Here is a 115940-nt window from a genome sequence, read left to right as displayed (position 1 = left end):
AAATGGTCGAATTAATAAACTAAACTAAAAAAGTGGATCTTGCAGGCGCTGAACATAATAAGTAAATGCATGAAATGAAATGTATGCATTCACTACTGTTAGTCGCTCTGGATAAGAGCGTCTGCTAAATGACTAAAATGTACATGTAAGTATCAGTTTGATGAGTCTGACACTGGCTGTTTTGACTTCTGAACTCTATATTTTCTGTAACACACCAGATAGTCATGTTTTTTGTTCATCTAAAGGACTGCATGGTCAACCTGACGTCTGCATAGGCCATGCAGTATTTACGTTGATACGGAGTCTGCAGAAGTCAGGGCATTCATAGTTGTTATGCTTCGTGGAGCAGCGCAGAGCTGTTGTCAAGGAAGTGAGTAAGTTTGTACAGGACCTCCCACCCCCACCTATAGTCAACCAATCATGTCAGTGCAGAGCTATAAGGAGCCCTCCGTATTGTTACATTTGGGAGGCGCACAGCGATGCAGTCCAGAGCAAAATTCTGCCTTTGCATGCTTCTGGAGGATCTGCAATTGCGTCACACCCTCCATACAAGGCCTTCCACCACATTTTAGAATCAAGCATAAATTGGCTTTAAGCATCATAGGTCGAACTGCCAGCACACAGCTGACAAGAAGTAATGTCATCCGCAAAAGGAGTTGCGGTGTGTATTGTATTTGTAATTTACCCCTGACAATCATATTCTGCCATTGTGTGGGTTGTTGTCTTATAGTTGATGTAGCTTGTGTCCTTGGGGCTAATCATGATGATTCATTTTGTCTTTCCACTATCATCAAGCTGTAATGATGGACAATTTAGAAAATGTAACATCTACTCTGTCTGCACAGCTTCCCAGGCAACCACCGGCAGCAGAAATGCTGTGATACAAAATCAGCTTTCCCTGGGGGATATGCTGTGAAGCCTGTGAAGACAGACCAAAGGGGGATATGCTGTGAAGACAGACACAACATACTGTAAGTCGTAGTTGTTCATTTCAAATCAATTAAGCATTTCAGGCACACAACTTCTAAATACAAACAATGACAATTTTCACAAAAAAGTGCACAACCAAATATTGCATATTTCAAATTGAGTACTTCAAAAACACCAGAGAACTTTGCGTAGAAGGAGTAGATCACTACATCAACAAATTGATAACATCATAACTCAGAACAGTAAATAAAAGGAAATTATATTGACTACCCATTTAACAAACATTACCATTTTCAAAAATATTACAGGCAATGGGGATGACTGAAGCAAAAGTGGGTGACTGAAGCCTGCTTGATTGAAGCGGGGTACATGGGTCCCCCTCCTCTCCCACTCCCCTCCCCATCAATCTCTGTAGTTGGTTGCATTTCCTAAAGCTTAAGTAATTCACGTGATATATCACATTTTGTTACTTTGTATATATATTTTTTCATTTGGCTGGGAAATTAGTTTGACAAATTGTATGAATCAATGGAGTCCTGCACACTGTAGGCCGGGCCAGGTGCCTATATTAGGCTTACTGCTCTAATATATATTTTTTATGTCAAATGTTTCACTGTTATTTCTCAATATTTTGGCTAAGCTGGCCTATTTTTAAATGATCAAATACATGTCTGACCAGGTCGCAATTGTAAATGAGAACTTGTTCTCAACTTGCCTACCTGGTTAAATAAAGGTGAAATAAAAAATAAATAAATAAATACAATTCTGAACATAGTCATAATGCCAATGCAGAGTCACCAATCATGGGCCATGATGATATGTCCTCATCAGAGCTGTCCAAGCACACGAGAAGACAGTATAACAGACAGAGGGGGGGGGGAACTAAGTAGCTGTAAAGAGCCAAGTTTATTCATCAATCACTCTTTTATTTGTCACGTGTTATAAATGAGAACTTCACTCTTCAACTCTCATCTTATCCCATATCTATATTAAGACTCGATTTGTGGATAAATCCCAAACTTGTCCATGCTTAAAGGCAAATCGATTAATCCAATGTAATATAAGGCAAGTTAAGAAACACCTGTATGAAACATCTGTAGTCCATTTTCATAAAACAAGAGAGTAATGTAAACAGTGATTAAAATGGGTGATCTGAACTTAAAATTGGAAAATGCTCTAGCGTTATGATTAGAAAACATTTTGTAGGAAAACTTCATACTTTTCCATCATGATATAAAACAAGACAATATTTTGTCATTTTGAACATTGTGATAATCTCTGTTTAAACAGTGCATTGCATTTTGTCCTAAAATATGTTCTGGGTCAAATAAGATTATTTATTTTCTGAGGAATGTTAGGTGTGTGGTGGGAAGCTTCACAATAGTTATGTTTTAGAAGATGAAGAGTTTTGACGGCTTGGATGTTTTTTTTGTCTATGGTCCTCTCTGAGCGCTGTAAGCAAGCTGGAATCACAAATAACCATCTTGATCCCAAACATATAAAACAGTTAGCAGATAAAAGTTCACAGCATGCCATGGCCACTCATTATTTGGTGAGGAAGTGGTGGTGTAGTCTATAAAGACTATAGACTCTGTTCTGCAGCAGGGTCTTCTTGGTGGAGTCAGTGTTGTTTGGGCCTGTGGTCAGGTTTGTATTTGAGAAGCAGGCCGAGAGGCAAAGCCAAACAGCACTGTCTGAACAAAATAGAGGCAAACTAGTCCTTGTGCCGTCCACCCCCTTTGTCACTGTGAAGACACACACACACACACACACACACAAGGCAGTTCAGTCTTCAGTGTCAATGACTACAGCATAATGGCCTTTAAGGTATTGGGTAGAGTCCAAATTGGCAAATATAAAGAGAGGTGACGGAAGCCTGTAAGATCTTAAATGTAACTAGACTTGCAGTTATACAGTGCCCCCTTCTGGACAAAACAAAACATGATGAGGGATGGTGCACTAGAAGAATCACAACACTATTGCATTCGGTAAAGTCAACAGTACCTCTATTACTGCATTCCTTTTCATAGGATTTACGGTATTTAGCCTGTACATTTTTTGGGGCAATGTTTATATTACCCCCTTACAAACAGACCCATTTTTACCACATTCGAACCATCGAAATGAAATCAAGACACACCTACCCGATCACAGTCAAGACACCAATGGTGGAAAAGTACCCAATTGCCATACTTGTGTAAAATAAATGATACCTTAATAGAAAATGACTCAAAGTGAAAGTCACCCAGTAAAATACTATTTGAGTAAGTCTAAAAGCTTGATATTAAATATACTTAAGCATCATAAGTAAATGTAATTGCTAAATTAAACAATGCATTCAGAAATTATTCCAGAACCCTTCTCTTTTTCCACATTTTGTTAGGTTACAGCCTTATACTAAAATTGATTAAATAAAACTTTTCCTCATCAATCTAACCACAATACCCCATAATGACAAAGCAAAAACAGCTTTTTAGAAAATGTTAGCAAATTTATTCATTCAAAGTATAAAACATAAGTATTCAGACCATTCAGACTCAACATTGAGCTCAGGTGCAGTCTGTTTCCATTAATCATCCTTGAGATGTTTCTACAACTTGATTTGAGTCCACCTGAGGTAAATTCAATTGATTTGACATGATTTGGAAAGGCACACGCCTGTATTGTGTCGAGGCACAGATCTGGGGAAGGGTACCAAAACATTTCTCTAGCATTGAAGGTCCCCAATAACACAGTGACCTCCATCATTCTTTTCATTATATATATTTTTCCCCCCTTTTCTCCCCATTTTCATGACATCCAATTGCGATCCAATTACAATCTTGTTTCATTGCTGCAACTCCCCAACGGGCTCGGGAGAGGCGAAGGTCGAGTCATGCGTCCTCCGAAACATGACCAGCCAAACCGCTCTTCTTAACACCGCCTGCTTAACCGGGAAGCCAGCCGCACCAATGTGCCGGAGGAAACACTGTTAAACTGATGGCGAAGTCAGCCTGCAGGGACCCAGACTGCCACAAGGAGTCGCTAGAGCGCCACCCCAGCCAAATCCTCCTCTAACCCGGACGACGCTGGGCCAATTTTGCGCCGCCCTATATGACTCCTGGTCACTGCTGGTTGTGACACAGCCTGGGATCGAACCATGGTCTGTGGTGATGCCTCAAGCACTGCGATGCACTGCCTTAGACCTCTGCGCCACTCTGGAGGCCGGCCTCCATCATTCTTAAATGGAAGAAGTTTGGAACCACCAAGAATCGGGGGAGAAAGGCCTTGGTCAGGGAGGTGACCAAGAACCCGATGGTCACTCTGACAGAGCTCAATAGTTCCTCTGTGGAAATGGGAGAACCTTCCAAAGGACAACCATCTCTGCAGCACTCCACCAATAAGGAATTTATGGTAGAGTAGCCAGACAGAAGCCACTCCTAAGTAAGGCACATCACAGCCCGCTTGGAGTTTGCAAAAAGACACCTAAAGGACTCTTAGACCATGAGAAATAAAATTCTCTGGTCTGATGAAACCAAGATTGAACTCTTTCGCCTGAATGCCAAGCATCACGTCTGGAGGAAACCTGGCACCATTCCTACGGTGAAGCATGGTGGTGGCAGCATCATACAGGATTCAAGGGAAAGATGAACAGGGCAAGTACAGAGCGCTCCTTGATGAAAACCTGCTCCAGAGCTCTCCGGACCTCAGATTGGGGAGAAGGTTCACCTTCCAACAGGACAACGACCCAAAGCACACAGCCAAGACAACGCAGGAGTGGCTTCGAGACAAGTCTGAATGTCCTTGAGTGGCCCAACGGTGAAGCATGGTGGTGGCAGCATCATGCTGTGGGGATGTTTTTCAGAGGCAGGGACTGGAAGACTAGTCAGAATTGAGGGAAAGATGAAAGGTGCAAAGTACAGAGATCCTTGATGAAAACCTGCTCCAGAGAGCTCAGGACCTCAGACTGGGGTGAAGGTTCACCTTCCAACAGGACAATGACCCTAAACACACACTGTCAAGACAATGCAGGAGTGGCTTCGGGGCAAGTCTCTGTTTCCATTGATCATTTTTGGAGTGACCTGAAAATAGCTGTTCAGTGACGCTCCCCATCCAAGCTGACAGAGCTTGAGAGGATCTGCAGAAAAGAATGGGAGAAACTCCCCAAATACAGTTGTGCAAAGCTTGTAGTGTCATACCCAAGAAGACTTGAAGCTGTAATCGCTGCCAAAAGTGCTTCAACGAAGTACTGAGTAAAGGGTCTGAATATTTATGTAAATGTAAGTTTTTAAAATTTTGTATACATTTGCAAACATTTCTAAAAACCTGTTTTTGCTTTGTCATTATGGGGTATTGTGTGTAGATTGATGAGGATTCTTTTTTTTTAATCCATTTTTAGAATAAGGCTAATGTTACAAAATGTGAAGTCAATGGGTCTGAATACTTTTCAAAGGCACTGTAGGCCTATATATCAATCTTGAACAGGATGATCTATTTTGGATGCAATTTGAATGGAATTGATGGAGAGAAAAACAGAGTGGTCACTTGTGCACTGATTTAAAGCAACGATATAGTGTTTTGAAACTGCAGCTGTAATAAAATAAAAAAAATCTTTACAATTAAAAAATAAGGTGATCCCCAAAAGCCTGATGTAGATGTGTATATTAGACATGCATTCAATCTCTATAATACTGTAGCATAGGCTATGTTGCAGCAAATGTAGGTCTACCTGTCACAATAAAAAATAAAAAAAAGTTACCATGATGAGATGATAGGTCTACATACTGAGATGGGCTGTCGGTCCCCACCCTGGGCGTTGATGCTTCATCATGCAGTGACCAGAAAGATGGCCGTAAGAGAATCCAGATTTAGACATTGCATATAATTTAACAGTTCAATTTCACATCATGCTGTTCATATAAATAATTTGTTATAATGTACCAGTTTTTCGCAGTTATTTATCCTGGGAAAAGGGAGTGGTTTTGGGTGGTAAATCTTGGTAACCGGGTTCCTGCCATTCAACCCTCTACATTAAAAAAAAGCTATCTGTGACCAACAGATGCAGATCTGTATTCCCAGTCATGTGAAATCCATAATTAGGGCCTAATGATTTTTTTTTTATTGACTGATTTCCGTATGAACTTTAACTCAGTAAAATCTTTGAAATTGTTACATGTTGCATTTATATTTTTGTTCAGTATAGATGTGGAAATTAAAAGATAAAACCTACACTAGATAACCAGGCTACCAACAGCCATATTGCACCCTTATCACCCCACCCGTTCCACAGATTTTTTTTAATGGACTTTGAACAAGATACTGCATTATCTATAGGGCTATCTTTGGCTGATAAATAGGCATAGTAAGAAATGTCAATGGCTACAAGAATATCATTACCTTTCCACTATGCAGCAGAACTTGAGTTACACACTCAACCTGGACTCAGAGCATTTTGTATTATTCTGTACGTAAATCCGAGACCCTCCATTTAGTATGTTACATTTGGTATGGTTACATAAGACAGATGGTTACTTAAGGCAAAAACGAAAGTAGGATGGTTGGTCGGGGTGGATGGGTAAGCATATAATGCAACCCAAAGGTTGCGAGTTCAAATCTCATCACAGACAATTTTAGCTAATTAGCAACTTTAACTACTTACTACTTTTTAGCTACTTTGCATGTTAGCTAAACCTTCCCCTAACCTTTTTAGTTAACCATTCCCCTAACCCTTTTAAACCTAACTCCTAACCTTAACCCCTAGCCTAGCTAACGTTAGCGAGCTAGCTAACATTAGCCATCTAGCTAAAATTCATAACATATAATACATTTTGATAACTTGTAAGGTATTATACATTTTGCAAATTCATAACATATTGTACGTTTGGAAATTCGTACCATATTATACGAATTGTAATATATCATATGAAATGTTAATTTTATGAATTTATTTTACCCTTATTTTACCAGATATGTTGACTGAGAACACACTCATTTACAGCAACAACCTGGGTAATAGTTACAGGGGAGAGGGGGGATGAATGAGCCAATTGGAAGCTGGGGATGATTAGGTGGCCATAATGGTATGAGGACCAGATTATGAATTTAGCCAGGACACCGAGGTTGACACCCCTACTCTTACGATAAGTGCCATAGGATCTTTAGTGACCACAGAGAGTCAGGACACGCGTTTAATGTCCCATCCAAAAGACGGCACCCTACACTGGGCAATGTCCCCAATGACTCCCCTGGGGCATTGGATATACAGTGAATTCAGAAAGTATTCAGACCCCTTGACTTTTTCCACGTTTTGTTAAGTTACAGCCTTATTCTAAAATGTATTAAATTGTTTTTTTCCCTCATCAATCTACGCACAATACCCAATCATGACAAAGCAAATATCACCTTTACATAAGTATTCAGACCCTTTACTCAGTACTTTGTTGGCAGCGATTACAGCCTCCAATCTTCTTGGGTATGACGCTACAAGCTTGGAACACCTGTATTTGGGGAGTTTCTCCCATTCTTCTCTGCAGATCCTCTCAATCTCTGTCAGATTGGATGGGGAGCGTCGCTGCACAGCTATTTTCAGGTCTCTCCAGAGATGTTCGATCGGGTTCAAGACCTGGCTCTGACTGAGCCACTCAAGGACATTCAGAGACTTGTCCTGAAGCCACTCATACATTGTCTTGTCTGTGTGCTTAGGGTCGTTGTCCTGTTGGAAGGTGAACCTTAGGCCCAGTCAGGCCCTGAGCTCTCTGGAGCAGGTTTTCACCAAGGATCTCTCTGTACTCTGCTCCGTTCATCTTTCCCTCAATCCTGACTAATCTCTCATTCCCTGCCGCAGAAAGACATCCCCGCAGCATGATGCTGCCACCACCATGCTTCACCGTAGGAATGGTGCCAGGTTTCCTCCAGACGTGATGCTTGGCATTCAGGCGAAAGAGTTCAATCTTGGTTTCATCAGACCAGAGAATTTTATTTCTCATGGTCTGAGAGTCCTTTAGGTGTCTTTTTGCAAACTCCAAGCGGGCTGTGATGTGCCTTACTTAGGAGTGGCTTCTGTCTGGCTACTCTACCATAAATTCCTTGGAGTGCTGCAGAGATGGTTGTCCTTTGGAAGGTTCTCCCATTTCCACAGAGGAACTATTGAGCTCTGTCAGAGTGACCATCGGGTTCTTAGTCACCTCCCTGACCAAGGCCCTTCTACCCCAATTGCTCCGTTTGGCTGGGCGGCCAGCTCTAGGAAGAGTCTTGATGGTTCCAAATTCTTCCATTTAAGAATGATGGAGACCACTGGCCCTTTCCCAGATCTGTGCCTCGACACAATCCTGTCTCGGAGCTCTATGGACAATTCCATCGACATCATGGCTTGGTTTTTGCTCTAACGTGCAGTGTCAACTATGGGACTTTATATAGACAGGTGTGTGCCTTTCCAAATCATGTCCAATCAATTGAATTTACCACAGGTGGACTCCAATCAAGTTGTAAAAACATCAAGGATGATCAATGGAAACAGGATGCACCGGAGCTCAATTTCGAGTCTCATAGCAAAGGGTCTGAATACTTATGTAAATAAGGTTTATTTTTTTACATTTGCAAACATTTCTAAAAACCAGTTTCTTTGTCATTATGGGGTATTGTGTGTAGATTGATGAGGAATACAATTAATTTAATCCATTTTAGAATAAGGCTGTAACATAACAAAATGTGGAAAAAGTCAAGGGATCTGAATACTTTTCAAATGCACTGTATCTATATTTTTAGACCAGAGTAAAGAGTACATACTGCTGACCCTCCAACACCACTTCCCGCAGCATCTGGTCTCCCATCCAGGGACCAACTCTGCTTAGCTGCAGAGGCAAGCCAGCAGTGGGATACAGGGTGGTAAGCTGCTGCCTAAAATAGAAAATGGGAGATCCACAAATTAATACATCCCATATGAAACGTAACATACCATACTAAATGGAGTGTATCGGATTTAAGTATAGAATAATACGAAATGCTCTGAGACCAGCTCGATACACTCCACACTCGGTAGGCCTAACCAGTTTTCCAGTTGTCCAACCATTTTATGCAAGTAAAGTACATGTCGGTTAAAAAAAATGTCACGCCCGGCATGATGGAAACGGCACATTTGTCGGTAAACTTTCCAAATGTCGACAAAACCAAATACTCTAATCAAGGTGGGATATTTTTGTGTCGGTAAAATCAATTACGCGAGAAATGCCGGTGGTAATGTTATTAGGCCCAAATATTTCTATAATAAACATCATATCGAAGTAAACTTGGAGTCACGCGATGATGTGTTGTGTGGTCCTACGAGTCGGGAAAATATTCAGTTTATTAGGATACATATTAATTTACGATTTTACAATATTCGCATTCCAATTGGATGGAAACCTAGCTAGTGATTGCAATAATAGATACATGATTAGTCGGTAATTACAATGGCATTTATACAATATGAAATGTTTAACTTTTAAAAAAATATTCAAATTAAGGTACATTTGCAGATAATTAATATTTAACTCGCAAGGTTGACCTGGCTAAAAGTTAATTGAAAGCGCAACATCTAGGCTAACTTCAAAAGTTAAATAGCGTGCTACTACACCATGGACTTCACAGGAATTGAATAATAAAAAACAAAAACAAATGTCTGAATAAATAACAGGAAATTGTCTGAGTAAAATAGAGATCCATCCGGAGTCCATTCGTGGTGACACCTTGGCTATGTTTACGATACGGTGGCAGTGGCACAGAGTGAACTTAACAGTTTGCTTTATAAATGCTGTGGTATTTCTTTAAAACCATTCACGTTTTGTGGCACTCACTTACTGTGAAGAGTCCCATCGAAAGCAAAAAAGACTGCTTCTTCTGAAATAATCACGGCCATGGTGGCTTTCAACTGGTCCCTCTGTCAAATCAGTACGTGCGACAATAACAGTGGAAATGCTTGTGTAACGTAGTAGACTGGCCACACACATACCTACTTATTAAGGAAGTTTCATATAAAATTATTCATAAATATTATCCTGCCAACCACTATATGAATACGTTTTTAAAAACCAAATTCAAATTGTACCTTTTGTAATGACCACAGTGTTGCATCTTTTTTGGCATTGTTTTCATGTAAGGAATCTGTGGCAAGATATCAGTAGATTTATAATTGAACACATTTATGAAGATTTTACACTATTATGGAGAGATGTACTGCTTGGATTCTTTACTTATAATAAAATGGTTTCAACTTATTTCTATGTAATTCATTTCATTATTCTTTTGGCCAAAAGTCATATTCACAAATGTACATTTACAAACAAAACACATTTTATTACCTTGCAAAAATAAATTATACTATATTTTAAGACAAATACTCTGCCAACAAAAAAGCTGTTCAAATTATAACTGTGTGTATGCCTCTTTAGGTCCTTGTGTAATGTGATGTACCCCCTAACCCAAATGTCATTTGTATATTCTTTATATATACTTGTGTTCCCCATGTACTTTTTTGTATTGATTTGTCATTCATAAAAAAATAAAAATAATAACAAAAACTTTGTAGACTGCTGTCTGTTTGATGTGCAGTGCTATTTGGGATTCTAAACCCTAACCATAACCCTTTACCTAACCTTAACTTAACCATTTAAAATGTTAGCTTCAATGGGGTATAGCACGGACCCTGTCTGAATAGGGTTAGGCTATTGTGGGGTAAATCATTCTTTCAGTCATATGATATCATCCAAGGAATGATAGGAATTGCTTTGAATGTGTGCATGCATAAAAATAAAAACTTTAACATTTATAATACATAGGCAATATATTTATCTATTTTGCTGATGCTTTGTGTTTTTTTTCTATTCTATTCAAAGTTATAAGATTAAAGTTAAGTCAAAGTGGGAGATTATCCAACGTGTTCATTGACGTAGCCAAGATCTAAACTAATGGTTCTACAGTAAGCCAGTCATGGGACCATTGGCTGTTTACAATCTTGTTAATGTCTCACCATCTGAATGAAAATAATGAAACAATGAGGCCATTTCACCATTAGTCAAATGGCCCATTGGTCAAACTGTTTATCATTACTCATTTACTCTCTGATCATTGCATGGTATGTGTCAGAAGTATTTAAATCCTGACAACAACAAAAACTGTTAATGGACTCAAAGAATAGCCTACCTGAGGCCGTTATGCAACAGAAACTATGTATATGTATGTGCTATGCGTTTAACATCATATGATATATTCTGTTATGTGCAAATGTTATATATAGACTATGTATGTATTGAGGTGGACAATGCTGATTTTGCAAGGGGCTTGAAAGACAAAAAGACATGCATAATGTGTGATAGGATTAGGATAACCCCCAGAATGAATTGCTGTCAGGTACTGTTCATTGGCCTAAAGAATGGAACTCTTGTGAGCCGTCCCAAAACATGGAGACGCTGATCCTCATTGTCCAGATAAGGAATGAAAAGACACTGAATCTCACCGGCCAATATGAAAAGTGAGATAATTGTTGTTTATTGCATCTGATTATTTATTATTATTAATATATAATAGTATTACCGGTAAGAGATAAAATGCCAAAATATATTACAGTATATTGTAATACTATTTACTGAATATTATTGTTTTTTTTAACTACCTGTGTGGGGTGTCCCTACATTTCTTTCAGGGGCAATGAGTGCCATTGAGGTGAAACTGTCCTCTGGCTCAGTCTTTCCCATAGGCTATGAAGAAACCAGCAAGTCTGGACAAGTCAAACTCAGTGATGAGCTTGTTACCTACTATTAGTGGGTACAGCCCCTGACCTTTCACTGTAATGGGCCTATACATCAATGATGGATGAGGCAGCATGTTGATAATGGTCCTATTAATTACCAAACAATTAAACATCCATGTTTTTCTTATTTTGATAGCTTATATCTGTGTTGTATTTGAAAAGAAAACAGCAGTTGCGAGAAGGGTGCCATTCATGAATGGCATTGTGCATTTCACAAAGAAGTCATGTGAGTAAATATTTCTTCGTGCTAATTTTGTAAATGTTTGGTTAATTAAAATGCTCCATTGTGGTTGTTGACATAACCATTAGCAACGGACTTTCAGCGACTCGTAATCATTTTCAAAATGTGCTGTTGAAATCATGTAAATTATTGAAATAATCCAAATTGTTGTCTTGTTTTTATAAGCCCTTCTGTAATTTATGAAGCTTAATAATGGATATACTTGCACATCTATCTATTCCTGTTCACATATTGATTGGTGGTAGTGCAAAAAAAAAAAATGCACTAAACTCATACAAATTCCCTTCTCACTGCACACAAACCACTGGTTGATAAACACATACCAAAACACAAGTTATTGAATTGCTGGAAAAAAACAAATGTTAATGAATGCAAACAAACCATGAATTTGCACTGCAAAAAAACAAAGCATTTATAATAGTTTGTTTACACAATGCCAAACACTAATGTTCATAAGGCACCTTGAAAATGCAGTAAATCAACTACACGTTTGCTACACACAGGTAAGCATTTGTTAGTTATACGGCACCTTGAAACAAAATGTTCAACTCGTCATAAATGTCCGATTTCATTCAGTAATGTATTTTATGTCTGATTCTTGTGTGCCAATGACCTTGCATAAGATGCGGATGATGTCGCTGGAGGTGAATGGGAGAGGACTGTTAGTCCAAAGACCATTCAGATTATCTTAATCAAAGACGACCCCGCCCCAACACAAATTTACACCACCTCAAACTGTCACCAAAAAAAATCACACTACATTGTCAGCACTTTATTTGAGGCGGAGGGTACTACTTGAGTCCAGAGTCTTGTGATCTATATAAAAGGGGGAGTCAATACATTTGGGAGACGGAGCTCTTACAGACACCTACAGATTCTTACAGGTCTTAGTGTCAGCCAAACACCACTATGTGGAAAAGCATCAGCACTGGTAAGGAGAGGTCACTGGGTGGTACAGAATATAGGTTGGATATCAAATCTGTGTTTTTTTTAGCAAGCCAGGTGAATCATAGATGATAATTATTGTCATTTTGGGGGGGGAAATGGAACCAAGTTGCTTAATTTTTATTCTTTAAAGCTGAGCATTTGCTTTTGTGAAACATTTGATTTTTGTGGGTGAAAAATCAAAGGAACTTTACAGATTTTTGTCTTAACACCTTTTTTTCTAAGTGTATCTAGAACCTAAAAGGGTTCTGCGGCTGTCCCGTAGGAAAACCCTTTGAAGAACCCTCCAGGTAGAATGGTTTTGGTTCCACATAGAACCCTTTCTACAGAGGGTTCTACATGGAACCAAAAAGGGTTCTCCTATGGAGACAGCCGAAGAACCCTTTTAGAACTTTTTTTTCTAAGAGTGTATGGGGTTTGTTTGCCACTTGTAATGCTGCAAAGTGATAGAGAGCCACATACTGTACACATTATTGCCTATGCTGGAGACAGCCTCACTACATGATAAGACCCCCGACACACATCTCTGTCCTGCCATGGCTCCTGTCTCCCTACTATACTATCTGACCTGTTTTCTCCTCAGATGACCCTAGACAGGTGGCAGTCACCGGAGCCTTGTCCCGGAGTACCAACCGCAGAAAGAGGACCAGCTTCACCAAAGAGCACGTGGCACTTCTCCGTGTCACATTTGAGACAGACCCTTACCCTGGCATCAGCCTGAGAGAGAGCCTGTCTCAGAAGACAGGCCTACCTGAATCTCGCATCCAGGTAAGCAGCTAAACACACACACACACACACACACACACACACACACACACACACACACAAGGCTGTAGAATAAGGCTGTAACGTAACAAAATGTGGAGCTTCCTGAATGCAAACTTCTTGAATGCAAGCATGTACACACACACACACACAAGTGTAATGGAGGTCGTTTACATTACAGGGGCTCTGTTCAAATGGTAGGTGCATTGGTGCTGCTGATACTAGTATCAGGGTTTCTGTTTATCTTTTAAATCACTAAGATGTTGTAAGCGGTTTTTATCTGTGGTATTGTTTGGTCTGACTGATAGACTGTACTACACTTATAATAAACAGAGCTGTAAACAGCCAGATAAGCCGCAACACTCTCACAATATTCTACAGGTGTATTTGTGGATGGGCTTGGGAAATTATTAACATGGGCACAAAGCAGATAATAATAATAATAATAATAGTCATTGGAGTCAACTAACTGCAACACAGTATCTGTTTGCATCGGATGTACATTCTAACTGCTATGTAATAACACAATTGTCTTGTCATCTCTCTCCAGGTGTGGTTCCAGAACAGGAGGGCTCGGACTATGAAGTATAAGGGAGCTAAGGCCGTGTGGCAGTCCGACTCTGGCTTCCACTCCCCTGGTGGGTTCACCCCTGTCCAGGACACAGTTTCCCAGCACCACACCATGGGGACAGGGGCTACCCAGCCTGGCCTGGCCCCTCTGTCCAGCTCCCCCTGCCTGCCCCCTGCCTACCCCATCCAGTTGAAGGAGGAGTTAGAGGACTTTTTCTATGGACACTGCCCTCCACCCTACACTGGAGTGGAGGAGACTGACCACTACAACTCCCTGTTCGAACTGAAGGAAGCCAGGGTGCTGGGATACAGCGCCAGCCCACCACTGAATAGCCCCAGGCACCAGATGATTCCAGGAGCCTGGCCCCAGTCGGGTGATCAGATGTCCCCAGTGCAGTCCATGTGGAGCCCCTCTCCTCAGGAGGTAAGGAAATGCAGCGCAGGCTCCAGCCAGGCCTTCCTTTACCATAGCTTAGCTGAGCAGCAGCCCTTCTACAGCAACCCCCAGGAAGCCTATGGAGGCTCCATTACCCAGACCCAGGCCCCAGTCACCCCGGATTCCGGATGCTGGGAGGTTGGACAAGGTTCCCAGTTGTATGGCTCCTGGAGCACGGATATGTCTACCCCAGAATACCCAGAGCTCCCTGTCCTGTCCCTGCAGGATATCCTGAGGGAGCTGGATGAAGAGTGCTGGGAGGGAGATGGCCTGAACAGCTACCCCAATGAGGATAATCTGGTTAACTGTTGAAAACTTTTTTTGTGGAAAAACAAGAGGGTTTTACTGTATAGCCTGTGTTGCTGGAATGTGAACTATGGACTACATGTTGACAGAAATGTTCCCAGTTCTCTTTAGGAATTCTACAACAATCATATTCATTCTCCCATGAACTTCATCCCACTTCATTTTATGTTATCTATGCAAATGTGCCGGCAGGGTAGCCTAGTGGTTTGAGCGTTGGGCTAGTAACCGAAAGGTTGCAAGTTCCAATCCCCGAGCTGACAAGGTAAAAATCTGTCTTTCTGCCCCTGAACAAGGCAGTTTAACCCACTGTTCCTAGGCCGTCATTGAAAATAAGAATTTGTTCTTAACTGACTTGCCTAGTTAAATAAAGGTAAAAAAATAAATATATCTATTTATTAATCTTTTGTTCTCTGTACTGAAATTCTAAATACATTTTATTAAAACAGAGTTTACATTTGTTTGTTTTATTCTGAAGAACGTTTTCTGAAGAACTCATTGCGTTACAACAGCTTTGATCAGTGGAGAACTGAGCTGACACCTTTGATTTCAGAGGAAGTAATATAATATATTGTTCATTTATAAAGTATTATGCCATAATGAAGGGTATTTCAAACAGATCAAGATGTTTGTGAGTAAGCCTTGAATTTACATTCCTTTACACTCATTTGCATTCGTCACGCATGTGATCAGTTGTCACTCATGCACAGCGTAAAGAAACACATCCACTAAGATGGTGGTTGTGAGTCACAGATTCATAGCTGGTCATTGTAGGCCTACTGTATCAGTTATAATGTTGTTTCTGACCATAACTCTTAAGTTGTCCATACAAGCTGATTTGTGAAGTGCCACATTGTTCTTATGTCAAGAGTCCCGAGTGGCACAGTGGTCTAAGTCACTGCATCTCAGTGCAAGAGGTGTCACTGCAGTACCTCGTTCGAATCCAGGCTGCATCACATCCTGCCATGATTGGGAGTCCCATACGGCAACGCACAATTGGCCCAGCGTCGTCCGGGTTTGGCCGTCGTTGTAAATAAGAAGTTGTTCTTCACTGACTTGCCTAGTTACATTTTTAAAAAGAGTCACTGGTGGTCAGTGATACTGATCGTACTGTATTTTTACAGCAGTTATGCAATTATGCCACTTGAGGTCATTAGAGAACTGTTCATTTTGAATTTCATGGTTACCTCAACTCATCCAGATGTATTCAGAGATCTACTTTATCTACAGGTCTACTACATTAAGGTCTTGGTACATTTTACAACTAGCAACTTGAGACACAGGGAAAGTATCACTGTATGAGCTCAAGGACATGCTAGATGACCATAAATGACCAAATTGAAATGATATATCATAGGGTACATTTTATAGATTTTAGAAACTTGATTCTGATTAAATATTATGTATTTTCTCTATTTTGTTTTGTATTTATTTTATTTCTTGGAGCATGTATACTTGAAATGCTTTCCTGTCCTGAAATTTTCTCAGGTCGCTTGCTCTCAAAAATTCAACCCTCAAGAGACTTTCTTCCTACTAAAATAAAATATAAATACTTTGGAAAGAATGTATATTAGAAATGATTTTGCTAAAATCACAAACATTTTAGAATATAAATAGGACCGTCTATGCCATCCATGTTTCTGTCGCTCCTGGATATGTCTTAAGATACTGTAAGATTTGTATAGTCACCATTGAAGATCCCTCCGTTCAACCCATGACCTCCCTACACCTCTCGTAACACAGTGGCATCTGCCAGATCAGCTGAGTAGGGACGTGCAAATTTCTGTTGCTAGGACCCAACATTTTCCTGTGGCTGCTAACTCTGTAGTCACACCTAAACCCCACAAGGGAAAATGAGCTGTGAGACACAATCGAAAGAGAGACGCTCTCTCACACAGCAACACCATTCATTCACAGTAACGTCCCTCATTACACAGGTCATGGAGGAACATGAAGGAAAATGTTTGAATGCAAAGGTGAACATAACAAAAGGATTACTCACGTATAGTGATCTTTTGTAGTAGTGTAGGTAATGAGCCTTGATACCTCAGAGACCTAAAGAGGAGACAGAAATGCATGTACGTATGGACACATGCACGCACACATGCACACACACACTGTTTTCCTATCCCCTTACGATCTGCATCAATCAATGGAAGTGAAGATGTGCAAAAAGACAGGAGAGAAATACCAAAACCGTGAGATGAGATCTTATGTAAATAATAACATGTAGTACAGGACCACACTGAGGGTTTGGTGAAATTACAAGCCATATTCTTTAGTGAAGCCTGGGCTCATACTCTGGAACTAATATGCCTGTCTCCCCAAAGCTTGTTACACATTGTAAAACAGACTCTGCGCGTGTGTGTGTGTGTGTGTGTGTGTGTGTGTGTGTGTACATGCTTGCATACAGTGCATTCAGGAAGTATTCAAACCCCTTGACTTTTTCCACATTTTGTTACTTTACAGCCTTATTCTAAAATGTATTCAATTGTTTTATTCCCTCATCAATCTACAAACAATACCCCATAATGACAAAGCGAAAACAAGTTCTCTGAAATGTTTGTAAACTGAAAAATCACATTTACATAAGTATTCAGACCCTTTGCTATGAGACTCGAAATTGAGCTCAGATGCATCCTGTTTCCATTGATCCTCCTTGAGATGTTTCTACAAAAACCAAGCCATGAGATTGAAGGAATTGTCCGTAGAGTTCCGAGACAGGATTATGTCGAGGCACAGATGTCTGCAGCATTGTCTGCAGCAAATGTCTGCAGCATTGAAGGTCCCCAAGAACACAGTGGCCTCCATCATTCTTAAATGGAAGACGTTTGGAACCAACAAAACTGATCAATCGGGGGAGCAATTGGGGTAGAAGGGCCTTGGTCAGGGAGGTGACCAAGAACCCGATGGTCACTCTGACAGAGCTCTAGAGTTCCTCTGTGGAGATGGGAGAACCTTCTAGAAGGCCAACCATCTCTGCAGAACTCCATCAACCAGGCCTTTATGGTAGAGTGGCCCGACGGAAGCCACTCCTCAGTAGAAGGCACATTAGAAGTAGAAGGCCCGCTTGGAGTTTGCCAAAAGTCACCTAAAAACTCTCAGACCATGAGAAACAAGATTCTCTGGTAGGATGAAACCAAGATTAAACTCTTTGGCCGGAATGCCAAGCGTCACGTCTGGAGGAAATCTGGCACCAGCCCTACGGTGAAGCATGGTGAGACAACAACCCTAAGCACACAGCCAAGACAATGCAGGAGTGGCTTCGGGACAAGTCTCTGAATGTCTTTGAGTGGCCCAGCCAGAGCCCGGACTTGAACCCGTTCGAACATCTCTGGAGAGATCTGAAAATTGCTCTGCAGCAACACTCTCCATCAAACCTGACAGAGCTTGAGAGGATCTGCAGAGAAGAATACAGGTGTTCCAAGCTTGTAGCGTCATACACAAGAAGACTCAAGGCTGTAATCGCAGCTTCAACAAAGTACTGAGTAAAGGGTCTGAATACTTCCGTAATATTTGATATTTCAGTTACATTTTTTAAATAAATGTCTGAAACCTGTATTTGCTTTGTCATTATGGGGTATTGTTTGTAGATCGATGAGTGGAAAAAAAACTATTTAATACATTTTAGAATAAGGCTGTAATGTAGCAAAATGCTGAAAAAGTCAAAGGGTCTGAATATTTTTCCAAATGCACTGTATGTTTGTGTGTGTGCAAGTGTGTGTACCTACGTATGCCACCTTCTCCTCCCTCCTGAATCCTCCTCCCCCCCCCCTCCTCCCTCTCTGCGGATGACTTCATCAACCATTTTGAAAAGAAGGTCGACGACATCCGATCCTCGTTTGTTAAGTCAAACGAAACCGCTGGTCCTGCTCAGATTGCCCTACCCTATGCTTTGACCTCTTTCTCCCCTCTCTCTCCAGATGAAATCTTGCGTCTTGTGACGGCCGGCCGCCAAACAACCTGCCCGCTTGACCCTATCCCCTCCTCTCTTCTCCAGACCATTTCCGGAGACCTTCTCCCTTACCTCACCTCGCTCATCAACTCATCCTTGACCGCTGGCTACGTCCCTTCCGTCTTCAAGAGAGCGAGAGTTGCACCCCTTCTCAAAAAACCTACACTCGATCCCTCCGATGTCAACAACTACAGACCAGTATCCCTTCTTTCTTTTCTCTCCAAAACTCTTGAACGTGCAGTCCTTGGCCAGCTCTCCTGCTATCTCTCTCAGAATGACCTTCTCGATCCAAATCAGTCAGGTTTCAAGGCTGGTCATTCAACTGAGACTGCTCTTCTCTGTGTCACGGAGGCTCTCCGCACTGCTAAAGCTAACTCTCTCTCCTCTGCTCTCATCCTTCTAGACCTATCTGCTGCCTTTGATACTGTGAACCATCAGATCCTCCTCTCCACCCTCTCCGAGTTGGGTATCTCCGGCACGGCTCACTCTTGGATTGCGTCCTACATGACAGGTCGCTCCTACCAGGTGGCGTGGCGAGAATCCGTCTCCGCACCACGTGCTCTCACCACTGGTGTCCCCCAGGGCTCAGTTCTAGGCCCTCTCCTATTCTCGCAATACACCAAGTCACTTGGCTCTGTCATATCCTCACATGGTCTCTCCTATCATTGCTACGCCGACGACACACAATTAATCTTCTCCTCTCCCCCTTCTGATAACCAGGTGGCGAATCGCATCTCTGCATGTCTGGCAGACATATCAGTGTGGATGACGGATCACCACCTCAAGCTGAACCTCGGCAAGACGGAGCTGCTCTTCCTCCCGGGGAAGGACTGCCCTTTCCATGATCTCACCATCACGGTGGACAACTCCATTGTGTCCTCCTCCCAGAGTGCTAAGAGCCTCGCCGTGACCCTGGACAACACCCTGTCGTTCTCCGCTAACATTAAGGCGGTGACCCGATCCTGTAGGTTCATGCTATACAACATTCGCAGAGTACGACCCTGCCTTACACAGGAAGCGGCGCAGGTCCTAATCCAGGCACTTGTCATCTCCCGTCTGGATTACTGCAACTCCCTGTTGGCTGGGCTCCCTGCCTGTGCCATTAAACCCCTACAACTCATCCAGAACGCCGCAGTCCGTCTGGTGTTCAAGTTCTCTCACGTCACCCTGCTCCTCCGCACACTCCACTGACTTCCAGTTGAAGCTCGCATCTGCTACAAGACCATGGTGCTTGCCTACGAAGCTGTGAGGGGAAAGGCACCTCCGTACCTTCAGGCTCTGATCAGGCCCTAGACCCAAACAAGGGCACTGTGTTCATCCACCTCTGGTCTGCTGGCCCCCCTACCTCTGCGGAAGCACAGTTCCCGCTCAGCCCAGTCAAAACTGTTCGCTGCTCTGGCACCCCAATGGTGGAACAAGCTCCCTCACGACGCCAGGACAGCGGAGTCAATCACCACCTTCCGTAGACACCTGAAACCCCACCTCTTTAAGGAATACCTGGGATAGGATATAGTAATCCTTCTACCCCCCCCCCCCCCCAAAAAAAAGATATAGATGTACTATTGTAAAGTGGTTGTTCCACTGGATATCATAAGGTGAATGCACCAATTTGTAAGTCGCTCTGGATATGTACGTGTAAATGTACGTGCGTGCTAGCATGTGTGTGTCTGTGGATGCATTTGTGTGCACATGTCACATGAAAAAGGTCTTATCTAGAAATATGAAGAGCAAACCAATCCAATGATAAATCCGCAAAGAAAGTGCCGCAGACTTATCTGTTACCGAAGATACTGAGACACTGGGTTTAGATTTATTATCATGGACTTTACATTTCATTTCAGTTTTCTCAACAAGAGTGGTCAATCGAAACAGTCAAACTTTTGACTGTCAAAGAGGAGCTACTGGGACAGCAGCCCTGTCTTTTATAGATACCTTGACCTTTAAACCTAGTCCGGTTACAAATAGACAGTTGATATTAAAGTCATCCACTGGGAAATAAGGTCAGCAGCTCACTAATGAACTCATGTAGCTTACCAACATCACACTTACACCAGTAGCCTAGTTTAGGCCTACTAGTCATGCTCTGTAAAATGATGCAAGGTTTTATATACAGTACATATACAGCAAGTTAATATATTGTAACGACCCTGGGTCGTTACTATATGCATTATATGTGTATTCATTAGATTACATAAAAACAACGCAGATAGTCTCATTTGGAATTTGACTAAATGCTGTTACTTATCTTCTCTGATTGGTTCATAACACTTACTATGCTACATGTTTTGAACAGCAAGTATGAGGTAATTGTTTGTCACGTGAAAGCTGCGCAACTGGGTGGATTCATTTTGCATGGGCTGGTGCCCCGGGTGGACGGAGTTTACACATTTTAGACCATTCCATTGGTTTAAACAGAATTCTCCACTCACCCGGGGCACCGGGCCATCCAAAACGAAACAGGCCCCTTGTCGACCGTTATGATAGCGCTACACCGGAGGTTGAAAGCTACAGCTTCGCAGCTCAGGGTAGCCACGCCCCTTGATGCTGATTTTGTACAATCTGGCTAGGGACTATCAACAAAGTGGATATGAAGTATAGGGATGTTGTGTGGGAGAATGCATGCATTCGTGCACATGTGGCATATGATATCAAATGGAAATAGGGTAGGAGAGAGAAGTCCAGGACATCATATGTTTTCTGGGACAAACATGTGTAACAATACAGCTGTTCCCACCACTATCAGACAGATGTCTGCGTGTGCGCGCTTGCGTGCAGGTGTGTTTGTTTGCTTGTTCTTCCTCCTTCTTGAAGATCATGGGTCTGGGTGCGCTAATTCAAGGAGACAGCCCACACCTGTCCAAGTGCAACACAAGAGGCAAGTCTTCTCTTCCTGTATACTGTATTTGCACAGCATCCACTCCCTGTGGCGTTTCCATCTGCAAGATCCTCACACTACTCTCTCCACTTCCTCTTCGGGTCATCATGACATTGTCATACTTTTGCTTAGGCTAATGATTTTGGGCAATTATGCCATCATTTGGGATTAATTAGGACTAAAACCTTAGAGACAGTCTCTGGATTTAACACCATTATGCGTAGGGTATAGGCTATGACTAAAATGTTGTGTCTGAAGATGCAAATCAAGTGTAATAACGATGAAACAAAGGCTATTTGGAGACACTTCAACAATATAGCAAAGTAGTTGCCTAAAGCTTAATATCAATAAACTATCCACAATCTATGGATTTTTACCAAAATCCATCGGTATCAGATATATAGCCCCGCCTCTACAACAAGCGAACTCACCTTTTCCATAGTGCCAATGCAAACTAGGCGAGGGACCGAGAGTCAAGGGGCGAACTGGGGAACAGGCTAAACAGCGGGCTTCCAAGCGCGTGTCTCGCAAACACATCAACGATAGGGCGGGGGACTGGGGACTAGGGCGAACCCGTTTCGACTGCTGGGACTTTCTAGACTTTGCTGAACCGGTAAATAGCCACTCTGCACAGTGCCTGTGCTTTTTGTGTATGCAGTGTGGAAATAAAACCCCTTTAAGGCCACATTTGCAAACTGGACGGCAGCAAGGAGGAAGGAGAAATGGAGTTTCCATTGGTCTCGGTGAGTCGCGCATTTGGTCTCCGTCTCTGGTAATGCCAGTGGTGTGGGGATCTCCGTGCAGCTCAGGAAAACAGGGCGTCGGAGGATGGTGGTAATGATAGGATCATCATGGCAAACGGAACTGGTACTCTTATGTTGAAATGCGTTGTGGTTGGAGACGGTGCTGTGGGCAAAACGTGTCTGTTGATGAGCTATGCCAACGACGCCTTTCCAGAGGAGTATGTGCCCACTGTGTTTGACCATTATGCAGGTAAGATGATTTTGGAACATGTCATGATCTTACATGAACATTTAGGCTGTGTGTGTGTGTGTGTGTGTGTGTGTGTGTGTGTGTGAGTGAGTGAGTGAGATCTCGAATTTAATCATTTCCAGTTACCTGATCCTTCCTAATAAAATCTGACACTGGTAATCTAGTTACTGTTGCATGAGTTTAATCTCTATGTCAATTTGTTTGAATAGACCCTACATTCCAATATTCAGGGGAAGGTGAAGTGTGTGTGATTGAATGTAGTGCAACGCTTACCTTTTCTACTCTCTTTGTCTCAGATTGCATGGGAATACATCTGTTTCTATAATCAAAACCACTTGGGATAAGAGCTCTCGCTGTCTCTCTCTCTCTAACCGAGCCCTTTTCATTGCTTTGCAGTGAGTGTCAACGTTGGCGGAAAGCAGTACTTATTGGGACTGTATGACACAGCTGGTCAGGTACAGTGAGTTTATTTTTTTTTTACTCTGGCTGGTTGCCAAGCATGCCACGTCCAAGGACACAACCTCTCCCGATGTGCTCCCCCCCTCTCTCCCGATGTGCTCCCCCCCTCTCCCAATGTGCTCCCCCCCACTGTTAACCAATGGTGCTCTAGACACACCCACAAGCCTGAAAGTCTGATCACTCTAAACTGCAACAGGTAACAGTTTTCTCCACATTGCTCTAGTTTCCAGTCAGTCTGGCGTGTGATAGACCGTGGTTGTAGGCCTAGTTAAGCATTTCAATAGGTCTATTGTGTAGAGAACAGGGGTCCTATGTCCAGTAGGGAGGTCACTGTCTTGTTTATGGGTTGGTTCTTTACAATGTAGCATTCACATCTGCAAGAGTATCACTCAACTCCCACTGTACACAGCAGCACACAGTCAAATGTGCACAGCCATAACATTTTCACTCACCGTCAGCGAGCTCTCACGTAAACACACACTCACTTTCTCCTCTGAGACCTTTTGCTCTGTTTTTCCAAGCTGGGTCTGAAGTTAAGGCATGTCACATGCAGCGACGAGTTGCTAACACTCTTCCCCCCCCCGAACCCGGGGGGGGAAGAGTGTATAAAGTCCAAGTGTATAAAGTCCAAATAGGTCCTGAACTGAAACATTATTCACCTGGTGAAAAGGTGAATAGGTTTTGAGGTTGAGAAATAATACTATAAGGCCCATTTGTTTGTTCATTAATAAAGTATAAGTACATGAATAGTTTAGCTATTGTCTCCACCAAATCCAAATAATTATTCCCACTCGAATCTGTGGCTACCATAACTAATTCTTTGGAGAAACAATATGATCTTAAAACTACATTTCAGTAGTTTTTGTTACTCTTTGGGGTTTGATTGCAATTCCATGTCTGGAGCCTTTTTTTTGTTTTCTGATTCAGACCGTCTGGGAAATTGAGAAGTTTCCCAGATGTCGACTGTGGGCTCAGAGGCCACCGAGAGTAGTTACTTCTCTTCAAACGCAGCCCCTCCACTCCTCCACCTCGGCTGATCTCTTTATGCTTGAGCAAAAGGCCAGCTGGTAATGTTTATAGCTTCAGCATCTGATCAAAGAAGGGAGTGCTAGAGGGAGGGGAAACCGGAAGAGGAATAGAGAGAGACCGAGGGGCTGGCTGAGACAGAGGGGGGAAAAAACAGAGTGAGGGAGGGAGCGAAAAATTGCAAATCTGATCTGGAATCCTGTAATACAGCCCTATAGGAGGCTCGGGCCAGGGGTGTGGAAGAATGCAATGCTAAATACTACACCCCTCTCTGTTGAGGAACCTCATCCAACCCAGCCACCCACCCGCTAATTCACACTCCTGCTACAGTCCCCACCTTCTGCTCTGCATCAGACATGTTTTATTGGCTCCAAAGACCTTTTTAATACTTATGTCCCTGGCAGAGCTGAAGCTCCCAGAATCGTCAGCTGTTTCATAGGGGAAGACGATTAACCATTTGCTCAAAGAGAAGAGAAATGAGCCTCTCATTTTGTGCTGTGTATCACTTATTCCACCACCCGTGTTTTTCATACATCTATACGTAACACGTTCAGTCACATCTCTTAGCTCTTGAACATGTGGGCCAAGAACAGAATGGAATATACTTTATTGATTTGTTCATTCATCCCCTCCCTGGCTGATGCACTAATCATAGAAAGCTAGCATTGCTGCTGTGGATAGGAGGAGGAAGCAGGAAGTGGATGTTAAGTGCTGTTGTACCCATGGCAACACTGGGCTCTCTCTACTCACTCTTCACTCTTTCCCTTTTTTTTGCTGCTCAGTTTCTCATTTGCTCACTCCCTCCTGCACTCGCACTCCTCACACTCAGTTGCACATGCCTCCGTCACTGTTCTGTGATGCCCCCCCACCCACCCCACCCCCCCCTTTTGTTTTGTATAGTGCCTCATTAGGTTTTGTGCCCTCCCTGAGATGTGACCCCTAGACATCCCAGCAGGGGGTAGAATAAAGTGGGCTCTGCTTTGCTGCTGCCACAGGGCCTTGTTCCTCTCCACTCAGCTGAACACCAATGGGAGCACTAGACATGTCATTCACATTTGAACACTACAGCTAGATAGAGGTTGCTGATGGATGTTTTAAACTGTTACACCATTGACCACCATAGGTCTAAAGCTCCATTATTTGGCATGTGATGTAATCACCTTGAATGGGATACCTCCGTCTGAACTATCACTTTAGTCGCCGTGTTGGGAAATGCTCAGACAGTTTTGGGGATGAACCGTGAAGTACTGTAATATGAAATGCAATTACTAGCTGGCAACTAACTATCAGTAAGTTACTGTACAATTCACAGTAACCCTTTTACAGACAGTTTTGAGGATGGGCCATGAAGCGTAGTGCCTGCGCTTGTTATTCTCCTTGTGGCTATGTTGGACAGGCGTCCCTGACACAGCCGCCAGGCACGAGGAGGAGGGACTCGCTGATAACATAGACTGTCATGTCAGTGACACGACACACTCACAGCTGAGATCACATACCCAGCCAAGTAGAAATGTCATAGAAAGCCTCGCCCTGATCGAAATGTAAGAACACGTATGGGGAGAGGGGTTGGAATATGCCCTGCCGTGAGTACCTTTTTATTAGCTTCTTAACCCTTAGCCTACAATTTCTGAACTCCCCTGTGGAAATCTAATTAACATAATAAAAAAATCCCCAGCAAAATCTGTCGGTTTAAACTAGAGATCTGTTTTTTTTTTGCATGGACTGCGTCTAGGGTTGCACATTTTGGGGAATATTCAGAGGTGGGTTATTATGCTAATTAATATTAATACCATTTAAATGTAATATTTTTTGCATTGGATATTTACCATATCATATGGAGACAAACAAACCTTTTACCTTATTTTAAGTAGACATAATTGCAAATGATAACATCCTTCCAATAGAAAAAAAACAACATTTGTTACGAATTGAACTTTAATTAAATGTGTTGACTCTTCACATGGGATGATATCACTGAACAAATGGGAATATTGAATGATCCCCAATGATCCATCGCGTCTCCCAAAAACGTTTTCAACATACATCTGTAAAATGATAATCTAGAAACTAAAGCTTGGGTTGTCTTCCTCTCAGGCTTCCATGTCTTCTCCCTGGACCTCCTCAATGTCCACCTCTTGAACATCAGATTCTGAGGCCTCATCTTCACTGTCACTTTCCAACCTTGTTGAGGATGGCTCGTTGTCAGGCTCAAAAAAACTCAAATTTCCCAGATGGCCACCAATTTTTCAACCCTTATATTGGTCAGCCTGTTGCACGCTTTGGTGTGTGTGTGTTCCCAAACAAGGACCAGTTGCGCTCTGAGGTGGGATTTGGAGGATGATGGAGGGAACAGGGGAAAGAGCCTCAGATCCACAAAGTCCCTTCCACCAGGTGGCTGATGAGATATGTTGGCACGACTGCTATATTGCATCTCCATCCCAAAGCCCTTGCTTGGAAGTGTACTTCGCCAGACTGCCAAGAACCTTGCCCTCATCCAGGCCAAGGTCATGAGACACGGTAGTGATGACACCATAGGCCTTGTTGATCTCTGCACCAGACAGGATGCTCTTGCCAGCATACTTTGGGTCCAACATGTACGCGGGGGCGTGTATGGGCTTCAGACAGAAGTCTTCACGCTTTTTGATGTATTTCAGAACTGCAGTTTCATCTGCTTGGAGCAACAATGAACTGGGCAGGGCAGTACGGATTTCTTCTCTTACATCTGCAAGCAGAGTCTGAACATCAGACAGGATGGCATTGTCTCACTCAATCCGTGCAATGGCTACTGCTATAGGTTTCAGGCTCCTTACCACTCTCTCCCAAAATACGTCATCCAGGTGGATCCTCTTGATAGGGCTGTCCATATCGGCAGACTGTGATAAGGCCATTTCTTGGAGAAACATGATAACACCACCACAATGGGGGTTGCTGGGCAGCTTGAATGTGGTGCTCTTATTCTTCTCACTGTGTTTGGAGAGGTAGATTGCTGCTATGACTTGATGACCCTTCACATACCTAACCATTTCCTTGGCTCTCTTGTAGAGTGTATCCATTGTTGTTAGTGCCATGATGTCCTTGAGGAGCAGATTCAATGCATGAGCAGCACAGCCAATGGGTGTGATGTGAGGGTTGGACTCTTCCACTTTAGACCAAGCAGCCTTCATGTTCGCAGCATTGTCTGTCACCAGTGCAAATACCTTCTGTGGTCTAAGGTCATTGATGACTGCCTTCAGCTCATCTGCAATGTAGAGACCGGTGTGTCTGTTGTCCCTTGTGTCTGTGCTCTTGTAGAATACTGGTTGAGGGGTGGAGATGATGTAGTTAATTATTCCATGCCCACGAACAATCGACCACCCATCAGAGATGATTGCAATACAGTCTGCTTTCTCTATGATTTTCTTGACCTTCACTTGAACTCTGTTGAACTCTGCACCCAGCAAATGACTAGATAAAGCATGTCTGGTTGGAGGGGTGTATGCTGGGCGAAGAACATTCAGAAATCTCTTCCAATACACATTGCCTGTGATCATCAGAGGTGAACCAGTTGCATACACAGCTCGAGCAAGACATTCATCAGCATTTCTCTGACTACGTTCCTCCAGAGTAAAAAAAACCTTGTAATTCCAGGAGGACTGTGAGCTGTTGCTATCAATAAGGTGTCTGATTCACATTTGTCAGAGGTTGCTTGTTGTGAGCACTGAGGGAACTTTATGCACTTGGCCAGATGATTCTGCATCTTTGTTGCATTCTTCACATATGATTTGGCACAGTATTTGCAATTTTACACAGCTTTTCCTTCTACATTAGCTGCAGTGAAATGTCTCCACATATCAGATAGTGCCCTTGGCATTTCCTGTAAAGATTAGAATAAAAATGAGTTAAAAACAAATACAATTCCATGTACAGATAAATAGTTAAGCAGTTAGATTAAACAACTCCTTTGTAAGATAAATGCTTTAAAATGAAACATGTATGGAAACAGGTGAATTGACACTCCTCGGTTAGCAGGCTCAAGCATATCTAAAACCCACATGGTAGCAAAAACTAACTAGCAGAAATTGTTAACAAGTTAGACATTATTTAAACACACTTTGCTCTAGGCTACTATTTACTAGTTAACAAAAATCATGAACAGTATGTCGTATAAAATATATTCACCCCACCCAGTATTGTAATCAAAACTTACCAGAAAGCTCAGACAATGTAGTAGTGTGGGCTCAATAGCATCTCATTAGTGTGCAAGATCTTGAGACTCAACTGTACATGTGATGGAAGAGTGCACTGCACATGTGATGAAAGAATGCACTGTGCATGCAGAGGGTTGCATTTCCATTGAATTGGGGATAGTTTAACCAAAATATGCCACAAGACCTAGAATTACTTCATGTGTATCCCACAAAAAAGGTTCACTGTTATAAGCTAACTTTTTGTGATGAATTTAAGCAAAATTCCCCAATTTCTGGAAAAATTCCATAAATTTACCGGAAAGTGTCCGACCCATTGCAACCCTGACTGCGTCTCAATCCACCGCATCCTTCCGCATATGCGGTGAAAGGTGGCAGAGCTAGAGCTGTGTTTGTCAGATCATGAGACATCCCGAAGAATCAGTCTTCTCAAGAAAATGTCTGTAGCATCCAAACATTTTGGCCTACAAAGTATTATGACCACTCAATTGAAAGACGAGACCCTCACGAACATGATGCTCTCCATTTTTCTCTAGGACACTCACAAGACTCATCTGAAGGTCCCTGGTACCAGTTTAAAAAATCAAATGGAAGTATAAATGGAGATAGTTTAGTACATGATCTTTCTTATGTCTCTCAGATATAGGACAGACTCTTCAAACAAACTTCATTATGATTTCTCTGTTGTTCCATGTAGTGGATCTGTTGTTCAATGCGTTTATATTGGCTAATAGCAATGCCAAATTCAGTGTTTCATCCAACAATTTGTTTACACTTTTTATACCTCATTTTATACCTTTACTCTAAACTGCTGAGTGTATTACTGTGTATTACTGTGTTCTAGTACTGGGATGGGGTTCACCTGCTCCATAAGGGGAACCAAGGAAACACACAAGGTGTTTCTCAATATGCATACTACAGTACTCCACACGGTCATGCTCCAAGTGCATTCTCCGAGGACGTTCTCCTGAGTACGTTCTTGTGAGGACGAGAGTGTGGAGAACGCATAAAACATTACATTTGAGAAGCACTCCTACTACTGTATTACCTCACGCTGCACCTCATTCACTGAACCTTCTTCCAGCCAGGACAATGGCTAGCTAGCGATTTAAACAGCCACATGACCTTAAACTAATGTTATGCAAGGTAGATGTAAATTCTTCGTGGGTAGCTAGCTACCAATTCTTAGTGGTTAGCCAATTAGCCCGTTAGCCCTATTGACTTAATATGGACTGAACCTTCTTCTAGCCAGGACACTGGCAATAGAGACAAAACAGGATTTACACAAAGCAAACGCTTCACTTCATAGCTATCAGCTAGCTATATGTGAATCATAATAATCTAGCTAACCAGACCGTTTAACAGGCAAAAATGACCTAAAACTACCATACTATGTATGGTCAATTCTTCATGGGTACCTAGCTACCACTTCTTCGTTGCTGGCTGGCTAGCTAGCTAACCAACAGTAGCAGTTAGCCAGTTCACTCTATTGCCTTACTAAGGGCTTGCAATCTACACACAGTGGATATTGAGGCAGGTAAACATACCAAAATGTACACCGAATGTAATTAACATTTTCAAGATACAATATTGTAGCCAGGCAACATATGAGATGTGAATGGGCAGCATTTCATTCTGAAGTCGGAGTAATATTTTCTCTTGCTTCAGCTCAAATAATGGAGGGTCTATCATGGTCCACACAGACCAACACAGTTGTGAAGAGGGCACAACAAAGCTTTTCCCCCTCAGGAGTCTGAAACGATTTGGCACTGGCCCTCGGATCCTCAAAGTTCTACAGCTCCACCATTACGAGCAACTTGACTGGCTGCATCATGTCTTGGTATGGCAACTGCTTAGCATCCGACCGCAAGCTGATCCATAGGGTACTGCGTATGACCCAGTACATCACTGGGGCCGAGCTCCCTGCCATCCAGGACCTCTATATCAGGCGTTGTCAGAAAGTCCTTAAATATGGTCAGATTCCAGCTACTCAAGTCATAGACTCTCTGCTACCAAGTCTGGAACCAACAGGACTCTGGACACCTTCTACCCCCCCAAGCCATAAGACTGCTAAACTGTTAGTTAAATACAGTAGTTTACCAAATAGTCTGGGTAGCTATATGCATTGAACCTTTTTTGCACAAACCTTTTTTTGATTCACACACACCGCTGCTACTGTTTTATCTATCCAGTTGCCTAGTCACTTTATTCCTAGTTATATGTACATGTCTACCTCAATTACACCTGCACATTGACTGAATGCACATACAGTGCATTCAGAAAGTATTCAGACCCCTTCCCTTTTTCCACATTTTGCTACGTTACAGCCTTATTCTAAAAATGATTAAATACACGCTTCCTCAATCTACACACAATACCCTGTTATGACAAAGCAAAAACAGGTTGGTAAACACTTCTGCAAATGTATATATAAAAAAAAAAGTATTCACACCCTTTACTATGAGACTCGAAATTGAGCTCAGGTGCATCCTGTATCCATTGATCATCCTTGATGTTTCTACAACTTGATTGTAGTCCACCTGTGGTAAATACAATTGATTGGACATGATTTGGAAAGGCACACACCTGTCTATATAAGGTCCCACAGTTGACAGTGCATGTCAGAGCCATGAGGTAGAAGGAATTGTCCATAGAGATCAGACAGGATTGTGTGAAGGCACAGATCTGGGGAAGGGTACCAAAAACGTTCTGCAGCATTGAAGGTCCCCAAGAACACAGTGGCCTCCATCATTCTGAAATGGAAGAAGTTTAGAACCACCAAGACCCTTCCTAGAGCAGGCTGCCCAGCCAAACTGAGCAATCGGGGGAGAAGGGCCTTGGTCAGGGAGGTGACCAAGAACCCTATGGTCACTCTGACTGAGCTCCAGAGTTCCTCTGTGGAGATGGGAGAACCTTCCAGAAGGACAACCATCTCTGCAGCACTCCAGTAATCCGGCCTTTATGGTAGAGTGGACAGAGGGAAGCCACTCCTCAGTAAGGCACATGACAGCCTGCTTGGTGTTTGCCAAAATGCACTCAGACCATGAGAAGCAAACAAGATTCTCTGGTCTGATGAAACCAAGATTGAACACTTTGGCCTGAATGCCAAGCGTCACGTCTGGAGGAAACCTGGCACCATCCCTACGGTGAAGCACGGTGGTGGCAGCATCATACAGGATTTGAGGGAAAGATGAACGGGGCAAGTACAGAGAGCTCCTTGATGAAAACCTGCTCCAGAGCTCTCCGGACCTCTGATTGGGGCGAAGGTTCACCTTCCAACAGGGCAACAACCCTAAGCACACAGCCAAGACAACGCAGGAGTGGCTTTGGGACAAGTCTCTGAATGTCCTTGAGTGGCCCAACCAGAACCCGGACTTGAACCAGATCGAACATCTCTGGAGAAACCTGAAAATAGCTGTGCAGCGACGCTCCCCATCCAACCTGACAGAGCTTGAAAGGATCTGCAGAGAAGAATGGGAGAAACTCCCTAAATACAGGTGTTCCAAGCTTGTAGCGTCATACCCAAGAAGACTCGAGGCTGTAATCGCTGCCAAAGGTGCTTCAACAAAATACTGAGTAAAGGGTTTGAATACTTCTGTAAATATCAGTTAGTTTTTTTTCAAAATGTGTAAAAAATTCTAAACCTGTTTTTGCTTTGTCATTATGGGGCATTGTGTGTAGATTGGGGGGGGGGTGTAACGTAACAAAATGTGGAAAAAGTCAAGGCGTCTGAATACTTTGAGTTCTCGTTTCTCATTGTGTATTTATTATTACATGTTAATACTTTTCTATTTCTCTTTTTTCTCTCGGGCATTGTTGCGAGGGGCCTCTAAGTAAGCATTTCACTGTTAGTCTACACCTGTTGTTTACGAAGCATGTGACTAATGCAATTTTATTTTGACATGCATTCTCAAACAGTTTGAAATGGACTAGAAAGCAGAATCAGCATATTTTCTGTAAGACATCAGTTACGCTTCATGAAGGCTTTCTATTTCCATCAGTTCTTGAAACCACTGCGCTCACAATAACCTTTTATTTATTTAACTAGGCAAGTCAGTTAAGAACAAATTCTTATTTATAATGATGGCCTACCGGGGAACAGTGTGTTAACTGCCTTGTTCAGGGGCAGAACGACAGATTTTTACCTTGTCAGCTCGGGGATTCGATCCAGCAAACTTTCGGTTACTGGCCCAACGCTCTAACCACTAAGTTACCTGCCGCCCCCAAGTGGTAATAACAGATACTATAGTGGAATCGCAACAAGGTCGTCCAAGACTTCTTAATTATCCAGTGCACAGAATTTAATTCACTTAGATTTTTCTGTTTTTTACCTGAGCAATGTTAAGTTAGTTTGTTGAGCTAATCAGACAGTCATATTAATGATTTTAAGACCTATTGATTTACTTCCTTCAAGCTCGCCACCTTGTCCATCACCATAACTAGTCTTAATGTGTGCACTCTGCATGTATAAACTCGGGTCATTCAGAGTGTGCCGGTGATGTAGAAAGACATCCTCTCAGAATTGGGTATCAGGGAGCAATGGGGGAAATGCTTGATCTCATTTACACAGACCGGACAATGTTGGATTTGTGAATTAGCTATTGGCGCCACACAATAAACTGAGGCCTATCGGAGATGGCAGTTTGTCTGATGCCTTCCGCACTGCTTCCTGTAAAGTACTGCTAATGTGAAATAATGCCCAATAGCCACAGTCAGAGACAGAGAGAAAATATGCTGTCTGATGAAGGTCATCTGTAGAAATCGGCACATCCCTCCATTTCAAAACTAAATTCTAACGGCTGAATGTTTATCACTCCCTTCATATAAAAGTGTTCATTGTTCTCATAAAACAGCCTGGTAGCTTGGCAGTGTGTTGTGTTGTGCATGGTGAAGTCCAGTAGATAAGCACAGAATAAGTTTGCTCTCCTCTCTGCCTCAGTGAGGAGGAGTAAAAAGATCGCTGCATTTGGAGCTCATTTTTCATACGGTTGAATAATTAATGAATATTAATTCTGCGGATGTGGTAGTCTTTTGGTGGATATTATGTAAGGAAGGCTGTTGCTCTCTTTCTCCCCAGTGTCTTTGTTCCCCTCCCCTAACTTCTCTCTCTCTCTCTCTCTCTCTCTCTCTCTCTCTCTCTCTCCTGCGTCTCCTATTACCCACCCTTACATTTTTCCAGGAGGACTATGACCGCTTGAGGCCTTTGTCGTACCCCATGACCGACGTCTTCCTCATCTGCTTTTCCGTGGTCAACCCGGCTAGTTTCCAGAATGTGAGGGAGGAGTGGGTCACTGAGCTGCAGGAGTATGCCCCAAGTGTCCCCTACCTCCTCATAGGCACTCAGGTGAGCCACAGCCACCCATAGCCTGTCTCTATACTTTGTCCCGGCCATTTCACATGCTGAGTTTCCACAGAGTGTACTGTGTTCACCTGGAATGTGCTATCCTCATCCGCTCTACTCATTCTCACGACCTAGTTCACATTGACATGGGAGGAAGATTATAAAACTGAGCTTCCACTTAAATGTACTGTACTCTCTGGTTTATTTAATTCTTAAGACCATTCACGAACATGCATAAAGAAATATAGGTGTATTGTTCTGAATCATTAAAAAGTAGATGGAACTTAATAGTAAGACTGAATTGAACTTCATTTAGTAACTCTCAAATACCTTCCCGAAAGATCAAACCACACTTATGAGTGTTCCTCCGCCAGCAGTTCCCTGGCCACCAGAAATAGAAAATGTCCATATTGGTGGTGGTAGTGAGTTTAGTGGAGTGGGCCTGTGATTTATCGTTCTGTCAGCTGATATTTACTTCTCTTATCAGTCCCACCGTAACTCACATTCTCACACTGCATACTGATGTGGACCCAATCAATTCACAGATGACCAGAGCCACAAATCAAACACTACCACAGATGTGTTAATGAATGTTTGTCTCAATAAAGAGTTTGTTACAGGTATCAGTTGGGCATGTGTGGGGTAAAGTAGGGTCATTTTTCTTCTCCCTTAATCGTATAACAATTCACTTTTACCAGTTGAATGTAGACAAAAATAATACTTTTGTATTACCGTTTTTACGAAATAATTGATTAAAATGTGCAAATGAGGCAATATCTCATTAAAGGTGTTTAAATCACCATTTTATTTCAGCGGGCTCTCTCTTTGAAAGCACTTCTAAGACTATTCACAATGATATTGGGCTGGGTGCTGATAGGGGACACTTTGAGTTGAAGCTTTCATTTTAGGCTAATTACAGAAAAAGAAGTCCTGGATGCTTTGCTAGCAATAGATAAGAAATCCAATTGGATCCTGGTCTGCTTAAGTGTGCAGCGCCCATTGTTGTTGGCTCAATAACCAATATATGTTTTATTTTTATTTAACATTGTTATCAGGAAATATTCCAAAAGTATGGAAATCCGCTCTTGTGCTGCCACTCCATAAGGAAGGAGAAAGTAGAGATCTTAACAATTAAGGCCCCATTTTGAAGGCTTTCGTGTCGAGCTAAGCTTCTTGAATCCTTGGTAAATGTGCAACTTTGCTCTTTTTATTTGAGAAATGTGTTTTGAATGTAAATCAATCAGGGTTTAGGCCTGGGCATAGTGCTATTACAGCAACCACTTTAGTTGTTGATGATCTTGTCAATGTTTTAGACACTGACAAACAAAGCAGCACATTTTCATATTAAAGGCTTTCGATACTGTTGATCATGCTATTTTCTTGAATAAGTTGTCCACGATAGGCCTGAGCTATGACGCCTGTTCTTGGTTTCACGATTATCTTAGTGACAGAACTCTGATTTTTTTTTACACTTGTGCTTAATATGAGCAAAACAAAATACATGTTTTTAAACTCTCGTAAGAATGTTTCAGATGAACTACATGTTCACTCATTAGATGGTTCTCCAATCGAACGTGTCCCGCATATAACTACCTAGGCATTTGGATTGATGTGGATTTGCCGATTTTAAAAAATAAATAAAAAAAAACATTAAAAAAAAAATTAAAAAAAAACATATACCGTAAATTCCGGACTATAAGCCAACTTTTTTCCCACGCTTTGAACCCGGCGGCTTAAACAATGATGCGGCTAATATATGAATTTTTCCCGCTTTCAATTTTTTTTTCTCCAAAAAAACACATTCTGTGATGTGCTCAGTTTTTTTTGCGGCATGAAGCTTTCATTAGACCAATGAAATTGCCGAATGGGTTAAGGTCAAACAACTCTTTGGTTTACTGTTTAGATTAAATCGAGCGCTCTCAAACTTCCCATCATTCTGATTACGGTAGTCATTTTGTCACCCTCATCATGGCAAAGACACAGAGAAATGCATATGATGCAGCTTTCAAGTTGAAGGCGATTGATCTGGCTGTTGGAAAAGGAAATAGAGCTGCTGCACGGGAGCTTGGCCTTAATGAGTCGATGATAAGACGTTGGAAACAGCAGCGTGAGGAATTGACTCAGTGCAAAAAGACAACTAAAGCTTACTGCTAATTTTTACTTTTTTGTTACAAGCCGTGTTTCGTTAAAGCCTGTGTAAAGTTAATTTGTTTCAATGTACTGGTAGGCACTTGCGGCTTAGACATGTGCGGCTTATTTATGTTCAAAATTATTTACAAAAATTAAATTCAGTGGGTGCGGCTTATATTCAGGTGCACTTAATAGTCCAGAAATTACGGTTGATGAGCTGGTTAAGAAGCTAAGATTTAAAGTTGGCTTTTTCTACAGAAACAGATCGTGCCTTTCTCTAAGCAGTAGGAAGCAGATTATTCAGTCAACCTTTTAATATATTCTTGATTGTTTATCAAAGTGCAGCTGCTGCTACTCTTAAAAGTTTGGATGCCATCTACCATAGTGCCCTTTGTTTTGTTACAGGCGACAGTTTTGATACACATCACTGAATCCTGTATCAAAAGGTTGGCTGGACTAAAGGTTGGCTGGATCTAACTCGGCTAACCAAGTATAGACGCCTGAGCTGCCTAACCTGTTCACAGGATTGGTTAACCCTTAAGGTTCGTAGGGTCTCCACTGAGCTAGGTAAATCAGATTTTTAGTTTAAATGTTTTTCAAATTGATAAAATAAGAAACAGATGCCTTATTTACATAAAAATTCAGACCCTTTGCTATGAGACTCGTAATTGAGCTCAGGTGCATCCTGTTTCTATTGATCATCCTTGATGTTTCTACAACTTGATTGGAGTCCACCTGTGGTAAATTCAGATTGGACTTGATTTGGAAAGGCACACACCTGTCTATATAAGGTCCCACAGTTGACAGTGCATGTCCAAAAATAAAGCCATGAAGTCGAAGGAATTGTCCGTAGAGCTCCGAGACAGGATTGTGTCAAGGCACGGATCTGGGGAAGGGTGCCAAAAACTTCCTGCAGCATTGAAGGTCCCCAAGAACACAGTGGCCTCCATTATTCTTAAATGGAAGAAGTTTGGAACCCCAAGACTCTTCCTAGAACTGGCCGCCCGGCCAAACTGAGCAATCGGGGGAGAAGGGCCTTGGTCAGGGAGATGACCAAACACTCGATGGTCACTCTGACAGAGCTCCAGAGTTCCTCTGTGGAGATTGGAGAAGCTTTCAGAAGTACAACCATCTCTGCAGCACTCCACCAATAAGGAATTTATGGTAGAGTGGCCAGACGGAAGCCACTCCTCAGTAAAAGGCACATGACAGCCCACTTGGAGATTGCCAAAAAGCACTCTTTCTACAGTGAAGAGGCAACTCCGGGATGCTGGCTTTCTAGGCAGAGTTGCAAAGAGAGCCATATCTCAGACTGGCCAATAAAAAGATTAAGATGGGCAAAAGAACACTGGACAGAGGGAACTCTGCCTTGAAGGCCAGCATCCTGGAGTCGCCACTACACTGTTGACGTTGAGACTGGTGTTTTGCGGTTACTATTTAATGAAGCTGCCAGTTGAGGACTTGTGAGGTGTCTGTTTCTCAAACGAGTCACTAATGTACTTGTCCTCTTGCTCAGTTGTGCACCGGGGCCTCCCACTCTTTCTATTCTGGTTAGAGCCAGTTTGCGATGTTCTGTGAAGGGAGTAGTACACAACGTTGTATGAGATCTTAAGTTTCTTGGCAATTTCTCGCATGGAAATAGCCTTCATTTCTCAGAACAAGAATAGACTGACGGGTTTCAGAAGAAAGTTCTTTGTTTCTGGCCATTTTGAGCCTGTAATCAAACCCACAAATGCTGATGCTCCAGATACTCAACTAGTCTAAAGAAGGCCAGTTGTATTGCTTCTTTAAATCAGGACAACAGTTTTCAGCTGTGTTAACATAATTGCAAAAGGGTTTTCTAATGATCAATTAGCCTTTTAAAATAATACTTGGATTAGCTAACAATGTGCCTTTGGGACACCGGAGTGATGGTTGCTGATAATGGGTCTCTGTACGCCTATGTAGATATACCATTAAAAATCAGCTGTTTCCAGCTACGATAGTCATTTACAACATTAACAATGTCTACATTGTATTTCTGACCAATTTTGATATTTTAAAATGGGCAAAAAAATTGTTTTTCTTTCCCAAGCAAGGAAATTTCTAAGTGACCAAAAACTTTTGAACGGTAGTATATTATTTTCAACATATAAAAAAAATTCTCTCTTGGCAAGTCTGGAGAATATATCTAAAGATAACCACACAAGTTGCTGAATGCAGATGCTTCTGAGGCTGAGAAATTAGTTGGCGTGTCGGAAAAGTTAGACTTTCGGTAAATGGGAGTTCAGGACAAGTACACTGAATTCAGACTACCAAACACCATCTCTTGAAAGTAAATTACCAAATATAGTCCAGTTTGTAACATTCTCTATGAAATGGGCTTTTAAAATTCTGTAATTTAATATAGTGAGCTTTGAAATTGTTGATGTATGTCCATTTTAAAGTGGTTAAAATGTAGTGGGCAGTGGTATGACAAACTAAAGAAATACACATTTAAAAACTTGATAAATGTATATGTTTACTTTTTAAAATACTTATATTAATGGACCAAAATGCCAACAAATCAAAAAAATGTAAAAGACCACAGGCCTGTGGTGCCTGGCCTCATATTGGGTGTTGGTAAGAGAGGAACAGCGTGACTGAGCGTGCATTTTGTGTGTGTTCTGCACTCAATAGAAAATAAAGGGGCGAATGCCTCATGGTTGAATTCAATCACAAAAACAAATGAAGGAATAATATAATAGAGGAGCAGCAGGTAGCCTAGTGGTTAGAGCGTTGGACTAGTAACCGAAAGGTTGCAAGATCGAATCCCCGAGTTGACAAGGTAAAAATCTGTCATTCTGCCCCTGAACAAGGCAGTTAAACCACTGTTCCTAGGCTGTCATTGAAAATAAGAATTTGTTCTTAACTGACTTGCCTAGTTAAATAAAGATAAAATGAAAACAAGGTTTGGATTGTGTTTGGAAATAGTGCAAAGGACTAATATGGCACATTTCTCAAGATGAACATTGTCTGTTTGAATACTACAGTGAAACTCCATAGAAGAATCGTGAAACAGAGGGAGAGCACCTCTGGTAATTGAAGTCAAATGTGGGGTGCTCTTTGAAAATGGGGAAGAAGATTCATTTGGTCTCCCATCAAGTCCAGCTCTGCTTAGGTTTGATATTTGCCACTGACTGTTACCAATCATGAGAGGGATTTGAGAAATCTCCACTTACTAGATTCATTGTTGCTATCAAATTCATTCCAATGGGTAGGTTTAAATTCAACTGAAAATAGACAAGCTTTGGTTAATTTCAAATGGAATATAAAAGTTAATAAAAATCCAATCAAACAGCATTTTAAGTTTGTTCTGATTTATTTATTAAATTTTGTACATGCATTTTTGGTTGAAATATAGATGTGAATTCAGCACATCAATTATTCATTTGTAGACAAACTGGAATTAAAGCCAGACTCAGTGGCACAAATGGAACTATCTAAGCAGTAAATGCATCTCCATTAAATGTTTGCTTGTGTTGTTATCCAAACAAAATGTAACATTTTTGTAATCCAGTAAATAGCCTTCAATTTAAGGCTATTTAACAAACTAATGTAACAGTATTTTTTTTTTTTTTACTTTTTAAATGAGTAAAACACTATGGACACATTGAGGTTACTGCAACAAAGATATTCTTATGTAATCATAGAAATCGTGCATGTTCAAGATAGCAGGCAAAAGTAGCAGGTCTGTGGAGATGTTCACAATTGCGATCTAATAATCTGTGCAGAGTCTCGAATGGCATTGATCAGTTGCTTGACGTACTTGAATGAACTCAATTGCAGTCGAGGTCATTTGTTGTGCTAGATGGAGCACAGTGATAACGTTGTATAAATACACTAAATATCTGACATTGTATTCCCTTTTGAACTTTTGGTTTTTAAATGGTTGAAAGGGCAGCAATAACAATTTATGTGAGAATTTAACCAAAAATCTGACATTGAGAATTTGGTTGTGGTTTTTTGATGGTTGAAAGGATGGTCATAACACATTTGTTAAATTCCCAAACTTTTGGCTGTCTTTTTGAGTGGGTGAAAATAGTTTGTAAGCTCATTGATCAACGTATTAACTAAATATTACCGAATTATTCGCGTTGAAATGATGTGGTGTGCCCAGTGGGTAGTTGAATGAACAAGTTGTTCACTCAAGTGAAGAAGTTGCTTAAGAAGCAACCTATCTGCTGCCTTTCTGATTGGCTGTGCTGATTTGGAAACCTTGTCTCTCCCTGTTTCAGATTGACCTGCGTGATGACCCCAAGACCATTGCCAAGCTGAACGACATGAAGGAAAAACCCATCACCACAGAGCAGGGCCAGAAGCTAGCCAAGGAGGTATGTACCACTGTGGGGCCAGGAGGGAGGTTACAGAATTAATTTTTATTGTGTAGGAGAGACAAGTGGTCTACCTTACTTTCCACAGATGGTCTGTCCCTCGTCAAACCAATTCTGTATTAAAATTATGATAAAGCTTGTATATATACAGTTTTGGGCATTTGTTGATTGAGTCTCTCACACACAAGACTTCCTCCCCAAGCTAGCTTGGTGATGAGGTTAACCCTATGTTGATAGTTTTGAGTGACAGCCTGTTCCTCTCCAGATTGGTGCGTGTGTCTACGTGGAATGCTCGGCTCTCACCCAGAAAGGACTGAAAACTGTGTTTGATGAGGCCATTATCGCTATCCTGAACCCCAAGAGGAAAAAGGGAGTCTTGAAGAGAAGACTGGGGCCACGCTATATCAACTGCTGCCTCATCACGTGAGAGAGATGCAAGCATCCAAAAACACCTGGGTCATATTTATTAGGGCATGCAATGAAAAACATGTGAAAACGGAAAACAAAAACAAGCATTTCTTATTGGACAAGATCAGGAAGCCCCACCCTGTTTCAGACTGTTTTCTTCCATTTGGTGCCTAATGAATACAAACCAGAATGAATGACAGAGACGGTGGAGAGGACATAAAAGGGGGGAGAGAAACTGAAGGACCGAAATGGACAAGGACCCTATTTTTAGTTCGGGGCTCTTGAGAGGTTTTGTCTGTCCTGCTGTCGACCAATGGCGTTAAGGGGCAGCTTTACTACCAAAGGAGCACAATACCCAAGTCAACAACGCCCTTCAGTAAGACTTTATTTGCCTTTATAAGTACTTTTTTTCTTAACTTTAAAACAAAACATATTTTCCCTGTACAAAAACATGCTGTAAGCTGTCAGAAAACACATAGGTATCACGTGTCCATTTAACTCCCGATATGACATGTATTTTTAGTAATATATGCTGTAGCAATTAATGAATGGGTTGATTGCATTTATTGAAGGCGCTTCCCATCAAGCCTCCAAGCGCTTTACATTGTGTGTTTGAGTAACTCACCTCAGCCACAACCAATGAAATACTTTGTTTAAAAGAACAGGCTATTCCCCTCAACTATGGGGAGTGTTCTTTTTTTTTTCTTCTAATCCCCATATTTTATAACATTATCTGCTCTTCTTGCTCAGTTTGCGGTGCTTGCAGTATTATTACTAAACTTGGACTTGAATTAGTCAGTAACCCAATGGAGGCCAAATAATTGAATGCACACAGCTGCATGGGATACAGGGATGTTGGGAGAGAGGCACACAACATGAAGCACAGTCCACATTCCTATCCTTCCAATAAAGCACAGTTAAAAGTCGACCCGCAAACCCCTACCCTTAGCATTGTCGTGCTGACCTGAACATACTGTGCACTAATGGCGGATGCAGAACCAGTCCATCCCAATTCAGCTCAGTTAGGCTTGGCTCAGTAGTGTGAAAAGGGTACCTCTCAATTCTGTCATTGAAGCGCAGAACATACCATGGTTACAACATCCACCCCCAATGGCCAAGGGGGTGCACGCATGAGCACGATAAGCCTCCTCCAACCATATTCCAACCCCCGCCATATTCCAACCCCCCGATTTCTCCATATTCCAACCCCCTCTTCAGACACACATGCCTTCCCCAGCAGGAAGATCTCTTCTTTTTTTGTTGCATTTTTCTATCCATTTGGGAAGGTGCTTGCTGACTGCCTGATCTTAGTTGGGTTTTTTTTAGGTCAGAGTTGGACTTGTTGATTTTTAAAAGCTTTAATGTATATGGTGCTCCTCTCTTTCTCGTTCTCTGTCCCAGCCTGCTGTGCTGTGTACTGTTTTTCCTAGAAGGGCAGAATGGATTATTGAGTGTTAACATTCTCTATTTACCAGGAAGTTGTTGCACATGCTGCTACTAAGGTAAATTGAATGGATCTATAGCGGTGCAGAAACAAGTGCAGCTTCCGGTTAATCCTTTTCTCTACTCAATAAATGTGTTTTACTATCTAAAGCCTTTCTTTGGGGTCTTCCTTGAGGATGAACTACTAAGAGGATGTGTTACAGGACATATTATGATGTTTGGTTATGTATAGATGTTGTTTTTATTAGTGCAGTATTGGGCACAATTGATTTGGATCAGTTGCTAGCTAGGCCGTGGTGACTTCATACAGGAAGGAGTGTCTTCGAAGTGTGTCACACATGTGCTTCCTCCCGAAACCCAGAACAACAAAGACCATGATTCACACAATGTAATCCATAGAACAGTAATTTGAGGAAGGATTGTTGAAATTACATTTGTATCTAAAAGCATAATTGAGAAATAATTGATCAAAGTTTAAGACTCCATAGTGTTTAATATGTAGGCGCTACAAAGCAATTATTGGAGTCATGTGAATCTTTACAGCTTGCTCTATAATATGAGTAGTATTTTGTAAAAATGTTTTATTTGGCTAATCGTTTAATATTTTCTAACAGCATCTCTGCTACTTTTAAAGTTAAGATCCACTTGTAAACATTACCAAGAGTGAATGTGAAAATGGTTACCCTCTGCTGGTAATTTGCAGGATGTGCAATGATACAGGTATTGTAAAAGGAGGGCTGTTATTGGTTACATTGCCTACTATGCCAATTTCTCTGGAAAAAAATGGGCCATAACTTTTAAACTAGCAGAGATCCAACCTGGAACTTTGATATGCACGTAAAGTATATTATGTTCAACAATATTTATAAAAGTGTGCCTAATCAAAAATATTCTATATTCATGTTTATTTTTCAATATTCATAAATTAATGTAATTTTTTTTTAAACCATTTTATATAAAAATACTCATTACAGAGCAAGCGGTGAAGCTTCAAATGACCCAAACGTTTGCTCTGTAGCATCTACATTTTCCAAGGTAATGTAATCGAACGACTGGATGGCATCTCTAGCAACTAAAAGATGAAAGTATGAATTTTATTATATAACTGAAAATAACGGGGGGGGAAACTATTTCCACCGATAAATGTGTGCTTTCATGTTTTTCTTTGGCAACTGTGGTGTAAGTGGGACAAACGCACATTACCTTGGAAAAATGAACTCCGCAAAGGGACTGGGCTCCGCCTCATCCCGCTGTGCCATCCATTACTTCCAAGGTAATGTACAGAACGTCGGCGTTTATCCCTTACTTATGCTTTTAGATGAAAATTGTGAACAATCCTTCCATAGGACTATTCTATGGATTAGTAAATGGTTTCGAAATGACCATCTTTGATGCTTGAGGAAAAAAATTATTCCGGACACAGATCTCGATGACCAGAATCATACACTATATGGTTTAGGTCAGGTCACATGCTCAGGGAAAAACTCCTGGCCCTATATGTGTCATTAACTGCTTCAAAGTATGAATATACAGAATGACCAGAAAAGATCACAGAAAGCTGAACCAGATCCATTCTTTCTTTGATTTAGCTTTGAAGCTGCCCTTAATCATAGAACCTTGTCTCAAGCTCTCAATCTGCAAAAAGATTATTCTGAGATAATTGGCTTTATAATTCTGAACCCTCATTGGTTTGTTTTATCTTGTATTCCTTTGAACTTAACAACATTCATTGGGGGTATTTAGAGTATTATATAGGTAGAGAACATTGAACAAAACAAGGCTATGTCAATAATAAAATATTGACAAAAACGCAGATAGAACCTTACAGTACCAAGCTCTCGTCGTGTTGATTTGCAGAAATGTTCATCTCGGGAACCCAGGACTAGATTTACGCACACACGCTGGCCAGCTGCTCGATCATGAGAGACTACAGAAAAATCCACATTTTTAAGCTGAGGGAATAGATTCAAGAACAGTCCACAAAATCCAGATAAAGACATTAGGTTAGGCCGTAAGACCCAACCTCAAATGGGTATTTGTGTGGTCTCGAGACCCAAGACCGCAAGATCAATTCAAGACTCCATCTCAGGCAGAGGAACTACTGTGCGACGGTTCAAAGATACATTTAACCTTCCATCAAAAAGTTACTCTTCTCTTGCGCAACATCAGTTATATCAGTAGAGTAAAAATATCTTAAACACTATTGTATAAATAGACCAGACAAATTCCTGGGGGGTATATCACAAAGCAGTTAAACATCACAGAGCAGTTAAACATCACAGCACAGTTGAAAAAAATATGGCAAATAGAAATCCAGTATGGATGGTGTTAAGAGCGGGATGGGAGCGGTTGAGTGGAGCTGAAGGGTGGGACTGATAAGATAACTCATGTAAAATATACTGGGTCTGTGAAATGTATATAGGCTCAGAACGTTTTGTGAGACAGCACAGTTAAGAATGTATGGAAAATAGAAATCAAACTGGATGGTCTTCAGAAATAGATGGGAGGGGTTGAGGGTAGCTGAAGGATAGAAGTAAAAACAAAGGAAAGATAACTATTGTAAAATAGATTGTGTACATTTATATAGTATGTATCATCTGGAAGTAGAAGCCTAAGTGTTGTTCATTAGTTTACTCCAATTAGGGGAGGGGTATATATTTTAAAGATGTGTGTGGTGTACAGTGCATTCGGAAAGTATTCAGACCACTTGACTTTTTCCACATTTTGTTACGTTTCAATCTTATTCTAAAATGGATTAAATAAAAAATTTTCCTCAATCTACACACAATACACCATAATGACAAAGTGAAAACAGGTTTTTAGAAATGTTTGCGAATGTATTCCAAATAAAAAACAGTTCAGTCTTTGGTTTCATCAGACCAGAATATCTTGTTTCTCATGATCAGAGTCCTTTAGGTGCCTTTTGGCAAACTCCAAGCGGGCTGTCAGGTGCCTTTTACTGAGGAGTGGCTTCCGTCTGGCCACTCTACCATAAAGGCCTGATTGGTGAAGTGCTGCAGAGCAGTGGCGGTTCTAGACCATTTCAACTGGGGGGTGGCCAAGCTGGGGCCAGTTGTACTGTTAGAGGGGCCAGTTACATTAGATGTTATTGTTGTCATATCGTTTTCTTCACTGCATTGCAGGCATTAGCAGGCAAAATACCATGTTCATAATCATTCAACTATTTATTTGCATTTTCTGTCTAACGGATGTAAAAAAAGAACGATAGCAAAAATTTGTTATGTAAAAATTATTTCATACTCCACATTTAGGGGGGCCACAAGTGGGTCCAAAATTGTTGTCACAGGGGCACTGCCCCCCCCCCCCCCCCCCCCCCAGAACCACTAGTGCTGCAGAGATGGTTGTCCTTCTGGAAGGTTCTCCCATTTCCACAAAGGAACTATTGAGCTCTGTCAGAGTGACCATCGGGTTCTTGGTCTAGGAAGAGTCTTGGTGGTTCCAAACTTCTTCCATTTAAGAATGACGGAGGCCACTTGGGTATTTAATGCTGCAGAAATGTTTTGGTACCCTTCCCCAGATCTGTGCCTCGACACAATCCTGTCTCAGAGATCTACGGACAATTCCTTTGACCGCATGGCTTGGTTTTTGCTCTGACATGCACTGTCAACTGTGGGACCTTATATAGACAGGTGAGTGCCTTTCTAAATCATGTCCAATCAATTGAATTTACCACAGGTGGACTCCAGTCAAGTTGTAGAAACATCTCAAGGATGATCAATGGAAACAGGATGCACCTGAGCTCAATTTCGAGTCTCATAGCAAAGGGTCTGAATACTTATGTAAATAAGGTATGTTTTTTATATTTTTGATAGATTTGCTGAAAATTCTGAACCTGTTTTTCGCTCTGTCATTATGGGGTAGTGTGTGTACATTTCTGACCATTTTTTTATTTATTTAATCCATTTTAAAATAAGGCTGTAACAAAATGTGGAAAAGTCAAGGGGTCTAAATACTTGCCGAAGGCCCTTTGACTTATTCCACATTTTGTTGAGTTAGAGACTGAATACAAAGTGGATTAAATCTTTTTTTTTTCTCACCCATCTACACACAATACCCATAACCACAACACCCATGACAAAGTGAAAACATGTTTTTAGACATTTTTGCAAATGTATTGAAAATTAAATACCGAAATATCTCATTTGCGTAAGTATTCACACCCCTGAATTAATACTTTGTAGAAGAACATTTGGCAGCAATTACAGCTGAGTCTTTCTGGGTAAGTCTCTAAGAGCTTTCCACACCTGGATTGTGCAACATTTACCCATTATTCTTTTCAGAATTCTTCAAGCTCTGTCAAATTGGTTGTTCATGATTGCTAGACAACCATTTTCAGGTCTTGCCATAGATTTTCAAGTAGATTTAAGTCAAAACCGTAACTCGGCCACTCAGGAACATTCACTATTTTCTTGTTAAGCAACTCCAGTGTAGATTTGGCCTTGTGTTTTAGGTTATTGTCCTGCTGAAAGGTGAATTCATATCCCAATGTCTGGTGGAAAGCAGACTGAACCAGGTTTTCCTCTAGGATTTTGCCTGTGCTTAGCTCCATTCTTTTCATGTTTTTTTCCTGAAACTCCCCAGTCATTAACGATTACAATACCACCCATAACATGATGCAGTCAACATTATGCTTGAAAAAAATGGAGAGTTGTACTCAGTAACGTGTTGTATTGGATTCGACTTAAATCTACTTGAAAATCTATGGCAAGACCTGAAAATGGTTTCCTAGCAATGATCAACAACCAATTTGACACAGCTTGAAGAATTTTGAAAAGAATCATGGAAAAATGTTGCACAATCCAGGTGTGAAAGACACAGCTCTGCACAGTATTGACTCAGGGGTGTGAATACTTAAACAATTCAGCGACTGAAACAAATACATCAGATTACAAATATTTAAGGAGAGCAGATCAATATACAATCCTGAAATCAGCTGTAGCTGTCATTAGTAAAACATGTTTGAGTGAACCTGAATCTGGAAAATTGATGAAGTATCTTACGGACATGGTAGACTCCTCCTCCTCCTCACCCTACTCATGTTGTTCAATTTTTATGTCCTGGTACTGGGTTACCTTCCAGCGACTCCTCAGAAGCTTGTGTGCATCGTAGAGCAAAACAAGAATGCTAAATGTTCGTGAGAGTCTCATCTGTCGATGTTGGTGACTGACTTATTAGTATGTAGCTCAAACGGTTCAGTCTGGACAGACGGTTTTGTGTGAAGACATCTTCGAAATTAGGACGTGGGCGTCAAACTTCAGATGACTGTCGTAAAGCTTGTGGATGTCGTAGAGCAAAACAAACGACACTGGTGGGGTCATATGAGTTGCTAGCTCAAACGTTTTGGGTTTTGCATACGATTTTGTGACAATTTCTTGCCTGGATTCTCATGTGTAGAAAAACGAGCCCCATGTTACGGAATAGACGCAAGCTTTATATCGGGCAGAAAGAGGGGATGGAGCTAAAGCCACTGCAAGAAACGGTAAGTCTCTAGCATAAACACACAGGGAGATGTTCGAAATGACGTCACGTATGACGTGTGGGTACGTCAATCAATTCCTCTTTGACGAAGAGTCTCCTCTCTGCTTGTTGGGGCGAAGGGTGGAGGTGGGGGGCGGCAAGTGAAAATCTTTATCTATGCAAGGTGAGTCTCGCATGTCTCACCAGTGTCCAATACAGAGGAACATGCACACTGTGCCAGCCAGGCCAAATTGCACGCTATGCTTCTGCATCTTTCCCAGTATGCAAAATATGATTTTTTACTAAAGATGAAGTCTTTGAAGTCTTCATCAAAGTCATACAGTTACAGGGACACTTTTACATGTCATGATCACTTACTTTCTTGATTTACTTCTTAATGTTTTTGCCCATTTGTAACAGTTAGAAAACACATTCTTAGTTTGACTAATTTCTAAGATATCATCATCATCATCAAATGTATTTATATAGCCCTTCTTACATCAGCTGATATCACAAAGTGCTGTACAGAAACCCAGCCTAAAACCCCAAACAGCAAGCAATGCAGGTGTAGAAGCACGGTGGCTAGGAAAAACTCCCTAGAAAGGCCAAAACCTAGGAAGAAACCTAGAGAGGAACCAGGCTATGAGGGGTGGCCAGTCCTCTTCTGGCTGTGCCGGGTGGAGATTATAACAGCACATGGCCTAGATGTTCAAATGTTCATAAATGACCAGCATTGTCAAATAATAATAATCATAGTAATTGTCGAGGGTGCAACAAGTCAGTAACACAAGAGTAAGTGTCAGTTGGCTTTTCATAGCCGATCTTTGAGAGTATCTCTACCGCTCCTGCTGTCTCTAGAGAGTTGAAAACAGCAGGTCTGGGACAGGTAGCACGTCCGGTGAATAGGTCAGGGTTCCAGCAGGTCTGGGACAACAGGTCTGGGACAGGTAGCACGTCCGGTGAACAGGTCAGGGTTCCATAGCTGCAGGCAGAACAGTTGGAACTGGAGCAGCAGCACGGCCAGGTGAACTGGGGACAGCAAAGAGTCATCAAGCCAGGTAGTCCTGAGGCATGGTCCTAGGGCTCAGGTCCTCCGAGAGAGAGAAAGAAAGAGAGAATTAGAGAGAGCATATTTAAATTCACACAGGACACCGGAAAAGACAAGAGAAATACTCCAGATGTGACAGACTGACCCTAGCCCCCCGACACATAAACTACTGCAGCATAAATACTGGAGGCTGAGACAGGAGGGGTCAGGAGACACTGTGGCCCCATCCGATGAAACCCCCGGACAGGGCCAAACAGGTAGGATATAACCTGGATATAAGAAGGTTCTTAAAGCTCTTTTTTTCACTGCTTCATTGTGATAGCCGATGTGTGGTGAATTTTGTGGCACAAATGATGGCTGTGCTTTGTCGAGGTTACAATGTGAAGGGATTTGAGGGGAAATGTCATTTTGTCTATTTGTATTATTTTTATACCAAAAATCACTGTCATTATTATGGTTATCGTTAATTGTATTAGTACTGCCTTCGTTGTAATGGCTGTTGCAAGGAGTAGACCAAGGCGCAGCGTGGTAAGTGCTCATCATGTATTTATTTTATCTGAGCACTCAATCAAAAACAAAGTGGAACAAAACGACAGCCAAACAGTTCTGTCAGGTAAGCAACACTAAACAGAAATTAACCACCCACAAAACCCAAAGGAAAATAGGCTGCCTAAGTATGGCTCCCAATCAGAGAATGATAGACAGCTGTCCCTGATTGAGAGCCATAACCGGCCAAAACAAAGAAATACACAAAACATAGAAAACGGAACATAGAATGCCCACCCTAGTCACACTCTGGCCTAACCAAAATAGAGAACAAAAACCTCTCTATGGCCAGCGCGTGACATTCGTAGCAGTTGGAGGAGGGGAAGTAAAAACAAATAGTTATTGTCAATTGTGACCAGTTTGAGATTATGTAGCTACAGTAAATGGAGAAACTCCAAATATGATGACTTTCCATGGTCATCTACTACCAGTGCTTGACTTGGGCAGGAGCTCATCGGAGCTGAGTACCAGCACCTCAAATTCTCTACTGCTTGAGCTCCTGTTCTTCTTATAAAATATTATTTCAGTCCAAGTCAAGTCTATTACTGTTAATCAGATCAGATACCACTGTCTGCTGCCTGTCTCCCCTCCTACGGGAGTAAATAGTTCCATCCCCAGCTTAAACTCAAAGTGTTACTGAAGATCCAGCCATATGTTTGGTACAGTATATGCATGGAATGGTCAAATCAGAATTCAGCTCCTGCTCCTAGGAATCTCGGACATGTACAGTTACTTGAAACATGAAGTGTGACGTACTTCATGTAAAGCCTAGGTTAAGTCAGATCAAAGTCGGTGAGCATTCTGCAAAGTTGTGTCCTCTGGATGCAATGTAAGACCAGGCCCACACAAAAAGAGAGAATAATGTGAAGTGAACAATAGCTCATAGTGATGTGACGTAGTAGACAAATACATAAAACTTAGAGTTAACTTAACAGCCTTAGTGAGCATAACATGTTACTTTAAGATAGATCATTTAAAAAATCTATCTATGATTCGCAACTCATGATCCGTGCAGAACAACTGTGGTATGCCATTTGATGAACATCCCATACATTAACTATTCAAGGATGGTCAGTACATATTTGCTATATTGACATTGGTTCTCAGACCTACGACCAGTTTAAAATCAGGTTGCTATAGTCTATTTGACTGGCAAGCAGTCACATTATCTGTAAAACCCAAGTGGATATCACAGAGTGAAATAAGTAATATTAGAGATGAAATCCACAGAACAGTCTTGTCAACCTTTAACTTTCTTCATAATGTGTGACTATGTGAATGACTTGCCGGAGGATCGTTAATGTCACATGCCTGGCCCGATTGCCAGCGTGTTGCACATGCACAACTAATCTCCACATGCACGACTAATCTCCACATGCACGACTAATCTCCACATGCACGACTAATCTCCACATGCACAACTAATGTTCATATGCACGACTAATCTCCACATGCACAACTAATGTTCACATGCACGACTAATCTCCACATGCACGACTAATCTCCACATGCACGACTAATCTCCACATGCACAACTAATGTTCATATGCACGACTAATCTCCACATGCACGACTAATCTCCACATGCACGACTAATTTTGCATCAGTTCCAAAACTGACTCTGCATGATCACATGTACTTGGTGTGCCTGCCATCCAGTGGCAAAAGGAAATAATTTGGTTCCACTTTAAAATGAATTACAACTTATAAAGGCTTTATATAGCATACTTTGTCTTAATAAGCACAACATAAATTCTTCACAAATCATCTATAAGCTTAAGTCATACTGTATTATTGGTGGTTAAACATTTACATTTAAAAGATAGAGGAAGACAAGTGTTTCTGATGAGGTCATCTGATGTGTATCGTGATTTTAACCAACTATAATCAGGCATGCCTACTCATAATTGGTTAAAATCACATGATACATACCAGATGATGTCATTGTAAATGCTTATCTTCCGCTATCTTTTTGACTACAAAACATACAAACTCGCCATTTTCACATACACTCTCTTACACTATAAGTGAATTGGTCCGAATACTTATGACACCTTCAAAAATGGGGGGATTAGATACGTAAAGTGATGACATTTCTAAACGGTAAAACAGATATGTATGAAAATAACCTCAAATAGAAAGGTGACATGCTTTTCTGTCGCCTCATATAAAACATTTGATCTGAAATCCAAAATGCTGGAGTATAGAGACAAATTTAAACATTTTAGCTTCACTGTCCTAACAAATATGTATTACATTTAGTCAATAGTCTAGTATTTGGTCCCATATCCCTACAGGCAATGACTACAGAAAGCTTGTGACTCTACACATTTGTTGAATGTATTTGCACTTTGTTTTGGTTGTGTTTCGGATTATGTTGTGCCCAATAGAAATGAATGAAAAATAATGCATTGTGTCATTTTGGAGTCATTTTTATTGTAAATGTTTTGGGGGTATGATATTTATGCTTCTGTAACTTTCTCACTCATCACTATTCGTGACTCATTCATGGTTAGCTGTGATCATGGTAGCATCCACATGAATGTAGAAGTGTTGAGAATCATTATTTTCTTATTTTGAAAAAATTATACCAAATTACACAATACATTCTTTACCATTAAATTCTATTGGGCACAACATAATCCGAAACACAAACAAAACAAACTGCAAATGCATCCAGTCACAAGCTTGATGTCACAAGTTTGATTCCTAGCATGTAGATTGCATGCTAGGAATATGGGACCAAATAAACTTTTGACAAAATGTAATACACTATTCATTCAAAAAAGTATTCAGACCCCTTCCCTTTTTTCCACATTTTGTTACATTACAGCCTCATTCTAAAATTGATTAAATAAAACATTTTCCTCATCAATCTAACCACAATACCCCATAAAGACAAAGCAAAAACAGGTTTTCAGACCCTTTGTTATGAGACTAAATTGAGCTCCGGTACATCCAGTTTCCATTGATCGTCCTTGATGTTTCTACAACTTGATTTGAGTCCACCTGTGGTAAATTCAATTGATTGGACATGATTTGGAAAGACACACACCTGTCTATATAAGGTCCAACAGTTGACAGTGCATGTCAGAGCAAAAGCCAAGCTATGAGGTTGAAGGAAATGTCCATAGAGCACCAAGACAGGATCATGTTGAGGCACAGATCTGGGAAAGGGTACCAAAACATTTCTCCAGCATTGAAGGTCCCCAATAACACAGTGGCCTCCATCATTCCTAAATGGAAGAAGTTTGGAACCACCAAGACTATTCTTAGAGCAGGCCGCCCGGCCAAACTGATCAATCGGGGGAGAAGGGCCATGGTCAGGGAGGAATTGACATAGGGGTTTATTTTACATTTGGCAAGCCTTTATACATTTGTTATAATTGGGACCAATAAGGTAATCTACAGTATTAAGGTTGGTGGTGGGGGATGAACTATCGTTGATGGGATGAACAGAAAACTCTCTGACAATACACAGGAAGGAGAAAGGAGACAGACGGCTAACCCGGTGAGCTCTAACAAAACAAGGTTAATTGCTTGAATTCACATCATATTATGATGCAGGTCTTGCATTGTACCTCACTGTTGCTGCTTCATTGGTTCAGTAAACATGCCCCCATATTTTATCAGTAATGGATGTGCATTTACATCTACACAAATGACTCATTGCTGGTGATTGTTGCCTAAGTGACCCTTCTCGCTATCTCTGTGATACTGTAGCAATATCGCTAATACACTTTGTCTTAACCCCTCTAGATGGCAACATTTCCCTTTTTTCATTATGACTAAAAGAGCCCATAAAGCAAACCAATCTCACATATTCATGGCCAAACACAAACCCAGACCAAAACACAAGTATATAAAACCACGGTTATCTATGCAAGTACTTAAAGAATATACCATGATTGTGTAGAGACTAGTTTTGTGGTTGAAAGTCTTCCAACTCCCTTCCAATCAGAGTTGGAGAGTTATGACTCTTGATTGAATTCCCATCTAACTAAATCTGCTGAGCCAGAACTTTACAGAACTTTATCGTAGCCAAACAATGCTTTACGCCATTCAAGATACTCGTCCCTACATGTACAGTGGCATGACACTGATAGTCAGAGGAGTTGGCTATAACACATGCAGAGCTGGGACCAGGCTAACATACTTGTCTGGTTACCCAGACTCCTTACGGCCAAAAGCTATGCCACACCCATGAACGTTAGTTTCTTCTCCGCAATGAGTCTGGATCTGTGAACACATTCGGGGTCATCTGATTGGTCCAGAAACCGATGGGTTGGGCCAGAACCAGAACACACATTGCTAAAGCAGTGGTTTGAAAATGAGTAACTGGCATTGATACTCTGATTGGTTAGACTTTGTTTTGTACAATGCCCCTGTCACCAAAAAATGACTTCAATGATGGCGGTCTTAGACTAAAGTATGTAGCGAACGACAGAGCAGCAGAATAACTTAATGTGAGTTGTCAGGCTACTAACATACCCCATCTAAAAAGGAATGATCACTAACGTGGCAGCCCTTGACTTCCAAACCAGTCTTAACTATTCTGGTTTACTGGAGGGGACTTTCAGAATCGGCGTGCCCATTTAAATTCAATTAGGAGTGCCGGTCCTTGATTGTAAGCACTTGATGCACATCTAAATTCAAATGTAATAAGGTCTGACATCTATATTAGCCAACAAACTTTAAAGCAAATCTGGCAATTACACAAAATGAATCATAAATAAATGGTGTAAAACAGATCTAAGAACCTTCTTGTTTGTGAAAAAAAGGTAACTAGGACCTCAAAGTTGAACTGCAATTTCTGTCAAACATGCCATGAAAACCTTTGAAAGATATGTTCTGCATCGGCCTGCTTTGGAGAGGTTCAAATAATGTAATGTATGGTCTTCTAAATAGAGTATCTCATTCGCACACCTATTACACCATCACATTGTCTTCTGTACCTTATTGCACAATACGTCAATCTAGTGCAGTTATCTGATTGTTTACATTAGGCCTACTAAGAATGCATAAGGCCTCAGAATGCTTGCAAATCACTGACTGTTCTTCCTCTGACAGTACCAGTCAATAGTTTGGACACGCCTACTCATTCAAGGGTTTTTATTTTTACTATTTTCTACATTGTAGAATAATAGTGAAGACATCAAGACTACAAAATAACACATATGAAATCATGTAGTAACCAAAAAAGTGGTTGGCAAGAGTGTGCAAAGCTTTACCCAAATTATATACTGCTCAAAAAAATAAAGGGAACACTTAAACAACACATCCTAGATCTGAATTAAAGAAAGAATCTTATTAAATACTTTTTTCTTTACATAGTTGAATGTGCTGACAACAAAATCACACAAAAATAATCAATGGAAATCCAATATTATCAACCCATGGAGGTCTGGATTTGGAGTCACACTCAAAATTAAAGTGGAACACCACACTACAGGCTGATCCAACTTTGATGTAATGTCCTTAAAACAAGTCAAAATGAGGCTTAGTAGTGTGTGTGGCCTCCACGTGCCCGTATGACCTCCCTACAACGCCTGGGCATGCTCCTGATGAGGTGGCGGATGGTCTCCTGAGGGATCTCCTCCCAGATCTGGACTAAAGCATCCGCCAACTCCTGGACAGTCTGTGGTGCAACGTGGCGTTGGTGGATGGAGCGAGACATGATGTCCCAGATGTGCTCAATTGGATTCAGGTCTGGGGAACGGGCGGGCCAGTCCATAGCATCAATGCCTTCCTCTTGCAGGAACTGCTGACACACTCCAGCCACATGAGGTCTAGCATTGTCTTGCATTAGGAGGAACCCAGGGCCAACCGCACCAGCATATGGTCTCACAAGGGGTCTGAGGATCTCATCTCGGTACCTAATGGCAGTCAGGCTACCTCTGGCGAGCACATGGAGGGCTGTGCGGCCCCCCAAAGAAATGCCACCCCACACCATGACTGACCCACCGCCAAACCGGTCATGCTGGAGGATGTTGCAGGCAGCAGAACGTTCTCTACGGCGTCTCCAGACTCTGTCACGTCTGTCACGTGCTCAGTGTGAACCTGCTTTCATCTGTGAAGAGCACAGGGCGCCAGTGGTGAATTTGCTAATCTTGGTGTTCTCTGACAAATGCCAAACGTCCTGCTCGATGTTGGGCTGTAAGCACAACCCCCACCTGTGGACGTCGGGCCCTCATACCACCCTCATTGAGTCTGTTTCTGACCGTTTGAGCAGACACATGCACATTTGTGGCCTGCTGGAGGTCATTTTGCAGGGCTCTGGCAGTGCTTCTCCTGCTCCTCCTTGCACAAAGGCAGAGGTAGCGGTCCTGCTGCTGGGTTGTTGCCCTCCTACGGCCTCCTCCACGTCTCCTGATGTACTGGCCTGTCTCCTGGTACCGCCTCCATGCTCTGGACACTACGCTGACAGACACAGCAAACCTTCTTGCCACAGCTCACAATGATGTGCCATCCTGGATGAGCTGCACTACCTGAGCCACTTGTGTGGGTTGTAGACTCCGTCTCATGCTACCACTAGAGTGAAAGCACCGCCAGCATTCAAAAGTGACCAAAACATCAGCCAGGAAGCATAGGAACTGAGAACTGGTCTGTGGTCCCCACCTGCAGAACCACTCCTTTATTGGGGATGTCTTGCTAATTGCCTATAATTTCCACCTGTTGTCTATTCCATTTGCACAACAGCATGTGAAATTTATTGTCAATCAGTGTTGCTTCCTAAGTGGACAGTTTGATTTCACAGAAGTGTGATTGACTTGGAGTTACATTGTGTTGTTTAAGTGTTCCCTTTATTTTTTTGAGCAGTGTACAATTACATATTGGTTTCCTTACCCTGTAAGCAGTCTACGGACAAGGTATGACCGCAATTCCTACCACATTGCTCACAGCACTTCCTGTTGCTCACAGTGACCGTGTTCAAGAGCATCAAAACCCTGATGCATCATGAGTAAATTGTGACTGACTTACAAGTAATATTGACTAGTTATTTATGATGCAAGGGGATTTGCAGATCAGTCAGTCTTGGCTCGCCTTTAAAGTCGGATGCAATGTCGAACATGCCAATTGTGTCCCATCACGTGGTCATTAATACTCTGACTTTAACAGATGACATCCCCTGTAGGTGGCTGGGTATGAACGCTCATCTGAGACCATTGTGATAAGATTTATTAGTGTGTACTGTGTAGGCTAGATTTAATGATACTATATGCCCATATGGGGATAGCTGGGGCTGTTCACTCTTACTTCATGTTTTCATCCCACCCTACATTTCTCCCCTTTCTCACAGGATGTCATTTTAAGTGGTTGTCAACATTGCACACAGAGAGAAAAAAATAGTCTATGGTTTCGAAATTAATATATTATTGAAGGTTCCACAAGTAGCGGTTCTCCAGTTGAGCTGGTTTGGGATTCACTTACACCTGTGACCCGCTTGTCTGTAGTCTCTCTGGCACCTTCGGGGGATGGGTGGAGTGAGATGGTAATGAGAGACTAGCGGGCCATAAACTTGCTCCTCAAACTAGCATGACCTCTCCAGGCCACTGGTTGGTTGCTATAGGTCAGGTTGGCAGTCCTTTTGCCTGCTCAGGTCAGTGCCTTCTTAGTCTCTCTCCAAGTGGACATGTGTGATGGAGTGCGAGGGCCCACCAGGACACACAGTGGGAATTCTCAACATAGGTCTTATTACGTCTCATTACAGCTTTACTACATCTCAATGCCAACAGTTAAACTGAAGAAAAAAAACTAATTGATTGAGTGGACAATGTGATTTCATATTAGTAGTCTATTCAAATCAGCAGGCCCCCAGACTAACCAGTTCCCCTGTTGGCACTGAGCCCACGATTTGGTCACACCCCAAAATATTATACATATAAAGTAATTCCCAATGCTTAATAAGAAGTGTAATTTAGAATATTGAGATGGTATTCAATAATTAAGTTACATCCAACATGTCCAAGCAGGATGGCAAGATATTGTAATATGCAACCTAATTATGTGACTGTCATGAATTTTGGGTTGACAATTAGGCTACTATTGTTATACTTTACCATCAAAAAAGGCCTCCAGATTTTTTGGGGTTCTATAGAGATGAATTTAACTTAATCATTTTGTGCACTAACTCACCACCTGAGAAATGGGAACTCTAGGGCCCTATAAATTCTATTTAGTTTTTTTCCCCTCACACTTTTTTGGTAGAAAAACAACAACATTGGATGTTCTACATCCACAACAATGCTTAAACCACATCAGGAGAAAATTTGAGGTCTGCGAAAAGTCAAATCATTTTGAATTCAAGTGCACACCCATAGAATCAGATTAATAGGATCTGTAGCGCACATGTGATGGTAGAGTTTGCAAAACAAATACCCAATAGATTGATGCATCTCCACCCTTTAGCAGTGGGGGACATAAGCTGATTTCCAAATGCTGGGTATGGAATTGGTCAAGAGACTCAAGTTGAAAATGTGAGTCGCAGGTTCGTAATAATACCAGCTGCTATCTTTAAGAGGTAGGTGGTCCAGGTTGTCTGGACCTGCAGACTTTTTAGTGTCTATAGCCTTCAGTGCTTTATAGACCTCAGTATAAGAAACAGGCTCAAAGTTAAAATGGTTCACATGAGAGCCTATATCATAGTTGACTGTAACAGAGCTTACATTAGAGGCCTGGGCCCCACCATTATCAAAAACTGAACCAGCAGATATGAAGTGCTTGTTAAAAAAAGTGCTTGTTAGGGCAGCAGGTAGCCTAGTGGTTAGAGCATTGGGCCAGTAACAGAAAGATTGCTAGATTGAATCCCCAAACTGACAAGGTAAAAATCTGTCTTTCTGCCCCTGAACAAGGCAGTTATCCCACTGTTCATAGGCTGTCATTGTAAATAAGAATTTGTTCTTGACTGACTCATTAGAATCCATCATTAAATGGTCAGGAAGGCCAGAGGATAGATTAGAACCTGATACTGATTTGATTAGCTTCCAGAACTTGGTAGGGTTGTTTCGGTTCTCTGTGACTGCATTTAAATAGTCATCCGATTTGAACTTCCTGATCAATCCTGTGCATTTGTTTCTTAGCGCTCTAGCTTGAGGCCAAGATATATTTATCTTTACAATTAATTCTGCAGAGTATTCTGAAAACCAGGGATTGTCCCTTCCACCGATTCTAAATTTATTCAAAGTGCATGATCAACACAAATCGACACAAATTTCATAAAAAATAGTCCCAGGCAGTGTCAACATTGGGAATCAGACTTACTCTGTCAATTTTATGGTACAGATCATGTAACTGTCTAAAATGTATTTAAAAAAAGATAATTGGGTTTGGCTTTGGTCATTTTTGTATTTCTAACACAAGCAATTGCACAGTGATCACTGACATCATTCCAGAATATCCATCCCAGTCTGTGTGTATTTGTGAGGGGTATTCGTTAGAATAATGTCCAATAGCGTTGATTTGTTAGGTGCTCTGGGATTCGGTCTTGTAGGCGCATGAATTAATTGAGCGAGATTCAGAGTCACACAGTTCTTTAAAAGAGTCCGATACAGTATGTATGCATGTCCCCGTTCAAATCTCCTAAAATAATGAATTCAGAGTCATTTAGCTTGTGCAGGACATCAGAAAGAGAGGTTAGTGCGTCTCCCGAAGCCGGTCTGTATGTAGCAGCCGACTACAGTGACGTGTAAGTCCTTATATTACGTTCACTTTAACCGCAAGCAATTCAAAATGTTTGGCTTTGGTAATCGAGAGAATTTCAGAGGTGTTAAACTCGGATTTCACATGAATTGCAACCCCTCCTTCGATCCGTTCTAAAAACCGTGTACTCATCAATAGAAATCGAGTTATTTGACACAGATTTCTTTAGCCAAGTTTCTAATAAAACCATTACGTCTGCATTTTGTCGTTTTGGCCCATATTCTAATCATATCTATTTTTGGAAATAGACTTCTGACATTAACATGCAAGAGGACATGCTCTGTTTCTAAAATCCTAGGGAGTAGGTAGAGATTGCATGGTATCTACCGGCCCAGAGTTTGGTCGCACATTACCAGAGATCAACAATAAAAGCATAACAATATATCTCAGTTGCCCAATGCGTGAGGACTTGGTGGAGCCAGCACCATTGTCAATAAAACGATCTGAGTCTTTCGACACAGAAAAAAAGATATTCAATAGTTTGAGATTTTGGAAGTATGCTATCAAGTGTAGGTCCAGTTGCGTTTGAGAGTGGTACAAATGTAATTGCAGAGAGAGACCAAGTCCCTGGTGGTGTTGACATGATGGTCTCGGAGTGTTTGCAAACTGTATGGCATAAGGCGAAGATAATTCACTCCCCCATTGATCATTCAGCCTATTTAATACAGGGTGGCATTGAGTAAAGAGCAGGCACAGTAACAGATACTTAAGGACAGTTTTTAAAGGTATTTCAGCACATGTGTGCAACGACCAGTAAACGTTGTGTAGAACGTAGATTTTCCCACAGCCCATTTTCCACTCCGATAACCGCTTCTCCGCTCCTAGCCTTCAGTGCGCATCTGCGCTCGCGTAGCAGGCCTTGCGCGCAGACAGACTCTCCTAACTCGGAGAGCTCCAACTCGAGAAAGGCGTAGAAAAAAATAAAGGCCTTCTCAATCCGAAATCCGAAGTAAAATAGAGACTGAGATCTAAAAATAATAGTTGTTATATACAGCATCCACCTTCACATAAATTATTTGCTTCTGTAAACAGGATCAGGGTCATTAAAACATTTAAAACTCTGATCTCAAGGATCACACATTCAAACGGACAGACTGATTGGCTACCATCTTGGATTTCTGGACCTTCAATGCTGCATAAATGTACCCATTGGATGTATCCGTACCCATTGGCTGCAGTGATCACAATATAGTGGCTATATCCAGGAAAGCCAAAGTTCCAACAGCTGGGGCCAAAATATTGTATTGGAGATTAAACAAAAGATTTTGCTGTGACTCTTATGTGGCTAATGTAAAAAAAATATTTGTTGGTCTGATGTGATTAATGAGGAGCATCCAGATGCTGCACTTGATGAATTTATGAAATTGCTTCTTCAAATGATTGATAAAAATGCACCTGTTAAGACTGACTGTTAGAACTGTTAAGGCTCCATGAATTGATGAGGAATTGAAAAACTGTATGGTTGAAAGACATGGGGCAAACGGAGTGGCTAATAAGTCTGGCTGCACATCTGACTGGCTTACTTACTGCAAATTGAAAAATGATATGACTAAACTCAACAAAAATAAGAAGAAACTGTATTATGAAGCAAAGATCAATGATGGAAAAAAACGTACTACTATAAATGAAATGATGTGCAGAAAGACAAATTCAACTCCATCTTTAATCAAATCAGATGACATCACAAAACCATTTGATGTTGCCAATTATTTTAATGATTACTTCATTGGCAAAGTGGGCAAACTATGGCAGGAAATGCCAACAAACAGTGAGCAATTGTATTCGTGCATAAAAAAAACTAATAATGAAAGAAAAACATTGCAAGTTTGAATTTTGTAAAGTTATTTTGGGAGAGGTGGGAAATTATTGTTATTGATCAATAATGACATTGGCAGCTTAGATGGAAAGCTACTGAGGATGGTAGCTGACTCTATAGCCACTCCTATCTGTCATATTTTGAATCTGAGCCAAGAGGAAAGTCTTTGTCCTCAAGCCTGAAGGGAAGAAAAAGTAATTCCGCTACCCAAGAGTGGTAAAGCGGCTTTTACTGGTTCAAACAGCAGAGCTATAAGCTTGTTGCCAGCTCTTAGCAAACTGTTGGAAAAAAATTGTGTTTGACCAAATACAATGCTATTTCTCTGTAAACAAATGAACAACAGACTTTCAGCATGCTTATAGAGAAGGGCACTCAACATGTACTGCATGGACACAAATGACTGATGATTGCTTGAAAGAAATTGATAATAAGAAGATTGTGTCAGCGGTACTGTTAGATTTCAGTGCAGCCTTTGACATTATTGACCATAACCTGTTGTTGAAAAAACAAATGTGTTATGGCTTGTCAACCTCTACCATATTGTGGATTCAGAGCTATCTATCTAATAGAACTCAAAGGGTTTTCTTTAATGGAAGCTTCTCTAATTTCAAACATGTAAAGTGTTGTGTACCGCAGGGCTGCTCTCTAGGCCCTCTACTCTTTTCTATTTTTACAAATGACCTGCCACTGGCATTAAACAAAGCATGTGTGTCCATGTATGCTGATGATTCAACCATATACGCATCAGCAACCACAGCTAATGAAGTCACTGAAACCCTTAACAAAGAGTAGCAGTCTGTTTTGGAATGGGTGGCCAGTAATAAACTGGTCCTGAACATCTCTAAAACTAAGAGCATTGTATTTGATACAAATCATTCCTTAAGTTCTAGACCTCAGCTGAATCTGGTAATGAATGGTGTGGCTTTTGAACAAGTTCATAAAACTAAATTACTTGCCGTTCGTTACCTTACCTTGTAAACTGTCATGGTCAAAACATATAGATTCAATGGTTGTAAAGATGGGGAGAGGTCTGTCCGTGATATGTTCTGCTTTTTGACACCACACTCCAAAAAGCAAGTTCTGCAGGCTCTAGTTTTGTCTAATCGTGATTAGTGTCCAGTCATGTGGTCCAGTGCTGCAAGGAAATACCTAGTTAAGCTGCAGCTGGCCCAGAACAGAGTGGCATGTTTTGCTCCTCATTGGAATCAGAGGGCTGATAAATACTATGCATGCCAGTCTCTCTTGGCTACAAGTTGAGGAGAGACTGACTGCATCACTTCTTCTTTTTCTAAGAAACATTGTGTTGGAAATCCCAAATTGTTTGCATAGTCAACTTACACACAGCTCTGACACACAGACTTACCCCACCAGGCATGCCACCAGGGGTCTTTTCACAGCCCTAAATCCAGAACAAATTCAAGAAAGTGTACAGTATTATATAGAGCCCTTATTGCATGGAACTTCCTTCCATCTCATATTGCTCAAATAAACAGCTAACCTGGTTTCAAAAAACAGATAAAGCAACACCTCACGGCACAACAACTCTCCACTATTTGACCATGATACTTTGTGTGTATGCATTGATATGTAGGCTGTGTGCCTTTAGTTTTTTTTTATGTAGTTCTGTCCTTGAGCTGTTCTTGTCAATTGATGTTCTGTATTTTATCATGTTTCATGTTTTGTGTGGACCCCAGGAAGAGTAGCTGCTGCTTTTGCAACAGCTAATGGGAATCCAAATAATATACCAAATACATCCACAGTGCGATTTCAACTGATTTGTAATTTTTTGCCAAATTAACAAATTATTGTCTTTTGTTGAATTTATATAAAAACATTCCAAACAGGTTAAGCATTATCTAATCGAAATAGACCATGATTACACTATTTGTATCCGTTTGCATCAGTTTTAATGAAGAACTTTTATTTTGAAGTCGAACCGCAAATTCCACTATTGTGGCTAAACGTTATTGTGGCTAGCTTCACATAGGTTACTCTGGCATTGCTGGCAGCTGCTGGGAACAACGGCTCTCCAGATTACCCGGTTTCCCGTGTGGAGGCATGCATCGAAAACTTGGGTTAGCTTGCTGCTACAAGGGACACATATATAGGTGAATTAATATATTTGCTAGCTATTCATCTGATTGATAAAGAAAATGCCATTGAGTTGCCAGCTATCTTGAAAATGTTGGGGTAAAGCTCCCACCATCAGAGTTCACTTCAGCTGGCTAAATGGACTGTATAAAAAAATATTAGCTAGTTACTGACCTTTCAACAGTTTTTGTCAAACTACTTTGTTCACCTGCCTGTTTGATGTATTGGTGACTGAAAGTTGGCAAGAAAAATGTCCCTCCTAATTTCACTGCAAATAGGCTGTTTTCATATAATTTGGCTCATTAATTAGGCTTGTGCACATTTACATGTTCCATTAGCTAGTTAGCTAAATTACTGACATGTTAGCTAATTCTTCATGTTTTTATTGCATTTCAGGTGGAGTGGCATTATTGACAAGCCAGAATGCTGACAGGCCAGGGCCCATATTCACAAAGAATCTGAGGAGTACTGATTTAAGGATAAGCTATGCCTTCAAAATCAAATCAAATTGTATTAGTCACTGCGCAGAATACAACAGGTGTAGACCTTAGTGAAATGCTTACTTACGAGCCCCTAACCAACAGTGCAGTACAAATAAGAAATAAAAGTAACAAGTAATACTGTGGCTTTCACACAGAGTACAATTGCATTGACAAGGGGGAGGTTATCCTTGATCACTATCCTTACTCTGAGACGCTTTGTAAATATGGGCCCTGGAAGAAAACTGTTGCCCCATACATCGCACAGCAGTCGCTTTACCCCTGTTCTAAGGTCCTGTGGTGGACAACCCTGTTGCTGGAGTCCTGCAGGATTTTGTTCCAACTAGGCTCTAAAACAGGGGGTGTTTTCAGTTCGCTTGAACGTTTGCTACGTTGCAGAATGGGTTTGTACTGAACGACATGTTTTCCCAAAACTTTTTTTGAATAGACAATGTTTGCTCCATTCAGTGGGTGTGCCGGGGTGTGGCTTGAAGCAACAAGTGGCGTATTTGAAGGGCAGAGGTGCATTTTAAACCCACAACCTAACCCTTACCCGTTTTTCAACTGGTTGTTTAGTACAGCACCACTTCCGTTCAATTTAACGTTCTCTCACATTTTTATGTACTGAACACAGCCCTGACCAACGCCTAAATTCAACACACCTGGTCTTCCAGGTCGGTTAAATCAAAAACATGTAGTGCCTGGGCACTCAAAGACCAGGGTTGCCTACCCCTGCCCTAGAGGTATTAGTCAATGCTTATGAATTTCCATATATCGATGACACTAACAAAAAAAAGAGTTGAATTGTTCAGCAACATGTGCAGTAAATGTTATCATGGCTTTAGTGGTACATAATACATTGTCATCTCATCTTCAAGTTGCCTGACTGAATACTGTGGCTTTCAGTGGTACTGGAAGCAAGGGCCTTACCTGGGAGTAGAGCAAGTCTCTCTCTCTCTTGCAGCAATTCTGTCAACATGTCTTGTATGTAACCATTCAAATTCATACAAACTGCTACAATCACTGACTTATATTAAATGTGTCTACTTGTCCCATTCTTCAATTTTGTCTAGGATATATTTTAGTTGACACATAACATGAATAAAAATGTATTCACGCAAGCCACAAGACTTGCATTGACTTTAGACCTTTTTAATCATAAGCTAAGTGTTGTCTTTAAGTTACTGTAACATTTAGTGTGAAGACCAATGTGAAACATGCTATGAAAGTAATTTTTGTTGTAATTAACTAAATGAAAATTAGTTTATACAAAACTTTATTGCATTTGGCCATACCCAAAGGGGTGCACAACTTAATATTAGCAAGGTGTTAATGTTTTGTACACTGTATATTATGGCACCGCGTCTCATCTCACGAACAATTGTTAAGGTCAAAAGAAAATTCCACTATTGTGGCTAATCTGAATTGTGGCTAGCTTCACATAGGTGATTTATTCAATCATGACATCATGCTTCTCCTTTTTGACTGTAGTTAGCTAGCTGCTAGCTTAGATGCCTGTGATTGGTTGCAAAATAAGGTCTCAACAAACTGCTTCAAAGATGGATGATGTTCAGAATTAGTTTATTGTCAATCCTATTCATTAAGTATCCACTCTATTGCTTAATAAGTTATCCAGCTAACATAAGATAGCTAACATGCATTTCTTCTGACACATGACACGGTTCTGCTTGTTTTACATCTGACAGATATTTAGCTACTGTAGCAAGCTAGATAATGGTTAATTATCTTGCTAGCTACTGTACGTGTAAAACTGCCCTTCCTGCAAAAACAGGCTTCTGGCAAACAGTTGTGACAAACCTTTGGCCAATTTGCTGCAAGCTCATATTTTCACATGCAAATTAGTTATGTGGCAAACTGTTGCGGCAACATGTGAACTTCTGGCAAACAATTCTGGGAACTTGAAGCGAACATTCTACTTTTTGCAGAAAATTAGATCTGGTTTTTGGTTACTGTGTTTTAACAACATTGAAATGTATCTACATAAACCAAATCACATAACTTTAAATGAACTTTCTTCTCACAGTGAAAATTATTCAATGTCTTAACAGATACAAATAAATCCAATTCAACTTAATAATCATCAGCATGCTAATGAAGAAAAGAGCAAGGACTGGATATTTCCCAAATTGTTTATAAAAAAAATTATGTATATACAACATTTACATGAGAGAAATGTGAACACTATGGGAATGTTGGCCTTTGGATGTTTAATGGGGCAAAAACATAGTTTACATGAGCCAAGTGATAACTGAGCAATAGATTTCAACCAATGGAAGTTTAAGATAATTAACAATATGTAAATAATTAAAACAAAAGCAAACAAAGTTCAGAACTATTGCCTTTTTGAGTGAACTTTGGAGATGGCGGCCCAGTGGAAGTTCTTCGTCCAAAGCTTGTAGAATGCATGCACTGAAACAATCAGAAAACACAAAACAAAATTTGGATACTGAAAATATTTTATATTTTGGCATTTTAAAACGGTAAACTCAGTGGCTAACGGGTTTGGCTTTGGAAAAATTGGATCAGCTGTTTGAGTTTCCTTAATGTTGCTATGCTTCTCACTGAAACTGCCATTTTATATATTATTCAGGAAGGAGACAATGTTTATGCCTTGAATTAATGCAATATAAACAAATGATGTAGCTAGCATAAACTGGGATTTAGGCCTACTAAATCTACTTTTAAATGTGTGGCCAACCGTTCCTTGCGAGCCACAGCCTAGCCTCAACATAATTGACTCAAACTAATGACATTCAATCTAGACTTGGGACTTCATCATTAAGAGACAGTTGTATACTAGTTGTCTCTTCTTCCTAACTCAGGTGTATACGGCGTGGGTGGAAGAAAAACAACATAATGTAACGACCCTGGGTTTATAAGCGTCTCCTTCATTTTGGAAGAAATTCATTTGTTTGAAACTGTTAAAATATTGTCTCTTTCTCGAAGTCAACTACTCACCACATTTTATACACTGCAGTGCTAGCTAGCTGTAGTTTATGCTTTCAGTACTAGATTCATTATCTGATCCTTTGATTGGGTAGACAAAATGTCAGTTCATGCTGCAAGAGCTCTGATAGGCTGGAGGACGTCCTCTGGAAGTTGTCATAATTACTGTGTAAGTCTATGAAGGGGGTGAGAACCATGAGCCTCATAGGTTCTGTATTGAAGTCAATGTACCCAGAGGAGGACGGAAGCTATCTCTGAAATGACGGCTTATGGTAGAGAAATTAACATTACATTCTCTGGCAACAGCTCTGGTAGACATCCCTCCAACATGCCAATTGCACGCTTTAGAGTGGCCTTTTATTGTCCCCAGCACAAGGTGCACCTGTGTAATGGTCATGCTGTTTAATCAGCTTCTTGATATGCCACACCTGTGAGGTGGATGGATTATCTTGGCAAAGGAGAAATGTAAACAAATGTGTGCACAAAATTGCAGAGAAATAAGCTTTTTGTGTGTATAGAACATTTCTGGGATCTTTTATTTCAGCTCATGAAACTAACACTTTACGTTGAATAATGTAAATATGTGAAGCCAGCCACAATAGCGGAATTTGCTTGTCACCTTAGCAATTGTTAGTGAGATGAGACGTGATGCCATAATATACAGTGTACGAAACATTAAGAACAACTTATATTTTTGTGTAATATTTTAGTGTAATTTTTTTACAAACAATGAATGTATGGGCTACATATGAGAATAATACATGTATTTGCTTACCTTATCAAGCTTGAAGATGATACACTCATTTATCACTCAAAAAAATGATGACTGATTGCACCACAAACATCTTTCTATGGTGTTTATGCATCCTCCCCCAATACAGCCTCTTCCAACGCCACGGGTAGGGTAAGGGTATCCAACTGCAAAAGTGAAGCTTGGCTTTGATGTCAAGTCAGCTCATATACACTGCTCAAAAAAATAAAGGGAACACTTAAACAACACATCTTAGATCTGAATGAATTAAATAATCTTATTAAATACTTTTTTCTTTACATAGTTGAATGTGCTAACAACAAAATCACACAGAAATAATCAATGGAAATTCAATTTATCAACCCATGGAGGTCTGGATTTGGAGTCACGCTCAAAATTAAAGTGGAAAACCACACTACAGGCTGATCCAACTTTGATGTAATGTCCTTAAAACAAGTCAAAATGAGGCTCAGTAGTGTGTGTGGCCTCCACGTGCCTGTATGACCTCCCTACAACGCCTGGGCATGCTCCTGATGAGGTGGCAGATGGTCTCCTGAGGGATCTCCTCCCAGACCTGGACTAAAGCATCCGCCAACTCCTGGACAGTCTGTGGTGCAACGTGGCGTTGGTGGATGGAGCGAGACATGATGTCCCAGATGTGCTCAATTGGATTCAGGTCTGGGGAACGGGCGGGCCAGTCCATAGCATCAATGCCTTCCTCTTGCAGGAACTGCTGACACACTCCAGCCACATGAGGTCTAGCATTGTCTTGCATTAGGAGGAACTCAGGGCCAACCGCACCAGCATATGGTCACACAAGGGGTCTGAGGATCTCATCTCGGTACCTAATGGCAGTCAGGCTACCTCTGGCGAGCACATGGAGGGCTGTGCGGCCCCCCAAAGAAATGCCACCCCACACCATGACTGACCCACCGCCAAACCGGTCATGCTGGAGGATGTTGCAGGCAGCAGAATGTTCTCCACGGCGTCTCCAGACTCTGTCACGTCTGTCACGTGCTCAGTGTGAACCTGCTTTCATCTGTGAAGAGCACAGGGCGCCAGTGGCGAATTTGCCAATCTTGGTGTTCTCTGGCAAATGCCAAACGTCCTGCACGGTGTTGGGCTGTAAGCACAACCCCCACCTGTGGACGTCGGGCCCTCATACCACCCTCATGGAGTCTGTTTCTGACCGTTTGAGCAGACACATGCACATTTGTGGCCTGCTGGAGGTCATTTTGCAGGGCTCTGGCAGTGCTCCTCCTGCTCCTCCTTGCACAAAGGCGGAGGTAGCGGTCCTGCTGCTGGGTTGTTGCCCTCCTACGGCCTCCTCCACGTCTCCTGATGTACTGGCCTGTCTCCTGGTAGCGCCTCCATGCTCTGGACACTACGCTGACAGACACAGCAAACCTTCTTGCCACAGCTCGCATTGATGTGCCATCCTGGATGAGCTGCACACGGTTGCTGGTCTTGGAACTCATGTATTCACCAGAAACGGCTTCTGGTAAACTGTTTGCCACTAGTGGCAATAAATATTGTTGCCACAGATTCACTACTAGTGGCTAACATTTGCAAAGTTCTGGAAACATTTTGTGGCACAGAATTTAGTTTGCAGCTATTTTGCCATAAACTTGTGTGAAATTTGTGAGAACAAATTCATTTTTGTAAGGGTCAAGGTCTGGCTGTAAAATGTGGCTAGCTAGCTAGCTACTGTAGCTAGCCAACTTGACTTTATAAGTTGTAGCCAAGCTAGCCTGCTTGATACTCACTCAATAACTTTAGCATACCGTGATTTTCTGGGCAATCCCGGTCGATTTATAAATTCAAATCTACTATATATGGCTGTAGTCCGGTGTCGTATTGTCAAAAGGAACCCACTCATAACAGAGCCAGGCAGTTAATGTTTGTGTTCCAAAACTGTTCACCCGTTTCTACGTCAAGCAAGGACAATGTTCCATTTGTTATTTTTGTCTGTTTAATTGTGTGTGTGCGGCAGAGCAGCATATAAATAGATTTTATCTCCAACCCCCCCAAAAAGGTGACATATCATATTGATACATAGCTATATGCGCTAATCATTATTGTTTGGGGGGGGGGGGGGTGCTAATGTGAAACATGGCCTTAAACACCATTGTGTCATCCTGAACGCAGCCCAGGCAAATGCAATCGAGCATCGTGCCGGGGCAACAGTCATCCAATGTTGCGTTAGATACCTCCCATACGTTTGCTTGACACCCCTTCATTATAATGTTGGAGGAAGAAATACATATGTAAATATATAAATGAATAAAATGAAAGAAGGTGGGACTAATTATTTATCTATTTATGTGTGCATTTATTTATCTATATGTACATGCATTTATTTATTCATGTATTCATCTATTTATGTGCATTTATTTATTCATTTCTAATTACGGCAGATTTGGTCCTCCATAAGGTATACGCTACTTTCTAATTAATGAGAAGGTTTTTGGGAGGGGGGGGGACCAACTCCATATTAATGCCCATGATTTTGGAATGAGATGTTCGATGAGCAGGTGTCCACATACACTACATGACCAAAATTATATTGATTGTAAAACTGTAAAACAGGCACAGCGGCTGGGCAGACACTTTCATTACAGGAATCATGAGGAGAATGCACTTTACTGTTTGAACAAATCATGGTTTTATCTGCCGCCAAAATAGGATTTGATTGAGGTGAGTAGGTATAATGTACAGATCGCACAATTGCACAGCCAAGTGAAAAGGGTCACTAGTAATATAGGATGTAAGAATATAGAATTTCTAGAGGCCTACATCAATCAAATCAAATTTAAATAGCATAGCCCATTGTTGAATGCATTGGTACAAAGTAAATTAAATAATTCAGGATTTGGCAGGTGGAACTATCCCAACATAATAACCTTTAAGGCAGAGAGCAGCCCAGTCTCTCATTAGCTGCTGAAATGATCATGAGGAACTTCTTCGACCCAGGCCCCTCCAATATAACCTGCTGTTTGTCTCGAGCAAATTGACACGAATCAACCGAGCCACCCGGGGCTCACAGCAGCCTCTCCACGTTTCCAAGTAAATGCCAACAGGCCACTACTTGATTTTCTACTCTGCTGTCATTGGCGAGATGCAGTGCCTGTCATGCTGGGCCACAGGCATGGACTTTCCCTGCAGTATCCACCATCAGAAGCTCGCTCTCGTCCTGCTTCCCCCATTGGAGTTCTATGTTGCCATTCTCTACCCGCCTGCAATCAACACTGAACGCCCCTTCTTTTCTCGGCTTTGCTTAGCGACCGCATTGGCTGTCAGGAACAGGAACGACCACCACGGCCGAGGAGAAGTGTCGGCCAAGAGACAGAACAGGGTTTCTGACTTTTATGTATAATTTTAGAGTTTTTAATTAACATATACATTGTCTTATGTATAAGAAAGACCATTCAGAATGACATTGAAAAGCGCCCGCGTACGTTCTTGTGTTTCGTTCGACACCGTGGAGCTCAAGGGGGATATGTGCCTGACTTATCTTGATAGCCATTTTTTGCAGACAAAGAGAACTGTTGAGTAGTGTTTATAAAAGACAAAAGGGTAAGTTGAGAATATTAATAACCATGATTAATTACGGAATACATGTCATTTAGCTACTTTATGTCGCAAAATAACTGTATTGTATATGTCTGTCTGTGTAATTTGGTAACAGATTTGTTCATCCTAGCTAGCTAATTAGCTAGCAGACCAACTCGATGTTGAAGCTCACGTTAGCATCCAGCTAGTTGACGTTAGCTAGACACCGTTATTTGCGAAATGCAGCCATTTTTTTGGGGGAAGGTGGTGATCTGTCGGTGAAGTTTTTTTTTTGTTGCATAATGTTACCATACCACCGAGGTATATTATCACAACTCCTACATCATGTCAAAAACATATCGCATTAGACAGATCCTTACTGACAGCCAGGTCATGATGTAATGCCAACTATTGTCAACGTCCAGTGGTAGCAGTAGCTAACTAGCTACTGTAGATAGTTAAACAGTTAACCAGTGCTGTCTGACCGATGATAGGCCTCGATTTGGCACTGCTACATCGGTTTAAATGTCCCTATCTCATCTATCTCGCATGCAATGCTAAACTATTAGTTTATGATTGCCTAAATATTAGCATGTCAAATACTAATCTCACAACCTAGAAAATATTCAACAATTATAATGTTGTAAATTAGGCTAACGTTAGGTTGTTACGCTATAGCCTACCTTACCAATGCGGTGAATGGTCCAAATTATAATAACGTTATAGATGATGTCGTTCTGTGCAAGCACCATATCCTAATTAATGCTATTATGAAGTGTTTCACTTCATGTTTATGTCACAATAATGAGTCCAAGAAAGTAGCTTACTGTAATTGTGTCCATATCTGTGTCCCAGTATGTCTTCCACCGTTGTCATTGTCATGCAGTAACCTGAAACGTCTGATTTATTGAAGGGCTAGCCTATCCCAAGGCTATGGAGGCATATTATTTAAGATAAGAGAACTTGATTGTCTGTTAAGTTTGCACAGAATGGAAATGTGTCTTAGGTGATCTGGCTTACAGTAAAAGGGTAAAAGCAGACATTAAACATACACATTACACACACTAAACATGTACATGTCAGTCCATCAGTCTATATTTAGGATTGTCACTGCATTTGGAAGGATGCGTGCGGTGGGTGTTGTCGAAGACCTGGAGGGCTTTCCTTGTGATGTTCTCTGTACACTTCTTGGAGTTGTGGCTCTTTCCTGCCAACAGTTTTGCTGGCCTGATTGACAAATTGTGCTAGTTTACTCCTGTTCCTGACTGAGAAAGTCCAATACCAGGAAGAGATGTTGAAAATGAGAACACTGTCAGGTGTACACCATGATCAGTGTGTGTTTGCTTGCTTTAACTTATTAGCTTCCTAAGTAGGAAGAGACACTGAGTTGCCTTTTTGTTAGTGAGGTAATTGTTTTCCTGGAAGATAAGTATGTGGTCTTAAATTGTCCCAGAGTATTTAAAATGTGACTTGTTCCACGTCCCAGCCTTTCATGGTGACGTGCTCGAAAGAGGGACTTACGTTGTTCCCCAGCTTACCCTCCAAGCCACAGTTCTTTAGTCTTGGTGACATTGAGGTCAAGGAAGCTATTGTCAATCCCCTTCACAAGGCAGTCAATTAACTGGGAGTAGCTTGAGCTAGACTTGCCCTCCGAGCTAGACTTGCCCTCCAAGCAAGCAACCAGAGCCATGTCATCCGCATATTTGATGAGGTTGTTGCATGCCATTTCATTAGTGTATATGGAGAACAGGAGAGGTGACATGACACAACCTTGTGGGACGCCTGTGTTCAGGACAAGGTGGTCAGATAGGGTGCCTTTAAAAATTAAATAAAGCATGTTTTATTGTCACATCTTTAAAGATCAGCTGCCACTAAAAAAACAAATTAGAAAACAGCCTATGTGGCATCCAGGGTGGGAAATTACCAGCCAAATGCTGGTAGATGTTGGTATTGGCTGTCAGAATGGCTATTCTTACCAGAGACATTGGCAGGTGGTCATCACAGAGCATTTGGGAGTAGTTTTTTCCCCACCAAATGTGTTTGTGTCAGCTCTGGAAGAGAGAATCTCAATGCTACAGTGGTGAAAGTGGGGTGGGGTACAGCATAGGTTCAAACAAGAGAGAAAGATGTAGACCTTGCCTGCTGGAACAGGTATAGAACACACTCTGATATTCACTGTCTGTCCATGTTCTGTGTTGTTCTTTGAAATCACTTTCAATCAATTTCAAAACCATTCAATAAATGTCCTGTATGGTCCGATTCCCGGAGCCACCCATATGCAAAAATATATGCATGTGTGACTGTTACTCGCTTTGGATAAAAGCATCTGCTAAATGGCATATATTATTGTTTTAACATTACAAAGCGTGCATGTGTTTTCTGTCATTTTATCCTCAGTTGTTTTTGTGAGGGTGCTGGTAAAACATTTTAGTGGCTGGTAAAATTTGGGCATCCACCAGCCACTGTGTTAAGTTAATTTCCCACCCTGGTTGTGTCGATATGAGTCAGAAACATTTATTCTACTGTCTAAATTGACCACTAAGTGTAAATAGGATAATTTTGGTCATAGTCAATCTCGTCCATAAGAGTTTTGTGATACTTGTGATCGTGACTGCATCACAACTTAAATGAAGGTTGGGTTTGTTTCAATCCAGCCCACAACTGGCAGCACACACATATTTGTTACACACTTCATAGACAACAGGTGTATACTAACAGTGAAATGCTTACTTACGGGTCCTTTTCGAACAATGCAGAGTTAAAGATAAAACAAAAAAATTATAGAAATAGTGACACAGGGAATAAAGAGTAAAAAAAAGATGACTTTATATAGGGAGTAGAAAATATCATTGCTATATACAGGGAGTACCAGTACGAATCGATGTGCAGGGGTAGCTATGTACTGTACATATACAGTGCCTTTAGAAAGTATTCGTACACCTTGACTTATTCCACATTGTGTTGTTACAGCTTGAATTCAAAATGGGTAAAGGAAAAAAATACATTTTATCCATCTACACACAATAGCCCATAATGACAAAGTGAAAACATGTTTAAATTCACACTCCTGTGTCAATACTTTGTAGAATAATCTTTGGTGGTGATTACGGCTGTGAGTCTTTAGGGTAAGTCTCATAAGAGATTTCCACACCTGGATTGTGCAATATCTTGCCCATTTTATATATACGTTTTTGTGTATGTGAATATGGTTGTTCTTGTTTGCCATCAGACGTCATTCAGCGATGTTCCTATTTGCGGATTCATTAGTAAGTATACAAGCAGGTCACACATTTTTCCTGTCTATGAAAGACTACAACTTATGTTGGGCGGTGCTTTGTACTCTGGCCCCCATCTCTCCCCCAAGGCAGACTTTATTTTTATTTTTTTACAAAGGTGGAAACTAACAACAATCCTTTGGGCAAAACTGAAAGAACTGACCAGACGTAATGGCTTCAAGTAATTCCTCTCATCAACACGAATTTGACGATGGAGCTTCTATTAGCTACATAGTGACATTCAACCATACATGTTTCAACCGGAATATAGCGAAGAGGATTCAAAGCTAAATCCAACTCTTTGTTAATGTTTGAAGCTCAGCTACAGCCGATGCTAGGACCAAGAAGGCAGATGACAAATGCGGTGCCTAGCTAAGTTATTTTTCCTTTAGTTTATCTAGTTACTAAACTTTAGTTTATCTACTTAAATCCATATTGTGTATTGCTGGCTAATATACTACTGTGTTACAGTGGGGGGGAAATGCAATTATTTGCTAACTTGGCTAGCTTCTAGGTAGCAAGCTAGCTAAGTTAGCTTGCTAAACAACTACCAGTATCCATATCTATGACAAAAAATAGAGGTTTTACAATCAGAGATCTTTTGTATCTCGATATGTAAAACCTCTTCTCCTTTTAGTCGTAGATATGGCTAGCTACATAAACAGCAAGCTATAACGTTACAACCAGCCACCTAAAGCTAGGTTTACCAGCAAACGTTAGCGCATGACTGGAGTTGACTAGCTAGTTAGCCACCCACCTGCTAACTTGTTATGCGCCACGCCTCCCATTTGTAACTTGTTAGCAAACGTGTAACATCAGCAACTGTAAATAAATGACTAGCTAGCTACTTAACATGATTGACGAGGGTTGACATTGGTTATGACCTTGGTTGCATTTCAATCTCATGTAAGATAGCATTACATACAGATCTAAATAAGTATTGCATATATCATACATTTACTACCAAACAGTGAGGAGAAACAATAATACAACAATTTACTGTTGTAAATCTCTAAAACTGAAGCTTGTTTTACTATAATGATAATTGCCTAAGCATGCCTGATGGACATGGCTGTAGGTAGATACTGTCTGCCTACCTATCTACCTACCTAGGCTCATTTATACGGTCTGCTCACTGGGCAAAGTTTGAGGGTTATGCCATATTTATTTCTGTTAGGCTAGATATTGTTGTACATGTATGCATGTACAACTAGTCTACCCTAATGTTGATGTTATGCTGGCATGGTTCAATTGTTGTTCAAACTGTACAATAGAATGTAATTGTTTTTGTTCTTTGTCTACCAGACAAAACCGTGTAGTGCCTGGGTTTCTTCCTGTAGTGGATTCCTTTGCCTGCGTGTGTCATTGTAGCAGAACTGTATCCCTGTTGAGGGATTAGACATTATGCTGGATTTCAAGCAGATGACTCATGAGGTGCTGAATGGCAATTTAATTATTACAACACTCCTCCCACAGCTTTACAAGCATTCCCTGAATTTACTGTATGTTTCTTTGGAATGGCAATTTCATCGGGGCAACCTCTCCCTTCATCTGCTGAACACCAGTTCTCTTAGCTACAGATTGTTACACCAGATAATGTGATTTAACCAAATATTTTTGGTATCCATTACTGGGAGTTACAGGATAGGTACTGTTTGGTGTAGCACAGTGAATTGTAGACCAACCTTAGCCATGCTGTCTTTGGCCTCGATTCGTGGAAACAGAAGTGTGGCAGAGACACCAGACAATCACGCAATCCAAAGGGAAAACCAGCCACGTCGCGAACACCGACGTTTTGCTTCCGGACAAGCTAGACGCCACCTTCGCCGCTTTGAGGATAACACAGTGCCACTGACGCGGGACACTCCTGAGGACAGTGGGCTCTCGTTCTCCGTGGCCAACATGAGTAAGACATTTAAGCATGTTAACCCTTGCAAGGCAGACGGCATCCCTAGCCGTGTCCTCAGAGCATGCACAGACCAGCTGGTTGGAGTGTTTATGGACATATTCAATCACTCCCTATCCGAGTCTGCTGTCCCACTTGCTTCAAGTTGTCCACCATTGTTCCTGTACCCAAGAAAGCAAAGGTAACTAAACTAAGACTATGGACCCGTAGTACTCACTTTTGTCATCACAAGTGCTTTGAGAGGCTAATTAAGGATCGTATCACCTCCACCTTACCTGACACCCTAGACGCACTTCAATTTGCATACCGCCCCAATAGATCCACAGACGATGCAATCGCCATCACACTGCCCTATTCCTTCTGGGCAAGAGAAATACCTTTGTAAGAATGCTGTTCATTGACTACAGCTCAGCCTTCAACACCATAGTACCCTCCAAGCTCAGGTCTGAACCCCGCCCTGTGCAACTGGGTCCTGGACTTCCTCTCCCTCAATGTCATTAAAACGAAGGAGCTGATCGTGGACTTCAGCAGACGGAGCACGCCTCCATCCACATTGACGGGGCCGCAGTGGAGGTGAAAAGCTTCAAGTTCCTCAGCGTAAACATCACTGACAATTTGAAATGGTTCACCCAAACTGACAGTGTGGTGAAGGCGCAATAGCGCCTTTTCAACCTCAGGAGGCTAGGAGACCTCAGGAACACTCTCCTTGGTCAAATACCTCAGGATCGCTCGCCAAGGAGACCTCCGGATCACTCTCCTTGGTCAAATAACCTTTACACAGCCTGGAGGTGTGTTGGGTCATTTGTCCTGTTGAAAAACAAATGATAGTCCCACTAAGCGCAAACCAGATGGGATGGCATATCACTGCAGAATGCTGTAGTAGCCATGCTGGTTAACTGTGCCTTGAATTCTAAATAAATCACTGACAGTGTCACCTGCAAAGCACCATCACACCTCATTCATCCTTCACAGTGGGAACCACACATGCGGAGATCACCCGTTCACCTATACTGCATCTCACAAAGACGGACGGCGGTTAGAACCAAATAACATTTTTGACCCATCACAGCAAATAACAGATTTCAACTGGTCTAATGTCCATTGCTCGTGTTTCTTGGCCTAAGCAAGTCTCTTCTTATTAGTGTCCTTTTAGTAGTGGTTTATTTGCAACAATTTGACCATGAAGGCCTGATTTCAGGCAGTCTCCTCTGAACAGTTGATGTTGATGTGTCTGTACTCTAAAGCATTTATTTGGGCTGTGATCTGAGGTGCAGTTAACTCAAATTAACTTATCCTCTGCAATTCTAGGTCTTCTTTCCGGTGGCAGTCCTCATGAGAGCCAGTTTCAATTTAGCGCTTGATGGTTTTTGCGACTGCACTTGAAGAAATGTTCAAAGTTCTTGAAATGTTCCGCATTGACTGACCTTCATGTTTCAAAGTAATGATGGACTGTCATTTATGTCAGCTTATTTAAGCTGTTCTTGGACTTGAAGCTGTTCTTGGACCGTAATATGGACTTGGTCTTTTACCAAATAGGGCTATTTTCTGTATACCACTCCGACCTTGTCACAACACAACTGATTGGCTCAAACGCATTAAGGAGGAAAGAAATTCCACAAATTAACTTTCAACAAGGCAACCTGTTAATTGAAATGCATTCCAGGTGACTACCTCATGAAGCTGGTTGAGAGAATGCCAAGAGTGTGCAAAGCTGTAATCATTTCAAAGTGTGGCTACTTTGAAGAATCTGAAATATAAAATAAATGTTGATTTGTTTAAAAATAGAAATGGTTACTACATGATTCAGTTGAAGGCATTGTTGTTCACCTGACTAGGTATCCCCCTTTCCCTTTCCCATATGTGTTATTTCATAGTTTATGTCTACACTATTAATCTACAATGTAGAAAATTGTAAGAATTAATAAAAAACCCTTGAATGAGTAGGTTTGTCCAAACTTGAGACTGGTACTGTGTGTATACACACACACACACACACACACACACACACACACACACACACACACACACACACACAGTGCATGCAGAAAGTATTCAGATCCCTTCACTTTTTCCACATTCTGTTACTCTACAGCCTTATTCTAAAATGGATTTAAATATTTTTTGGGTGGAAAAAGGAAAGGGGCCTGAGTACTTTCCAAATGCACTGTAAGTCTGCAAATGTGAGGATGCATGGAATGCTTTATTATAAAGGTTCATTTTTATGGTGCTTATGTTAACTGTCCACATTTACTTTTCCTCAGCTAACAAGAGGAGTAACGAACAGCAAAATCACTAACCTATGTTGATCTGCTGTCCCCCATAGTAGAAAAGTAGCCATTTCTAAAAAGACTCTGGGACTGTTGTGGGATGATAGATCCCAAATTTATACAACTGAAAGGCCTGGGCTACATCCAAAAAACATTAAAAGCAATGAGGCTCATGCAATCGAATGTTAAATACAAAGTGTTGATAAACTATTTGTTCACATTTAGTGCAGCAATGTGCACAAGGCAGTAGGCTATGCGCGAATGTTCGTTCCATAAATCAATTAGTGGGAAATCAACATTGTGAGCGGTTTCATATGACAGACATGAAAATATCTGTTAGAAATTTTGAAAGAGGGGAGATCTAATATGCAACAATTAGCACAATTAAAATTGTGCCTTTGGCTACTGGTCAATGAAAGAAAGTTGATTTGAAAACTAATAGAACATGAGGAGAAAAGGCTACTGGTTTCAATGACATACTGAAGTCTTAATAAAATAATTGCCTTCACGTTTGGTTGGATTTTGGCTAGGCTACTTTGAAGCAAGGTAATACATGCCTCATAATATGTAGTAAAATGTTCACGTTTCAAACAAGGAAGCGTATGTTTTCAAAATGCATACTGCCTCCAGCTCATTGCAAAGTGGTGTGTGACGTGCTGAATCCTGCCTAGTTGTCTATGCACTTGAATGACGAATGGGAAGCTTGCTTTTTTCCCCCTCCCGGACAATTGACCGGTGCCAATTTTATTTATCGGCTTTTCATTTCTTTGATTGGCCAAAATCCGGCTATTACCGGCTGAAGGAAACCCTGGTGTCAGTATGTGTGTGTGTGGGTAGAGTCCAGTATGCTTGCATATAGTTAGTGCAAGAAAAGGTAAATACAGGTACTCTAGGTAGCCATTTGATTAGCTGTTTAGAAGGCTTATGGCTTGTGGGTAGAAGCTGTTCAGGGTCCTGTTGGTTACAGAGTTGGTGCGTTGGTAGCGCTTGCCGTGCAGTAGCAGAGAGAACAGTTTTTTTTGGGCCTTCCATTGCAGGGAGCTCGGCCCTAGTGATGTACTGGGCCGTAGGTACAGTGGCTTGCGAAAGTATTCACCCCCTTCACATTTTTCCTATTTTGTTGCCTTACAACCTGGAATTAAAAAGGATATTTTGGGGGTTTGTATCATTTGATTTACACAACATGCCTACCACTTTGAAGATGCAAAATATTTTTTATTGTGAAACAAACAATAAATTAGACAAACAGAACTTGAGTGTGCATAACTATTCACCCCCCAAAGCCAATACTTTGTAGAGCCACCTTTTTGCAGTAATTACAGCTGCAAGTATTTTGGGGTATGTCTCTATAAGCTTGGCATATCTAGCCACTGGGATTTTTGCCCATTTAAGGCAAAACTGCTCCAGCTCTTTCAAGTTGGATGGGTTCCGCTGGTTTACAGCAATATTTAAGTCATACCACAGATTCTCAATTGGATTGAGGTCTTGGATTTGACTAGGCTATTCCAAGACATTTAAGTGTTTTCCCTTAAACCACTTGAGTGTTGTTTTAGCAGTATGCTTAGGGTCATTGTCCTGCTGGAAGGTGAACCTCCGTCCCAGTCTCAAATCTCTGCAAGACTGAAACAGGTTTCCCTCAAGAATTTCCCTGTATTTAGCGCCATCCATCATTCCTTAAATTCTGACCAGTTTCCCAGTCCCTGCCAAGGAAAAACATCCCCACAGCATGATGCTGCCACCACTATGCGTGGGGATGGTATTCTCGGGGTGATGAGAGGTGTTGGGTTTGCGCCAGACACAGCCAAAAAAAGCAAAATTTTTGTCTCATCTGGCTAGAGTACCTTCTTCCATATGTTTGGGGAGTCTTCCACATGCCTTTTGGCAAACACCAAATGTGTTTTCTTATTTTTTTCTTTAACCTATTAGGGACAGACGTTCCGCTAGCGGCATTTTAAAGACAAGACTCTCGTTAATCTAACCACATTGTCCGATTTCAAAAAGGCTTTACAGCGAAAGCAAAACATTAGATTATGTCAGGAGAGTACCCTGCCAAAAATAAATCACACAGCCATTTTCAAAGCAAGCATATATGGCACAAAAACCAAAACCACAGCTAAATGCAGCACTAACCTTTGATGATCTTCACCAGATGACAATCCTAGGACATTATGTTATACAATACATGCATGTTTTGTTCAATCAAGTTCATATTTATATCAAAAACCAGCTTTTTACATTAGCATGTGACTAGCATTCCCACCGAACACTTCCGGTGAATTTACTAAATTACTCACGATAAACGTTCACAAAAAACATAACAATTATTTTAAGAATTATAGATACAGAACTCCTTTATGCACTCGCTATGTCCGATTTTTAAAATAGCTTTTTTTTTGAGTACAACCCCAAGAACACCATCCCAACCATGAAGCATGGAGGTGGAAACATCATTCTTTGGGGATGCTTTTCTGCAAAGGGGACAGGACGACTGCACCATATTGATGGGAGGATGGATGTGGTCCCAGCTCTCTTCAGGTCATTGACCAGGTCCTGCTGTGTAGTTCTGGGCTAATCCCTCACCTTCCTCATGATCATTGATGCCCCACGGGGTGAGATCTTGCATGGAGCCCCAGACCGAGGGTGATTGACTGTCATCTTGAACTTCTTCCATTTTCTAATAATTGCTCCAACAGTTGTTGCCTTCTCACCAACCTGCTTGCCTATTGTCCTGTAGCCCATCCCAGCCTTGTGCAGGTCTACAATTTTATCCCTGATGTCCTTACACAGCTCTCTGGTCTTGGCCATTTGTGGAGAGGTTGGAGTCTCTTTGATTGAGTGTGTGGACAGGTGTCTTTTATACAGGTAACGAGTTCAAACAGGTGCAGTTAATACAGGTAATGAGTGGAGAACAGGAGGGCTTCTTAAAGAAAAACTAACAGGTCTGTGAGAGCTGGAATTCTTACTGGTTGGTAGGTGATCAAATACTTATGTCATGCAATAAAATGCAAATTAATTACTTAAAAATCAAACAATGTGATTTTCTGGATTTTTGTTTTAGATTCCGTCTCTCACAGTTGAAGTGTACCTATGATAAAAATTATAGACCTCTACATGCTTTGTAAGTAGGAAAATCGGCAGTGTATCAAATACTATCAAATACTCCCCACTGTATGTGAGAGTGGATTCTCGGCCCTCAGTAGTATAAACTAAATACAGCCACAGACTATGTGTGGGAAATTATTTAAGACGGAGACTCTCTCCAATACAACCCAACATTGCAGAGTTATGTGCATCCTTTCGAGCACACCCTTCTCATTAACCTGTGGTGAGTTATTCACATTTTTTAATGAACAAATAAGGTTTTATATGTAAGATGGGTAAATAAAGAGAGAAATGATTGATTATTATTATTTGTGCCCTGGTCCTATAATAGCTCTTTGTCACTTCCCACGAGCCGGGTTGTGACACAAACTCACAGGCATTCTTATGTTGATCCTTGATACCATGGCAAAAAAAAGTGATGAAGGATTGATTTCTCCCGGTTTCTGTTTTTTGCTCTCAAAATCACACTTTATTTTATGTAATAATTTATTATAAAAAATATATATTGGATGTTTTAAGTCCACAACAATGTGTAAATCAGTTCAGGAGACCATTTTTGAGATCCTGGAATAATTTTACATTTTTGTTTTTTTGTGTAGTTACTAGGGATGCACCGATATGACATTTTTGTCCGGTACCGATATTGAACATTTTAGAGGCCTTTTAAGCTTTCTAGTACAGTTACATAGATGAAACACACACACACTGACCAAAAGGTTATTTTGTTGGCATTTACGTATGTCCCCATTACCAGTAAAACATAATCAAAACCTATTTCTCTTACTTACTTGCTGTGCTGTTTCGTTGTTCAGTCTCAACCAGGATTTTGTCATACATGTCAAGTAGGGAAGTTTCAGCTCTGTCTGTCCGTGGGTCCTCTTCCTCGGTGCGCACTGTCACTGTCCGTTTCCATCTTGTCCAGCTGGGTCTGAAACATTTCATGTAAACCCTGTTTCTTGTCTGCATCGAAGTAGCGGTCCTTGTACCTAGCATCGTGCATGGTGGCGACACAGTAGAGGCTCAGAGAGAATGCCACCGAATCGCATGTTCACAACCTCTAGTAGCGTACTTTTCCAAGTTAACCCGATGGTCTGTGTTGGCATTTTTGTTGAGCAGGTGTTTCAATGACATGACAGGGTATCATGGTTGCTGCAGAGGCAGTTGAGCCTATTTCTCGAGTCAGTTGTTCGAATGGAGCTAGGAGTGTTCATGTTTTAAACATGTTCTCAAATGCCATTGAAATGGCAGCAGTGGTGTGAGAACCAGCACATTCTTGAGCATGCAATACGGCTTTCCTCAGTACGAAATCCTTGTCGACCCACTGTGCTGTCAGACTCAGCATGCTCATGCGGCTGACATCGCTGGTCCAAATGTCAGTCGTGAAGCTAATAGCAGTGACGCCCATAGCAAGATGCTCATAGATGTGCGTTTCAACAATACTGTGTTACTCCAGTAGGGCAACATCTGAAAAATAGCGCCTACTTGGTAGTGTGTACCGGTGCTCGACCAGTCGGCGAAAGCCAACATCATCCACGACAGAACGGTTGATTTGTCAAAGGCAAAGAATTCCATTATCTTGGTGTTTAATGGATTTCACCTTTGAGTTGTCTCGCTGAAATGTTCTTACTCTTTCAAATGACTGCTCGACTTGTTGACTTCTCGATCCACACAGCAGACATTGCGGGCTAGGTTAGGAATGCTGTGCTGCACGTGTAGCGCTATATTGTTTGTGGGGTCATACGTCATCTACCTACGTTATATAGGTATGCACGTCAGCTTTGACATCGGTTTTGCACATTGGCGTTAAATTGGACATCGGGCCGATGTTGGCATTTTTAGCTAATATCATCCTATTCCGATATGCTTACTGATATATCGTGCATCCCTAGTAGTTACCATTTCGGGTAAGTGTACCCATTAAGCCCACTTCCATCTTTTGGATAATAAAAAAAACAAAACAATTCTGCTGTTTTAATGTTTCAACTAATTAATCTGGTTGTTATATCCTTAACTTAATTATTCTAAGCCAATCAGATGTTTTATTATTAAGTTATTGACAATTGTGTCATTTCCCATTAGTGGCCAATTTCAATGCTGCAAAAAACTTGTGTTGAGGCTACCTCGGATAAACATCTTTTTCTGATTATTTTTTGTACCTTCTGAGATAAGTGATCATACTTTATCTAAAATTAAGATATAAATGTGCAAATATGCACATGTTGGCATATTTCATGAGCATTCATGACTATTTCTTGCCAATTGAAAAATGTGTTTTTCATTCTAGTAGTAGTGCCTGCATGTTAGTCTCACAGTAGCATCATAACTTGGTGAACTACAACAATATAATAGATTTCAGGCATTCACAGTCTACATTTTTTTTTTTATGGATTTCGTTTTATTTTACTGTTAAATGAATCCTGCATTGTTATACATAGATGCCATTTTTGTAAATGTAACATTTATCTCAGGTGGCCTTTAAGGGTACACCTAGCACAAAAAGCACTCCCTCTATACAGAATGTAAATGACAAAACAATATTGTTCAATATAACCAATACTAACTTTGCATAATATTGTAGTCTATAGTGTATATTTACCAAATATTTTCTGGGTAGACATTGCTATTCTGTCTTTTTCCGCATAAATAACTTGTTACAATTAAATTAAGCCCAGTATGCTCCTATTAAGACTGTTTTGCATTGAAGCACATGGGAATAGTGTGTTGATATCCCAAATATTCAATGAATATGAGCATACATTTTTTTGTTTGTTCAGATTCATTTTGTTAAAACACAAAAAACTACAGTTATGCATACTGTACATATAGCCATGGCGCCTTTACCAAGATTAGGAACAATTAGAAACCTCTGTACGTTTTAGAGTGGACAGGTAGGCGTTGATGCAGAGAGAGATCAGAGAGATTGAGGGTATTCAGGGATAGAAGACCTGTGGTGGATAAAAATGAATACAACTGAGGGGCAAGAAGATGGCTATTGGGCGACTACTCATGCACTTTTGGGTAGGGGCATTGTCATATTGTTGTCTTTCATTCATCCAGGTGATTCAGTTGTTTTGGTCCAGCACCTGTACCTTTTTAATACACAGAGAGGGAGATTTGAAACTGTCTTCAGATAGGCGTTAGGAAGACGAGTTGAAGCAATTAGAATATAATTGCAGTACAGCAAATGTGAATCAGCTTTCAATAATTAATTGGAAGTTGTGTGTGTTATGGTCTTTGTTGCATGGCTTCTTATCCACAAAGGGCCAGCATGTTTGTGTTCTAACCAAGCAATAAGAAACCTGATTCAACGAATCATGTCTTGATTGAAGTCTATGATTAGTTGAATTGGGTGTGTACTGGTCAGCAAGAACAAAAGTCTTAAGTCCACATTGATCTCTGTGGATACGAGTGCTACTTTCATGATGAATAGTAATGTTCCGTTTCTTTAAGAAAGAAGATTATATTAATCACAGTTTCCATAAGAAATGTGAGTTTGTACATTTCTAACATGTGGAAATGAATTAAGATGTATTATTTAAGAGGCCGGCTTATGTGGAACACCCATGGGCTTAAAGGGAACACTCGGTACCCATTAAGCCCAGTCTGGACTTTTCACATATTTTAATAAAACAAAGATATTTGATAAAATATGTAAGTAAAGTTATTTAAACTTCACATAAGATGTTCATCTTTAATTTTATATCCACTTTTCTTACAAAAGTTTGGGCGGTATATGTTAGAAATGTCTAAACTTAGATTTTGGTGGGCTTAATAGATACACTTAACCTAATTCAGGTGCGCACCAGCCAGACAGTGGTTTGGCTAGCGCAGTTTCTATAGCGCACGTGATGTAGTTTTCGAAATGAATGGCAACTGGATTGACGCAGATAATCATGATTCTGTCAGGTAGGCATAGGCTACTTTGTCGTTAACTTTTAATTGCCATTCCATATACCCAAAAACAGTTACGCTGTCATTAGCATCACTAATGGCTACACAAAGTGGTAAAGAGCGAGGAACTATGCGCACAGCACACAGCAGGACTAGACATTCAGGTAAATTTGCCAGTGGCACACCAGGCCAGTGCCAAATGAAAGCTACAGGCCCGAATGGGGGGGATTGTGGGGATACTGCCCCGTGTCAAGATCTGACAGGAAAGCGAATGATGCGTACATAATTTCAATAGCAGAAAATGTTGTCTTTCATTTGCGGGCTGAGCAAGTAGCTTATACAGGGTTCATACAGACATTGGCAAGTCACATTTCATGGAGTTTAACAAGCACTTATCATTTTCAAGGACCTACATTTTATATTGAATTGTTGTAATAGCCAATAGAAAAAAAATCCCCCCCAAATGCATACTTTTCTGCATGCATTTAACACTTTGTGTCCGAATAATGTGGGCATTGCTTGACTCAATGGACGGCATGTTCCTCACACAAACACACTGATGAAGTCTGTCCATGTGGTAGCTAGTAGGCTTGGGAGGTATCCAGATTTTCATATCGTCATACTGTCCTTATATCATCCTGGGATTTATGGTTTTACCAGCATAGCACACAAGGAGTGGTAAAAACGCAAGAAAAGCCCATTGTGCCTCTGTTACTAAATTGTCACAAACAAATAGCGAACACATAGACGCTGTTAGCTAAATGCTAACGAGCGAGAGCAAACATACATTTTATTTATTATTAACCTTTATTTAACTAGGCAAGTCAGTTAAGAATTTTCTTTTTTTACAATGATGGCCAAACCCTAACCCGGATGACGCTGAGCCAATTGTGCGCCACCCTATAGGACTTCCAATCACGGCCGGTTGTGATACAGCCTGGAATTGAACCAGGGTCTGTAGTGACGCCTCTAGCACTGAAATGCAGTGCCTTAGACCGCTGCGCCAATTGGGAGCAAAGTCTGGCAAATCCAGCTCGTGAAGTTATACAAGCATTGCTAGTACCTACCGAATGTCATTTTCGGTGAGTGTGGACATTTTATGAGCGAAAGTGAACGTGAGAAATGAACAAAGTTGTGATGCATGCTTTTCTGAAGGAAGAGCAGCGTTTGTACATGGAGCAGAGGGGAGAAGAACGGAGGAAGGGGGAAAAAACCTAGTAGGAAGATGGGGAAAACTGCACCGACAACAAAAGCTGAAGAACATACGCACACCCAGGTACTTTCCACAGGTGCTGGAGTTGTAGGCAAACTCATGGATATTTATTTACAAAGTTTCGACCCTTAGGTCTTCATCAGGCATCCATATCCCAGGTGGGGGTGGAAGGTCCTATATATAGGGGCAGTATTCAGTGACATCACTTCCTGAAACAGGAGGTAAAAAATGTATAACCTAGTTTCACAGTATTAACATTCAATGTATCAAAATATATGATCATACACAGAATGTGATCAATATTTATAGTAATATACATACAATATTCAATAAGGATTAAAAAAATATATACAATTCAGACTTATTGAAACTATAAAAACAGTTCAAGGCCAAGAGGAGACGGTGTGTTCAGCCTGTGGATCCAGAAAGATTCCCTTTGAAGAAGTTTCCTCTCAATGTCCCCTCCCCTGCGTGACATCTTGACCATTTCTATTCCAATGTACCTCAGAGAACTAATAGGATGTCCAGCTTGTACAAAATGAGCAGCCACCGGATTGTTTTGTCTCATAGGTTTCGTATATTGCTGCGGTGCTCACTGATCTGTGTCTTAAGGCTTCTATGGATTTTCCCTATGTAAGACAGACCACAAGGACATTTCAACATGTAAATAACATTGGTGGACATGCAGGTAATCAGGCCCTTGATCTTAAATCTTTGTCCTGTGCGGGGTGGGTAAATGAGTTACATTTGTACGTAAAGCTGCATTGAGCACATTGGCCACATTCGTAATTACCCTCAGGAACCTTGTCCAAAAAAGTTTCCCTTTTCTCTGGTGGGTAATCAGATTTAACCACAATATCTCTCACCTTTTGGAGGTGTTTTAAAAACCATACGTGGGGGATATTTAAAAATGGGCTTCAATTGTGGGTCAGTATCAATAATGTACCGGTGCTTCCTGATAATGTCCTTTAAATGCCTTCCCCAATAGGGAGTATTGGGTAAAGCATGATGGGACATGTTCTGCTTTCTTTTACTTTAAAACGATCATGGGTATGTTTTACACAATTGTCTTTGTACCCCCTTTCCTTAAATGTTTGTTTGAGGTCCGTTGTCTGTTTTAGATAAGCAGCATCAGAGCTGCATATTCTTCTGATACGACTGAATTGACTCATGGGGAGACTTTTAATAAGTGGATGTGGATGAAAGCTGTCACCTCTAAGGAGGGTATTCCTGTCCGTAGGTTACAGATAACCCATCCAGATCTCTTTGACTTCTGGCAGAAAGCCAACAGAGACTGGCCAAAATATATAGAACGTTATGGACTCACCCGTTCCTGCTTTCTCCCGTTGTGCTATTTACAAACACGTGACTGGCTCGACTGTTCCAGGGAACTACAGTAAGCTTCATAATGTGAAATGAAGAACGCAATCTGCTTAATCTCCTAACGTATTGCTTAAGTTGACTGCAGTTATTAACTTAAGTAGCCACAAATATTCAAATTTATTGAAAAACTTCAAAAGTACACTACCGTTCAAAAGTTTGGGGTCACTTAGAAATGTCCTTGTTTTCCATGAAAACATACATGAAATGAGTTGCAAAATGAATAGGAAATATAGTCAAGACGTTGACAAGGTTAGAAATAATGATTTTGAATTGAAATAATAAATTGTGTCCTTCAAACTTTGCTTTTGTCTAAGAATCCTCCCGTTTACCCTGTACAAATCTCCCACTTTACCACCACCAAAGCACCCCCAGACCATCACATTGCCTCCACCATGCTTGATAGATGGCGTCAAGCACTCCTCCAGCATCTTTTCATTTTTTCTGCGTCTCACGAATGATGTTCTTTGTGATCTGAACACCTCAAACTTGTCCATAACACTTTTTTTCCAATCTTCCTCTGTCCAGTGTCTGTGTTCTTTTGCCCATCTTTAATCTTTTCTTTTTATTGGCCAGTCTGAGATATGGCCTTTTCTTTGCAACTCTGCCTAGAAGGCCAGCATCCCAGAGTCGCCTCTAAACTGTTGACGTTGAGACTGGTGTTTTGCAGGTACTATTTAAGGAAGCTGCCAGTTGAGGACTTGTAAGGCATCTGTTTCTCAAACGAAACATTCTAATGTACTTGTCCTCTTGCTCAGTTTTGCACCGGGGCCTCCCACTCTTCGTTCTATTCTGGTTAGAGACAGTTTGCGCTGTTCTGTGAAAGGAGTAGTATACAGCATTGTACGAGATCTTCAGTTTCTTGGCAATTTCTCGCATGGAGTAGCCTTAATTTCTCAGAACAAGAATAGACTGACGAGTTTCAGAAGAAAGGTCTTTATTTCTAGCCATTTTGAGCCTGTAATCGAACCCACAAATGCTGATGCTCCAGATTCTCAACTAGTCTAAAGGCCAGTTTTATTGCTTCTTTAATCAGAACAACAGTCATAGCTGTGCTAACATAATTGCAAAAGGGTTTTCTAATGATCAATTAGACTTTTAAAATTATAAACTTGGATTAGCAAACACAACGTGCCATTGGAACACAGGAGTGAAGGTTTGTGATAATGGGCCTCTACGACTACGAAGATATTCAATAAAAAGTCTGCCGTTTCCAGCTACAATAGTCATTTACAACATTAACAATGTCTACACTGTATTTCTGATCCATTTGCCGTTATTTTAATGGACAAAAAAATAGCTTTTCTTTCAAAAACAAGGACATTTCTAAGTGACCCCCAACGTTTGAACGGTAGTGTCGTTTTTTTTAAAATGTATTTTATTTGACCCCCTTTTTTGATCTTGTCTCATCGCTGCAACTCCCCAACGGGCTTGGGAGGCGAAGGTCGAGTCATGCATCGTCCAAAACATGACCCGTCAAACTGCTCTTCTTAACACCTGCCTAACCCGGAAGCCAGTCGCACCAATGGGGATGCAACACTGTTCAACTGACGACCAAGGTCAGCCTGCAGGCCCGCCACAAGGAGTTGCTAGAACGCGATGAGCTTTGCAATCCCCTCCGGCCAAACCCTCCCCAAACCCGGGCGACGCTGGGCCAATTGTGCACCGCCCTATTGGACTCCCAATCACTGCCGGTTGTGATACAGCCGGGATCGAACCCGGGTCTGTAGTGACACCTTAGTACTGCGATGCAGTGCTTTAGACCGCTGCGCCACTCGGGAGGCCCCCAAAGAAGTAGTTTTGACGGTATTGAAAAACTATATTGGCTTTTCCCAAATACCCCGGTATACGGTATATACGGTATACCACCCAAGCCTAGTAGCTAGTCACTCGCCATTTTAGATTTTTTTTATTTAACTATAAATGTTGAATAGTTATTGAGGGGTTACTGTATCATGTTTAAAAACAAGAAACCGACTAAAAACAGTGTTTTCTTTGTATTGGAACGCTTTGTATGGACAATCAAATTGAAGCCAATGTTCAATGTTTTCTTGCTCATAATAACTGCACATGATTTTACCGCAACAAATGCAACAGACTAGCACAACACCCTTCAATTGAAATGGCGGGAAACAAATGAAAGCGCCTACATCTCTCAAACTGATCAGAAATGAAATCACAGAATAATTATATTGGAGCAGGAGAACTTCTAAATCGGCTACCAAAACCTCAAAGAATTTTCATGTGCCAAAGAGCCTACAGGGAATGTCAGATTTTTGAGGTAGGCTAATCCATGATGACTGAATTGTGCATGGCAAAACTTCAACTAAGATTTTGAACTTTTTAAATACCTGGTTTGCATAACCATTCTTGCCTTAGCTTTTACTGGTATATGTCCTAACTTTGTAAATCGCTGTCAGTCTGCACTCCACGCACCAACCAGCTGTTTGAGAGCTCGCGCTCTCTCTGCCCGACAGATTATCTATAGGCTATGTGTGCAGCGTGCATGATAAATAGTCAACATAATGAATGAACAGCTTCTGGAATCCATCTGTTCTTAATAAATTATATAGCCTAGATTAAAAATAGCATTATTACAATATTTTTTTCACTGGCCCAAGCAGGCCACTGACGGGGACGATCGACTGGCCCGGATGTCGAGCCCTGACACACACAGGGGCATTCCCATGCCGTTGTTACCTCTTCAGAAAGTTGGTACATTTTTGGTCAATTGCACATTGCTATTTGAATAATGGTGAATCAAAACCTAATGTGACCTTTGCAAAAAATGTGTGTCGCACTGCCAAGTCAGAGTCTCAAATGCGACTATTTTGGTCACAGTATTGGACCCTGTTTATGTCTAGTCCCCTCAAACATGGACCTCGAAGCCAGTTAAACTGTGTTTTTCATTGTTCCTTACTATTCAGGGACTGATTTAGACTGGTGTAATTCATTATAAGGTAGAACAGAAAACCAACAGCCTCCGGACCTTGTAGTGTAAGAGTATAATACCCTGGTCTAGTCAATGTTATCTAGCTGTGCTTATGTTGCTATTGTTGTAGAATGCCCTTGTTGATACTAGGCAGATGGCCACAGCTATATAACTAGCTAGCAAGATGACAAAGAAACTATACTAAACAAAAGTATAAATGCAACATGAAACAATTTCAAAGATTTTACTGAGTTACAGTTCATAGAAGGAAATCTGTCAATTTAAATAAATTCATTAGGCCCTAATCTATGGATTTCACATGACTGGGCAGGGGCGCAGACATGGGTGAGCCTGGGAGGGCAAAGGCCCACACACTTGGGAGCCAGGTTCACCCACTGGGGAGCCAGGCCCAGACAATCAGAATGAGTTTTCCCCCACAAAAAGGCTTTATTACAGACAGAAATACTCCTCAGCACCCCCACTCCCCCACCTCAGACAATCCCACAGGTGAAGAAGCCGGATGTGGAGGTCCTGGGCTGGCGTGGTTACACGTGGTCTGCGGTTGGAAGGCCGGTTGGATGTACTGCCAAATTCTCTAAAACAACGTTGGAGGTGGCTTATGGTAGAGAAATTAACATTAATTTCTCTGGCAAAAACTGTCGGACTTTCCGACAGTCAGCATGCCAATTGCACGCTCCCTCAAAACTTGAGACATGTGGCATGGTGTTGTGTGAAAAAACTGCACATTTTAGAGTGGCCTTTTATTGTCCCCCAGCACAAGGTGCACCTGTGTAATTGTCATTCTGTTTAATCAGTTTCTTGATATGCCACATTTGTCAGGTGGATGGATTATCTTGGCAAAGGAGAAATGCTCACTAACAGGGATGTAAACACATTTGTGCACAACATTTTAGAGAAATAAGCTTTGTGTGCATATGGAACATTTCTCGGATTTTTTTATTTCAGCTCATAAAATATGGGACCAACACTACATGTTATATTTCATTCGCTCTTAATAATCGCATACAGCCTATAGATACATTTTTAGCTACCTGACTAACGTTAGCCAAATGGTTAGCATGATTCGCTAGCTAGGTAAAGTAAAGACACTGCGTTGACTCTCGACAGTCAGCTATAGGCAGCTGCTTCATGAAAACAGATCCATTGTGATTTAATTTTGTTACTAGCTACAGTGGCCAGATAGCTAGCTTGGTAAAGGATTTAGTGTGCATTGCTGCACTTACCACCCCATTCGTTTCATATGAAGTTTGTGACTGCCTTGCTCAGTTAGCAAGCTAACGTTAGCTAGCTAGCTACAATTTTAGCTAGCTAGCAAGTAAATGTTAGCTAGTGTTACAACTAACTAGCTAGCAAGCTAACATTACAAAATAACATTACAAGTAGAAACGGCAGGCTCCTCGGTATGCTCCAGGTACATATTTTGTACTAGCAAGAGAAGGAATGGCCTCCTGTGATAAGTGCTTATCTGCAGTCTATCAGCAGTCGGTGTGTTTCATGCTTTAATATCAAAATCAAATCAATAAATAAAATATCCATCTGATATTTAGCCTTTCTCATAACTCTGGTTAAACAAGTAGGCCTAACTAACTTTATTAGCCCCTTGTCTGGTTAGATAGGTTTTTTATCATTTCTAAAAGTCTTCTGTTAGTGCCTTGAACAGAACAGACCCGCCATGGCTTTTGGCCATCCCACAGGACTTTCTAAAAGCAACGCACCAAAAATATCTAATTTACTCTGGTCTGGGCAGAGAGAAGGCTTCCTCCCATAATCTTGTCCACTCTCGAACCCTCCCTTAGATCACTAGGATCCCCAGAGAATGGGTGTGTTAAGCAGAAGTAGCCCAGTCCTGTTCAATTGCAGCCAGGGTTTTCTATGGGCAAGAGTTGCACTTATTGTCAGTTTAGGCTAGTTGATTTACGTGTAGTGAATAGTAACCAGATAAGCACAGTGCACCAGCATCTACACTTTGACTGTTTTTGATCATCTTCTAGATGTGTTTGTTAATTTATTCGATGGCATACCCACACTAATTGTAGCAAGGTCAAGATGGGTCAGACATCACTAAAATATAGTTTTGGCACATTATTCATTGGGAAGTTCTGATCCTGGCTGCTGTTTACTGCTGGTAATTTCTATGTGAAAGGACCCATGAGCACCAACATGTTAAGTTCATAGGAGCATGTCAAATGAAAGCTAAGAGTCTATTTTTTTAACAGCCATTTTACATCCTAAAAATTAGGAATAAGCAAAGGCTTTGATTTCTGGTCAAACAGATGGGTCTTAGAAAACATCTACCAGAAAATGTCTTAAAAGGTATTAGAAATACATCAAAACACAATGTTGAAGTAATATCAACACTTATATTTAGTTTTAGAGAAATTGTTCTGCCTTCTGTAAATTTAAACACCCACACCAGTTTTCAAGTGTAAGTGTCGGTTAAGTGTTTTAATTTTTTTATTTAATTGTATTTTAAATTTTTTTGTATTACATTTTGGGGTTGGGGGGGGTCGAGGTGAGGAGGAAGATTTTTTAAGATGCTGTTTGAAGAGTTAGGGTTTCAGATGTTTTTGGAAGATGGGCAGGGACTGTCCTAGCTTCAGGGGGAAGCTGGTTCCACCATTGGGGTGTTAGGACAGAGAAGAGCTTGGACTGGGCTGAGCAGGAGCTGCCCTCCCGTAGGGGTGGGAGGGCCAAGAGACCTGAGGACTGCTCGGGTTGGGGTGTAGGGTTTGAGCATAGCCGGAAGGTATTGACGCATCAGTGTTTATAATTGTTGTTATTTCCCTGCTACACGTGGAAATCACCACAACATTCCCACCCCCAATTCCTGTATGTATTAGCAGCCTGCGTCAGTCTTCGAGGTGGAACCTTAACAGGAATTTGAATGTGTCATGTTATAGCTGACACCACATTCTTTCAGCAGGCATCATAGAATCTTAATTCGGAGCAGTTATTTAAGAGTTTTTGGAAAATGTGGACACATAAAAGACTGAGGGAGATTTTACTGAAATTCTGTTACCAAACTTTGCATCTGCACAGTTCTTCCCAGTGAATTTATTTTTGTACAATTTTCAGTGTAAATTGTTTCAAGTTGTCATTGTGCATAGAGTTGTATGGTTTGTTAAACTGAAATCAATCAGTTTTTTTTGGCATACATGTTAAGCGAGGAATCTTAGTCTCAGCACCATTCCGTTTATCGTGGAATTCAAATCAAATCAAATTTATTTATATAGCCCTTCGTACATCAGCTGAAATCTGAAAGTGCTGTACAGAAACCCAGCCTAAAACCCCAAACAGCAAGCAATGCATGTGAAAGAAGCACGGTGGCTAGGAAAAACTCCCTAGGAAAAACTCCCTAGAAAGGCCAAAAACCTAGGAAGAAACCTAGAGAGGAACCAGGCTATGAGGGGTGGCCAGTCCTCTTCTGGCTGTGCCGGGTGGATATTATAACAGAACATGGTCAAGATGTTAAAATGTTCATAAATGACCAGCATGGTCAAATAATAATAATCATAGTAGTTGTCGAGGGTGCAACAAGCACGTCCGGTGAACAGGTCAGTCTTCGAGGTGGAATTGCCCTGCTCTATCTGAAGTAGCATGACCCATCCATAATGGTGCTCTGTGGGCTGTTATTGGTGTGTATTATGTGAAATTGGATTGCTCAGTCATTTGGCAAAGCTGGAATTGCAGATGGCTGCAGTTTTAGTTGTGTTAAGAGGGCGATTGTTGTGGCGTTGATTGTGTTTTGTCGTCACCTCTCTCAATAGATTGCTCTCTGCAACCCTCTCTCCCCTTCATCTCTCTCTTGCGCAACTTAGGCTTGTATCTTGTTAGCTTTGCATTGATTTGCACTGAGATGCGGCACAGGCACGGTACACAGGGAGGTGTTCATATAGGCCTACCACTAGGGATCTTTTTATACTAGCCACACACGTGCTGTATTATTTTGGGTGCTGCATTTAGAAGGCTCACCCGAGTCTCTTTGATGCCTAATAAGAATGGAGCCATGCTAATGAGGACACAGGATGGATGGATGCAGATTAGCTAACTGACCCCATACCACACACTGGCAGCGCTCGTCATTTTTCCCTGGACACTCGCTTCGTGTTAGCCTAACGACAGCAGCATATAGGCTACCCTGTGTAGGAGCATTAAGCAGATAAAGGTCATACAACTCTTTAGGCCTGTAAAACTATTCTACCACATTACAATATGGTGGCAGTGTATGTAGCCGAGGCCTCATCCTATTTCCTAGTTCCCACCGCCTTCATATCGTTCTGAAACACTCCTCATTACATGTTACACCTTTGCCTAGATTTTATTGTGATTTTAAAGGTTATGTGCCGGGCAGTGCGTGCAGATACCAAAATTCAGATTTGTCACCGGCCCAACATAACCACCGTTAAAGTTGCACAATCACAATATCAATTTCTGTATAAAACACCACACGAGTTAGCTATTCTTGGGCATGATTTAAAAAAAAAAAAAATGTTGGAATGTGAATCCTCAAATGACTCTTGTCTTGTAAACTAACCTTTGTTTGTTTTTTCGTGGACGTGATTAGACTTCGTAAGGATAAAATCCGCCAAACCACATGGAAAAACATGTCCCTCCTTAGAAAGTTGATGTTGCTTCACATTACCAACCAGTCCATTTGGAGGGAAAGACAAAAGGAAAAGGAGGGTGTGCACCTTTCTCCTATTAAGTGCATTTGCTGAAAGCTGCATTGTCCAGTGTCCAATTTTTTTTTACCACGACCTTGTTTGTTTGTGAAAGGCCTAACCGTTCCCAATCAATCTGTGTATGGAATTGAACTAGGTCCACACATGCAAACCCAGTACTCTGCACTGATTAGCTCACACAAAAGGTTACTCATGCACATAGGTTCTTAGTTAGTCTTGCTTTGAGTGGGATGATTCTTACCTTTTGTAGATTGCTTTGCGTTGGACTGTTATAATAGAGGCCATCTCTCTGATATTACTATGTGAGGGAATTTCTGTGCATATCTGAACCTGGCGTGTAAGTGAATTGCCTTGCTGTTTGAATCTTAGACTAAGTCCTTATATCATGTCTGTCAAAGCTGGATTGTTTTTTTTAATGAATTGTACATTATTTATAGGCTAGTGAGTTTTTAAGTAAGTCTTGTGAGAACCGATAATGGATAGGTCACTGTAATTGCAAATGCCTGTTATCATAACTAAAGCTTTTGACCACTCAGTTAACATGGTTGAGGGTGAATGGGGCCTCAAGGTCCATGTCTTGAAGGAGGGAAGGGAGATAACGTGTAAAGTCCGTAAGTTCTTGTGGAGAGAGGGGAAGTGGCACCACCCCTTGAGAGAATAGTGGGAACACCTCCAACCCAACACACAATACACCCCCACTCGCACCCTTATCCACGACTTAGTCGGGGACGGGAGACCGACTGTAACACTAGATCAATTACAATGAAAGAATGAGTGATGTCACACCCAGGCCCCCTGCTCCAATCTTGGCTGTTTACAGCTACAGTTTAAGGAGGAATGTCCTGCTTGAAACTCCCTCGTCCCTCCCTCCCCCTCACCATTTAGCCTGCCATGAGCAACCTTATGAGTTAGGCCTATGATCATTACACACTGTTCACTGTTGATTCTCTCCCCCCACTTAGTGACGGGTGTGTATTTGTGTGATCGTCATTATTAGTAGGGATGGGCATGAGTAATGGAGTACTTGAACGGACGTCAAAGCTCGATCTTTAACCAGAGATCAATTTTTTTTTAAATGCTGTGAAACTATTTGATGGAATGTGTTTTGTGGCTGCCCGGCAAGTAAAATGTTATCTTAAAGACCACTTTGATATGCTTTGACTCAAGTGTACCATTTCTACATGTGCATTTCCAGGGCTCAACAGAAAATAAACCAAGCCAAGCATCACACTGTTCTACTCTCTAAGGTCCCTTTCCCCTCTGTGTCTCATTCACTCAATTGCGTTCCGACCGCTCCCTCCACACACGTGCTGAGTGCGCACAAAAGCACCCCTTAGGCCTACAGAAATAAATGCCTATAAAAACGTATCTAGTGGCGCAGCGTTCTAAGGCACTGCATCGCATTGCTAGAGGTGTTGGTACAGAACCGGGTTCATTCCCGGGCTGGGCCACAACTTACCGTGGCAGGGAGTCCCATAGGTGGCGCCCAATTTGCCCAGCGTTGTCCGGGTTAGGGCAGGGTGTGGCCGGTGGGGCTTTACTTGGCTCATTGCGCTCTAACGACTCCTTGTGGCGGGCCGGGTGCCTGCAGGCTGACCTCGATCGCCAGTTGAACTGTGTTTCCTCCGACACATTGGTGCGGCTGGCTTCTGGGTTAAGCTGTTGGTTGTTAAGGAGCGCGGTTAGGCTGGTCATGTTTCGGAGGACGCATGACTCCACCTTCGCCTCTCCCGAGCCCGTTGGGGAGTTGCAGCAATGAGACGATCGACTACAGTTTGATCACAAATGGACTGTTGATTGAAGTAGGAAAATATGTGTTCTAACAACGAGCTGCAGTTTTGGAATAATTGTGTCCCGTCTATTTTCCACTTAAGCTACTTTGCGAACTGCTAGTGCCATTTAGAATTGGTTAGGAGGGCTGTCCCCGACCCAACAAAAATATTGGTTGACCGAAAGTCGTCTGTTCTTTTGACCAATCAATTTGTCAATTTTAAATGGTGTATTTTTCCATATACAGTCCCAATCAAAAGTTTGGACACACCTACTCATTCAAGGGTTTTTCTTTATTTTTGACTATTTTCTACATTGTAGAATAATAGTGAAGACATAACTATGAAATAACACATATGGAATCATGTAGTAAGCCAAAAAGAGTTAAACAAATCCAAATATATTTAAAGTAACCACCCTTTGTCTTGACAGCTTTGCACACTCTTGGCATTCTTTCAACCAGCTTCATGAGGTAGTCACCTGGAATGCATTTCAATTAAGAGGTGTACCTTGTTAAAAGTTAATTTGTGGAATTTCTTTCCTCCTTAATGCCTTTGAGCCAATCATTTGTGTTGTGACAAGGTAGGGGTGGCATACAGAAGATAGCCCTCTGGTAAAAAAACAAATTCATATTCTGGCAAGAACAGCTCAAATTAGCAAAGAGAAACAACAGTCCATCATTACTTTAAGACATGAAGGTCAGTCAATCCGGAAAATTTCAAGAACTTTGAACCTTTCTTCAAGTGCAGTCGCAAAAACCATCAAGCCCTATGATGAAACTGGCTCTCATGAGGACCGCCACAGGAAAGGAAGACCCAGAGTTACCTCTGCTGCAGAGGATAAGTTCATTAGTTACCAGCCTCAGAAATTGCAGCCCAAATAAATGCTTCAGAGTTCAAGTGTGTTTTTAATAAAATCAACTATATCTATTGAGCTTGTCGTATGCTTTAAGGACACTGCTTGATTAAATAAGACACATATGACTCGAGAGAGCCAGAGATCAAGACAACCAGAAGTAAAAAAACGTAACCTGACCCGGCCATCCTCCCACTCCTGCTAGCTTTTGCAGATTCTGCCATTACTCTCCTGAAGTGGCCGGTAATAGGCTACACGAGGAGTCGGCAAACTTTCTCATGTGGAATGCCAATTTATCTTACCATTTTCTACCGCTCTGCGTGCCAGTTATGGTTTTCAAATGCACTTTTTCGTGGAACATTTTAATTGAATTTATAATAACGTCTTCGTATCTCAATCATTGTCATGTGGTTAAATCAAAATTCTATTCAAATCTTAATGAAAATGATACAAACCTAAAAAGTAACTTCCATTGCCAACTATAAAAATAGCCTACATAAAGCCAACAAATAAAAACATTGCAGCCTGCAGGTAGAAAATATCTTGATTTAAAAACAAATATCTTATAAATCACATTGGCTACGCATGGCCTGTCTGCAACCAACTTGAAATATTGTATCAACTATTAACTTGGGTCTGAACTCCAAGTTTCCCAGGCCAGTGAGCTCTGGACAGAAACAGTTGTAGGCTATTTGTGCAAGGGATAAGAAGTAATCAGGTAGGCCTATTTTATGAAGTTTCCACTGGATCAGAGCATGACATTTTTCCCTTTCACGCTGAGTGGTTATCGAAAAGGAGTGGGCTGTAAAGATATTTAGAATATATTGAGGAACTTTTGTCATTCTCTATGGATGTAAAAACAGACTTCCTTTGCTTGCTGTTTGAGGTGAAGAACACATTACTTTGAGAAGCTCCACAGCTCATTACTGGTGGTACGTTAAGCTAATCAGAAATACTATCAGATCCCCAAATGGGCACATTTTATATGCCTACATTTGCGCGCAGGCCAGGTAGCCTATAGGCCTACTTCTATGCGTAATCAGGTGCGCATCCTTACTCTAAACAAAGACAATAACTAAATTGACAACTCGTAAATGGAATGAAATAAACAAAAACTTGTTCCTCACAAGTGTAGCATAGGTTGTGCGCTCTGCAAGCAACATGTCTACTCCAACAATGAGAATGGTAAAAGACTGGAATAATAATGCAGTATATTGAATGCATTAACAGAAATTACCGTAACCAAACAAACATTGTAGATACAAATGATAGGAATTGGGCCTCCCGAGTGGCGCAGCGGTCTAAGCCGTCACTACAGACCCGAGTTCGATCCTGGGCTGTATCACAACCGACTGTGATCGGGAGTCCCATAGGGCCGAGCACAATTGGCCCAGCGTCGTCCGGGTTTGATTGTGGCCTGTGGAATGTTGTCCCACTCCTCTTCAATGGCTGTGTGAAGTTGCTGGATATTGGCGGGAACTGGAACAGGCTCTCTTCCACGTCGATCCAGAGCATCCCAAACGTGCTCAATGGGTTACATGTCTGGTGAGTATGCAAGCCATGAAAAAACTGGGACATTTTCAGCTTCCAGGAATTGTATACAGGTCCTTGTGACATGGGTATCTCTGTGCATTCACATTCCCAACGATAAAATGCAATTGTGTTCATTGTCTGTAGCTTATGCCTGCCCATACCATAACCCCACCACCACCATGGGGCACTCTGTTCACAACATTGTCATCAGCAAACCGCTCGCCCACACGATGCCACACTTCTCTAGTGTGCCAGTGGCCATCGAAGGTGAGCATTTGCCCACTGAAGTCAGCCAGGTCTTGACCCTGGTGAGGACGATGAGCACACACACAGATGAACTTCCCTGAGACGGTTTCTGACAATTTGTGCAAAAATTCTTTGGTTGTGCAAACCCACAGTTTGTATCAATCCTTTGGCTATTCGTTTTGCAAAAATCTGCAATCACATGAGCGCTCCAGAAACACCGCTAACCAAGCAACGGTCTCTGGCTGGTGCTCACTTGCATTAAAAGGTAGGCCTAACTATACCCCACATTTTTCTGATACCACAAAAGTGGTCTCCTGATGGGATTTAAGCAGTTGTGGACTTAGAACTTTTCTATAAAAAAGGGTGACATTTGGAAAAACGGAATGAGGCAGAAAATAACAGATTTTATAGGGCCCCAACAAATTAGGGATAGGCATTTGACATTTTTGACTGTTCGAGTACTCGGATGATTTTTTTCAAGTACTGAAATATTTTTTTATTTAATTTTTGACCCGTTTCAGAAAGCTGGGAGTATGACGGATGTCGCTACTTCACAGGAGAGGCATTTGAATGTAAAAAACCCCCCCAAAAACTTTTATTTGCCGTAATAACAAACGTGTATGTAATCTGTAAATATAAATAAAATGTGAAATCACAAAACTGTTTAGAAACGGAGAAAATACAGAATATTCCACAACCACGATTGGTTGAGATAATGAGGAGCCGGGACATTCACGAAAGAGAGCATCCATTATGTCATGCAAGGCTTCTCCGTCAAATGGCACATCCTGCTCTCTGCTACCGTGGATATTTGAAAGAGCCATTGGATTTACTCATATTTTCATCATGGACAACATGCAAAGTGTAGTTTCAGCTTTCAATATCAGTGTTGTCCTTGGTAAAAATAGATAGCCTAATGTTAAGAGAAATCATCTGGTTTTAGCTCTGGATGTCATGAGTGGCATTAGCAACAGTCATAGGCTGCCCTAGGCCAGGGGGGATAGGCCTTGGTAATTCAACGTAATCAGTCATGTGCTGAGTCTGGGCCTGATTCCTCTGGCATCTTAACGCCGTTGCAGCTGACTGCAAAATCCCTGTATCTCTATTGAAACAGAGGTTTTACTCTTGTCTATGTGTTTCACTGTTGTAGGAAGCTGGGCCTAGTTGGTGACGCTAGTGCAGACTGTAGAGCCTGCTCTGCTTGGCTCATCTAGGCTAACTGGGGCAACTATGTTATGTAACTGGGGCAATAATATATTATATTTGCAATTTAGCAGACACTTTTATCCAAAGCGACTTAGTCATGCGTGCATACATTTTACGTTTAGGTGGTCCCGGGAATCAAACCCACTACCCTGGCGTTACAAGCACTATGCTCTACCAACAGAGCTACACAGGACCGCAATGGTATCTCTGCAAATGTGAGAGGGTGGGAGGGAAACTGGGAGTACACCATGGCAGTTTGGAGATCAGATGAGATCTCCCACTACTAGAGGTCCTTTTGAAGCTAAGTTAGTAGAGCATGACACTTGTAACACCAGAGTAGTGGGTTCAATTCACAGGACCACCCATACAAAAAATATATGCACACATGACTAAGTCGCTTAGGATAAAAGCGTCAGCTAAATGGCATATATTGCAGTATTATCAAATTGTATTTGTCACTTGCTCCAAATACAACAGGTGTAGACCTTACAGTGAAATGCTTACTTACAAGCCCTTAACCAACAATGCCATTTTAAGAAAATACACCCCCCAAAAAGTAAGAGAAAGAAGAACAAATAATTTAGCATGTGACTCAGTTGGTAGAGCACGGGACCACCCTTTTATGGCTTGGGGACTAGAGCAGGTCCCGTGTGGCTCAGTTGGTGTAGAGCATGGTGTTTGCAAACGCCAGGGTTGTGGGTTTGATTCCCACGGGGGACCAGTATGAAAAACAAATGTATGAAATGTATGCATTCACTACTGTAAGTCGCTCTGGATAAGAGCGTCTGCTAAATTACTAAAATGTAAATTAAAGAGCAGCAGTAAATATCAATAGTGGGGCTATATACAGGGGGTACCGGTACAGTCTGAATGTGCGGGGGCACCAATGTCGAGGTAATTGAGGTAATACGTACATGTAGGTAGAGTCATTAAAGTGGCTATGCATAGATAATAACAGAGAGTAGCAGCAGCGTAGAAGAGGGGGGGCAATGCAAATAGTCTGGGTAGCCATTTGATTAGGTGTTCAGGAGTTTTTTATGGCTTGGGGGTAGAAGCTATTTAGAAGCCTCTTGGACCTAGACTTGGCGCTCCGGTACCACTTGCCGTGCGGTAGCAGAGAGAACAGTCTATGACTAGGGTGGCTGGAGTCTTTGACAATTTTTGGCCTTCCTCTGACACCGCCTGGTATAGAGGTCCTGGATGGCCCCGGTGATGTACTGGGCCGTACGCACTACCCTCTGTAGTGCCTTGCGGTCGGAGGCCGAGCAGTTGCCATACCAGGCAGTGATGCAACCAGTCAGGATGCTCTCGATGGCGCAGCTGTAAAACCTTTTGAGGATCTGAGGACCCATGCCAAATCTTTTCAGTCTCCTGAGGGGAATAGGTTTTGTCTTGGTGTACTTGGACCATGTTAGTTTGTTGGTGATGTGGACGCCAAGGAACTTGAAGCTCTCTACCTGCTCCACTACTGCCCCGTCTATGAGAATGGGGGTGTGCTTGGTCCTTCTTTTCTTGTAGTCCACAATCTTCTCCTTTGTGTTGATCACGTTGAGGGAGAGGTTGTTGTCCTGGCACCACACGGCCAGGTCTCTGACCTCCTTATTATATTACTAAAGGTTTAAAGTCAATAGTCAATGCGTTCGATTGGAAGGAAATGCAGTGTTAAAGAGATCCATTACCTTTGGTAAGGAGGGAAGAGAGCTGGCTGCCACAAGTAGATTCTATTAGCCTAAACATGATCTTGGAGAGGCAAACCATTTTGAAGGCAGTTTGGGGTCACTGCGCTCAAGAACCTAGTATTGTCCATGCACACTGATGAATTTAGTGTTTGTGTGCGTGTTTGTGCTGGCTGTCTACACTGTTGGGAAAGTTCTTGGTCAGGTCCAGACATACGGTACATGCCAGCAGATCAGCTGGGTGCAGGCAGATCCCTGTGTTAGTTTACAGCCGTGGCCTTGTGTCCCTGCACGTCTGCCTGGCAACTCCTCACTCACTTTACTGCTCCAACTAGCCCTCTTTCTCTCTCACGCACAAGAAATCCCTGTGCAAAAATCCCACGTGCAAAGAATCACCCAATTTCCCCCACACCCAAATGTTGTCTCTAGGATCACTACCATTGAATTTGCAGAATTGCTACGGTAACCACGTTTCCATCCACAGTTTTTATTCAAGTCATATAGTATAAAAAATTATCACGACAGCTGTGACAGAAACATGAAGTTTCAGTGTAATTTTATAAATACCGACAGATAGTTTGTTCGTTCGACATGGTGGGATCTTTTTGTGTCTAAAATTAATTATGCAGGAAATTGAGGTAGAAACGCCTTTATGCTCAAATATTGATAGAATAACCATCATATCGAAGTAAATTTGGAGTCATGTGGTGATATGGTGTTTGGTCCTCCCGCTACGACTCGGGAAAGCATGCAGTTTATTAGGCTACATATGAAATAAGTTATGATGAACTTGACAGGGTGGTGAAAGTGCACGTTGATGAGCTTGATGCTGCTTTCCAATATATATCCAGGGTCTTATCCGTTATCCATAATAATCTCATCGTGTAGACTAGACAACCCACACAGCTTACCCGCACTGTATCTGTGAGCTGTTGGCTAGAACGTAGGTGCCAAGACCAGAGTAGGCACATTTGCTATTTTACGCAACCATTTTAGTGACAAAACTATTATTAGAGTTGAAACCGATTTGAACTTTGTTTTGGTACATGGAATCTTATGCAAAAAAATGTATGTGTGCACTACGTCATCACGCACTGATTTTTATCTGCAACAAGTCAATTTGGTGAAAACACATCACTGAGAATTTGCATATTTTCTTAATGCGGATTCCAGAATATTCACATGGAAATCTGTCGCCAATTGGATAGAAATTGTTTAGGCCTAACAAAAATTTTCTTTTTTTAGGTTAAATTCTGCAATTGTATAGTAATGTAGGTCATGGATTGTGTGAGATTCCTGTACCTTACAACTGGTCTAATCTGATGTGTCCATCTGTCTGGCAGGTCTTGGTCTCCTATCCATGGAGAAAGTGGGCAAGATGTGGAGCAACCTGAGGAGCCGATGCCAGACCCTCTTCCACAGCGACGGTGCGGGACCCAGTACAGAGAACAGCGTGGTGGAGGTGGACGGTATGCACTGTGTGGTGGACCTGGGACGGGGTGGCAATTCAGGCGAGGCCCAGGCTTCTCGGGCCTCTAGCCTGTCCCGAAGCCTCTTGCCGCTCCCCATGGTTACTGGAGGACGACGTCACAACTGTGTGTCGGACATCCCCCAGATAGTGGAGATCACCATAGACAGCAAAGACAGTGAGGATGCGAGGGGGGGTCGTGGAGGAGTCCCTGTGGCGCGGAGAGACTCGTACTCACGCCATGCACCTTGGGGGGGCAAGAAAAAACACTCATGTTCCACTAAGACTCAGAGCTCCATGGATACAGACAGGCGGTCAGGGCGTGCGCGCGGGGCCGCTGGCCGGAGGGAGCGTCGCTACGGGGTCAGCTCTATCCAGGAAATGGGGGACTCTGGGGGCGGGGGTTGCAGTCTGAGCGCCCGTTCCCTGCGCCAGCGGCTTAGCGATACAGTGGGCCTGTGTCTCCCCCTGCCCCGCCGCCGCTCGCGCTCTTCCAAGACCCCCACCATCTCGAAGCGCAAGATCCACCTAACAGAGCTGATGCTGGAGACCTGTCCCTTCCCCCAGGGCTCGGACTTGGCCAACAAGTGGCACCTGATCAAGCAGCACACAGCGCCCGTCAGCCCGCATTCCTCCACGGCTCTGCTTGACGCCTTCGACACAGCCCACCCCTCCCCTGAGGACGAGGAGGAGCGTCTGCGCGAACGCCGCAGGCTCAGCATTGAAGAGGGAGTGGACCCCCCACCCAACGCCCAGATCCACACCCTGGAGGCCTTGGCGCAGGGCTCCTCTCTGTACAAACTGGGACCAAAGATGGCCCCCGGCATTGCAGAGGCCTCTGGAGAGGCCCGGGGCGCCGTGGCCTGCTGCTCAGGAGGGGGGGTATCGGTGCAGGTGCTCGGGGGGGCTACAGCCCAGTTGGCTGACTGTGACTCGGAGGAGGACTCAACTACCCTATGCCTGCAGGCCCTGAGGCCCAAGCAGCGGCACGCGTCCGGGGATGGCAATCTGAGCCGGAACCAGCCTGGGCCATGGAAGGTGCACACACAGATCGACTACATCCATTGCCTGGTACCGGACCTGTTGCAGATCACTGCACTGCCCTGCTACTGGGGCGTGATGGACCGCTATGAGGCGGAGGCGCTGCTGGATGGACGGCCCGAGGGAACCTTCCTGCTGCGCGACTCGGCCCAGGAGGACTACCTGTTTTCTGTCAGCTTTCGCCGCTACAACCGCTCGCTGCATGCCCGCATCGAGCAGTGGAACCACAACTTCAGCTTCGACGCCCACGACCCCTGCGTGTTCCACTCATCCACCGTCACAGGCCTACTGGAGCACTACAAGGACCCCAGCGCCTGCATGTTCTTTGAGCCGCTGCTCACGGCGCCACTCCACCGGGCCTTCCCTTTCGGCTTGCAGCACCTGGCACGCGCTGCCATCTGCCCCCGGACCACGTACGACGGCATCGGCGGCCTTCCACTGCCCCCGGCCCTGCAGGACTTCCTCAAGGAGTATCACTACAAACAGAAAGTGCGTGTGCGCTGGCTGGAGAGGGAGCCGCCACTCAAGATCAAATAGTGGTGGGGCTCTGGCGGTCTGTGCGTGCAGCCGGGGGCTTAGGCAAAACAGGAAAACTCCCAGCCAATCAGGAGAGGTAATACTGAACATGGCACTTTTCAGTCAGGCGGGGAGGGGTAACTGGAGGGGAGGAGTTGGGTAAAGTGATCTATCCAAGATTCATTCTAATCTCTTTGTTTTACTTATTACTACTTACATCACATGGGATACAAATCTATTATATTCAGTATAATGCTGTCTGGCAAGCACATTTTTACTATTGAACAGATTCTGAAAGGGAGAGCACAAGCCTTCATGCTTGGTCTCCCTCTCTCCTCTTTCATTCTGTCAAGTGTCTGCCTGATCCCACAGCATGAGCTGCCTGCATGGCCCCCCTCCCCCCCTCTCCCCAGTCTCTATCTAGGCCCACATGGTTAGCTAGCTATGTTGTACAGTTCACTCATACTTTCTATCCTTCCTTTTTTTCCCTGTTGCTTGATCAAGCGACTAGAAGAATGCCTGGCGGGCATCGTGAGGCTTGAGGTGTGGAGTTTGACAGTGGCTTTACTGGAGAGAGAGGGGGGTGGGGGTTTGCTGCAACTAAAACTCCTACTGCAGTTCGTTAGGGCCCGCTTGGTGGACAGTGTCGTACAGACACACACCCAGCCATCATCAAGCATCATTGAGTAGGCCTATGTCTGAAATAAGGTGCTGTTTAAGGGTGCTGTCCAGTAGGTCTTCGTCCCAAGGGCAATGTGGAACGCGGCCAGGTCCAAAGGTGCTGCTACAGCGTCCTGCTTCCGTACACCTGTAGGGAACGAGGCATACACAGCAGTGTGTGTGGTCACTGCGAGTCCTTGGCTTTTAGATATCCTCACTGTCATTTCTCGAAGCATAATCATTGTCTCCCACCACCACTGTGTTGGCACAGGTGTACGGTTCTTCTAATGGAACAATACTAATGATATTTGTCCTGGTGGTTGTTTTCTCACACCTGTCTGCCAGTGGCTCAAACCGGCTACAGAACAGGCACTTTAACTGTGCGTGCAGTTTTTGAAGACACACACACTGGTTATTGTCTCAGGGTCTGGTTTGTTTCTGGACCTGTGTTCTGCCTTCATGGTGTCACTTATTTCTCTCTGTGGCATCTGCACCCTCCACATACCATTGACATTTTACAGTTAACTTGACTCCGCTTTACACATTACAGCCACAGTCCCGCTTTATAGTATTAGTACCCGAAGGAGCTACATTTGATATGCGTATTGTCACTGCTGCTAGCCATGCCCGTAATAACCCAGCATATTGTGAGCTTGCATCAGGAAGACGAATACAACAAAGCGTAACCTATGTGCCTTTCATAGAGCCTCCTGATCTACTTTAAACTCTTGAGCCTGGTGCATAGAATACTCCAGCAGCACGTCCCACTCATGTAGCCCTTAAATGGAGGATGAGGAGGAGGAAAAGGAATGATGAGGAGCAGGGGATGAAGAGCTCTCTGTTCATTGGTGCACATTCAATATTTTTTATATATATATATATATATATTTACATTTTTCACATTTCTATTTCATCAAGAAAATATTGTCAGAGTTTGCTAGCTAGCTAGAAGTGAATACACTACTCCCTTGTCTAGCTGTGGAGGCTGGTGGGAGGAGCTATAGGAGGACGGGTTCATTGTAATGGCTGGAATGGAACTAATGGAGTCAGACATGGTTCCGGGTATCTTTGAGGTGTTTGATACCGTTCCATTTATTCCATTCCAGCAATAACAATGAGCCCGTCCTCCTATAGCTCCTCCCAACAGCCGCCACTGCTGTCTAGAATCATTTATTGGCTTCACTTCCAAAAGTCATTGGGTTTTATAGGTGGCTGGATAGGTTGGGCAAGGCAGCGTCAGGTCCTGGAGGGCTTCTACACTGGACATGTTTTAGAACGGCCCCCCTTATTGCGTCACATAGGCACGAGTCTGTAAAATCTATGGAACGCTCTGAAAAAGATAAGAAACGAGGAGCACCTGTATATGGAAATACTATCTGCAAATGTATACAAATATAATTCTTACAAATTATCGGTGTGATATCAGTGATTTTTATCCTGGTTGGATAGGTAACTCGAATCCCGTCTCTCTGAATGGCAGGGAAGATGTTTATTTTAACTACCCAACACACGTTGTCTGTGTGTGTTATCAGAGGGGGAGGATCATGAATGAAAATGCAATGAATGCATATGATTAGCTTATTCATGACCATCTCTGAGTGTCTGTGACCAAAGCTCTGTTATTCAACGGTGTTGCACACAACCTGTATTGTTTTTAGTAGTATTGCTCGCCACTATGTCTCTAGGGCTCTTTAAAATTACCATACTGAATTTTATTTCAACTGAACAAACATTTTAAGCCTACAGGGCAGGCGATGTTACCAGGTAGAAACAGAGACAAGCCCCCATCGCCTTACACCAGTCTTGCAACTGCTCTGGCCTCTTCCAAGCCCTTTTGTGCTACTATCACAGTGTGCTAATGAAAGGTAATGTGATGTGTGGGTATGTGTTATGGTTTGGAGGCAGAAGGGCAGGAAAGTGTGTCATTGTCAAGGGTCAATGGTATAATTGAGGCGTGTGGGTGATAGTTAAATCAACTAAATGTTCTTTTTCATATCCAACCCTCCCTCCCTCTAACTTACTTTGTTTTCAGAAAGCTTGGAGATTGCATGTGAAAATCACCCATTTGTATGATCTATGAAGGGCTGTGGAGGACTGTTTGAATAAGAATAGGTTGACATATAAGTCACTTGCATGTGCACTTGTATGTTCTATATGCGCATCCATGTCTCTCTATCACCCAGACATCTTGTATGGGATAGCTGTTAAAAATTCACTCTCCAGGCTCTTAACCATGCGCGCACACACACCTACTCTTTGCCACCTTTCTATCATGCTACGGCTATGGCCAACTGGCACTAATCACTGGCTAAATGTACCTCGCCAGGATCTACATTTACCGTGCGCTAAAAGGGCCACTGTATTTCCTAATGGGTGCCCCTCTCTTTTTCTGACCACATCCTCAACATGACCCTGCTGATGCTGCTGGGATATGTGGAGGGGACTTAGGGGCTATTGTTTGTGCTGGTGGCTGCTTCCCCCTCCACGTTCTGCGGCCGCCCCAGCCCTGTTTGGGAGCTAGACTAAAGTTAGCATTAAAAGAGAGTAGCGCCTTAGTCTCACAATGTACCATTGAAGGCCCGGTTTCCTGCTGTGGGAATGGGGTGCGGCGGGGGGGGTCTAGGGATTTGTTGAAGTAATGGCACTTTAATTGTCTGTGCGCGTGTTTGTGTTTATTTGTTCAAGGTGGAGATATGGGTGTGAGTATGGAGTATTTCGTTTGTGTTCATACATCACAAGCAATGTTGGAGGACAGATTTATGTTCTGTTGAGTTGCAGACGCGTGTGTGTGTGTGTGTGTGTGTGTGTGTGTGTGTGTGTGTGTGTGTGTGTGTGGACCACATAGAGAGGGTCTGGTGGAGGGGATGTGGAGTCTGCTGTGAGGGGTACCCCCCCTATGAACAATGCCTCTTGTCCACCTATTCTCAGGCAGGCCCAATGTTAGGCTAGTTCCAGGATCTCTTTTCAACCTTCTTCTTATAAATCTGAGGCAGGCAGGTCATATCACCAGCCAACCCTGTTTGACCACATCAAGACCCCTGGCCTGGATCAAGGTTTCAGCTCTTAGAGGAAAAATACAAGTTTTATTCTCATCTTTCCCCTATTTCTTTTTGGAAAGCTGGGTAAAAATGCTATATGCAAACGAGGGGAAAAAATGAAAAGATGTATGTCTAAAGAATTATTATTTTTCATTATTCTTCTCCCTTATATGCAATGGAGTGTACTGTAACAATGGTCGCAATCCTCTGTCACTTTAATGCTGTATGTGCACATCGGTTGCTGTGTGGATGTGGGTGCCGTGGCAACAGGACTTGACAATGATGGGGACTAATGGTTGTCATTCTACAGCACCATTGTTTTCCCAGACTGCCTTATTCATTCTGACCAATCACAAGAGCCCTTTCAAATCTGGGGCCGCAGGCACTGCCACAGACTTTAAAAAAAAAAAACTCTGGTCAGACGAATATCGCCGTTCCATTATTATTAAAACATTTTTTTACTGTTGTCAGGAAGGACTTGGAGAGTGTAAATGTTCACATTTCAGTGTCTTTGTTATTCTGTGTATCTGCTTCACCATTCAGACAGTTGTTTCTTTCCGTTATAACCTGTTCATTTTAAAGAGCCGTATGATGCGACACTTGTAGCTGTCACTCTTGGTGCTTGGCTTATGCTTCATTGTCTTAATATTCCAAATAAAACTGTTAAGCGTAATCAACATTGGGCCGTGTTTGATTTCAGATCTCTCATTCTTCTCTCTTTCTCACTGTGCCGCAGTTTCTTACCTTTCATCGTTCTCTCTACCATAAATGAAAGGGATAATTCACAAAAATGTCAAAATGTGTTTGTTTCCTAACCTCTTAAAGTAGTTTAGTGAAGTTTACCTTCAAACTTAAATGAGGGTGATGACCCAGGCAGGATTTGGTTTGTGGAGTCGGTTGGATATGAGTTAGCCTAGTGACCTGGGGACAGTGATTCAGTAGGAGTATCTGGAGCCAGCCCACTTACTTAATACTGCATGTATTGCCCCCCTCTCTGCATTCTATCCTTAGTCCCACCCCTTCCTCCCAGCTCAGGCCTGGCTGCTGCTCTTGTCTGGTCCGGCCCACCTAGGGCAAGCCTCTCCACTCCTCATCCTCCCTTTCCCAGCAGGGCCTACCAGTAGCTGACTGGAGACGCGAGCACGACCCTAGAGTTTAGTATTTGCTCCTTGAAATGAAGTATAAATAGCATGTGGGTTATCGGTTTCAAGTTAGCTAGCCGAGACGTATAAATAATTGAAGCTCGCCCAGAGGGAGAGAGGGGGAAAAGCAAGCACAGGATGTAGGCTTGCAGGGTTTGACTCAAAAGCTTGAACCTGTTGAAAAACCTCAACAGAGCTCAATACATAATAAATACCTGAACATGCACAAAGCTCACAATCCCTCTCAACACTCAGCATGTTTGAGGAGATAAGCCTGAGCAAGGTGCTACACAGATTTGCTCAACTCTATCACATAATGAGTGGTTATTTGGCATGTAAGGTGAATTTTAGATCAGTGATTCTGAGCAGCGCCTTTCTGCAGGCAGATCCCCAACAAATGTGCTGCACTACCAATGCCAACACGACCAATGCTGACACTACCAATGCCAACATCAAGTTCACTTGTAAACCTGCCTCAGGCCCTTAAAAGCTTCAGCCTTTAGCCACAAATACCCCAAGGCGCTCAGGGAATTTCCAATAAATTGTGGAATCCTGAGCTGAACCAAGACACTACTGGAACGAGGTGGGGATTCTAGCGGTGAGCTCTGGGCCAAACCCACAAGACCTCTACCTGCTGGGCTCTGACTCGGTTCAACCTGAGACAGTAGAGAGTCTTAGTGTTAGCCTCCACAATATACACACGTATCTCTCTTGAGCACATTGAGCTGGAATAAGCAGTTATTGTTGGAAGCACCATCAATGAAAAGTTACCTCGGTTCCAAAACACACATTTTCTGGAGACTTGTGGGAGGAGTGCTGATGACATCGCCCACTGTATGCGCTTTCGGTAGTCTGATTGCGTCCAGACTGAGGAGAAATCCGCACACAATGCATCCCTGACCACCACCTGAAGTGGTCAGACAGATCTGAACACAATCAGACCACAAAGCGCCTTTTGTGTATATATATAAACATTCATACATATATATATATACATACATATATACACATATACACTTTTTTTTAGAATATACCTTCCTTTATTATTCCCTGCAAACCCTACCACCACTCCCAAAATTGGAGTAAACTAATAAACAATAACACTTAGGCTTATACATACTATACACATTTTAAAGACACAATCTATTTTACAGTAGTTATATTTTGTTTGTTTTTAGTGCTGGCCTTCCTCTATTTCTGATGTCCATCCAGTTTGATTTCTATTTGCCATATATTTGTAACTGTTCTATTTCATAAAAGTTCTGAACCTATATACATTTTACAGACCCCGTATATTTTACATGGGTTATCTTATTAGTCCCATCCTTCAGCTCCATTCAACCCCTCCCATGTATCTCTTAACACCATCCATATTGGATTTCTATTTGCCATATATTTTTCAATTGTACTGTGATGCTTCACAGAAGTACTGAACCTTTCTATTCTCATAGTTTCTAAAGATTGTAAATTAAAGACAAACATTTTTGCTAAAATAATTATGATATTATTGGTGGATTGACTATGACTTTTCAAATCACCCAGTATTGCTATCTGCAGCGTTAGTTCTAGGTATATGTTGCAATTCTTCAGCCATTCCTGGACCTGTGACCAAAAACAAGCTACCAATGTTGGTCTTCAATGCAGTGTCGACAGAAAAGTTCCTTACATTTTCCCTCTTTCACTTGCCTCTTCAATTTTTGTGGTAATGCTGCAATTAGTTGGTTGTAATTTTGGTTAGAGCAGACATGTCCATATGTCTGTGTTAGCTGCATGTGTGACATAACTCCACCAGTCCTATTTAGGATATAATTTACAACGATTATATATTTTTTTTAATGTTAGAAAATATATATATATTTTTGTATCAATTAGTATATTTGAGTTTAACCACAATATTTGTTGTATTATTTGTTCTGTCTTTTGAGGTGGCTCAAACTGAAATTGCAACCAACTTTCTATGGCTTGTTGAAAAAATAACGATATTTTGGAGATTATTTCGTTTTCAAATAACCGAACGTGAGCAGTTGCAATCTGAATAAAGGGAAAAAGGCCATTCTTGAACATGGGGTGAGACATTACTAATTTACTAGAGAACCATTTTTTGTATGACTGATGCCTTTAGTGAGAGGTCTAATGCTTTAATATTTAATCATTTCTGCCCTCCGAATTCATATACATTATCTAAATTGGCCCTTTTAATTTTGTCTGGCTTGCCATTCCAAATTTAATTGAATATTTTTTGCTCATCTAATTTAAAAAGCAGATTGCTGTGTGTAGGCAAAACCATAAGCAAATAGGTAAACTGTGATATGACTAAAGAGTTAATCAGGGTGATTTTTCCACAAATAGACAGGTATTTTCCTTTCCATGGTAGCAATATCTTATCTATTTTTTATCTAAGTTATCTAACTTTCTATTAACATTTATTGGAATGAGATCATTTCTTTCTTTCGGGATATGTATACCGAGTATGTCCACATACCCGTCAGACCATTTTATTAGTAAACTACATGGTAATGTAGAAGTTGCATTTTTTGGATATCCAATACGTATTATAGTACACTTATCATAATTTGGTTTTAATCCAGTGAGGTTAGAAAAAGTATCTAGATCCTCCATTAGGCTGTGGAGGGATTCTAATTGTGGATTTAAAAGAAAACATGAATCATCAGCGTACAATGACACCTTTGTTTTTAAGCCATGGATTTATAATCCCTTAATATGATTGTTGGTTCTAATTTTAACAGCTAACATTTCGATGGCAATAATAAATAGATATGTCGATAGTGGACAACCTTGTTTTACTCCTCTTGACAGTTTAAAACTTTTAAGATGTAGCCATTATTTACTATTTTACACCTATGGTTAATATACATAACTTTAACCCATTTTATAAGAGATTCTCCAAAATTGAAATATTTGAGGCATTTATATATAAACTCCAGTCGTACTTTATCAAAAGCCTTTTCAAAGTCAGCTATGAAAAACAGGCCTGGTTTCCCAGATATTTAGTGTTATATTGTTTCCAGTACTTGTCTTATTATCTCCACTGTATCGTCCATGTAAAAAAACTGTATGATTAGGATTAAGAATATCTGACAAAACCTTTTTAATTCTATGCGCTAAGCAATTAGCTAGAATTTTTACATGACAACACTGAAGTGTAAGAGGCCTCCAATTTTTTAAATGGACTGGATCTTTATATCACTTGGATCCTGTTTCAGTAATAATGAAATCAGACCTTCTTGTTGAGTGTCTGATAATCTACTATGTAATAGGAGTGGTTAAAACATGCTAATAATGGTCCTCTGAGTATATAAAAAAAAGTTTGGTATACCTCCCCTGGTATGCCATCCAGCCCTGGAGTTTTCCCTGACTTAAAGGCTTTATTTGTATCAAGAAGTTCCTCCTCTGTAATTTGGCCTTCACGTGAGTCTTTCTGTACAGATGTTGATTTTACTCTATTAATGGGGGGAAAAATCCATACAATTAGCTTCGGTTAGTGGAGATGGAGGAGACTGAAACGAAAACATATGCTTAAAGTACTTCCTCTTTCAAAATATTGTTCGGTGAATCATGAGTGACTCCATCATTTGTAACAGGTTTCAGTAAAAAATGTTTGGTAGCATTTCTATGTTGAAGATTGAAAAAGAATTTGGTGCATTTTTCCCAATATTCCATCCAGTTCACTTTATTTTTATTATATATTACACTGGATCTTTCTTCAATAAGTTACTCCATTTCTTTTAGAGGAAAAACAAACTTACTCTGAGCCTCTATGGCACAGTTTCTATTGCTATCTATCTGTACTGTTAGTCCTTCAATTTCCTTTGTTAATATTGACTATTTTGACCTAAATTGCTTTTGTTTTATAGATTATAGATGAGTACTGAATTGCACGGCCTCTAAAGGCACATTTAAAAGTGTTCCGTACAATAAGGGAATCTGCTGTACCTATGTTATGTCGGAAAAAGTCTGTTATAAATTCTTCTGTCCTAGTTAAAAACAAGTTATCATCCAATAGGCTTTGATTAAATTTCTAATATCCTCGCCCACGTGGAAATTCTGTAAGAGTAATATATATGCCAATTATGTGATGGTCCGACCGCATTCTATCCCCATCAACACTTTTTAAACTTTTGGTGCCAGAGAGAATGACATAAGAAAGTAATCAAGACGACTAGCTTGATTAAGCCTCCGCCATGTACAGTATATCTCACTAGGTCAGAGTATTTATGCCTCCATATATCCACTAATACCAATATATCCATGACATTCATGATTTTCTTAAGTGCCTGAGGGTGATAGTTTATAGTGTGATTTCCTTTACGGTCCATAGAGGTATTTAAAACCGTTATATAATCTCCCACCATAATAATAGAGTCTTGTGTTGCTTGTAGAGTTGATAAATTATTATATATATTTTCAAAGGGTGGATAATCATTATTTGGACCGTATAGGTTAATAAGCCATATCTGTTTATGGTCCAATAACATATTTAAAATCATCCATCAACCTTGAGGATCTGTTTGGACAATTTGCACATTTGGATCAAAATTACTGTTAATTAATATCATCACCCCTTTTGAATTTCTTTGCCCGTGGGAGAAATATATTTTGCCCCCCAGTCCTTTTTCCACAAAACTTCATCTAAAATTGTTGAATGAGTTTCCTGTAAACAGTAGATATTATATTCCTTCTCTTTTAGCCAGGTAAATACTGATCATATTTTCTTATCTGCTAAGCCATTACAATTATAACTGGCTAAACTTATTTCAACAATTACCATAATGAGACACAAGATTCAATTATATTTATCATAATATATGTTTGTAAACGTACCATTAAAAAATAACATGACGATTGAGTGTCTATATTACTGTACCATGATATTTGTATTGCTACTAAGTAAACCTCCAATTGGTCCCCACTCTCCAGCCGCTAAAACCCTTCCTCATCCCGAGTTGGGTTGTCATGCCAATGACCGGCAGACCACCCCCGACCCCACCGTATCCCAAGGCCCTGGAGAGACCGGGACCCACCCTTCGAAAAGAGCACACACCTCGATTTGTATTTATATATAGCTATTAAAATATATATTTTAAAAATCCTGTTAATCTTAATTTCCATAATTAGCTATTCATATTTGTAGTAATGTAGGCAGTTTATGCAAAGGATTGTTACCTCTTACCAGTATTGCCATTACAAAAATTACATTTTGGCAAGCAATTATTATTTTAGCAAACAATTATTGTTATTCATCCTATATTGTCCCTAACATATTTTACTCCCTCGCAAAAGTTGTGGGATACATAAACACACACACACACACACAAACACACAAACACTCATATACTAATACACACTCAACCTTTTTCGCCCACAAACAACCATACACTCAGATGCTCAACAGTTGCACCAACTCAAGAAAGGTCTTGATTTACGAATGCATATACAGTTGCAGCTGTATGAGAAGGCCTGCAAAAATTGGCAAAAATGGGGAGATTTGATTAACCATTGTCACATCCTAGATGATGGAGGTCAGATATACCCCCTGAAACGCCCACACGTGGTC

General features: G+C 41.6%; 3 protein-coding genes and 3 long non-coding RNA genes across 7 annotated transcripts in view; 4 read left to right on the top strand and 2 right to left on the bottom strand.

Annotated features, from left to right (window-relative positions):
* LOC115193946 (uncharacterized) overlaps positions 1-3048 on the top strand; it is a 6187-nt gene extending 3139 nt beyond the window's left edge. Inside the window, exons 2-3 of one of the 2 annotated variants that reach the window (XR_003878266.1) lie at positions 846-971; positions 1239-3048. This is a non-coding gene — a long non-coding RNA (uncharacterized LOC115193946). Of the gene's footprint in view, positions 1-845 lie in introns of both variants that reach the window. The other variant, XR_003878265.1, reaches the window with a different exon arrangement.
* LOC115193947 (uncharacterized) lies at positions 1836-6041 on the bottom strand. Its single transcript, XR_003878267.1, has 2 exons — positions 5669-6041; positions 1836-2675 (listed from the first exon to the last, which is right to left on the bottom strand). It is a non-coding gene; the product is annotated as an uncharacterized LOC115193947 (long non-coding RNA).
* Positions 6042-13445: 7404 nt separating this feature from the next.
* On the top strand, positions 13446-15257 carry mxtx1 (mix-type homeobox gene 1; the record flags this gene model as incomplete). Its single annotated transcript, XM_029753099.1, has 2 exons — positions 13446-13646; positions 14194-15257. Coding segments are annotated over 2 exons (969 nt in total), but the record flags the coding sequence as incomplete, so codon positions are not given.
* A 6386-nt stretch (positions 15258-21643) lies between these two features.
* LOC115193944 (rho-related GTP-binding protein RhoQ) lies at positions 21644-42268 on the top strand. The gene is made up of 5 exons (XM_029753098.1): positions 21644-22775; positions 23172-23230; positions 33624-33788; positions 40172-40267; positions 40533-42268. The coding sequence occupies exons 1-5, from the start codon at positions 22634-22636 to the stop codon at positions 40692-40694; spliced, it is 624 nt and encodes a 207-aa protein (XP_029608958.1). The 5' UTR covers positions 21644-22633; the 3' UTR covers positions 40695-42268.
* A 22567-nt stretch (positions 42269-64835) lies between these two features.
* On the bottom strand, positions 64836-67189 carry LOC115193943 (uncharacterized). Its single transcript, XR_003878264.1, has 2 exons — positions 67018-67189; positions 64836-65705 (listed from the first exon to the last, which is right to left on the bottom strand). It is a non-coding gene; the product is annotated as an uncharacterized LOC115193943 (long non-coding RNA).
* A 2789-nt stretch (positions 67190-69978) lies between these two features.
* Positions 69979-109896, top strand: socs5b (suppressor of cytokine signaling 5b). Its single transcript, XM_029753096.1, has 2 exons — positions 69979-70569; positions 103844-109896. The coding sequence occupies exon 2, from the start codon at positions 103861-103863 to the stop codon at positions 105544-105546; it is 1686 nt and encodes a 561-aa protein (XP_029608956.1). The 5' UTR covers positions 69979-70569; positions 103844-103860; the 3' UTR covers positions 105547-109896.
* Positions 109897-115940: the final 6044 nt, after the last annotated feature.

This window comes from Salmo trutta, chromosome 5, assembly GCF_901001165.1.
Source record: "Salmo trutta chromosome 5, fSalTru1.1, whole genome shotgun sequence".
NCBI lineage: Eukaryota > Metazoa > Chordata > Actinopteri > Salmoniformes > Salmonidae > Salmo > Salmo trutta.
This window is presented reverse-complemented; position numbering and strand designations above follow the sequence as displayed.

Bases quoted from the DNA above. Each gene is read 5' to 3' on its own strand.
- LOC115193944 (XM_029753098.1), top strand. From the start codon at position 22,634: ATGGCAAACGGAACTGGTACTCTTATGTTGAAATGCGTTGTGGTTGGA. The intron at 33,789-40,171 runs GTGAGCCACAGC...TCCCTGTTTCAG, and splicing joins ACCTCCTCATAGGCACTCAG to ATTGACCTGCGTGATGACCC. The intron at 40,268-40,532 runs GTATGTACCACT...GTTCCTCTCCAG, and splicing joins GCCAGAAGCTAGCCAAGGAG to ATTGGTGCGTGTGTCTACGT.
- socs5b (XM_029753096.1), top strand. From the start codon at position 103,861: ATGGAGAAAGTGGGCAAGATGTGGAGCAACCTGAGGAGCCGATGCCAG.